At 38.5% G+C, this 144,179-nt stretch overlaps 9 protein-coding genes and 1 pseudogene across 14 annotated transcripts; 4 read left to right on the forward strand and 6 right to left on the reverse strand.

Moving 5' to 3' along the window:
- Positions 1–8,538: 8,538 nt before the first annotated feature.
- LOC147512816 (hexose carrier protein HEX6-like) lies at positions 8,539–16,487 on the reverse strand. Of its 5 annotated transcripts, none has more exons than XM_086595836.1 (4): positions 16,180–16,487; positions 9,884–10,206; positions 8,905–9,721; positions 8,539–8,757 (listed from the first exon to the last, which is right to left on the reverse strand). In XM_086595836.1, exons 1-4 carry the CDS (start codon positions 16,307–16,309, stop codon positions 8,648–8,650), a joined length of 1,380 nt encoding a protein of 459 aa, XP_086451962.1. In that variant the 5' UTR covers positions 16,310–16,487; the 3' UTR covers positions 8,539–8,647. The 5 variants fall into 5 exon arrangements, with proteins under 5 accessions (XP_086451962.1, XP_086451963.1, XP_086451960.1 ...); XM_086595837.1 differs by having other exon boundaries at positions 8,539–9,721; positions 9,884–9,972; positions 10,177–10,206; positions 16,180–16,482; XM_086595834.1 differs by having other exon boundaries at positions 8,539–9,721; positions 16,180–16,485.
- Positions 16,488–17,452: 965 nt separating this feature from the next.
- On the reverse strand, positions 17,453–21,823 carry LOC147512817 (hexose carrier protein HEX6-like). Of its 2 annotated transcripts, none has more exons than XM_086595839.1 (3): positions 21,482–21,823; positions 18,985–19,307; positions 17,453–18,790 (listed from the first exon to the last, which is right to left on the reverse strand). In XM_086595839.1, exons 1-3 carry the CDS (start codon positions 21,609–21,611, stop codon positions 17,720–17,722), a joined length of 1,524 nt encoding a protein of 507 aa, XP_086451965.1. In that variant the 5' UTR covers positions 21,612–21,823; the 3' UTR covers positions 17,453–17,719. The 2 variants fall into 2 exon arrangements, with proteins under 2 accessions (XP_086451965.1, XP_086451966.1); XM_086595840.1 differs by having other exon boundaries at positions 18,985–19,824; positions 21,482–21,621.
- Positions 21,824–24,239: 2,416 nt separating this feature from the next.
- Positions 24,240–31,296, reverse strand: LOC147512818 (autophagy-related protein 3-like). Its single transcript, XM_086595841.1, is given in 11 exon segments — positions 24,240–24,401; positions 24,668–24,770; positions 24,982–25,010; positions 25,013–25,111; positions 26,189–26,254; positions 28,149–28,200; positions 29,446–29,531; positions 30,353–30,519; positions 30,609–30,725; positions 30,809–30,879; positions 30,975–31,296. Coding segments are annotated over 10 exon segments (945 nt in total). The 5' UTR covers positions 31,136–31,296; the 3' UTR covers positions 24,240–24,401; positions 24,668–24,673.
- Positions 31,297–36,002: 4,706 nt separating this feature from the next.
- On the reverse strand, positions 36,003–36,791 carry LOC147512819 (uncharacterized). The gene has a single exon (XM_086598796.1). The coding sequence runs from the start codon at positions 36,789–36,791 to the stop codon at positions 36,003–36,005; it is 789 nt and encodes a 262-aa protein (XP_086454922.1).
- Positions 36,792–41,153: 4,362 nt separating this feature from the next.
- LOC147512820 (putative CCR4-associated factor 1 homolog 9 pseudogene) lies at positions 41,154–41,983 on the forward strand (annotated as a pseudogene).
- Positions 41,984–43,693: 1,710 nt separating this feature from the next.
- On the forward strand, positions 43,694–46,737 carry LOC147512821 (splicing factor-like protein 1). Its single transcript, XM_086595843.1, has 2 exons — positions 43,694–46,076; positions 46,396–46,737. Exon 1 carries the CDS (start codon positions 44,170–44,172, stop codon positions 46,051–46,053), a length of 1,884 nt encoding a protein of 627 aa, XP_086451969.1. The 5' UTR covers positions 43,694–44,169; the 3' UTR covers positions 46,054–46,076; positions 46,396–46,737.
- A 5,305-nt stretch (positions 46,738–52,042) lies between these two features.
- LOC147512822 (Polynucleotidyl transferase, ribonuclease H-like superfamily protein) lies at positions 52,043–53,919 on the forward strand. Its single transcript, XM_086599486.1, has 5 exons — positions 52,043–52,556; positions 52,954–53,000; positions 53,089–53,152; positions 53,261–53,434; positions 53,528–53,919. The coding sequence occupies exons 1-5, from the start codon at positions 52,101–52,103 to the stop codon at positions 53,621–53,623; spliced, it is 837 nt and encodes a 278-aa protein (XP_086455612.1). The 5' UTR covers positions 52,043–52,100; the 3' UTR covers positions 53,624–53,919.
- Positions 53,920–54,373: 454 nt separating this feature from the next.
- On the forward strand, positions 54,374–55,803 carry LOC147512823 (type III polyketide synthase A-like). Its single transcript, XM_086599485.1, has 2 exons — positions 54,374–54,702; positions 54,787–55,803. Exons 1-2 carry the CDS (start codon positions 54,489–54,491, stop codon positions 55,755–55,757), a joined length of 1,185 nt encoding a protein of 394 aa, XP_086455611.1. The 5' UTR covers positions 54,374–54,488; the 3' UTR covers positions 55,758–55,803.
- A 7,081-nt stretch (positions 55,804–62,884) lies between these two features.
- Positions 62,885–63,623, reverse strand: LOC147512824 (uncharacterized). The gene is made up of 3 exons (XM_086598797.1): positions 63,527–63,623; positions 63,258–63,330; positions 62,885–63,176 (listed from the first exon to the last, which is right to left on the reverse strand). The coding sequence occupies exons 1-3, from the start codon at positions 63,621–63,623 to the stop codon at positions 62,885–62,887; spliced, it is 462 nt and encodes a 153-aa protein (XP_086454923.1).
- A 5,470-nt stretch (positions 63,624–69,093) lies between these two features.
- Positions 69,094–69,501, reverse strand: LOC147512825 (uncharacterized). The gene has a single exon (XM_086598798.1). The coding sequence runs from the start codon at positions 69,499–69,501 to the stop codon at positions 69,094–69,096; it is 408 nt and encodes a 135-aa protein (XP_086454924.1).
- Positions 69,502–144,179: the final 74,678 nt, after the last annotated feature.

Here is a 144,179-nt window from a genome sequence, read left to right on the forward strand (position 1 = left end):
GCTCAACTTTGAAATTTTGTACGAGTCTCCATCAAGTACCATTCAACAGGACCACTCCCTCTTTGTACGCATTATATGTTGACAATACGACTATTCTCACTCCACTTCAGGTCTTCATCGAGCAGAAATAAGTTACGTCTCTCTAACAGGAAGTGTATGTAGCATATTTCTATATTATCAGAGTAGATGCAGAATGCAGTTCAACCATAGTACAAAATATCCCGATATATCCCGATATTTGTCGATATCTATCCAGATTTTAGAAAAAGATATATAAATATCCCGATATGTTCAGAGATATATACGACTGTAAATATCGGCGATATTTCAACGATATTTTTGATATTTGCGATATTTGGGAATATTTTGCGATATTTTGTATATATAACAATTTTATTTAATATTTATCATTATATTTCAAATAAATATAAATAATGTATCATGATATATTAAGAAATATCCACAATATCCACGATATTTGTCGATATTTTAAATATATCCACGATATTTGCATGTGAAATAATGTCAAATATCTCCAAAGAGAGAGATATATCCACGATACATATCCATAAATCAGAGATCGATAAATACCCATATCCTGATATTTTGTACTATGGTTCAACCTCTGCTATACATCTCAATTCATATCATCTTGGATCTTGAGAAGAGGAGACAGGGGGCAAGGGAAGAAGCAAATTTATGGGCCAAACGCTTTCAACTTTGCCGAACTATATCCTATATTAAAGTCATTGGTGCGTTGCGATCATATAAATAGATTGCTCACTCTGAATTGGGATCAACACTTGAGTAAGGCTATCCGAGTTTTATAAATTATATGATGTGGATAATATTTTGACCAAAAATGATAGAAGTACTAAGTAGTGATGAAAAAATGAATTATGTAGAAAAGTGGTGAGAAAAGTGATGGTGATCGAGAGAATGATGAGACTGTACATTTCGATTGCTTACGTACCGTATCAATGGGATCAAGTCTCAAGAACGTAATTTTTTATAAAAAATAATTTGGTATTTATATGCAAGAAATTGGTCTCAGCCCCCTCATTTCGGTTCGGTTACATGTAAACCCCTTGCTTACGGATGTATCCATAAAATCTCTCTATTATTCACGTCCAACCAATTAACCTCCCTGCTTTCCATAATGGAAGCAAATCTCGGTCTAATTTTTATCTCCACACTTATTTGTTTCATTTTTTGCCTTTCTCAAACGTATATTTTTTCTTCGTTGAGTTCATTCCAACGAATAAGCCAGCGAGAATACTAATTTGAACTTCATTTCTTTCCCCAGTGATTAAATGAACAAAATGGATTCCAAAAGAGAGCCAATGGTGTTGATTCTTATGTGAAAATATTTTTTACCACATATATCTTCATGATGATATTTATAAGCTAGTACGTGAGACATTTTAGGGACTTTGACTAGGACATTAATACCACTCGATAATTGATGAGAGATTCAGTAGATTGAGTGGAATTTGTATGATGAAATGTTTGTAGGAAATAAGTGAATGTTTACTTGATGTGAAGAGGTTAGTGAAGAAGGAGATTTTGGGAGAGAACGATTGTTTTAATCTATTCAGAAGTGATGAGTAAGGAGAAATACAAAATTGGAGAGTTAAAATTGTCCGATGTCTTGACAAAATAAATGTAAATCTATATTTACATAGTAACTTGACATATACAAATACAAATTAACATATGAAAATAGAAATTAACATAATTTTTTGTTTTTTGTTTTTTTTTAATTAACTAAACATGACATATGGACGACATAACATATACAAATTCATACATATACATATATGTAAACTTCTCTGTCATTTGGATCGGAGAATTTATGGAGGAAATCAGGTTTTAAATTTCTAGAAACCGCATGTTGAATAATAAGCTCTATTGGATTCGACCAACATAATAAATTAAACCATGCCAACTGATTTTCATATATGAAAATAGAAATTTGCACAATTCGTTTTTGTAACCAAACATGCCTGATGAAACACACAACATACGAAAATTCACACATACATATGTAAATTCATACTTGCACACAGTAAATAGCATAATTATGCCAAACCAAAATAGAGTGAACTAACAAGAAATTCTATACAAGGGCTAGCTTGTCTTTGTAAACTAACGAGTCTGTAAACTGACATAACCAATGTAAATTTGGATTTACATATACAAATTTGTATTTTCATAGAAATCTAAAATGGAACAAGCATGCAGCATGACGAAAGATGTAACATATGGAAATATGTTTTTACATAGTAGTTTTTTAAATTTAGAAAGTATTTACTGACTAACTCGCATATGAAAATTTGTTTTTTCATACAAATTTTGGATTTCTTCATTTTATCTTTTGTTGTTTTCATCTTCTTGGTTGGAGATTCAACCACTTTATTTTTTTTGTTTTGTCATTTTAGCTATGTAAATTTAGTTTTGTAGGAGAAGAAATTTTCAGATCTAGGGTCTACACGAGAGAAGGAGGCAAGAAGGAAGAGAAAAAAGAGAAGTATGATTCATTCAGAGATTCGCGGGTCTATTAATATGGGGGGTACTTTAGTCCGTTCGGGTTATGATTTTATTTTTAGAAAAAAGATGGGGTCTTTATGTTGCCGGTTTAAGGTTGAGGGAGATTAAACGCAAAACCTGTAGAGTAGAGATTTCTGGTAGCTCAAGTAATTGTAACTGAATATATACTAGCTTTTGAACACGTCCTACGAGCGGGTCCTACGAACGGGTACCGTTATATTAAATTATTCTAAAAAATATTTGAACTATGTAGATAGATCCATTTATGAGATATGAATATTACATTGGTCACTCATCCAAATTTCTTGCAACATATGAAAAATCACACTCAGAAAAATAATAATAATAATAACGACTTTTATAAAACCCTTTTAGTTCTTTTTGTTGTTTAATAATAGAAGTTTAATAAAAATTTTGTGAGAATGCCCAATAAAGTGAAATTCATATTGAATATACTTGAATAGCAAGTCGTTCCCAATCATATACTTGTTGAGACATTTCCATTACACATAAAACAACAATGTTTTAAGGTTAGTTCAATGCATTAGCATTTAATTTCTGATTTTCCGTTAAATATTTTTTGAGATCAGTTCAATGCATTTGTATCCAGTTTTTTATTTTCTGTTAATTCATCTTTGAGGTTAGTTCAATCCAATTACATCCAGTTTCTGATTTTCTGTTTTTCAATTTTTGTTAATTATTCTTTGGGGTTAGTTCCATAAATTTGCACTTAGTTTTGGATTGCGCGTTAATAACTCTATGAGGTTAGATCAATGCATTTGCATCCAGCTTCCTATTTCAAGTTAATTATCATTTGAGTTTAATTAGTTCAATGCATTTACATCCAGCTTCCTATTTCAAGTTAATTATCATTTGAGTTTAATTAGTTCAATGCATTTGCATCCAGTTTTCGATTTTTTGTTAGTTATTTTTTAGGTTAGTTTAATGCATTTGCATCTAGTTTTCGATTTCCAGTTAATTATTCTTTGACGTTAGTTTGATGCATTCGCATCCAATTTTCGATTACACCTGAATGATTCTTTGAGATTAGTTCCATGCATTGGCATCCTATTTCTAATTTGTCGTTAATTATTCCTTGAGGTTAGTTCTATTCATTTGCATCCAGTTTTTTATTTTCTGTTAAGTATTCTTTAAAGTTAGTTCCTTGCAGTTGTATCCAGTTTTCAATTTTTCGTTAATTATTCTTTGAGGTTAGTTTGATGCAGTTGCATCAACTTTCCGATTTTCTGTTATTTTTTCTTTGGGGTTAGTTCCTTATAGTTGCATCCAGTTTTCAATTTTCCATTAATTATTCTTTGAGGTTAGTTTGATCCAGTTGCATCCACTTTCCAATTTTCTGTTAATTTTTCTTTGGGGTTAGTTTGATGCAGTTTCATGTTGTTTTCGAGTACCCGTTAATTATTCTTTGAGGTTAGTTTGATGCATTTGTATCCACTTTCCGAGTTCCCGCTAATTATTCTTTGAGGTTTGTTGAATGCATTTGCATCCAGTTTTCGATTGTCTGTCAATTATTCTTTGAGGTTAATTAGTTCAATGCACTTGTATCCAGTTCCTGGTTTCTCGTTAATTATTCTTTGAGGTTAGTTCATTGCAATGTTACATCCAGTTTTTGATTTCCCATTAATTATTCTATGAGGTTAGTTCGTTAAAGTGTTGTATCCAATTTTTTATTTACCGTTAATTATTCTTTGAGGTTAGTTCATTACATTTACATCCAATTTTCATCCGACTAATTATTTTTTGAGATTAGCTCAATGCATTTGTATCAAGTTTCTGATTTCCAGTTAATTATTCTTTGAGATTAGTCGATGCATTTGCATCCGGTTTCCGATTTTCCATTAATTATTTTTTGAGGTTAGTTAGCTGGATTAGCATCCAGTTTCCGATGTCATGTTAATTATTCTTTGGTTCAGTGCAGTTACATCCAGCTTCTAATTTCCCATTAATTATTCTTTGAGATTAGTTAAATTCATTTGGATCCAGTTTCCAATTTCACGTCAATTATTCTTTGAGGATAGTTTGATGCATTTGCATCCAATTTTTTATATCCCGTTAACTATTTCTTTGAGGTTAGTTTATGCAGTTATATCTAGTTTTTGATTTTCCGTTAATTATTCTTTGAGATTAGTTCAATATATTTTTATCCAGTTTTTGATTTCTCGTTAACTTTTCTTTGGCGTTAGTTCAATACAGTTGCATCCAGTTTCCAATTTTTTACTAATTATTCTTTGAGGTTAGTTCGATGCATTTGTATCAAATTTTCGATTTCTTGTAAATTATTCTTTTAGGTTAGTTCAATGCAATATTGCATCCAATTTCCGATTTCCCGTTAACTATTTTTTGAGTTTCTTCAATGCATTTGCATCAAATTTCCGATTTCCCATTAATATTCTTTTGACGTTGGCTGGTTCAATGCATTTGCATTCAATTTTCCGATTTTGCATTAATAACTCTTTGAGATTAGTTCATTGCATTTACATCCAGTGTCCTATTTCTAGTTACCCTTTAATTATTCTTTGAGGTTAGTTCATTGCAGTGTTGCATTCAGTCTCCGATTTCCCAATAATTATTCTTTGAGGTTAGTTCGATGCACTCACATTCATTTTCCGGTTACCCATTAATTTTTTTTTTGAGGTTTGTTCAATGCAGTGTTGCATCAATTTTCCGATTTCTCTTTAATTATTATTTGAGGTTAGTTCAATATTGTTGCATCCAACTTGCAATTTCTTTTTATTATCCTATTTCCCGTTAATTATTCTTTGGGGTTGGTTCAATACATTTGTGTTCAGTTTCTGATTTCCTGATAATTATCAAAGTTGGTGTGTAATACCAAACATCATTTATCGTTATGTACAGTCCTCAAAGCAGATAATAAGAATGTTCATCGTTTGCTAATTCATGTTAGCACGTAAAGAGCATGAGCATTGATATGTTTATTGATTCAATGACCCTTTTTCCAAAAAACTTAGGTACTCCTATTCATGGTTTAATATTTGAAAACCATCAGAGACAAATGTGGAATGTGGTTCGTGATAGAAAGCAAATAAATACTTAATTTACTAATAGTACAATTACAAAAAAAATCACTCTTAAAAACATGAAAATTTCAAAACAAACCTGTGATAAAAATTTCAATTTTGTCCTACGAAAGAAATTAGAACCCCATCACAAATTAAAGTGAAGTAAAGCATAAGAAAGAGTCGAATTAACACTGAATCACAGTATCACTCTATATTATAAATGAATTCAGACTGCAACATTAACAAAAACAAAAAGTTGGATAAGTTGTCTTTAAATATATATCAGCTGCTCTGTAGAGTCCATCATCAATAACTTGGGCATAGTCAAGCAAGATTTCAATGATAGCAATGAATTTCCGTAGATCTAGATATGGATCAGGCGCAATTTACGCTAGATAAGAATCAATGAGTCGTCCAACCTTCAGGACTGAGCCATGACTTGGAGAACCAAGACCTTCAAATTCATACCCAAAATATGATGCTTTTTTAGATTCTTCGTCTTCGATTTGTTGCAAAAGAAACCAAGTGCTAAGAAATCCTTCCTTTTGTAATTGTAAGTGGGACAAAAGTACCAATGAAGTAGCTTAAGGCTAACAAAAATATAGTAAAGTAATGCATGTAAAAGAAAATCAACATTATATTATATTAATATCACACCTAAATCTAAGAACTTACAAAACAATCAAGTTAGAAAATCAATCAAATGTACCCAACTGGGTCGAAAAACGTAGTACCGATTGCTTTAACTTTAAGATACATTAAACATTAACTTGTGAACCAAAAAATCGGGGAAACTGACTCCCACAAAATTTAAGAAATATCAAATATGAATTATGTTGTGTGCCTGAACTTCAATTTTAAGAAAATAAATCCATATGAGCATATTACTCAACTATTATGGTACATAATCATGAAACCTTTTGGTTTCCCTCAAATATCTATATTATCATGTAGGTTTATATCATTTTACTTTAAGTATGCATTTGAAGAATGGTAGTCTGAACGGCACAAATGTTCCAACATAAACATATGTACACAATAAAATTAGTGTGACCAAAAAATTTAGAAGTACAGTTTCAAGTTTTGAATATATAATCCAACAACTTCACAAAACACAACCTAACTCAGTTATATCGTATTAGATTTGTGAGGTTTACTTATTATTATTATTATTATTAATAATAACTCACCTTCTATTGAAGAATCTCCTATTTGTGTTTTCATGTAAGAAATCTCCTATTTCTGGCAGCGCCACTGACACACCCTAAGAAATTTATCTACTCCAAAATACCATCGGCATGCAAACTACTAATACACAAACCTTAAACATGTACAAAGTAATTCATTCCCACTTGAGTACACTACTAACACCAAGAACCTCATTCAAAATTTAAACAACGACCATGAACTTATCAGATTATGCAAATATAACCAAATAACAACCATGAAAGTAAGTTTGGATGACTTCAACTTTTAAAGATATTATGGATAGAATCATTGATGTCTACCCATATACGAATTGGTTTAGAAATGCTCTTAGGAAATTAAGAGTGAAGAATAAAAAATAACAACCACATATTGAAACAAATAAAAACAATATAAAATATGGGAAAAAAAACACTTGGTTATCAGATCCATCAATACGTAACTACATTTACATATTTAGGATGCATTGAAATCTTATTATTATGTCAAAAGAAGTTTATCCGTTAGCATGGATGGGGCATGCTAATAACTACAGAAAAAGGAAATATAAGTCATAAACACATTATATAAAATACAACTAATAGATGAGGATTAGGTGAGTGAAAGTAGTTACTTGAAAATTTTTATTGATCAAGAATTGCTCATATGAAAGAGAAGTTCAAAGCTACGAAACTATACATTTAAGGTTTAAAGCTTTAGATCCACTTACTAACGTTCTTATGGAACATACTAAAATATGCGGATAGTATATAGAAAGTGACGACTAAAATAAATAACTTAACATTTTCCCTAGATGAGGAAGTAGACTGAGTTGATAAACAGTTAGGGTTGATATATATACCTAAAATGTATGGTTTGTCAACCTCAGAAGTCACAGTCAAACGTACTAATGTTAGACCTGCATTACCTTCTCCCTTGACACTCCAAATTTTATGATAAACACAAATCAAACGAAAGAAGACTTTTGAAATCAACACATACTGGGGAGGTAGAGAAAGAAGACTTTTGAAATTAGCACAATAGTTGTAAATTGAAGAACTCGAGAATATGGGATACTTAGAAGTTCAAGAATTGGAACTTTTAGTTCCTATTTAGTTTGTTTCTCGCAGCTTGTTTCTCTAGCTTTTTTATCAGCAATTTTTTCTCCTGATTTAAATAGAGTCTCTCCGGTAATCTTTATTATTCTTTGTTTGGATGTGTATAGATTAGAAACAGGAAGTATAATTAATTGGGACTCTTGAAGAAGAAAGTCTCTTATGTAATCCTTATTATTCTTTGTTTGGATGTGTATAGATTAGGAAACAGGAAACATAATTAATTAGAACTCTTGAAAAGAGATTTAGTATATAAAGGAAACATAATTAATTGGGACTCTTATTTACTATTTTTTTTTTCTATTTTTTCTTAATCCCCCTGCTTACGTAGACAACCCCAACGAGCCCGAAAAGGGATTGCTATTATATATATATAAAGATAAAGATGACTCTCAATTGATGATTATCTCTCTGCTAAGAAACAAATCTAGACATAAATTAATGTACGTAAGTGGCAAGTCATGTGGCTAAAATTCAGCCCTAGATACATGAGTTAATGGACATGTACTTTGATCATTGATATTGCAAATTGAACTTTAGCCCTATCGATTAAATGAATTGAATAAAGAAGAGACCCCCCTACCAATGGGCGTTTGCCACATAGGTGGGGGGTCGATATAGATACGTTAATGGTTACACTGATGAAGTAGGTTAATACAATGAATATCATCTTGAAGGTGCAACAATGTTGTCTGGACACACATTACAAAATGGCTCTTGTACTTACAAATCCAATCAAAACTAGTTTAATTAATTTCATGCATCATACAAGTCATTATTCTCCTTGTACTCTCCCACAATCCTCTTCCAAAACCAATGCTCTCTCCACACTTGATCAACCTTTTCCATGGGCAAGTTCTTAGTCTCTGGCAAAAGAAAGTACACAAATACTGTCATTATTGTTACCCACCCTCCAAAGAAGAAGAATATCCCAAACGTGAAATGGCACAGCATAGATAGAAAAGTTTGAGCAATAATGCAAGTGATAAGGAAATTCACGGAAACAGTAATACTTTGCCCTGCTGATCTAATCTCCAATGGGAAGATCTCACTTGGAACCAACCATGCCAAAGGACCCCATGACCACCCAAAGCTAGCCACATATATACATATAAACACCAATATCGAATAAGCAGAGCCATCACCGACAGCACTGTGATCGCCAACTTGGGCAGCCATTATTCCTCCAATTATTAGTTGTGAGATTAACATTTGAACTCCTCCAATTATAAACAAACTTCTCCTCCCAAATCTATCGACTACCAACATTGATATGAAGGTAGAGCTGATACCTACTACTGCAGTCAGCACGGATGACAAAAGGGAAGCACTCTCGCCAAATCCAATTATTCGGAACAGTATTGGTGCATAGAAGCCGATCACATTGATTCCTGTTACTTGCTGGAAGAATGGAATGGCAATAGCCATGACTAGTTGTGGCCTATACTTTCTTTTTAGAATATTTTTAAACGGGTCTTTGATGGTGTTTGATATGGCGTTTGCTTTTATGAGATCATCCAACTCTTCTTGGATATCTGTTGTACCTCTGACTCGTTGAAGCATTAATTTGACCTTTCGCTGGTCATCGTCGCGTTGTATCAAGCTGGTGGGAGTTTCTGGTAGGAAGAAGGCCCCTAGAGTTATGACTAAAGCTGGGACTGATGCCATTGAAAGGGATATTCTCCAACCCAGCTCTCCTTTAATCTTTTCGGTGCCATAGTTGATGAGGTTAGCTGTTAGAAATCCAATGACAACACATAATTGGAAGCCAATATTAAATGCTCCCCTGTATTTGGCCGGTGCCATTTCTGAGAGATATAGTGGGACCGACTGCAAAAACATTTTGGTCATTAGTAAAGCATTCTCCAAAGCTTCATATGAAAACATCCCTAGCTAATATGTATGTAACGGCACATAATCATGGTAACCACAGAGACATACTATGTGACCATGAAGGCACTGGCGCACTGCTATATGTTTTTATCACTTTACCTGGTTAGTAAATCCCACCCCTACTCCGAGAAGGAGACGACCAATTATAAGCATGTATACATTTAGAGCAGCTCCACCCAAAGCTGCACCTGTGAGAAAAGAAGCGCCTCCAATAAGAATTGATGGCTTGCGCCCAAATGCTTTTGTGATTGAGGAGGCAAAAAACGATGCAATAAGACCGGCAATGTAGAGAGACGACGTAAATAATGTCAGAAGTTGGCTATCGAATTTGCAGTAGTTGCTGATATTCTTGTCATTTTTCATCTTGGCGTCAACGTCTGGAAAAAACTTACTCAAAAATGTGTCCATGGATGTCACACCACCTTCACATATACAAACATATAAGTAATACAAGCTTAACACCACCACCCAAAAAAGTATGACATAAGAAACAGGGCTTCTAAAGCAAATACCATAATAATGTAATCTGTAAGTGTTGGGGTTTAACACCGATACCAATCGATTTCTACTACACAGATAACTTGTAATATGAACTCAATATGAACTCCAGATGAATTCTAAATATCAACTACAACCTAGCTAACATGTCCAACTCTCTAAACAACTATTAATAACAACAAATAATAATGTAAATAAGTAAAACGCATACCACAACACAAAGATATACCGTGGTTCAGCCAATGGTGTCTACTTCCACAAGAGCTAATCTTTTTTTAAAACGGGAAGAAAGATTACAATCACTCATTTCAGTCTCTCACCTTACTAGATCACTCCTATCTCTTTACAGGGTTTTCTCTCTGCAAATGTTTTTTCTCAATCTTGATTGCTCTCAAGATTGTGTTTCTCTCTTTTGTGTTGGTTTGGTTCGTGTGTTAGTCTCTCTTTAGGTTTTGCCAAAAACCCAAAACTTATACTCCAAACTCGCGATTCCAGAAAAATAGAATTCTTCTGAAATTAGACATGGGCACGGGCGCGCCTTGGGCAAGGCCAATGCCGAGTGCGCGCGCCCTCAATGTACTGGAAGTTGTTCATGACATGGGCATGGGCGTGGACGCACCTTGGGCAAGACCAAACTGAGCACGCGCGCTCAACTTTCTTCACGCAAACTGAACTTCTTTTTCTTCTCTCCTCATGTGAGGGATAACTCCAACAATCTCCTCCTCCCGAACAGTGAGGGGGGATACCTCCATGCAATTTCCAAATCAACTGGAGGAGTCTGCTACCATTTCGGCGGTAGCACAACAAACATCAAATTTACCTTTCGGTAAGACTTTGGTCATCATATCTGACCCGTTCTTGTCGGTATGGATCTTCTCGATACACAAATGATTGTCTTCGAGTACTTCTCTAATCTAGTGATAACGCACATGTATGTGTTTGGATCTATAATGAAAACTCGGATTCTTGCTCAAATGGATGGCACTCTATCTGTCACATAAAACTACAAATTGTTTCTGCTTTAGCCCTAGTTCATCGAAGAACCTCTTCATTCATATCATCTCTTTGCAACACTCAGTGGCTGCAATATACTCGGCTTCTGTAATGGAGAGGGCAACAAACTTTTGCAACTTAGATTGCCAAGAAACTGCTCCCCCTGCAAAAGTAACCAGATAACCGGAGGTGGACTTCATCGAATCAACATCACCTACCATGTCTACATCAGTGTAGCCTTCAAGTAAAAGCTTACTTCCACCAAAACACAAATACGCTTTGGAAGTGCCCTTGAAATCGATATCTCAATATCCACTCAACACCTTCCCAATGCTCCTTCCCCGAATTTGACAGAAAATGGCTTACTGGCCCGCGGCTAAAACAATATCCGGTCTTGTACACACCATTGCATACATCGCGCCCGGCTAGCGGATGCATAAGGAATATTTTCCATCGACTCGCTTTCATGCTCACTCTTTTGGGCACTTCTCTTTGGTTATGTAGAACCGCCACCAAGTCATTAACCAAACGGCTTCGCTTGATCCATGTTAAATCTCTTCAACACCTTATCAATGTAACTTTCTTGAAAGCCACAACTTCCCACTCTTTCGTCATGGTGATCGCGATCCCAAGTATCGCCTTGCTTGACCCAAATCCTTCATCTCAAAGGACTTACTCAAGTCTTTCTTCAGCTTTGATATCTTGTTGATGTTCGGGCCAACTATCAACATATCATCCACATACAACAAGAGCACTATGAAATCCCCATCTGGAAATTTCTGAACAAACACAAAATGATTAGAAGCAGACTTTTGTATCCATGCTTCGCCATAAAGGAATCAAACTTTATGTACCACTGCCTCGGTGCATGCTTCAACCCATACAAGCTCTTTATCAGTTTGCATACAAGGTGCTCCTTGCCTTTGACCTCAAACCCCTCTTGCTGGTCCATGTAGACATCTTCTTCAAGGTCTCCATGAAGAAAAATTGTCTTGACATCTAGTTGTTCAACCTCTAGGTTCATACTTGCGGTCATACCCAATACCACCCGGATAGAAGTCATCTTGACTACAGGAGAGAAAATCTCATCAAAGTCAATACCTTTCCTTTGACCAAATCCTTTCACAACAAGACGAGCTTTGTGCCTTGGGTGTGGATTGTTCTCCTCATACTTGACTTTGTAGATCCACTTATTCTTGAGAATTTTTCTTCCTTCCGGTTTCTCAACTAACTCATAAGTGTGATTCTTATGCAAAGAATCCATCTCATCATGCATGACCTTCAACCACTTCTCTTTGTCTGTACCTTCAAGAGCCTCTTGATTGTACATAGGTTATCCATCATCCGTTGGTAGAATATACGTATGTGGTGGATACCTGGTTGAAGCTTGTCTCTCTCTGTCTAACCTCCTTGCCCCATCTGCTGGTGCCTCAGGAGGATGCACTTCTGCTTGCTCTGGTGGTGGTTCATGCACTTCATCTGCATCTTCTATATCAATAGGTTATATCCCATCATGAGCAATAGGATTCTCATCATGAGTTTCAGGCCCATGGTTCTCTGATTCTCGATTCTACACGCGTTCTACAGTAGGAACTTCTGGTTATGCACCAACAAGATCATTAGTGAAAGCTTGTAGCTTCTCACCCTCCTCGAAATCTGCTATGGTTTGGTCTTCTAAGAACACAACATCTCGACTTCGGATTACCTTCTTGTTAATCGGATCATAGAGTTTATAGCCAAACTTCTCATCCCCATAACCGGAAAAATGCGCTTGGCGTTGTCATCAAGCTTGGATCTCTCATCCTTCGAAATATGCACACAAATGTCGTGCACCAAAATACCCTCAAGTATCCATAATCAACATCTCTGCGACCATACTCTCTGCGGATAATCACTACTCAAAGGGTTTGGACTACGACGGGTTGATTACATGTACGCGGTACGGCGCATTGCTTCTACCCAAGAGCTTCTAGGTAGCTTAGAGTGAGGCGGCATGTATCTCATCCTCTCTATAATGGTACGATTTATCATCACGCCTATACCATTTTGTCATGGAGTCTTGGGAACGGTCCGCTTCATGGCTTAATCCCATGACTCGCAATAATCATCAAACGACCATGTACTCACCCCCATTATCTGGGCGAATACACTTCAAAAGCTTCCCTGTCACTTTTTCCACCATGTTATGGAAATTCTTAAACACGCCAAGTATTTTATCCTTGGTCTTCAGACTGTATGCCCATACCTTTCTTGACGCATCATCAATGAAGGTCACAAAGTATAAAGCTCCCCCGTGGGACTTTACTTTTATAGAACCACATAAGTCTGTGTGCACCAGTTCAAGGACATTATCCTTTCTGTGAGATGAGAATCTTTAGAAAGACACCCTGTGTTGTTTTCCTACCGAACAGTAAGTACATCTATTTAAATGTGTACATTTGATGTCTGGCAAGGCCTTTTCCTTGGCAAGAACTTACATGCCTTTTTCGCCCATATGACATAGTCTCTTATGCCACAGTTCGGAAGAAGCTTCTTCTTCTGCCGCATTTACTTCTGCTTTACACAAACTAGTTTATGCTTTGTAAAGAGAGTAAGTTTTCTTCCATCTGGCTGCTACAATGAAACCTCTGCTCAGTTTCCATACCCAGTTACCAAATGAGTTTACAAAGCCATCATCATCTAACTTCCCAGCGGAAATTAGGCTTAGACGAATGTCAGGGACATGTCTTACATCCTTGAGTGTCAAAGTGTATCCAACATTGGTTTCTATATGAACATCCTCAATGCCTGCAATCTTCGAGACACCACTGTTACCCATCTTCACTTCACCATATTCATCACAGCTGTAGGTAGTGAAGAATCCCCTGTGCGGTGTGACGTGATAAGATGCTCCTGTATCTACCACCCATTATGTATCCTGGCATGAGGTACTAAGACAAAGCACTCACCACAATCTGACACAATTCCGACTAGACTATCATCGACTAGTGCGGAAGTATCTCTGCCTAAGTTTCCGTTCCTCTTTACCATGTCTTCATGTACACAATTATTTTTCTCATCCCTCTTCAATGTTCTACACTCATACCTGAAGTGACATTTGGTGGCACAGTAGTAACATTGCCTCTCTGCTTTAGGAGTTATAGTTTCACCCATAGATTTGCTTCTGTCATTACCTTTAGAATGAGATGGTTTTCTGCTTTTACCTCTCCCCCGTTTCTCTGTGACAAGGATCTCTGAGTGAGAGGAGCTGCTTCTTGCACTTTTTCTAGTCTCCTCATTCAACAATGACATGGTAGCCATTTCCATGGAGATAATTCCATCCTTGGCGGCTCCGTGAAGAGAAACTACTAATGTCTCTCAACTTTCGGGTAGAAAGTTTAATAGGAACAAAGCCTCAACTTCGTCTCCCATATTAATCTTCATCAAATGCAATTGATTGATGGTATTCTGTACTTTGTTAAGATGCTCAGACATTGAAGAACTTTCTTGGTACTTCGTGTTGGCAAACTTCTTAACGAGCAGCACTTTGTTTCCACCTGGTTTCTCTCATAGAGGTCTTCGAGTTTTCTCCACAAGCCAAAAGTTAGTCTCTTGGGATACATGGTGAAAGACTGTGTCGTCAATCCACTGTCGAATGTACCCAATTGCTTTTCTGTCAAGCTTGTTCCACTCAGCCGCAGCAACCGCTTCCGATTTTTCTCCTCCATTCTTAATGGGTTATGCCAAGTCTTTGCAGTAGAGCAAGTATTCCATCTTGGCTTTTCAAATGGTGTAGTTCTTCCTATTCGGACTTCGTCGAAAGCAGTGTTGGCGAATGGTCCATCTTTACAAGTTATTTAACCTCAAATCTTCTCTCAGGAATTTTGTCAAACACCTTCCGTAGACCAAGATTTTGATAACACCCTAGGTTAATCTAACCTGGCTCTGATACCACTTATTGGGGTTTAACACTAATACCAATCGATCCCCACTACACAGATAACTTATAATATGAACTCAATATCAACTCCAGATGAATTCTAAATATCAACTACAATCTAACTAACATGCCCAACTCTCTAAACAACTATTAACAACAGATAATAATGTAAAGAAGTAAAACGTAGACCACAACACAAAGATATACCGTGGTTCGGCTAATGATGCTTACTTCCACAAGAGCTAATTCTTTTTTAAGGACGGAAGAAAGATTACAATCACTCATTTCTGTCTCTCACCTTACTAGATCACTCCTCTCTCTTTACAGGGTTTTCTCTTTGCAAAGATTTTCTCTCAATCTTGATTGCTCTAAAGATTGGGTTTCTCTCTTTTGTGTTGGTTTGGTTCGTGTGTTAGTCTCTCTCTAGGTTTTGCCAAAAATCCAAAACTTATACTCCAAACTCGCAGTTCCAGAAAAATAGAATTCTTCCGAAATTAGACATGGGCACAGGCACGCCTTAGGCAAGGCCAATGTCGAGTGTGCATGCCCTCAATGTCTTTGGAAGTTGTTCACGGCATAGGTGCGGGGCGCCTTGGGCAAGACTAAGCTGGCGTCTTGTGGCGCTTCAGCTTTCTTCACATAAACTGAACTTCTTTTTCTTCTCTCCTCATGTGAAAGATAACTCCAACAGTAAGCAAGTATGATAAAATTAAAGTAATAAACTGTGGATGATATGTGGCGGATGAGACCTGCCTAACAACTGGAAGGAACTAATAGCAGAGATTAGTCTCCTGGGGTAACATACTGAGTTAGTGACACACTTTCATTTACACTATAATACTTCGCTGACGTTGATCGATCACACTCTTGTATTTTAAGTCGTTAAGAAAGGAATGGTTTTGCCTACAATACGATTTCTGTTGAGTATAACTTATTTGTTAAAGTGTCAATGATTCTGTCTCGACAAATGATTTTCTAGTGATACCTGAAATTCCGATATCATACCCAAAGAGGACTCCGCCAGTCGCAGCGACCATGCATGAGAGTATTACAAATGGAGTAATTCTTCCTTTATATTGCTTGCTTTCACTTGACACAGCAAAACCAACTGCCATTGCTCACTATAATTAGGCAAACCTGCAGGATGCGTTAGAACGTTGGAGAATGAGTTTAGAGAGGGAGCATCTTCTTCATAAGTTGTTAGATGAGAGAAATAATAAAGCAAATGGGTATTCTTCATTGACTAGTTAACTTCATGAGTAATAATACTTAGTTACCCATAAAAATGAGTAATAATACTATGTGGAGCTTAAAAGGACAACGTATGGTCTTTGGAAGCCTTGACTTCAGAAATCGAATTATTATTTGTGTAGGTTGTAACCTTGCGGAGTCTCTATCAAACATCATTTCGGGGGAGTTAGGACTAACCTTTAGTCCACATTATTTACAACCACACTTTCTAAATCCCATTGTTTTGAACTTTTGATCAGAAACACACCACGCCTCACTAGGTGAAGACACGGCAAATTTCTTACGAAGTAGACACGACGATTGGCTTTATTAACTAGAATTTCCGAAGTGGGACATTTCATGACTTCCAGTGCCATCCATTAGCTCCGAATTTCTCTGTTTCTCTTGAATCTTCAAGGATAAACCCACCCCTGAACTAACAGTACACAAGTTTGTAAGCAAACGCCCAATAATGGGAGTGGGGTTAGCTAGGCAGACAGCTACCGAAAATGAGTAAGAATTTGTTCCACACTTGTGGCAGTACGTGTGATTATCATAAAACCCAAATCAATAAATCCCAATAATTGATTCTACAATTTCCAAGGGCTGTGAGCATACAGAAATTATGATGGTGAACATTCACACTTTCGAGGAGTGAGAACTGAGAAACATATCGTCCTTCATCTGGGCTACATTTTGCATTGTTAATTAATATATTAAAGCTGTCCTTGTTTAAAGCAACTCGATTTTTACCTCGCAACACTAGGGCATGCAAACTCTGGGTGATGCAACCATATATCCCATAGTCCGCACCCAGTCTGTCTCAATAAGGCGTGCATCCATGGTAAGCTGGGCTTCCCCGAGGAGGCTTGAACTTCAGACCACCCTGAAAGTGTGGTGCCTTTGATGTTTGACGACTCTGCTACGAGCTGTTGTGCAAATTAAAGCTGTCCCGAGACTTTCTAGATTGCACCTGTTTAATCCTTCTTCTGAATCAGCGAAGTGTAAATTGATATCGGACAAAGATGGAGATTGTTCAAATTTAGTTTAAACTTAACCTATCAATACAGTACAGAGCGAAATAAGTTTACAAGTTCACGCGTTCACGCGTTCATCAATGCTACATGCACCCTTCTTGCTCTCCACTAAAATAAGTGCTTCACAATTGACTCTTTTTTGAGTTAAAACTATTACTTTCCCCGACAATGTTTGTGGCACGAACGGTTTACAATAGGCTCATGCAGACATTTACAATTATTTAGATGAAGTTATAAAAGTACAAATGATACTGGTCTTCATGCATCAGACAAGGTACTATTGGCCTTACCCTCTCCCACAATCGCCTTCCAAAACCAATGCTCTTTCCACACTAGCTCCATTTTTTCCATGGGTACATTCTTAGTCTCCGGCAAAAATAAGTGCACAAACATTGTCATTATTATGACCCACCCACCAAAAAAGAAGAATATCCCAGACTTGAAATGGCACAACATTGAAAGGAAAATCTGAGCTATGATGAAAGTGAAGAAGAAGTTGACAGCAATAGCAATACTTTGCCCTGCAGATCTAATCTCCAATGGGAAAATTTCACTTGGAACTAGAAACCCCAAAGGACCCCATGATACGCCAAAACCAACCACATAAACATATATAAAGACCAATATTGAATATGCATATCCATTGCCAACTTCATTTTGATCGCCAACTTGTGCTGCCATCAATATTCCAACTATCAATTGTGAGATCAACATCTGAAGTCCTCCAACCATAAATAAAATCTTCCTTCCAAACCTATCCACTATAAACATTGACATGAAATTTGAGCTAATACCAAGTACTCCATTTCCTGCGCTTGACAAGATGGATGCACTCTCTCCAATGCCAATAGTTCGGTACAGTATTGGCGCGTAAAATGCAATGACATTGATTCCTGTTACTTGTTGAAAAAATGGAATGGCAATTGCCATGACTAGTTGTGGCCTATGTTTTCTTCCAAGGATCTTTTTAAATGGGTCTTTTATGGTTTTTGAGATGGCATTAGCTTTGATAAGATCATCAAGTTCTTCCTGGACATCTGTTATGCCTCGAACCCGTTGAAGCATTAAGCTTGCCTCGTGGCCTTTGTCTTGTTGGATTAAACTATTGGGAGTTTCAGGCAGAAAGAAGGCTCCAATACTTAGTAGTAGAGCTGGGGCGCCAGCCATGGATAGCGATATTCGCCAACCTAAGTCCCCTTTGATCTTTTCTGTGCCAAAATTGATGAGATTGGCGCATATAAATCCAATGCCAATAGTTAATTGGAAGCCATTGGTGATTGCTCCCCTGTATCTGGATGGCGACATTTCGGATAGATAGAGTGGGATTGACTGCACAAGGAGATAAATATTGCGATGACTTGTGGAAAATGGCATGTTTGAGATAGAAGTCATATAACAACTATGATAAATAATTAACATTTCTGTGTATTTAGCTTGAAAGTATATATTGAGCTGTCTCTGAGTAAGAAATGTGTGCTGTGTGCACAACCAATGAAAAGTTTTGCGGCACTTAATCACCTTACCTGATTAGTGAATCCAACTCCAACTCCAAGAAGGATACGACCAATTATAAGCATGTAAATATTGAGAGAAGCTCCACCCAGAGCGGCACCAGTTAGAAAAGATGCGCATCCAACCATAATGGACGCCTTGCGCCCAAAGACTCTTGTGACCGATGAAGCAAATAAGCATGCAATAAGACCAGCAAGGTAAAGAGATGATGTGAATAAAGTAAGGAGATGGCTATCAAATTTGCAGTAGTTGCTGATCTTGATATTGTTTTTCATTCTAGTGTAAACCTCTGGGAAGAATTTTCTCAGAAATGGCTCCATGGATGTCACACCACCTTCGTTCACATATTATAAGTCACCGATGTAGTCAGATCTTACAAAATAAAAGACGTTTTTGAATGACAACTTTCAAAATATGCATACAATATATTTCTTCTTTCTTACTTGATTTAAATGGGGCAATTTGATTATTCTCCCCCGTTCAGAGATCTGATTACACATAAATGATTCAACTAAAGTAGGACTAATCATGCATGCAGTTTGCTAGCTTCTCATTTTTATTGAGATCATTGAAGTTGTACGGTTACAAGTTTACAAACAATTAATCAGTTGAACGGAAGAAGTAGCATCATATAGTACGTTGGCGGCTTGGCACAATGTTGAAGGAACCTTTGGACACCAGAAAAATGGACAGAAATGACGACCATAAGCTTATTTGCCCCTAAATTTGCACCCCAGAAAAAATTCAAGGAAAACAAATACTCCTAAATCCTAATGCAACTTTTCCTATAGAGTCTTCTAATTGCCCTTTCTTTTCTATCTCATCATTCTCATGGATCTCCTGCAGCGCTCCTGCAATATAGACACTGCTTACTAGAAAGGTTCTAGAGACTCAGAGGAAATGTGACTCAAACAATTCACAATCGTTAACATACTTAATTGTTTTGGAATTAGCTCTTATTTGTGGATATGATCTCCTCAGTCCTTACTGTATATCTCCATAAAAAAAGTCATAGTACTCTGAATCATAGTAACCAAATCAAATGCGATGTCGTCAAACCTGAAAAGTATGAGATCTTAATTCTTCATATTGTTGACAACCATTGTGGGATAGAGAAATTTGATATTCTCCTTAGTTTTTGTGGAGATGATCTATATAGTTAGGAGATCATTACCATCCAAGATCAACCAAATCGTCAATTTATAAGCGTCAATTTTTATGTAGTCACAACAATTGAGTTTGTATATTACCAAATGTAATCGCCACCACTCGTGCGTTTGTTTATTGTCTCCAATTTTTTGGAATCCCAGAACCCTTTCCATTACCTACTAACCAATTGAGTATCATGTGCCGTCCTGTGTTTTTATTACGCGACTCATTTGATCAACGCCAATGTATGTGACGATTTGTGTCATTGTGTGTACCAGGACGGTGGACTGTATTTAAGCAGGACCTATTTCGGTTCAGGCCCGTCCTAAATACGAGCTTCAGTCGGGGGTATAAGGACCAAGAAGTCTAGGTTCGTGTTCGTGTGTTCTCACTAGCGTGAATCAGCTGTTGCAGTGAGACATAGACGGCTACTGGGATAGGCCATGCGCATCCTACCCAGCTGCTGCCAATTTTTTCGTTACACATGCAATTTAAAAGGGTATTGCTATATACAGACCCCATATACAGGACAAAGTGGCTGTCTGTCCTTGTCTAGAGGCCCATAATGGTTCACTGTTAGCGAAATCCAGTCTCTTCAAACGTGATAGGTCAAAGTCTACACACAAGATGCTGTAAGATTACGCCAAATGCCCAATCAATCAATGACCCCACTCCTATCAAAGCATCAATTTGGTTTTCGTCAATTGTGTATTTTTCCTTTTTCTACATTTGTTTAGAGAAAACGAAAAGAATCCTTATCGAAAAGAAATAAGAACACGTTTGTTTAATTCTTGCATGGAGAACTTTATGTTGTAGCATGCTGCAACAAGAGAGCTGATATTAAAGGTTTAAGATACTTCCATCACCAGCATCAAAAGATCATTAGAAAAAAAAATAGTCAACTTAACATAACATAATGAAAATATATGTTTCCAACATAAATATTGATTGGTTTGACGTTTGCGAATTTGGTTTGTCGATCTTCTCTTCTCTTCATCTTTTATCATTTCGGACAATTCAACAACTAGTATTATGTAGTGATTATAACCCTTTTCAGAAATTAACAATAAAGTTAAACCAGATCTGTAGACTAGGAGGTTTTGATTACCAAGAGGAAAACTTTATAAACTCGATCTTTTCAGAAGTTAACAATTAAGTTAAACCAGACCTGTAGTCTGTTGACTAGGAGGTTTTGATTACCTAGAGGAAACTGACCATTGGATAATACACTAATTAATTAAGCAAATCGATATAGTCTAGCTAGCTATATAATTAAGCGGCAGTGGAAACATGTAAATGAGTTCTTTATGCAAACTGGTAATCTATAGTGCAATGTTGATACTTAGTAGTAAAAGCAACCTGAAATACCGATGTCGTAGCCGAAGATAACTCCTCCCATGGCAGCCATCATGCATGAGAGAATCACAAAAGGTGTCATCTTGTCATTGTATTGCCTACTTTCATTTGACACTGAAAATCCCACTGCCATGTCCTTCAGAAAGAGTTGCACTGAGAAGTGATGGAATGAAGATGGATTTAAAACACTTTGTTCTAACTGCAATATGGGCAAAGGAACTGAATGTATTAGCCTTGGTTTGACTGATTTAATTACCTCAATACTACTCTCAAAAATCTAAATGTCATCTTGTTTGGACCGTTTTGAGGCCTTGATATTTTGTGGCATGATCCTCTTTCTGTAAAAGGACATCAATTAAAAAATTCAAACAATTGATATGTACTACGTATACTTTTGGACTGATTTTATTTGTTCGTGACTTCGTGGTTGGCTCGCATTTGGAGGGTACAAATGAAACTGATCCATTCGGACAGATACATATGAGGCGGAAAAAAAATATTGCTGGACCTACGTACATCGCTTAACCGAAGGCTCTTACAAACTCTGTAGTCAGTACGTACTACAAGATTGCTTAATTTTGAGCTGCTATTATAGTTTTGATGTTTTGAGTGGAAATTGTGTAACCCAAGTTGGACAACTATAAACTCAATGATTATTAGGACTAACATTCTAACAACTTTAGCATATTGTATACCACAAGGTCAAGAATTATGAACTCACAGAAGAGGACATCCCGAACAACTTAGCATTTTTTTTTTTTTTTGAAATGGTTATGGGGTTGAGGCAGACTCCTACCTGTTGATTAAACTTCAAAGAGTTACATGCCTCCCCAAGAGTATGATCATTACAGGAAAAATCCTGACTACATAATAATAGGCTCGAAGCCTTACAATCATGAGAAACTCATGAAAATAACCCACTCGTCTTATTTGGGTATAATAAGGAGGAGACGAGGAGTATGTATGCAAAAATAGGATAATCGTATATTTGTTTAGAACGATGTTGGTGTAGGTGTGCAAAGTGCAAAGTGCAAACTGCTAGAATGATATTGGCAGCTGGGGAAAGTACAAACTATAGATCTTGCTCGCAACTGCATGCATTGCACGTATTCCTTAAAGTTAGCGGAATGTTTGCAAGTTGGAGTATGTTTTCACTATAAGCGTATACATTCGGCAAAATGTCACCAATCTTAATGGCGAATCATGACTATAGCATGTAAAGAAAGGTGTGACCATGTAATCCTGCAATCGCAAAACTTAGGATTGTAGCACAAATTATCCCATCTGCCATGACACCAGAGTTAGTGTACAGTCCAGTAAAGAACCAGGACAAAGGTCTCACTATGTGCTACCTATCAGAGTGGAATAGTCGCAAAGATAGTAATTGTATGTGTTCTACATTACTTCTGACATGTTGCATGGTCACTTGGTTTTATACCGCAAGTAGTCCGCAACTAAAGGTCAGAGAACCAGAAGCAATCTCTTATTAAACAAAAAAAAATCAGTGCGTTGGATGCAGTTTGAAGCTTGTACTGAATTATTGAAATTTAGCTGGGTAGTTGAGAAAAATGTTTTTGGGAGTTGGGAATTTGCAGGCTGTCGTGTTATATACTTATATTAGATCACTAAGCAACTTGTTCCCGGAATGGTTTGCTGAGAAACAAATTGTTCGTTTTGTTAATGCTGCAGCACTGGCCACTGGGGACTACTAGAGGAAAAGGGGGTAGCCGATAAGGAGGGTGCATCCAAGGCCAATCCAAACTGTGCAGAGTTTTCATACCACTGCTCCTTTCTAAGGCTGAGTCCAATTGTAGTGCACTCCTTACCTCTAAAACTGGTAAAACTGTGTTTTGATGAGAGTACATTTTTCCCTTTTGTTTTGCATCTTAAAAAAAGAGAGTACATTTTTGTGTCCAAGGCTGAGTCCAATTGTAGTGCACTCCTTATCTCCGCATCAAGTGGCATAATTTGAATGGAGCCAAATTCAGTGGCGAAGAATGTACTCTCTATCATAGTACAAAATATCAGGATATGGGTATTTATCGATATTTAATTTCTGGATATGTACCGTTGATATATCTCCCTTTTTGGGGATATTTGACATTGTTTCACATGCAAATATCGTAGATATATCCAAAATATCGATAAATATCATAGATATTGTGGATATTTTTTGATATATCATGATACATTATTTATATTTATTTGAAATATAATGGTAAATATTAAATAAAATTGTTATATACACAAAATATCATAAAATATCGCAAAATATCACCAATATTTGCAGTCGTATATATCTCTAAACACATCATGATATATATTTATATATCTTTTTCTGAAATCTGGATAGATATCCTCAAATATCGCAATATATCAGGATTTTTTGTACTATCTCTCTATTCCTCAAAATCACTCCGTATATATAAAGGGTAATATGCAGATAGAAAGTTATTTCAGCACGTTCTCACTCCACTTTTTGTTAGAATACAATCCCATTGGACTCAGCCTAACAGGGGAAAGTCCTAAATTTTAGTCCCTACAAGTGATGCTTCTTGTAAGATGTCCACAGTTTTCTTTGGTATTTGTGGTGGAAAACAAAGCCAACAAATAACAAGAACCACAACTGATAAGCAAAAACGTGTACAACGTTTGACAACCTTAAACATTCGTTAGTTAAAATAATTAGTGTTTGGTTTATTTTATAAACAGACTGGTGGTGCAAATATGGAAAAAGACCAGGCATCAACCACACAAGGAGTAAACAATAACTTCTGTTATATTTTCTTTATAAATATTCCTAATGTCGCTTTACATTAATGTACATGAGTGGAAAGGATCAGTGGGAAGAACCACACCACCTTCAATCTGTTCCAAGCCAGCCAAAATAGAGATTCTCTTCATCATTTTTTTATCAGCAAATCTGTATCAAAAAAGAGTGAGAACTTCAGACCACAGTAGCATACCAAGCACAGTAGACTTCTTGAAAAAGTTCTATATTGTCTGATATAAATTTGGCTCTACTTAATATCACTAGGCAATTAGGCATCATACATAAAGATGTAAAAGCATAAAGACAAAGTGCAGCGTGAAACACAAATTTATTTCTCATTTTCACGAGAAGCAAACTATTGCACATAGAGCATGATTCAAACATACAACAGATAAAGGAGTAGATAACAAAATTACCTCGAATCAATGGCTGGAACTACCAAGATCAAAGTCCATGGTGTAATCATATTCAATAGTTGGGATTACAGAAGCCATGAACTTCAAGAACAAGAAGAGGTACCTGTAGAATCAAAACTGAAATTTAGCACCACAATGGTAGAGATCTTGTTTAAAAACTAGAAGAAAACAAGCTATGTTTATTCTCGTTAAACATCTTTTATAAATGGATTATTCTCTATTTTCTTTCTGTGTGCGCTTTTAGGTTTTTTTTTTTTTTTTTGTGGGGGATAGGATACAGCATATAAGAAGGTGAGATGAGAAACAAGAATTACTTGTCAACTTCAGGTTCAACTCCACGCGTGCCATTAGAACATCAATAATCTTCTTCATCACTGCACCATGACGACAAGGATGTACAGATGCATGCTTCCCAGGCAAATGAGGATGGTCCTCAATGGTCACCTACAGGTAAATGTGAATAAAAATGAAAAATAAAATGGTGGGAAAAGAAGTACGCAAATATATCAGATTCGAGATTGTGGAAATAAAACCTACCATCTTTATCGGAAAACACTAAACCACTAATACACGATGACAAAATACATAAGAATTTGAAATGAATCAACTTCACAATATTGCAACAGAAGTCTAATGTAGGTGTAGCCGTGTAGGTTGAAGACTAAACTAATTATGATTAGGTAGTCCCAATTGGCCAATTCAAACAGAGATAATTTGTAAACATCACGTGGACCAACAGAACATATCAAGGACCGAGCATGCAGGGAGGTCCCAACATTAGGACTAAGAACCAACAGTTATCCTTGATAGTGAGCAAATGCTTTTCTTATTACCGTAAAATATTACATAAAAAGATATCGTTAACTTCAAAACTACCCCTAAAAATCCACTCCATTTCGTATGGTATTGATCCTCGGTGACACCAAAAAGGAAGGATTACAGGTTCAGGGACTTGGTACTTAACTAGAAGGGGATCATAAATAGTGTAAGTGTAACTGGTGGCGTGTGGTCCTTTTGGGTTGGAGTATTCCCCTAGGTTCCAGTGTAGTTCTTTGCTTTTATCTTGTTTATGCTACTGGTGATCCTCTCTGTCACTACAGCATACCATTAAAATGCTGGTATGCATATGTAAGTACAATTGCTTTCTTCTATCAACAAAATTCAACTATCAAAAACAAATGTACACCTGAAGTTTAGAATATGTAGGCAGTGCTGCACCAGGTTGTCAAAACAAAAAAATAACATACATATAATACTACCTTTTCCAACAGTGCAATAATGTTGGAAGCCCACAAAGGAGTCAAATACGTAACTTTTCTATCACTAACACTAAGATTTACCTAACGTTTCTCACAATGCATGCACAAGACTGCAATAACATAATTTAACTAAAAGTAAAAGAGAATGCACATAAAACTAACAATTCAGTACAACATTGCATCTATGATCTTATATCTGCCAAAATGATAACAAATAAAATTACAAGCACGAAAAATTGAAATTTGTGCTTCAATAGCTCACCGTTTTGCGTGCATGGTCTTGACTAACATCTTCAAGCACAAGTTCGGGCTGTAAAAGCATCCTTGACTGCAAATAGTTTTCAAAGGGACTAAATCAATTTGCATGTGCACAAATGTAGAAAAACTATCTCAAATCATCTCTGATCTCAGAAACTACGTAACATCGACACTCCATATATAAGGTGTTGTATCCGTGTGGAATACGATAGACAGACATATTGAAGGTTATATATCTCAAAAAAATAGGTATTTCACCATTTGGATAAAGATACTTGAACGCATGTCAAGGTTACTTAGCTCATGAACAAGAAAGCAAATGGTATTCCAGAAAAAAAATAAAAATAATAATTCAAAAAATAAAAATAAAAATAAAAAATAAATAAATAAATAAAAATAAATAAGAAGGAAAACTCTCTCATCAGTCACTCAACCCTAATATCTTAGTCCTCTAACAAGTTAAATGTTGTTAAAGCCTACAAGTCGGCAAAATTTGTGATACAAGAATACAAGGGACTTTCCTGTTGGAAACCGAAAGACACATTGCTCATAAGCAACATAGTAACTATACCTGAATGTTTTGAATAACTCAAGAAGCAGTCTTACCTACAGAAAAAATGTATTTAAATTGAAGTCGCAGGATGCTAGGGGTGTGCACAAAACCAATGGAACCAAGAAACCAAACCGAACAGAACCGGGTGGTTTTGGCCGGTTTTTCAAATACTACAGTTCGGTTCGGGTAGAAAAAACTCAAAACCTACAAGGTCAGTTCGGTCCTTGGTTTTCCAAAGTTTGAACCGAATATAACCGACCCGAACCGACTGTAGTTATAACCAGACTTCTATTTACAACCATTGATCAAGATCCAACGGTCAGATGTTGAGATTACAGAGAAACAAATCCTAAAAACTTAGTTTCTCCTCCTCCCATGGTTAACAGCCACCCTCCCCATCTCTCTACTTATATTTTTCACAGATCTAAAAGTGAATTTCAATTTCTCTTTGATTGAGCTTTCTTTTAGAACAAAAAAACACTTAAAAAAAAATATATTCTCTTCCACAAAAGCCATGAAAAACTATTTGTTCCATGAAAGCATCAAGACAAGCACATCAAGAGCTAAAAGTTCAAAGTCTATTCATAACACAAGAAAATTATTTTGATGACGGCGTGGTGGTTTCTCTGAATTCTAATCATTGAAGCTGCAAGATTTCTAACTTTGAGTGCATGGTCAAGCGTGGCCAAAGTAGTTCGTCACCAATCCCATCACAGCAAACATCATGGCCATGAAAATTTGCTTTAGATCAGTTTCTACATTCTTCTTGTTTGAAAATTATGGCAAGCCAAGATTCTTCTCGTTTTCTACATTCTTATTGTTTGATTTAGATTGACGGTTGACGTGGATCATTTCCATTATTCTGCAAACTTCATCTCTCCTCAGATTCACTTATCTCTTTTCTTTTCTTTTTTAACTTTGATTTTGTTAAAACCAACGAAACTGAACCCAAATATTGGATCGGTTGCGGATCGGTTCCTACAAAATATCGGGTCGGATTGGTTTCTAACATTTCTAAACCGAGTATGTCGGTTCGGTGGTTGGATTCCGGTCAAAACCGATTCAAACCGACCGACCCGTGCACACCCCTACAGGATACTGATGATATCCAAGATTTAAAGGGGATCAGATCCAAACAGTTTATATCTGTGTATTAAAACTTCTCTGTTCTCAGCCTCAAGGAGTGAGTTTCTGGGGTTATTCTGTAATCTGTACAGTTAACGCTACTTGCTAAGGGTTTCCTGATTGTCTATATTTTGGATTAAGTTCATTCATGCAGTAATTGTAAGGCCTGGGCATGGAAAAGTATGAGCTAGCCTCTATGTGAAACTTAAATTACAAGCTTGTTCAACCATTTTATAGAACAAAAAATGCGAAAACTCAATGAAAAACATGATTACAATGAACCAACCTCATCATAACCTGTAAGCCAAACACGTGGAGTCTGATAATATTTGTCATACCTAGAATAAGAAAGAACAAGTTAATCCATATGGTTATATTATCAAATTAATGTGTGAATCTCACTAATGGGTAAAGCTAATAAGATATATCAAGAAAGTTCCATGGGTACTTTCAAACTGCGAAATCTTAAGACAAAAAAGATGTAATATACTTATAAAATTTCAGTGTTTCACTTTTCTCAATTCAGTACAAACACGGGAATTCTAAAATAAGACAAATACAATTATAAGAAAATACTGACTTCTTTGAATTTATCCCGAGCATAAGAGATCTCGGACCTACCATATAAGGTATTAGTCCACAATTCCCTCATCTATGATATTTTGCTCTTTTCATCTTCCCCGATTTAGATATTTCACATTCACTCAATTCCGAGATCCCCAACAAAATTGTGTTTGTTTCAGCTGACATAATTCTGTCTAGTGTCTGTCTACTGATGAATTTTCTCAAACTATTGTTATATTGTTTCTCTGCTACTAGATTGTGAAGACCAACTCCTGCTATAATAGGACAAGCAATACTCTAAATTTGGTTTCATATCTCTTCATAGTTGTGGAGAAGGAAAAATATGTTACTCCAAAAGGAAGATTTCTCTGAAACTTCATTCCTCTGTCATAATTTAAGGGTCTTGGATGAAGAGAACTAAAGAGATCTCGAAGACCATTGGTATACGGCACATAGTTATGAAGTACAACTTTATCATGGAGGGAAAGTCATGGAAGCTGCAAAGTCAGTCAATCATATTAATTACTTTCAGGACTCTGCCTACAAAACAAAAAGTTTCTATTTTCTGTAACTCGTGTACAGGTATGCATACAAATGGCAAACATGTTTGTCCTTCTACGTGTCTCAGATGAGAAATTTATGATTAGGACTGTCTCATATCCTAAGAATTTAAATAGTTATAATGGATCAAGGCATCCTAACTCACAAGATACGATTTACATAACGTGAAGAAGAACAAAACAACTAGATCAAAATCACAATGTAAAAGAAAATAGTCCAGGAGAAAGCAGATAGAGAAAATAAATACATAAATCCTCCAGAAGAAGACCTTGAGATATGATGCGACCTTAAACGAAGAAAAAGTAATATACAGAGTTGTACTGCCTTAAAATGATTGAATGAAATCAATTTGTGGATGTTTTTCAGGATAAAATTTGTAAAATTCTCACAATTCATAAACTCGGAGAGTTTAATCTACTAGCAAAACAGGTTAGTTATCCTCCCAAAAGATAACTTACGTGATGCTAACATCATATGTTCGCGTGCGGAGAATGTTGTCGTCATCAGGTTCATGAGCCACAAGATAGGTAGATTGAAAAGTTGCCTGCACCAATTAGAAAGCATGTGCTCAGAATATAAATTTTAAATGTTCATATCAGACACAATCTTCAAAACTACCTCTTCAGCACACCCTATATACGTTCACCCACTTTTTCCTTTACGGGGGGAAAAGAATGAGTGCAATGCCAAAGGTCTTAATTAAGATATATAAGAATGCCCTCACTTTTCCTTGTTTTGTTTCTTTTAGTTAGGATCCCTTGGGCAATTGGTTATATATTGTTTGACATCTACAAGAATGGGACATCACGAGAACTGACCAGGAGTCTGGCACATCACACATCGATCTTACTAGGGGGCTTCTTGAAAAAGGATATCCTAAACTAGACCTGGCCTACACAAACATATTTCACTCTTTCAAACTAATTATTTTTATATATACAGCATTTCACATTGTCAGTATACATCAATCTAAATTCACAACTTAAAAGATACATCTCTAACTTATTTTCATTAATTGAGGTAAAGTATCAGCAAACAGTTCACTTAAAGTCGGTAACTGGAGACAGTAGCATCAATAAACTCAGAACTTAAAACTATTCAAACTCTACATAAGAAATTCTCCGCTTAAATGTTCCAACATAGAGTTCTAGTGGAGGTTGAAAGAATGGGACAACAAAGTGAAGCTCATAACAGACATGAGCAGAGAGGAGAGTACATATACTCAAAAATACGGTCATGTGGTAAGTGGAATAACAAAAAGGTTCTGACAATCAACCCAATAATTAAACAAATCTATAACAAAGATCACAACATATAGTAGGGCAACACACTTATCAACAAACATATATAACAGGTATGACTTACCTCATCTGTCTCAATAAGGTTGTCGGGTTCTTCATACCCTAGCATGTCAGGTATATCTTCTTCTTCTTCACCACCAAAGTATGATGGCATTGACTGAATGGTCTTGCTCTTACTAATTTCAAGAGTCTCCATGGACGGCAAATTCTCCTCCTCGTCACATTTAGTTTCTAAATAAAAGGAAAAATACCATTCAGAAGTTCATACAATAAAGACATTGCATTTCCACAATATTTCACATCAACTTAAAAAAAAAAACCTTTTGGCTTCCCATGTGTTGCCAGCCAACCATCATTCTCTTCATTATCGATAAGCACTTCCCCTCCTGCAGCTTCATATTCTTCCTCTATCGATGCAGCTCTTCGTAAACAAGGCACTGAAACACAAGTGCCACGTATAATTATCACATGAGACCAGAGTCACACAATCATTATATTACTAGTCTAATTGTAAACTCACCGTTTCTAGTAATCAGATACTGCTTCTCAGCTGGTAAGTAAGATTTCCTCTTGCTTGGCTCACCTGATTCCCTGTTGCAAGATAACATACCATTAGACAACGATGAAACGTGTGTAAATATCGATAAAAGTCGAAACTTTAGAGTGAAAAAATTGAGGAAATTTACCAGGACCACGTGGGGCATTTAGAAACGAGATTATCACCAGCGATGATAAATTCAGCGATGCTGAGAACACCTTTTTCTTTGAATGCTGATACTGTACGAGGACCTGTTATTCTCTCTACTGTTCCTTTAAAAGCTTCGTGAATCTTTTGCGTTAATACCATCTCTTCTTCGGAACAGGATCGATCGATTGATTGATTGGTAGTTGAATTTTGGGAGAGTTGCGGAGTGCAGAATACGGAAGAGAATTTAAGTAAAAAAAGAGATACGAGATTATGTACTTCTGCTAAAAGACGGGTTGGGAGGATTACGTGTTTCGTTAAGTTATGTGGGTACTTGGGCCTTTGCAATAAGAGATTAAGAGATACGAGATTGTGTAATTATAAGACTGGGGTCCTTTGGGTTATATGGGTACTTGGGGTGTTTGCAATAAGGCTTAAGAGTTTACACCGAAAAAAAAAAAAGGCTTAAGAGTTTTTATTCTTGTTTTTTTTTGGATAAATTACTGTTTTAATCCTTGTACTCTTAGTCAACTAACATTCTCCTCCTTGTACAAATTTAACGGCTTAAAACACATTGTACTCTTGGTCAACTAACATTCTCCCCCTTGTACAAATTTAATGGTTTAAAACACATTGTACTCTTGGTCAACTAACATTCTCCCCCTTGTACAAATTTAACAGTTTAAAACACATTGTACTCTTAGTCAACTATCGTTCTCACCCTTGTAGTGTTTGGTTTTTTTTTTTTAACGGTAAATATCCTAGTCATCGAGTTATGCCCACGTGTACAAGGGTGAGAATGTTAGTTGACCATGTGTACAAGGGTGAGAACGTTAGTTGACTAAGAGTACAATGTATTTTAAGCTGTTAAATTTGTACAAGGGAGAGAATGTTAGTTGACCAAGAGTACAATGTGTTTTAAGCCGTTAAATTTGTAGAAGGGGGAGAATGTTAGTTAACCAAGAGTACAAGGGTTAAAACAGTAGTTTATCCTCTTTTTGTTCGATGTAAAACTTCTAAACTTATATTAAACCACCTAAAGGTGAACAGGAGCACAAAGATTGTCAACCATACACTGCAGAAGATCAGAACTGCCCAGCTGATGGTTAGCCCATTTTGCTAGGGAGTCTGCATCCCCATTTGAAAACCTACTGATCCAGTTAAACTTACAAGAACTAAAATTCAGAACTAAAGAGTTTATGGAGGACTTCAACATTTCCAAAGGTCATGGACAGGCTGACCCTTGGAGCGCCTTCATCACTTCCAAATTATCACCCTCCAAAACATAATGATCATAACTGAGCTGCCTTGCCAATAAAACTGCCACTTCAGCAACTCCCATTTCTGCTTCCCCAATTTCCTGAGCCTTGAACCTCCGAACTGCTGCTCCAACAATGTCCCCTTCACTATTGCTAGCAATTGCTCCAGCTCCAACCCACCCTGAGTTCCTGTTAAAAGAAGCATCAAATCTAATCACAATGCTACCATTTGGGATTTCAGGAAACAGCTTATCTATTGTATTATTAAAGAAGTTAGAGGAAGATTGAGATGGTGAGGAATCTTCTCTGAAGTCCTCATAGCATTTGTCTGCCAGTCCTTTGCTCTGCCTGATGATGCGGTCCCTATTAGTATTCCTTTTTTCAAAATTCATCTCATTTCTAGACCTCCATATATGCTGGAGCAGGTACAAAACATGAGTCCCAGCCAAACATAGGGCACTATCCTTGCTATTGCACCATGACAGGAAGAGTTTAATTCTTTCCCTCAAGTTGCGGAGCTGCTGGTTTGGATTAATTCTCAGCCCCACTTGGGAGCTAAACCATACTGCTCGAGTCCAGTCACAGGTGAAGAATAGGTGTTCAACTGTTTCCAGTTCTCTATTGCAAAAAGGGCATGAGAAGTCCCCTTTCATGTTCTTTTCAGTTAGCCTATCTCCCAGAGGCAGCACATGCATGTAAACTTTCCATATAAACATCTGCATATATGAAGGCAAAGGGATGCCCACAGTTGCTTAATAGTTTTATAGTTCACACTAGAGCTTTGCCCTATCTCATTGTTCTTTTTGGTAAGAAATTCATAAGCAGACTTAACAGAAAGCTTCCCAAACCTTTCCATAGCCCATATCATTTTGTCAGCTGGGGCAGTAGCAGGTCTAACAACAATCTCCTGCATCAGTTGACTTAAGAAAGGGGGGAACCAATGGTTTAGCTTAGCTGGATCCCAGCCACTACCATATGTCAGGAAAAGGTCTGATACATGAAGATTATTCAAGGAGTCATCCACCACCCCCAATTCTTCCAAAGTCACATGTTTATTTAAACACTTAATCCAGGGATCCTTCATAATGGAAATGGTAGTTCCCTTTCCTATTCTCTACATCAGACTAGGGCTAGCAATAGGTTGGATCGGTCCGGATATAGGCAAATCCAAAACCGATCCGCTTTTCAACAATACAGACCCAGAACCGGACCCGACCCAAACGGATATTTGAGTTAGAGAACCAGAACCGAACCAAAAACTTTTTTTTGATTCCGGATCCGATCCGTTCCGAACCAATAAGCTCAATTTCAACCCGGTAAACCGAGTTTTTAATAATTGGATCCTAATTTTCATTATATAAATATTAAATAATTTTTTTTGCTAAACGCAAAAACAAGATATACAAATAAAAAAGGCATAATGAATTATTTGAAATCCAAATTTGTAAGAGAGGATTTTCCTTTAGATAGAAACCATCTTTTTATTATGTAAAAAAATATCGTAATATTACATATGTATTTTGCATATCTTATTTTGAAACTTTAAATATTGCAATGTTGTATAAGGTAATAGAAATATATGGTGGAGGAAAATTAGAAAGAATAAGACTAAATATTTTAATTGGATTAGGCCCATAACGGTTCAGTACATACTTAATCCATAACCAATCCAATAAGAGTCCGGTTCTGATTTTCAAGACCCAGAACCGGTCCAATATGTTAACTTCCTGTCCCAGACCCGCTTTTATTGGTTCGGACCGGATCGGGTATCGGTTCTTACCCGACCCATTGCCAGCCCTACATCAGACCCTAACTAATGGAATTGAAAACATTGTGAATACCTTTCCAGAAGTAGAAAGCTTGATCAGGTGGTTTAAAGACATCTTCTATCCAATGTTTTCCATATATACTAAATATAGTTCTAGTCCACAAAAATGGACATCAGAGGCTGCCTTCCAGGGGACCTTAGCTAATATGGCCATATTCATGTCTCTTGTTTTCCTGAGACCCAACCATCCTTCTTGTTTATTCTTGCAAATATGTTCCCACCCAATGGTGTGAACACTTTTTGATTGTTCCGTACCATTCCACCAGAAGTCCCTACATGCCTTGTCTATCTTATTGCATGTTGCCACTAGCAGCAAATAAGTCGACATGACATATAGGGGGGTGGCTTGAATCACAGCTTGGATGAGAGTGGTTCTCCTAGCCTGAAATAAAACCTTAGATTTCACCCTTTGAATTTTCTGTGGATTCTATCCACCAGATAGTCAAAGTCTTCTGACTTCTTCCTAGAGAGCATGATAGGTACTCCTAGATACTTATCTTTAGGATAAAAAAAATTCATTTTCCAGAACCTTTTGAGCTTTATTTTTTGTCTATAATTTATATTCCTACTAAAGAACACACTAGATTTCTCATAGTTTATTTTCTGCCCAGAGGCCCTACAGTAATCATCCAGAATCTTTTTAAGTTGGCCACTTTCAGCAAGGTTTGCTTTGATGAAAAGAATCAAGTCATCTGTGTATAGCAGATGAGTAAAAGCAAGAGAATTTCTCCTTATCTTGACCCCATGCATTACCTCCTGGAGCTCAGCTTTTGCAATCATTCTAGAGAGGGCCTCTGAGACCAAAATGAAAAGATATGGGGATAGGGGATCCCCTTGTCTCATCCCTCTCTCAGGGATAAACTTCTCCAAAAGAGAGCCATTGAGCATGACTTGGAAAGAAACTGTGAAGAGGCATTGGTGAATCATGTGTCTCCACTTAGTATTGAAACCAAGCTTTTCAAAAATATTATCTACAAAAGACCATTCCACCCTGTCATAGGCCTTAGCCATGTCCATCTTGAAAGCACACCAACCCTCATTTTTAGATTTCATGTTTTTCATATTATGGAACACCTCACAAGCAAACCCCACATTATCCCCAATGCTTCTCCCTTTGATAAAAGCCCCTTGAAAAGGGGATATGATCCTGTTCATGAGACCTTTCAGTCTATTTGCAAGAATTTTAGATACAACTTTGTACCCAAAGTTGCATAGACTGATAAATTGAAATTTGGAAGCATGATCAAGATTCACCACCTTGGGAATCAGGGCAATGTAGGTCTCATTGAATTGGGGATTGAGATACCCAGTGTTAAAAAAATCCTGCACAAAGGAGACCACAGCAGGCCTAACAATGTCCCAACATTTCTTATAAAAAACACCTTGAAAACCATCAGGACCAGGGGATTTAAGACTGCCCATCTTCTTAACAATCTTCCAAATAGCCTCCTGGTCAGGAATACTTGTGAGAATCTCATTCTCCCTCTCACTAACAATACTGTTGAACAAGTCCATAATCATCCCTTTCAGGATGATCAGAAGTGAAAATCTCAGTAAAGTAGTGGTTAAGAGAAGTTCCCATAGTAGTTCTACCTTCTTTCCAGTTTCCATCATCATCCTTGATCTTATATATTTTGTTTTTCCGCCTTCTATAAATAGTGGAAAGATGGTAGAATCTAGTGTTTTTTTCCCCCATCTTTAATCCAATCAGAGAAGGAGGAGAATTTTACCAACCCAACAAAATATCTTTTAGTTCTTTTGCTTTATTATAGTTCTCAATAGAGAAAGGTTTAGCCAAGACCCTATCCAAATTCTTATGTGTTGCCTTGATGTTGGTAAAGATGTTCCCAAAAACAAACTTGTTCCATAGAGTAAGGTCAGTTCTAGTTTTCTGCATCTTATGGATGAGATTGCTGTCTGGAAGATCATGAGTGATAGCATTTCAAGCATTCTCAATCACAGGTCTATAAGCATCATTAGCAAGCCACATATTAAAGAATTTGAAAGGTCTAGGATTACTTTCCTCCTTATTTTCCAGATTTATAATTAAAGAAATATGGTCAGAGGAGGCATTGGCAAAAGTTTGCACGAGAGCTTGAGGGAACAGAGCTATCCACTCAGGAAAAGCCACAGCTCTGTCTAATCTTTCAAGCACATGATCACCTGACCTGTGATTATTGCTCCAAGTGAACTTTTGGCCTTTAAAACCCAAATCCACCAAGCCTATATCATTGATCATGTTATTGAACTCTTGTATACTCTTAGTGATTTTGCTTTTCCCTCCAATCTTCTCATTTAACTGGGTAATGACATTAAAATCTCCAAACAAACACCATGGTCCAGGAATCAGAGGAGCTAATCCCCTCAACTCATTCCAGACTTTATTTCTATTGTGAGCAGCCGGTTCACCATACACAAAAAAAAATAACCAATCATCATTACTATAATAATTTGTAAGTTTACCTGTGACTTGATTTTTTGAAGCCCCAAGAATCTCCAGTTCCACACCTTCTTTCCAAAGCACTGCCAGACCTCCACTGAGACCTTGTGCTGGAACCGCAAAATGGCCATTAAGCTTGAGCTTTTTGCTGAGATAGCCGACCCTCTCCTTATTAGCTTTAGTTGTTGCCAAACAAACAATATCTACATTAAACCTACCAATCAGGTCCTTTAGTTGTTGAACTCCCGTGGTGGTGCCTATCTCCCGGCAATTCCAGGCGTGGATCATCATGGATACCAAAGCAGTTGTGATGGGACAGCTACCGCGAACCCTGGAGGAGCAGACAGACCCCCACTGTAGTAAACTCCACTGTTCTGACCCCTCATGTTATATTCTTTATCAAACCTCTGATTCCAATCTACCGAGCTTTGCCCTTTATTTTCCTGAGTCCTCTTTTCTTCTTGTTTCTCTTGAAAGACACTTCGATCAACACTTGAGTCATCCATAGCCAGCAGTGGTGGTTGATAAATTGGTTGTTCCCCATCTGCCTCATAACCCACCATTGCACTTTGGTTCTGGTTCTCTATATCATGTACCATCTCATCCTCATCATCCGAGAAGTATACCTCCATAGGAGCCTGATGCTCTCCAGTTAATTCTTCTGAGATCCCTGATTCATTTGATGTTTTTGACTCATTTGTACCTTCAGATTTTGTTGGAGTTGGATTTGTAGTTGAGTCAATATCTATGTGTTCCTCCAAAGTATTTGATGTTGTTGAATCACTGGATAGCTGCACTATGTGTGCATTCCTTGGAATCAGAAAATGTCCTCTTCCTTGACTCCTCATTTCAACCGCCATTTGTTTAGCTTTTTTTTATCTCTGTTCAACCACACGTTTACTTCGTCTAACCCATCCATCTCCCCCATTCATCACCATCTCGTCTTCCACTTCTTCACTAAGATTGATCTTCCTTTTCTTTTCTTTCTCTTGAGATTTTTCTCCTTGTTCTCTATAATCACTGCCCAGCCTAGTTTTGATCTCTGCTCTAGAACCCTTATCTTTTCTACCTCGGGAAGTCATGACTTTAAATCCTCTTCCACGTGTAGGCTTGTGATGTATTTGTTGCTCAGGCTTTTCTTGGAACTCTCTCTGTGAGGTATCAAGTCTTGTGTGGCTCGAGGGCTCATTGGAACCTGATTTTACTTCTGTGGTTGTTAGAGATTCAAGCTGGATAATAGTCTGATCACAGCTTCTGGTAGCCTCAGACCTACTAGTATGACACCTGTCTATCATCCCCTCACCTTGATTGGATTCCTTATAGATGTTTGAGATGTTTGTGGAACTTCCCAGATACACTTCCATCTCATTATCCCTTATTTCTCCAAATACCACTAGGCCCAACTTATCCCTGTGATCCACCATAGCCAGATCTAGGTCCCAGCTCCTTCTCAATTGGGCTTAGTTTTGTCTTTTGCCCATGTCCCTTTTCTAGCTCCAGCCCATACCCCTTCTCATCTAAGCCTTGGGCCTGAGATCTAGTCTCTTGTGCTTCAATTGGACTTGGGGGTACCCACTCAGAGACCATTTTAAACCTGACCGTTGGACTAGACGTTATGTCTGATTCTGTAGACCGAGTTCCAGGCCCTACCTCTGCTACCTTGTTTTTGTCCCTATTCTTTCCTTCCTCTTCTGATGTGGAGCCATCCCATCTATTTAGTCTTGCTCGTAGCTGGGCTTTTCGGCTTCCAGACGACCATTTCTCCCTTTCCGGAGCCGAAGTTTCCTCAAACCGAAGTTTTTAGGGAGTACCTCCTATGGTATAAGAGTGTGTACCAGTAAAAGCAACCCCATTGTAGAACTTGTTAGCTTTCATCTGATTGGTGAAATTTGGTTTAATGTCCTTTATGCTTCCTCCACATTTAATTAGATCATAGCGATATTGGTTTCGAATTCGACAAGCAAGATGGTCGTGGTCGATGACACCACAGAAGTAGCAGAATATCTCCAACTTTTCATACTTGAGTCTGACCACTAACTCTTCCCCAGTCTCTAACTTAATCTGTTGATCCTTTGTCAGTCTTTCCTTGACATCCATTTCTACTCGAACACGCGCAACTGGTTGGTTAAACTCAGGTGGACAAGATATGTCAGCTTCCATAACCATCCCCAGTTCCGCACCAATTTTCCAAACATTTGCTTTGTTTATCCTATCTTTTGGGAGATCCCATATCTGGACCCAGAAACTAACGAATTCAAATCTATACTTTTCCAGCCTTCTACCTCTCATCCACTCCTTCACTGAGAAGATATGCCCTCCCAACATCCAAGGTCCATTTGTAAGCACATGTTTACATTCCTGGATATTCTCAAAACTAATTTTTACATGATCACTGTCAAGCCTTTCAAATTCTATATTTTCTGTCGTTTGTCATAGCCTGTGAGCCTCCTTTCCAACTTCCTCCAGCTTTAGAGGATATCCTCCATGTAGCTTCCCAACCAGAGTAAGCTTATCATTTACCGTTGCTTCTATATTAAGACAATTGATCTCTATGATCGGATTTTTTGACCCAAAGAACAACTTTTTCATATTCTGTTGTAGTTCCTCTATCTGGCTCTTATTGTTACTAGCTTCCTGTTGAGCTATAGCTAGAATTGTTGGTTATTGCATAATTCCTATCCTAGTTAGACTAAGGGATCCAACACTAAGGTGAAAAAGAAGGTAACTGAAACCAGATACGGGATAGGATAAGGGGGAAGGTATTGGAGAGGTGAGGGGGGGGGAGAGGGAAGGAGAGAGGGGGCAAGGGTTTGAGATAGGGTAATAAAACTTAACAGTAGAGAAGAAACAAAAAGAGATGGGGTAGAGCTCTGCTATCACACGCAGGAGAGGCTGTGTTTCTTTCATATCAACATAAGAGTTTTTATTCAGTCAGGTCAGTTTTAGACTTTTAGTTAGGCCAGGGATGAGTGCTTCGATATTCAATTCGTATTCTATATAGCCCAATGATTTACCATCCCCCCACCCTCTATTATTATTTTAAAGATCGGTTTGAAACACTAACTAATAAACTAATAACAAATAACTCAACTATATTTCTCTACTAGTAGCATATCCTATTTAATATCGAAAAAAAAAAAAAAAAAACATATCCTATAATAATCGTGGCCTCTTAAATTTATCTGGGTCTTTTTCTTACGCATAATGCCCCTGAATTGAATATATGGTATCCATATTGTCCTTAAATGAAACTACTAGTTAGTATTTTAATTAGGAGTAATTGGTCATTTTATGTGTTGGTGAATAAAGACGTGGCCACATGTCAGTAAACTCGATTGCGTTTTTGAACTAGTTTCTAAAAAAGCGAAACCCAGACCGAATTGGAATTAGAAAGCTGCAAAAAGGATGACTACTTCTCACACCAATTTAAGTAGGACATCCCTGCTAGTGTCTCCGTTGTTCTCGTCACAAAAAAATAGTGGAAACTATAAATAAAAAAGAAGAAAACGATAGAATTGCCAAACCTTTAGTTAGACAGGTTTGGGGATGCAACTTGGCTAGTGAGATGGTCATCATTAGTAGCATAAATGGATATAGGGGGATGCGTGTAGGGGCGGTCGCACCCCTGAGATTAGAAAAGCTCTACTACCACATAACTAATTGCTTAGAAAAATCTTCAAACTATAAGGACTCGCACCCCCAATTTTTTTAGCAAGCTTCCACTACCGCACTCCAAAAAATTTCACAACTATAGTAAGAATATTATCAATAAAAAAAATAGTATGAAAAAAAAACTAATAAAAATCATTTCAATAAACCAACTTTTTTTTACTTCTCTTTTTGCCCTTATAAAAATATCATTTATCATTTATTTTGAGTCCAAAATCATTCAAAAGGGGAAAATGTGACTTTAAATGTTTGATGGGTTGATGAGACTAAAACAAATATCCAAACGCCCAAAGCCCAACCGGACAATTTGTATAATTATAATCACCTATAACAAACTCGTATGCTCTCATTTTTTTTTCACTCTCAATTATTAAACAAACGGTCATGACCTCAACCAAAAAAAAAAAAACAAACAAACAAACAAACAAAAAATTCAAAAAAGACTTGCGGCGCAGTTTGTTGCACGTTTGTTCTAATTATTTGTAAAACTTATTATCATTATCAATAAACTTTTCACTTAAAAAAACAAAAAAACGAAAAAAAAAAACATGTATTTTTTTTTTCAATGTTAATCTTTTATAAGTCTATATAATATTATGTAGACTTATAACATTATAGGAAATGAACAATTTGTCTAATTGTTGTAGACTTGTTGACTAGATTATGTAGATATATATAGACATAGTATTATCAATTAATGGCTTAAATGTTTAAGTAGTTAACTTCATCAGTCCATATTAAATTCTTAGTAGTCAACGCACTATAGTTTTGTGAATTAAAATAAATGTATAATTTTGTTGATCTTTATTGTTTAGATCATTTGACAAAAAAAAATAAAAAAAAAAAAATAAAAATAAAAATTGTATACGTTTTTTGTTTTTTTGGAGGTGGAGTGGGGTGTGCACATAATTTCGCACCCCCTGGCTTAGAATCCTGGATCCGTCCCTAATTAGTAGAGCTCTCCCATACTTCCCTGTTGTTAGTATGGATACGGAATTTCTAGGTTCTGTATATCCAACCCCAGTATTTGCAACCAACGAGCCATTAGACGTGTATCAAAGTTTAAAAAAGAACGTTGACGCAACCAATATAGTACAAATAGGTTTAACATTGGCAAGCCCTAACGGGGAGTTGCCTACGTTGGGACCCGAGAACCAAGAAGTGATTTGGGAGTTCAATTTTAAAGATTTCAACCTAGCTAGAGGTGATCTACACAATCCCAATTCTGTCAAACTGTTGAAAGAACAAGGAATAGACTTCAACAAGAATGCGAAAGATGGTATCGACTCGGCTCACTTTGCTGCGTTACTCCTCCGTACAGGACTGCTTTGCAACTTTTCTACCATGATATTGGTTGGTTTTCATGCTGGACATGACTTTGGCTATCTAATTAAGATATTGACTGGTGTTGAGTTACCAAGTCAACTTGGTGAATTTATGGGATTGGTTAGGTTTTTCTTTGGCAATAGGGTGTATGATGTGAAGTACATGATGAAGTACCATAATGGACTGTATGGTTGATTGGAGAGGGTTGCCAAAAGTTTGGAAATTGAGCGTACGGCTGGGAAGTGCCATCAAGCTGGGTTTGATAGCTTGTTGACCATGAAAGTTTTTTTTTAAGATGTTGAAGAAATTCATTCCTTTGGCAAGTGAACGTTCGCCAACTCTGTGTTGAACTGCTTTTTGGGTTGAAAATTTCTAATCTGCCTATTCCAACAGTTATCTATGATCAGGGGCTGGAAGCCTGGAATCAGTTGATCTGCCTAATGCAACAGTTTTCTCTAATGGTTTCCACTGTGGTCTTGGGTCTTTAGTTATTTCGTGCTGGTTTTAGTATTGCAGCTGAGATCGAACATGCAAATAATCTCATTCAACTTCATATGAATTCTTATTATATTTTCGTAGTTATGTATTTGACTTGCAATTTAATTTTCCTTTTTCTACGATCATTGCAAACATTTTTTTTTGGGTAGGCAAGCGGGTTTTTAATGAGGTCTTCTATCCCTTTCCATTAACAGAATTAAATGATAGCTTGTTACAATCTCACATACTCTATGCCTATAGCATCCTCATAGACAATCTTCCTAACATCTTATGAGAAAGAACTATGAATTATATCTACCTTCCTTACATTAGGTACATTTTTAGCTAAAGCATCAACCAATTTGTTTGCTTCCCGATACACATGCTTTATTGTAAATTTTTCTAGCTGTCATACCATTCCTTCAATGCTTCTAATTATCTTCCTTGCTTGCCATGGGTACTGCCCCTTAGCCTTCAAGAATGAGACAACATTTGTGGAGTATGTTCGCGCTTCAAGTCTTCTAATGCCCTGGCCTATGGTCATTTCCATCCCCTGTTCCAGTCCTTGTAGCTCTATCATAGCAATATCTCCATATTCCGACTTTCATTTCCTTGCTGCAATAACCTCACCCTTATATGTTCTAAGCACTGCAGCCCACCCTCCTATATCGCCTTGCAATGTCCCATCTGAGTTTAGGATTGAAGTCTCTGCATCAGTCTTCTCCCACCAACATTTCTGTGAGCTCGGTAGTATTTCTTCAATGTTTACTCTCCCGATACTATTAAAGAAGTGCATCTCTCCTCCTCGCTTTATTGTTATTCGTAATGACTGCAATTTGGATTCAATCAGGCTAAAATTAAAGTCTAAATCTTTATCTTATCGGTTTGGATTCAATCAGACTTCGGGCCATTGACGGCCCTAATAATTAGGCTTGAAATATCTATGTATTAGGAATATTCCACTCAAAAGACATTATGCATTTATTCAAGAAACCCAAATTTAATGAGCGGCCCACCACTCAACCCAACTCCTCACTCTCTCTCCTGATGCACACTAGTTTTACTCGTGTTATATCACTTCCAAATATTTCCAAGTGCGCCTAATCGCCTATGCCCATCAATTTTTCAACAATGCTCACTTCAAGTCTCATTTGAGCACAACGATTAGGGAACTACAAATTTATGTGAGAATAACCATGAATTACTAGGCGTCCACACACTCATTGGCCTAGTCAAAAAAATTAATCACTGGAGTTTTCCGATATATTTCCCCAAAGTGTTTTCAATAGATACTGTTAGCATCACCAGTGGCATTGCCGCTTAGGACTATTTGGCAACAAAAAAGAGGCACTTTTGTACCGATACTCTTGTTTTTAATTGGCTAGAATGCTCGTAGTTCCAAATCTGATACTGTTCCGATTCTGGCTTTGTTTTGTTTGGTTCCTATTGGGCAATGCAAAGTGAAATACGGGCTTCTAGTAGTTCCCTTCACTTTTATACTGGCATGACTCTAGCAATCTAGCATTCATATGGCAAAACAATTCGCAGACTGACACAAACTGATGTCCTGAATCCTGAGACCTGACTACTGAGTACTTCTAGTGCGTGTCAAGTACCACTCCAAAGAGGTGCCCTTAAAAGATTTACCACAAATTTGACGTTTCTAGATATTCTTTCTGACTGTTATTCACACTTAACCGCCAACGACCAACCAATCCTTTGCCCTTTTTATATCTCAAACACGTAAAAAATAAAAAAAAAAAAAACTCTCCTCTTCAAAGGCTTTAATTAGGGTTCACTCAATGGCTGACCAACAAATTTCTTCGTCGTTACAAACCTTAGTAGCCTCTTATAATCAAGATTCCCCTCCACCTCCGCCTACAGTTCCACTAGATCAAACCACAGCGGCAGCACCTCCTCCTACTAATGGAACCACTACTCAAATCCAAACAACATCAAAAATAATAATAATAATAATAATAATAATAATCCATTACTATCAATCGGAACACACAGTGGAACGGGGACCAACCCAGATAACAATAATTCAGGAGGAGAAGAAGAAACAACGAGTAGACGAAAACGTAGAAGTAGATGGGACCCACCCAATGGAGACGGATCAGGCTCAGGCTCAAGGAAGAGGAAATCGCGATGGGCGGATGACGAGCCGAAGCCTATAATACAATTACCGGATTTCATGAAAGAGTTTACAGGTGCATTAGATCCTGAAGTACAAGCACTTAATGCTAGATTATTAGAAATAAGTAGATTGCTAGCTTCTGGTTTTACTTTAGACGAACGTCCTGAAGGAGCGCGTTCTCCTTCGCCTGAACCTGTTTATGATAATATGGGGATTAGGATTAATACTAGGGAGTATCGTGCGCGTGAAAGACTTAATAGAGAGAGGGTAGAGATCATTTCTCAGTTAGTTAAAAAGAATCCGAGTTTTAAACCTCCTGCTGATTACCGTCCGCCTAAGCTTCAGAAGAAGCTTTATATACCTATGAAGGAGTATCCGGGGTATAATTTTATTGGACTTATTATTGGGCCGAGGGGGAATACGCAGAAGAGAATGGAGAAGGATACGGGAGCCAAGATTGTTATTCGGGGTAAGGGTTCGATTAAAGAAGGGAGGTTGCAGAATAAGCGGGATATGAAATATGATCCTGCTGAGAATGAGGATTTGCATGTTTTGGTTGAAGCAGATACACAGGAAGCACTTGATGCTGCAGCTGGGATGGTAGAGAAACTTTTGCACCCTGTTGATGAGGTTCTTAACGAGCATAAACGTCAACAACTTAGGGAGTTAGCTGCTTTGAATGGAACAATAAGGGATGATGAGTATTGTAGGATGTGTGGTGAGCAGGGACATCGGCAGTTTAATTGTCCTTCTCGTTCTACAACATTTAAGAGTGGAGTTCTTTGTCAAATCTGTGGGGATGGTGGGCATCCCAGTAATGACTGTCCCATGAAAGGAAGTACATTAAAGAAAATGGATGATGAATATCAGAACTTTTTAGCGGAGTTAGGAGGGACTGCCCCTGATTCTTTGACGAAGCAAAGTACTACATTGTCTCTTCCTAGTTCAACTAGTTCAGGAAGCACTCCCCCTTGGGCCAGTGGTAACAGTAATGGGGGTATTGGTAGCACAAATCAAGCAGGGCTGTCAGTAGCTAAACCTGGAAAGGAGTATGACGATACAAATTTATACATTGGGTACCTGCCACCTACTTTTGATGATGATGGATTGATTCAGTTGTTTTCTTCCTTTGGAGATATTGTGATGGCTAAGGTTATCAAGGATCGGGTTACTGGATTGAGCAAAGGATATGGCTTTGTGAAGTATGCTGATGTGTCTCAGGCAAACCAAGCTATAGCTAGTATGAATGGATATCGTCTTGATGGAAGAGCGATAGCTGTAAGAGTTGCCGGTAAGCCACCTCAGCCTGCTGTACCACCTGGGGCTCCTCCTCAATCAGTGCCTACTTACCCTGGTTCGAATCCTCCTGCTGGTGGATACCCATCACAGCAGTTTACATCAGGAGGTCCTCTTGTGAATATGCCGCCTGGTGGCTACATGGGCAACCCGGTTCCATGGGGTCCACCTGTACCTCCTCCTCCTCCTTATGCTAATTATGCCCCACCACCACCTCCTGGATCAAATGTATACACACCTGTGCAAGGTCAGCCCATGCCCACTTATAATGTACACTATACTCAGTCTATTCAAACAAACACCCCAGGTGCGCCATCTCAGAGTGTGTCCTCTGGTGAATTACAACAGAATCTTCCTCCTGGGGTGCAATCTCTTGATAGTACGTCTTCACAGGCTACGTCTAACAATGTTTATGGCAATCCATATTCTGCAATGCATCTTAACAGCCAACCTGCTTATCCCCCTTCTTCATTTGGTTACCCGCCTTATTACGGTGTGCCACCTCCTTTATGGCAACCGGACCATTCACAGAGCATGGCAACTGCGCCTTGGACATCAAATCAGCCGGCACCTCCACCTTCTTCATCTGTTGAGCAAACGAATGGTAGGGCTGACTCTGAGAAGTTTGTGGAAGAGCCAAAATGATGTGGCATGTTTCCAATTTAAAGGTAAGCAAATCGCCTTGCTCTTTTACTGTTTTGATTCTCTTTTTGCTGTTGTAAAATTGATTATCAAATAAAGTGACCATCTGGAAATATGTATATCTGGAGTTCTTCACATTAAGGGTGCTGAATTATAGTAATCTTTAACTCTGGTGGCTTCTACTTACCATTTTTGTGAATAGGGTAATATCAGCTAAAGGTTAAGATGTGGCAAGTCGAGTATTGGTGCCTGGATTGTGGCCTTGTCCAAATGATTTCACTTTCCAACATATATCATGTTAAACTCTAAAGTTTTATTTCTTGGTTTTTCTTTGATTTTTGGCAGGCATGAGGTTTCATGGAGCTATTCTGAACCTGATTCTTTAACTCTTTTGTCACTTCAGCTTGTTGCAAGTTTCGGACTCACAAATTTAACCTTTCTGAACTGTTATGACAATTGCAGAGAATGATGGGCCAAACGGGTTATAATAATCTGTGGACAGGGTTCTGCACAATACACTAGTGCTTCAACTTTTATTTCTGTGATTGTTTTTCATCCTTTGATGGATTGTTGTTTATCTTTTATTATATGCCTGGAGTGCTTATGTGTTTTTGTTTTCTTATGGATCTAATTATCTTGTCTCGTTCTTGTTCTTATATTAATCAATGCTACTTAATTATTAGATAATTATACATTATCATGATTTGTTTATCTGACTGTTCGTTTAACCATGCTCTATTTTGTTTTTTATTTGGTTAAGGAATTGATTGTCATTGGGCTTATCCCCTATTTAAAATGATTACTATTTTTTTCATGGGAGACTCTTTAGTTGACCTGGTCGTTTCTTGAAGCTGCTGGATGCATGCTCTGTCATCTATAGAGCAAAAGGTATACAGGTTTTGTATGTTTAAAGTGGAATTGCTTCCTGTGGTTCTGTCCTTTCTCCTGGTTATTTGCACAATTTGCTTGATGTGCCTTTTGAGTAATGTGGCAGGTCAACGGAGATAACCTGTTTTGGTAACTGTCGATTTTCAAGTGAGCTAGAAAGTGATAAGTATTGAAATTCTGGTATTGTTGAAGTTTTATACTAGGGAGTATCTCACTAGTATTTACTGAATGATCCATATACTGTCTAATGGGTGTCCTACTAGTGTTTATTGGCCTTGTTTGTTCAGTGGAGACTTGGTCCGAAGGTGGAGGGGAAGAGGGGCATCAGAGAGACCAGAGGACAGGGAGAGATGAAGGAATTCTAAAGAATTGAATTTGTGAGGCTGGCCCATGTATTTATAGTAGTGTGTAAATGTGTTGCCTTTTAAAATATTATATACACTTTTGAGTAGGTCACTTGCATAACTGGCCTGTGGTCTAGTGTGTCACGTTGCTGCGCAAATAACAGTGGTCTCTGTTATGCACTTATGTGCACCGATACATTGTTTGTTTGGTAGAGTAATTTTTAGATTTTAGGTTCGTAGAGTCTTTCATATATGTTCGTGTAGCAGCACTCCCTTTGTTCTTGTAGTCGTACTTTTTAAACCTACTGCACGTACTAGTAGGTTATATAGGTGCTGGTCCCTGTAGCTTTCTCCTGTGCAACCCAGAACTGAGTCACTAGCAGCAGTTTTGTGTAACCCTAACTCAATCCTTACTATTTGCTAGAGGCTAACTGTTCGATCTATTTCACCATTTCTGTCTCTTCTTGATGACAATTATTCAAGTGTTCATTAGTGGGAATCCTTCTTTAACCATTCATGCTCATTCTCGTGTCCTGTCATGGATGTGTTCCACGGTTCCACCACATGTTTGTCAGTATCTAACCTTTAGTTATTTGGAAACTCCACTTCTGGTTTTTATTTCGCAGGAAGTTGTGGTGAGATCTTCCTTTGCTTTCCGCCCGAGGAGCACCCTTTTTTTTTGTGTTTTTTTTTACCCCCTAAAGGTTTTCTGTTTGCGAGTTTGTATTAAAACCTTCACCTGTATTTTGAAGTGGAGGTGGGTAGATATATATATATAGATATTTATTTATTTATTCTTATTTATTTTGCTCCGGTTACTATAAAAGTTATGTTTTTTAGGCTGTTTTGTTCTGTGTCGTTCTCCATGTGCAGATGTTAGGTCCTCTATATTGCAAGTTGAGCTGTTTATTTCAGTTTGCCTAGTAAGGTGACATTTCAGAGAACTGTAAATTTAGATATGTTGGCAAGGAGGAAATACTCCAAGGAGCAAATTCAGAATTCATGAATGTAAGAAATATAGGTCTCAATGGAGAAAGAAAAGGTACTGCATGTATGACATAAACCCAGTGCAGTCAAGGCATTAAGGCGCAAGACCCTCTTTGTGCACAGATGCGAGCCCCTGATTAAAGTGAGGGGGCGTGCGGTAATAAAAAAAGAGATATAACAAATAAAAAAATAAAATAGATATTAAATATGACGTGAATTATCACTGATTTGTTTAGCCAAACAGTAAAATTAATTCTATGTGATTGTAAACATTAGTAAAATAAAACTTGTATCTCTCGATACAATCTAATTCAATTTCAATAAACTAAAAGAGTGACCCAATCGAATTGAGTCAAATGAGTTCTTCATGAAACAGAATACATGATTTGAATTTTGGAAAATGGTTAACTAGTATTAACCCCCCTCTCCGATGGGGAAATTAGGGTTTTTCTCTCCCCCCAAGTACACACAAAAAACAAATCAACTTGGATTGACCGTGTTTTTTTTTGTGTATTTGGAGAGAAGACCCTAATTGGCTAATCTAGTAGGGGGTAACACCAACTAACCCAAATTTCATTTAATCCATTTTTGTATCTGCTCTCAATCTATACAACTTAATAAAAACTAGTCAAAATTAAAACTTAGAGTGTACTTCAAGATGAAACTTATTAAATTTGTACAATTTTTTATATCATACAATAATTGGATAGAGTGTAAATGCGTTACATATAACAAAATTTATGTATATATAAAAAAAGTATAAATGTTGATAAGGCGCGCACTTTATGTGTCTCGCGCCTCAATAAAAGGCACACGCATTATGTTAGCTCCTGCGTCTTTATCAAGGTGAGGCACTAAATATGTGCATTGTTGTGCTTTATTTGCGCGTCTCTTTGCGCCTTTACTACAAAAACCCTATAGTTCATGCATCGAAACCTGATAATACTTTGTCAATAACCTTAGATCAAGGAAAATTAAGATTCAGTGTAGATTGTATTTCTCTATGAGTTTAATAAAAAATTACCATCTACTCTAACCCAATGCATTACTCTGGTGCCGGACAGCGACTTGTTAATTTCAGTATCACTAGGAAATGAGTTTTCTCCGTAGTTTTAAATATGAGACTTCTCACTCCGTCATCCAAACTGAAAATAGTGGGTCTATGAAACAGACTGAAATAAATCTCCAAATTCTTATTTTTGTACATTTGAACTCGATCTAGCTGTTCACAAACTCATGATCGTGTGTGCACTTAATTTTTGTCCAAGAAAACCTCATAGAGTAAATCTAGGGTGCGCAGGAGAGAGAAAGTGAGGGTGAATCTGGGCCACTCATACACAGAAGTTGAGGGTGTATTGCTCCACATGGTACTGGATCTATGTCCAATTAGATCTGCGCAGCCATACACCCTAACCCTACGCATACTAGAAGTCCTCGAGACCTCAACCTCATAATAGTTTAAAATAATTCATATCCAAAAATTCTACTCCCATCAAATGTAGTTAACAAGTTGAATGGTTTTGAACCTTCCATTTTGTCTTACTAGCCTCATGCCACGTGCCTTGGTTGAGATTCACCACTATTTTTCTTTTCGTTTTTTTTAAAAATTATAATAAAAGTGAATTGACTATTTTATCCCCATATGCAACATTTTTCCACCCCAGAGCCCACCACTAGGGCAGGGAATCGGGTTGGGTTTGACCTGAATCCTATCTGACCCGAACCTGAATAGTTTGGGTTTGGGTCGATTTTTATATCCTTTTACTTATTCAGGTCGGGGTCGGGTTCGGGCTTGTCGGATTCTGATTTAGATATTTTTTTTGGACTTTTTTTGAATTTTTAGTGTTATCCGATCGGGTTAGTCGGGTTCGGATATTAAATTTCGGATATAATCAGGTTCGGATTCGGGTTCGGATATTATGAAACTATTCGGATTCGGATATGGCCATATCCGACCCGATCCCTGCCCTACCCACCACGCCATCATAAAAATTGCGCAATTACAGTCATACCTCTAAAAAAAATATATAAATAAATAAATAAAAACTGTAAAATTACAAAAATACCACTAGGACGGAAGTAGAATTTACTGTTCACTCCACCCCATATTTTTCTATACAAAAAACGACTAAAAAAGATATCAAACTTTACACATTTTGACAATATGGAGACAAAACTGTTTGATTTTTGCAATGTAGGAACTTCCGTCAAATTTCTCTAACACCGTTTCTTGCATGTCTTTTACTTTTCAAAAAAAAAAAAAAAAAACAAATTAGAAATGGTGTTAGAGAACGGAAGTTCCTAGATTGCAAATCAAACAGTTTGGTCCCCAAATTGTCGAGAAAAAAAGTTTGGTCCCAAAACGTGTAAAGTTTGATACTTTTTTTAATCGTTTTTCGTTTCTATAATAGTAATAATGTTGGTGTAATAAATATTTTGGAACAATCTGATTTTTTTGTGGAGGCATTATATAATGAGGATATTATATCTACAAGAAGTTTGCTTAATCTAGAATCATCTGAACTTGTTTTGCATATCCTTTACTAGAAAAATATGCATTTGTTTTGTATGTCAAATTTATGTCCCGGTTCCTTCCCATTGTTCATTTGTATTCGCAAGTGGAATTATTTTGCTGGAATATAAACTTTGAGAGCTTGAGCTCGGTCGAACAAAATTGATGATGCATGAATATTGGTGTAAATTGAGTATTTCCAGTGATTGGTTATGTTGGATCATCTTTGTATAGTTTGGCGCATTTTCAGTGATCATCTCCGTAAAACTTTCCGCATTTTCCGTATCCCTTGATTTAGGAAAGATACACAGGAGACAGGACACAAGAATACAGGTCACTCAAATGATACATTTTTTGTGTTCCCTTTTCAACACATATATTTGGCGACTTCCGATGGTGAGAGTAATTTGGGTTCCTATTTGAGATCTTGATAAATACTAAATAAGATAAAATACGTAAAATGAGTTCATAAGAAACAAAAAAATATGTTTGATCAACAATTTGGTGTATGATAATATTGATAGATTTTGTTTAGTAAAAATTTAATTAGTTAATAGTTAGAATTTTAATAATTTAGAGTCATTACTATTTTTGGTGGCTCACTGGATTTTTCCATCCTTTTTAATTGGATTGAGAAATTAAATCCATATAATTTGTACCAATTAACGATTTAAAATGGCCTACTTATCATGCTTAATTAAAATTGAATGTCTTCTCCTTTTTATATTCCTGGTAGAATGGTAGATAAAGATTTTGCTAAAGAAGGAGCTTTTATGACCATCCTAGTCAATAAGCTTTATTTCGCATTTTTGCTATCTTTTTTTCAAGTACACCTGTCTGTTACTCAATAAGGAATATGTAGTTGCATGTTGTACGCTTGTACACTTTTTGTGATTTTTTTTTGCTGAAGTTCATTCCTTTTGCGAGACCAACAACGCTTGCTTCCTATGTTGTAAGTTGTACAAGACCAACAACCGGCCTTAACAAAAAGTGAATGGATGGAAAACCAAACTAGTTCAAGAAAGTCAGAATCTTTGAAAAGGTTTGGAGAGCCGATACATAAGAATAAAAACTTGTTCTCCTTGAATTGTCATTATTCCTCTCTAACATCACAGAACATAATGAAGAAAGCTAAGAACTCCTTCCTCCAAACCCATGACTTGAACTACAAGAAAATCAATCTCATACTAGAAGTATTCTTTATCTTCATGTATGTTTCTCTTCCTCCTCCTTCCATTTCATTACCATTTATAATCTGCTCGTGATAGAACAGATCCTTAACTCGAGGAATAAGTGCACTAGTTATACTCATAGTAGAAATGGAAATGGCGGGTCATGACTTACGTGACAAAAATGCAACTCAGATTGTTTTCTTCGACTTAGAAACAACAGTACCCAGTCGAACTAGACAAAAGTTTTGTGTATTGGAGTTTGGTGCAATCGTCGTGTGTCCTAGAAAGCTCGTTGAATTGGATAGTTATTGTACTCTTATTAGACCCAAGGACTTGTCGGTTGTATCATTAACATCTGGTCGTGTGGAAGGAATAACACGTCAAGCTGTTGCAACGGCACCCATGTTTGAAGAAGTTGCTGACCATATATTTAGCATCATGGATGGTAGAATCTGGGCAGGACATAACATTCAAAGATTTGATTGTGCACGCATTAGGGAGGCGTTTGCGGGGATTGGTCGCCCTGCTCCAGAACCAGTTGGGATGATTGATTCTTTGGGTGTTCTAACCCAAAAATTTGGTAGAAGAGCTGGAAATATGAAGGTACGCATGTCTAGCTAGCTTTATTTATTTGTCATGCACAGAGTTTCACAACAGTCCATCTCATTAGTGTAAGAAATCATTTAGCAATACTTAGTCCTAAGGTACTTCTTGTGATTATAAACAAAACAGCCTAACAATCATACTTATAGAAACACGCAGAGCAAACGGTTATTTAGTTCAGAAATTGACTTTCTAAATGAAAAAGTGCAACTTAATTATTCAACCAAAATGTGTCGAATCAATATGCTGTTAGGCACACTGAGCCACTTCGTTTCTTGTTATTTGGAACCTTTAACAAATAATCTTGTGCTTGGTTGATAAGGATCTATTCTAGTGGAGGTAAGAGAAAGAATATATATAAAAACAACTATTCACTGACTAATTTCGTCTTGCTTAGATGGCAACATTGGCTTCTTACTTCGGACTTGGGCAACAAAAGCACAGGTAAAATAATCTAGCGATTAGTTAAATTTAGTCTGCAAATTAACTCAGAACACTAAGCTAGCGCTTTGCGATATTAAATCCATTGCAGGAGTCTTGCGGATGTTCGTATGAACCTAGAAGTCCTCAAGAATTGCGCAACTGTGTTGTTCTTGGTAAGTACTTACATATATCCCTTTATTATGATACTTGTTTGCAAACAGTGCACAAAACAACTTAATCTTCGTCTCTGACCTATGTTGTGCTTTAATTTATACAATCAGGAATCAAGCCTCCCCGCATTGGCTAGTACAAATGCTCATTGCTCTCCTACAATTACTACAAGAAGTAGAAGCAATGGCAAAGCGTTGAGTGAAGGAGAAAGTAGTCGAAAATCTCCTCCTACTAGTCTTGCATATCACAGAGCCGGTCCATATCCAACGAGCGAGTTTGGGAAGGTTTTATCTTCTCTCTTCAGAACTATTTTTTATGGACATATTGATGAATCGATAAAGTAAATAACAAGAAAACGTAATTTGTGTATGAAACAGATGACTCAGAGAATGAAGGATGTCTTGTGTAAGGCAAAAGGGAGCCAGCTGCCTCTTAACAGCTTCCTTAAGCATTCACATTTGGTACTAAGATAGCCAGGCTTCGAGTCTTCTTGTAGATCTAGAAACACCATTCTATCTTATGGAAACACCAGTTATGAGCCCAGCCGGACAACAATTCTATCTACAAACAATTTGTGCACTATGGCATGTTCATTATCACTTAAACATGAACTTCGGAGGGCAATGGTTAACTGTAAAAATTCGATGTGACAATGTATAATTTGTTGATTCATTAATTAAATTATTTGGTCTTTTTTACTGTGGTATTCACAAATCTAAAGGCCATATAATTTAATTGTAATTAGTATTGGGCAGCTTTCGTGCTTAAATTTAGCTTAATTAGTTTTTTTAGAAGAATAGAAAACAGAACATGAAAGTATGAAGTTGATCAATCGATAAGTGAACGACCTCAGTACGTGGCGGGTATTCGGGTAAGATTTAACTCTCTCAAAAGTTGGTATGCACTCTTTTTGCTGCACTCAAAGCAAGGCATAAATAACAAGGTAAATCAAAGAAATGCTTTAAGCATGTTATTTTGGCCTGTAGAGCCGTACGTAGAGTTGAGACAAAAAAAATGGAAGATTTTGTTTTTAAGTTGTTTATTATTACATTGGAGTCGAATGTGATCTATCAAGCAAGAAAAAACTGGTGCTCAATAGGTGAATTTTTCTTTAATCAACAACAGAATCGATTGTTAAGACTTGTGAGGTTCACACTTTTAAGTTCCCCAACCAAAAAACTATATAATGGATCATTAAAGTAGACATTTCTCATATTGCATGAATGCCTTCTTCTGAAACCTACTTTTCTCCAACATCAGTTGACATGTTCAATAAAATGCCGTGGACATGTCCCATAAACTTTGCATCCAACATCAGTCTTACAAGCAATTGCAAAGATGTCGAGAATTGATCTGAACGGTACTAAGAACCATAATGCAAACAACACACATGGGTCGCCCAAGCGCACCTGCACACCAGGAAAGGCAACAATCCTTGCATTAGGCAAGGCTTTTCCTAGTCAGCTCATCCCTCAAGAACACCTAGTTGAAGGTTACTGCAGAGACACCAAATGTGAAGACCCAGCAATGAAGGAGAAATTGGAGCGTCTGTGTAAGTTACTTTGTAATTAAATTCAATCAAGTTAATATAAGCTTGTTCTGATATATAATTTCCTCCATGTCTTAAACTTTTTAGGTAAGAACACCACTGTGAAGACAAGGTACACTGTTATGTCCAAGGAGATCTTAGAGAAGTATCCTGAGCTAGTAACAGAAGGCTCACCGACGATCAGGCAAAGGCTTGAAATAGCAAACCAAGCAGTTGTAGAAATGGCTCTTGATGCTAGTCTTTCATGCATCAAGGAATGGGGCAGACCAGTAGGAGAGATCACACATCTTGTCTACGTATCGTCAAGTGAGATAAGATTACCTGGAGGAGATCTTTACTTATCTAGCCAACTCGGGTTAAGAAATACTGTCGGACGTGTAATGTTGTATTTTCTTGGTTGCTATGGTGGTGTCACTGGCCTCCGAGTTGCTAAGGATATAGCTGAAAACAATCCAGGAAGTCGTGTTCTGCTAACAACATCAGAGACTACCATACTTGGATTCCGTCCCCCTAGTATGGACCGTCCCTATGATCTTGTAGGAGCTGCACTTTTCGGCGATGGGGCAGCAGCAGTCATTATAGGCTCTGACCCAATAACTGGGATAGAGAATCCGTTCATGGAATTGAACTTTGCAGTGCAACAATTTTTGCCAGGGACGCAACACATAATCGATGGTCGCCTCTCAGAGGAGGGAATTAATTTCAAGTTAGGAAGAGATTTACCGCAAAAGATAGAAGACAACATTGAAGAATTTTGCAAGACACTTATGGAAAAGGAAAACTTAAAAAATTTCAATGATTTGTTTTGGGCTGTTCATCCAGGAGGCCCAGCAATACTCAACAAATTGGAAAGGAATTTGAAGCTGCAAGCTGAGAAGTTACAATGCAGTAGGAGAGCTTTGATGGACTTTGGGAATGTGAGTAGTAACACCATCTTTTATGTTTTGGATTACATTAGAGAGGAGTTGAAATTGAGTGGTGAAGAATGGGGACTTGCCTTAGCATTTGGGCCTGGTATCACATTTGAAGGCATTCTCGTACGTAGTCTTCAATCATAATAATTTGATATTGTAATACTTAACTAAGAACTATTCCAAGAAGTGTCTGCTCTTCATTTAACTATGAAAAATTTGTATTTTACAATTCCTTAAATTCGTAGTATCCTGCATTTATTATCTTTTTCTCTCATGCTGATGTATTTTGGACTGATTGTCTATGCTAATTTGTTATCGTTAAGATGGCAAAATCAGTTATTAAATACCGTCAGGTAGCATTTGCGACGGTTCCAAGACACATGATTATCTGCTTAGTGTAGTTGTTTCTCAAACCATCACAAGTGCAACTCTCACATTTCTGTATGAACCCAACCTAAAACAAGTTTCACCGTGTCATTGTTTTTTTTTTCACAGGATTCACACACCAGATTTCTCAATTTAAAACTAATCAATTTATGGCTTACACAAATCCCTCTTAAACCCTCGTCTGTGGTAAACTTGTAATACACTTAATCCAACAACAGTCACAGAAATGCTTTCTACATAAGTTCAGTCAATAAAATCCTACACAGGGATTATTAACTTTCCATTAGCACATGCAGAAGTTGAAAGGTTGATGACGTGTTTGATAAGCTGAAAGTTCACTCAGTTAATAAGCTGAAAGTTCCAATATCCAACTATCCAAGTATCTACTTTCTTCATGTTAAACTAAATCTAACATTATCCCATCCTCGCTTCACCTCGTCATTGTTGCCGACAAGAGAAGCAACAAAAACTAGCATCCTTTCATGTAGTATTTTCCACGGTATTTTCTGTTGGCATGAGCTGTAGAAATTGTAATAGTTGTAGGAAATCTAAAGTTTCCTTTTTGTATTAGACTCCACATATTGTGGGATCTAGATATCCTAATCAAGTGAGCCGAGAACGTTTTTGGGCCGGGTGGGGGGTACGTGGCCCAAAACGTTGTTTGGTAGGTTTCTGTCTTTCCTCAATCTCTCTTCTCTTCTTCTTCACCAAACACTCCTTCTCCTTCTTCTTCACCCACCCAAAGTCCTAACTTGCGCTCTCTCTCACTCAGCAGCTCCGCTCACTCCCACTGCTTTGTAGTATACTAGTATAGCTCTTTCCATGAGCTATATAGTAGTGTTCTTTTATGTACAGAGGAAGAAGGAAAAAATAGAATAAAAAAGCTCTATGAGTTAACATGGTATCGGAGCGGCGATCTCTCGAAAAAAAAATAAGCCTCCGCAGCCTCATATAAAACTGCTACTCTTGATCTCTCGACCATTTTTTTTCCGTAGCAGTCGACCAAGAACACCCAAACCCGATCGAAAACTATGGTAGAACCAACCGATGTGGTGGATTACCAACAACATGGCAGAAACTCTACCGAATCCATTCTAGAAGATCTCACGATCAGAATAACGCAAGTCTTGACCCAAAATCAGACCCAAACCCAATCATCAAACCACGATTCTTCTACTGCAAAGATCGGCATTATGTTGGACGACACCAACTATGCCCTATGGTCCCAAGTTGTCGAGATGTATATCTCTGGCGAAGACAAATTGGGATATATCAATGGAGATTTCCCACAACCTCAACAGACATACTCCAACTTCAATAGATGGAGGACAGAAAACGCGATTGTGAAGGGATGGTTGATCAACGCCATGGATCCATCCTTGATCAGTAACTTCATTCGATTTCCAACTGCAAAATAGGTATGGGATTCGATTGCTACGACTTATTTTGATGGGACTGATACCTCCCAAGTATATGATCTAAAGAAACGTGTGACAAGAATGAGACAAGCCGGAGGATCCATTGAAACTTATTATAATGGTCTTCAAGGCCTGTGGAGGGAAATCGATTTTCGTCGTCCTAATCCGATGGAGTGTGCTACTGACATACATAAGTATAATTCAATCCTACAAGAAGATAGAGTCTATACTTTTCTTGATGGATTGGATGATCGGTTGGATAATGTTCGGAGTGATGTGCTCCAGATAAGACCGTTCCCTACGGTAGAACAGGCCTACGGTCACGTTCGAAGGGAGGATATTAGGTAGGCAGTGATGATGCCAGGCACAGAAACTACAACTGGTCCTGTTATGGCATCTAAAGGTATCAAGAGTGGACACCAACTATCTTCTTCACTCCAGATGCTCAAAACCGAGTCTTCCTCTACAGGTGGTGGAAAGTCTAATCCATCAAAGGCTAAGGCACAATCCGAAGGAGGGGGCTATACTCATTGTGGTAACTTGAAACATACCCGTGAAACTTGTTTTAAGTTACATGGGTATCCAGAATGGTGGAACGAACTCAAGACACAGAAACAACATGTAGCTGGTACCAATGGTCACTCAGGTCGGGCTGCTTTGGTAAATACAGGACCTCAGTTATCTTTTATCTCACCAAGTGAATCGTCCAGTAATTCAGCTCACATGGATGGGTCTACAACTCTTAGTGATTCAGGTAACAGTGGTTATTCCTTATTTAGTTCTAATCAGTGTGATTACCATGGATGGATAATTGATTCAGGGGCAACATACCACATGACATTTGATTCCAAGGACTTTATTAGTACTACTCAACCGAGACGCACCAGTATTGCCAATGTTAATGGGGTTACATATCCAGTTACAGGAGCTGGAACTGTTGCTCTCTCACCTTTTCTTTCATTATCGAATACTTTACTTGTTCCATCTCTCTCAAATAAGTTGATGTCTGTGGGACAGGCTATTGAGGAATTAAATTGTTGTGCACTAATTTATCCAGGTTTTTGCTTTCTTCAGGATATTCTCACCAAGGAGATCATTGGTCATGGTACTAAAAGAGGGGGGGTTGTATTATATTGATGATTTCAGTACTGGCAGAGCTAATAATATGCAACAGTTGTCGGGCGTCAAGCAGAGACAGATTTGGTTGTGGCACCTTCGATTGGGGCATCTTTCATTTCGTTATTTGAAACAGTTATTACCTGGTTTATTTTTAGGTTTACATGACTCAGTTTTTAAATGTGACACTTGCATGTTAGCCAAAAGTCATTGTGTGTCTTATCCTTTGAGTTTGAATAAGAGTGATACACCTTTTGCTTTAGTTCATTCTGATGTTTGGGGACCTTCTCCCATCTCGACTTCTTCTGGAATTCATTGGTTTGTCATTTTTGTGGATGATTGTACACGCATGACCTGGCTTTACTTAATGAAACATAAACATGATGTGCTTAGTATTTTTCGGGTTTTTCATACCATGATTTAGACTCAATTTTCCACTAAAATTCACATCCTTCGCTCTGACAATGGTGGAGAATATGTCAAACATGAATTTCAAAGTTATTTTCAGCTTCATGGCATTCTTCATGAGACCACTTGTCCTCAGACTCCTCAACAGAATGTTATTGCATAACGAAAGAACAGGCATATTTTAGAAACTGCAAGATCTCTCCTTATTGGTGCTCATGTGCCTTGAACTTACTGGGATAATACAGTTGTCACAGCTGTATACTTGATGAACCGTATGCCCTCTAAAGTATTGGATTTCCGGACTCCACTTCAAGCTCTTTCCAAACATGGACCATTGCCTTCTATCCTGATGCTTACTCCTCGTATCTTTGGATGTGATGCCTTCGTTCAGCTCCATAAAAATCAACGTACTAAGCTTGATCCGTGTGTTGTTTGTTGTATTTTTCTAGGGTATGCTACACATCAAAAGGGATACCATTGTTACCAGACGCACTTATGTTATTATGGATTTTACTTTCTTGGAGACTGAGATGCTTTTTAGTGCCTCGGTCTCCACTTATCCTCTTCAGGGGGAGACACAAAGTGAAGAGCAGAATTGGACAGGCTTTGACAACTTAGAAGCTCCAAGTGAACAAACCGGCTTGGTAAGTGAAAGAGAAAAGCTAGATGCTCCTCTCCTTGAGTCGGCTGCTCCTGTTGAGTCATCTATTGTGGAGGAAATTGAATAGGTAGAAAGAGCTACAGCTGAAAATGAAGACCCCCCCTCTCACTCTTTTGTACCAGACAACCAATCTCCTGAGAATATTCCTGAGGTAAGCCCTGCTACTATTTCTCCTCCTCCAAATGTGTTGGATACTTCTGCTGGTTCTAAATTACCTTACAGGCATAATCGAGGAAAATCACCAGACAGGTATTCTCCAGAGTATAAGACAAAGAAATCAAAATATCCGATTACCAATCATGTATCATCTCTGAACTTATCAGAACCACTCAAGGCATTTGTGTACCAGTTATCATCTATTCATGTTCCCAGCATAGTACAAGAAGCTTTAATAGATCCTAAGTGGACTCAGGCAATAAAAGAAGAAATGGAAGCACTACCGAAAAATTTGACTTGGATTCTTGCGCCATTGCCAAAAGGAAAGAAAACAATGGGATGCAAATGGGTGTTTACTGTCAAACACAAAACAGACGGATCCGTTGAAAGGTACAAAGCAAGACTTGTGGCAAAGGATATTCACAGACATACGGTATAGATTATCAAGAGACTTTTTCTCCAGTGGCGAAAAACTAAATACTGTCAGGGTATTACTATCCCTTGCAGCAAATTTAGATTGGTCGTTGCATCAATTGGATGTAAAGAACGCCTTTCTTCATGGCGAGCTCAAGGAGGAGGTATATATGGACATTCCACCAGGATACAATGTATCATCACAAACTGGGGTTGTGTGTAAATTGCAGAAGGCGTTATACGGGTTAAAACAATCACCCCATGTATGGTTTGGGCGGTTTAGTTTGGCTATGAGAAAGTATATATAATTTCGAGCAGAGCAGCTCAGATCACACTCTATTCCTGAAACACCGGAAAGGAAAGGTAACAACCTTAATAATTTATGTAGATGACATGATAATCACAGGAGATGACATAGAGGAGATTGCTAATCTTAAGAAGTATTTGGCAACTGAGTTTGAAATGAAAGATCTTGGAGGATTGAAATATTTTTTGGGTATTGAAGTTGCTCAGTCAAAGCAAGATATATTTTTATCCCAAAGAAAATGTGTGTTAGACTTGCTTTCAGAAACTGGAATGCTCGATTGTAAGCCTGTTGACACTCCTATGGTTCAAAATCATAGTCTGGGAGAGTATCCTGATCAGATACCGACTAATAAAGAAAGATATCAAAGGTTAGTTGGGAAGTTAATTTACTTGTCACATACATGGCCAAATATTGCTTATGTAGTGAGCTTAGTAAATTTATGCACTGTCCTAGTGAAGATCACATGAATGCAGTAGTTCGAATTCTTCGCTACTTGAAATCTGCTCCTGGGAAGGGGCTTATGTTCTCAAAGAATAATCATCTGGATATTGGTGGTTATATAGATGCAGATTGGGCAGGAAGTGTTATGGACAGAAGATCCACATCAGGTTACTTTACCTTTGTGGGAGGCAACTTACTCACTTGGAGGAGTAAGAAGCAGAAGGTAGTAGCCCTATCTAGTGCCGAAGCTGAATTTAGAGGAATGACCAAAGGGCTATGTGAACTTCTTTGGTTAAAGAGGTTACTGACAGAGATTGGGTACACACCTGTTTATGCAATGAGTTTATTCTGTGATAACAAGGCGGCAATAGATATTGCTCATAATCCAGTTCAGCATCACCGCACAAAACATACAAAACATGTTGAGGTTGACAGACATTTCATTAAACAGAAACTCGAGGCCAAGATAGTTCAGTTTCTATTTGTTAAGTCTGAAGAACAACTGGCAGATATACTAACAAAGGCTGTTTCCAGTAGAATATTCTACAACTCACTTGTCAAGTTGGGCATTGGAGATATCTATGCACCAACTTGAGGGGGAGAGTTGGCGTGAGCTGTAGAAATTGTAATAGCTGTAGAAAATCTAAAGTTTCCTTTTTGTATTAGACTCCACATATTGTGGGATCTAGATATCCTAATATAGCTCCTTCCTTGAGCTATATAGTAGTGTTCTTCTGTGTACAGAGGAAGAAGGAAAAAATAGAATAAAAAAGCTCTACGAGTTAACATTTTCATCTAGTTCAACTCTTGATTTTATAGATATGTGTGGCAGTGAGTACTCAGACAACCTGTTTGGCTTTATTGATTTGTCTCCTTTTGATATCTATGGAATTAGCGGCCGCGATAAAACACAATGTACCTTTCCGATTACATATTAGGCTTTTCACCCAGGAAAATGGATCCTGTAGTGCAGTGTTTGTCTATAAACTACTGCGTCTTAAGGAGTCCTGATTTCCAATGTTTTAGCTCCCTCCTGGAACTCCATTTGGAGAATGTTCTTGTAAACCAAGGAAACATTGAAAAGTTGTTGTCCAACTGCTGAAATCTTGAAAAAAAACTTATTTATATAAACCAATGCTGGAGGCTACTGTTCTTAAAAATATCTGGCGGCCCGTCCCTGAAACTTAAATGCTTGAAGATAGTTAACTGTCATGTTTTCAGTAAGATATATATTGATGCCAGAAATCTCACCAGATTAGAGTACTGGGGGAAGGCAGTAATTCTCTCTTTTCTGAACGTTCCTCAGCTCACTAACATAATTATTCACACTATAATTATTCCCTTTGATGAATGCACTAGGGAATCTGCATCTCATCTTCCAAAGCTGGACTCCTTGTTACTATCAGTTGTCTCCATTCATGGAAAGCAGATTCTTAAACGCTTTCCATTGTTCACTAATCTGAAGAAGTTGGTGTTGGCATTCAATATTTGTACAAAATACTCTCTGGGGATTCATCCCAGGAATCCCCATACTTGGATAGGTTCTCCTGGACTCCTAGTTAGAGGGCAAAGCAGGGCTAATGCAGAGGCCTTTCGATTCCCCTCATCACCACCCTACACATTCATATAGCTACGGATGTGTTCGGATTTGTGGAAAAGCTACTCATAAACTCATTCATTCATCCTCTTGTTGGTGAGAAGTACAAAAAGTGCAGCCTATAAATGGAAGAAATGAAGTTAACCAAAATAAAATGAAATTAAGGATCTGTATCTCTTTTTGCTTTGAAAAATCAATATGGATTCATGATCTTCTCTTTCCACTAATCTTTTCTCTCCAGCCTCTCTTTGCTTTTGTTGTGCAGATGCAGTAACCGACTCTAGCAGCAGCGGAGAGGGTAGCTGCAGAGATGGCATACTTGGCTTTAAATATACGGAGGATTTGTTTTATCATGCACCATCCGCTTTATCTATCCCACTTCGATTTCTTGCTCTTCTTACTGTCCCTTGCCACTGAACCAGCCGGCCTTTGCATGTTACCGTCCAGAGCTGGAGCTACTACTGGAGGTTGTATCCCTCCAACAACAAAATCAACCCTCTGACTTCTTCTCCTTTCCCGCTCCTTCCTCCTCTCCACTTCACGCCTTACGTCAGCATCTATTTCGACATAGTAGTCACTTTTATCATAGCCATGAGGGTCAAAGACATCTTTACTGAAACAAAACAGCTCCCTATATGATCTATCTCTTGATACCTCACTGCGTGTACCAAAAAATTAATCCTTTCTGTTTCTCACTTCAGCATTGAAACTTCTTCCATGACACTTAAGTGCAAGAAACGTATTTATCTTTTCTTGAAGCTCCTCAGAGCACACAGTATTCGGCGGTGGTGGGAGGAAGTTCTCTATAAGATCTACATCATTTTGTATTTCTACACAAATTAATCATAGCAGTTTCCTCGGTTATAGTTGTTTCTGGAACTTGATGTAGTGGGGTTGGTGATAAAGTACTATCTTCTAAAGGTGTTACTACTATTGAGTCTTCCTTTGAAATTGAATTTTGAGTATGAAGACAAACAGAAGGTGTCAGAGTCTCAAGAACTTTATTACCTGAATCTTCGTCTGAATACACATCTTCCATCTCTTCTTCGTTGTACATTGATAATAATGCTATTCCTTCTGATTCTTTTTTGTTCGACGACACCATTGAAAGATTGGTCGATTCAAAACAATGTTTGAAATCTGCAAAATAGATTTATTTTAGTTCGACTTAAAACCCTTTTAGTATTTCCTACTTGAACAATATTACTTACTTATTTAGAAAACAAAACGCATATTTTTATAGAAACACAATTCCATAAGGAAACGCGTATGATCATGTTGAATTTACTTCACTTATTAAGAGATAAATGAAGTGAACCGTGGGACACATTGTAGGGAGTGCAATGGCTTTCATTACATCGTTTCAGATTCAAAGGACAAAGGAGCAGTCCATTTTCATATGTAATCCTACGGAAGGAGTGGCTGGCAATATTACACTGCCTAAATCTAATCAAATTCGTGGATCGTATAGATTTGGTTTTTATGAACCTCGTGATTATTACCTAGTTAATTTTGGTGACTGTAACATTAGTTCGCTATCTTCTGAATTTCTCAAACAGCAAATATTGAGTAATCAGAATGGCAGATGACTTTACACATACCCAACCATTAATTTGGGAAGATATTGGACTGCCAGATCGCGTTTTGCAGCTACAGGGTGTTGTGGATGTTGAATGATAGGAACTTTCTGTTAAACTTAAAACCTTGCTATCTATATTCCAGAAAAGAAGACTGATTCTTGAGGATTCCAAATTTCCAACTCGATATTTTGCAATAACAGCATCTTTGTTAGGAGTGTGGACCGGGCTTTGGACCCAAAGATTTAACAAACAAAGCTCTTTCTGTCACGTAGATTTTGATTAGCACAAACGTTAGAAAATAGAACACATGTCGTTGGTTTATTCCAGATCTCCAACAAAGAAGACTTTCTATTATCTTCGAGCCTAACGAGGAAAGCCCCATACGATTCTATCTATCAGGATACTTTAACATTATTGGTTTGTTTAAGTTTGTAAAAATTAAGGTATTTGAGTTTTATTTGCATGTTTGGAGGCTGTAGTTCAAAACATTATATAGATACTCTGAAGTTAGAAGGCACAGAGAGACATATATATTTGTTGGGTACTGAATAAAAATAACAAATTTTACGAGTCAATAGATTTGTACAAAGTCAACACATCGAAGGACTTATAAAAGGTTTTCATTTTTAATACGTAATTGAATGAGTACCACATGATTAGATACTGCTTTAGTATGATTGAATACATAATTTTTCTGTTTGTTTGGTTGTTTTTGGGGATCCATGTTTACAACAAGAAGGTTATGAATTTGGTTCCTTCAGCTTACCATTCTTATTAGACTAGATTTTTGGACCCTTTACGAACGGGACCGTTGTATGAACTAATATTACAACCACCAATCTCACTCGTCTCTCTCTCGATCTTTTTTTCCTCCTCTCTCTCTTTCTCTCTCTCCCTCTTTTATCTCTTTTTCTCTTCCATGATCTCTCCTCTTTCCACGTGTGGCGGTCCTGCTTGATTAAGGTTCCGCCCTCCATCACTCCATGTCTCGCGGCTGATTCTGAGCGGTTGAGATCTGCGGATCGATGCAGTGCGACTGGCTCCCCAGACTATACGCATCCGGTCCCATTGTGCCCACTAACATCCTATGTCATGTATACGCCCTATCGGATGCTCTCTCTCGGTCGCATTGATGGTCCGAACGAACTTCAATGTGGCGAGAACTACCCGATCTCGGCCATACCCCTTTCTTGGAATACTTCTCTTTTCGGCCCCATCTACTCTGTCCCCTTATCCTCTTTCCGGTATACGTGCTCCCGTGTTTCCTCATCTTAATTTGGAAATCGGCATCGCGCCTCGTTTCTTGTTTCTTCGAAAATCGAGACCAACCGCAGCGTCCCCATTTCCAATGGTTAATACCATCGTGCCCTGCCCGCCTTCAAATCCCGCTCAAATCTCTCTTCTCTTAAAACCCCAACACCCTCAAAAACCACCATAACCAGCAAACCCTTATTACCTCTTTCAAATTCCCTTTCTCAAACTCTTCCCTCATCGTTCCCTTCTTGTTTTCTTCAATAGCTCTCCGACTCGGGTGTTCTCATGCCTCCATAGCTTTGGTCCTCTCTCGTTCTGAGGTTTGTCTTCCTCTTTACACCTTTGTTTTTCTTTTCCTCTCATTATTTGGTATTCACTATTTTTGGACGATTTGCTTCCATCGGTTTCTTCTTTTCTAAGATTAGCTTCTATCTTTTTGTAAACTTCCTCCTTAGATTGTTTCCATTATGTCTTCATCATGTGAATGTGAGGCTATCTGCTCCACCCGATCCTCCGCCACCAAATCCCGAATCGGGACCCTACCCCTAGATCAAGTCGACCCTCCGCGGACCGATCGAGTCCGCGGACCGATCCGATTCTACCGATCCACCATTTGTTCCATCTACTTACGGAAGGAAACCTTCTCTCGCCACCTCGCCTTCTTACTACCGCAGACCCAATCTAGGCGGCCGTTAAAGCCGCTTATGGCATACCTAGTGGCGTAATTCGAACAAATTAATGCGGTGTCACACATTTTCCTCACTTGGTACCACCGCGGTCCGGTTATCTCAAATTATTCTTGTGGGGCCATGATTGCGGCGGTTTCGCGTTCCCCTTGACTCTCCTTGATGTCGGAAGTGCGTAACCATTTCAACATTCCTCCTGCCAAGGCATAGGTAACTTTTGGCGTGTTATGTATGCCGCCAATCACTACAATTTGACTCACTCCCCAAAATCCAACTCCGCGATATCCTTTCCCACTTCTATATAAAAAAGCACTAAAGCGGGGAGTGTGGGATATCAATCATTCTTTTCGTCCGCAAAAAAAGTCTTTCCTTCTTCACATCACCACCTCGACAAGGTGTGGCACCGATTACCGCAGATTATGTGTCCGGTAGTTTTTATCCGCGGACCTCCCTCCGAAGTTTCTTTGAGGCATCTCCATTTCCTAACAAGCGGTAAGTAAGCGGTTTTGAGTCGCGGTATGTAGATTTCACTTGTCGTTAACTTGTCCTTATTCTTGGTGATGTAAGCGATCCTGTATCTGGCGGTGTTTACTCGAAATTTTCCAATCCTCCGCGAACTAGGGAGTGCCGCGGTGTGAAGTCCTTGGTATCGATCCGGAAAAAGCCACTCCACTCTTACTTGACCCTTCTCTAAAAGACATTGGCAAATACCAAGGCCCCTATCGCCTCTTTGCCGCCCCAAAGAAAGAAAGCCCAAACCATCCCCATCTCAAAAAGAAAGCGTCCCGCCTACAAGTCATTCAACTATACAACCAAAATCTCTCATTCACGAGCCGTTATGGCGTCTTTGCTGCCGTAAAAATAAGACCATCGCCCGAGGGCGCCTAACCGCTCGTACTCTCGTGTGGATTTGGGAGGACGAAATTGTTCCTACTTCGCTCCCTCTTCGCCCCTCAAATGGGCGTGAACAAGTATAAACTTTGGGGGCGACTCGATGAAGGCGGCTCGGTCGAGGTGTCCCACAAGAGCCCTCCCACCAAAAGGGCTAAAGTTTCTTCCACCGCTCCTCCACCTACACCGGGCGCAATGAACCACCACGGCCTGCTATATCTTTCGCCGCCCTGGGCGGGGAGTCTTCTTAATTTGGTCCTTTAACGCGCCCGCCCTGTTGAAGTGTGGCATCCCAAGTTCAAGGCTAGGGACAGCGATGTTACTACTACGCGAGACTTCGGCTTTGGACAATCCAATTGTCGCCGCCTCCTATTCTTCAGCTCTCATCTTCCTCGGGATCAAGTTTACGGAGATGCCGTACCGTTGCTTCCATAGGTCGTCCATTTTTTGGATGGGAGAAGGTGCAGCGTTTTGACTCTATCGACCAACTTTCTTTTGTGTTCTTACTTATTTCGCTATATTTTTGGTGTTACCCTTTAACCCGGTATGTGTTCGCGATTAAGCCTGAGATATCGGCTATGTTAGCCCAGCGGCCTTACCAAAGACATTGATGGAGAATTTGGAGGCGGCTAAGGCTGGAGATTAATGGTCGATGGCTGGAAGCGAAGTATGCCATTTGGAGAAGGAAAGGGATGACTTACGGATCAAGGCAGTCAAGATCCATAAGGAGCTTCAGGCGGCTGAGGACAAGCACCGCGACTACGTAGCGGGTGTCAATTCTAAGATGGACAGCCTCAAAGAGAAGGAGAAGCTCGCCATCCAATCCGCTGTAGACAAGGCTGTCCAAGAGGCCGCAGATCGATTCAGAAACCTCGCTACCAAGAAAATTGCCCGGGAATTAAAACAACAACTTGATCAACTTAGCGCTGCAGGCCGTCTTCTCCCAGCGCCCATTCCTGTTGCCGATCCCTCCTTGGTATTACCAACCCTCATCCCGGCGGCCAGGCGCCTACCGACGCAAGCGCGACGACACCTATGACTAGCGCCGACCCCTCGCCAATGGAAATGAATGAAAACCCCAGCATGGCTGTTGGTGAAAATGAACATACTTCTGTTGAAGAGCCGGCGACTAATCCTCAACAATGATTTATGTCGGATTTCTTTCTTTGTTGATGCCTTTGGATTTGTTTATTTTGAACTCTTTCTTTATGCGTGTAAGAAACAATGTCCTTTGTGTTTGTGATGAACAATGTCTTTTGTGCTAGATCGAGATATCATTATTGTGGAGTATTTATCAATTGATTTTCCTTGTATTCCTTTTTATTTGCATTTGTATACGATAGCGTAACATTCGCAAGGGTTGCCCCCAGTTTGATTCGGACACGAAGTCCGCGAAGGGCTCTCCCCCCGCTCTCCTCAATTGTATAGCTGTGAAGCTAATTAGGGTTGCCCCCAGTTTGATTCGGACATGAAGTCCACGAAGGGCTCTTCCCCCCCGCTTTCTTCATATAGCTGTGAAGCTAGTTAGGGTTGCCCCCAGTTTGATTAGGACACGAAGTCCACGAAGGGCTCTTCCCCCCCGCTCTCTTCATATAGCTGTGAAGCTAGTTAGGGTTGCCCCGCCTTGATTCGGACCACGAAGTCGAAGGGCTCTTCCCCGCTCTCTTCATATAGCTGCGAAGCTAGTTAGGGTTGCCCCAAGCTTGATTCGGACCACGAAGTCCATGGCGGCTCTTCCCCGCTCTCTTCAAATAGGTTTGTGAAGCTAATTTGGGTTGCCTTGATTTGATTAGGACCACGAAGTCCACGAAGGGCTCTTCCCCCGCTCTCTTCCTATAGCTGTGAAGCTAGTTAGGGTTGCCCCAGTTTGATTCGGACCGCCCGGTTTGATCGAGCGGGCTCTTCCCCCTTTCTTTTCATATAGATGTGAAGCTAGTTAGGGTTGCCCCCAGTCTGATTCGGACACGAAGTCCGCGAAGGGCTCTTCCCCCCCGCTTTCTTCAATTGTATAGCTGTGCTGCTTGTCTGGACAGTTATATTCACCTTTTGTTTCATTCTACTATCTATTTCTAACTCATTTAGAAGAATGCTTGTTTATATCATAGTCAAAAAGTAAACAATACAAATAAAGTACTATCACATGCGAAAAGATTAAAGAAAGGTCCTAGACATGGAACTCTTTCAGCATTCTGATATTCCACGGTCTCTCTATCTTTTCTCCTGCTACAGTCTGCAATCCATAAGTTCCCGATGTACCCTTTTTACTGATGACATATGGACCTTCCCAGTTTGGCCCCAACTTTCCGTCTTTCTCTATTTTGGTGGCTGGAGTAACACGTCGCAGCACATAGTCACCTACATTGAAATTCCGTGGCTTCACTCGTTTATCATATTGTCTCTGCAGAGTCCGATGGTATTCCTCCAACCGAATCCGGGCTATGTCTCTTTTTTCTTCAACAACATTCAAATTCGCGGCCAATATTCTCTCATTCAGGCCACTTTCCACCGCCTTTGTTCTTGTTGTGGATTCTATCATCTCTATTGGTATGACTGCCTCTACTCCATACGCCATTGCGAACGGTGATTCATTAGTAGATGTTCGGGGTGTAGTTCGGTATGCCTACGGCCGCATGAGGTAAGTGTTGACCCCCATGCTCCTTCCGCTTCCTCCTCCTCCAGTTTTTCTTAAGGTTATCCATGATGACTTTGTTTGAGGCCTCGGCACGCCCATTCCCTTCCGGATTGTGGGGCTGAGAACCCGCTTCACTTTGAGCGGCTTGAAGGAATTTCGAACTTTCTTCCCGTAAATTGCGTCCCATTATCGCTATATGATCAGATCGCGGCAATCCAAACCGCAAATGATATTCTCCCATAGGAATTTGATCACATTTTCTTCCTTGACTGTTGCAATGCCGCGCCCTCAACCCACTTGGTAAAGTAATCTGTTGCCGCTAACATGAACCTTCTTTTACCGCTTGCCATTGGAAGCGGCCCAACTATATCCATTGCCCACATTGCGAACGGCCAAGGGCTGAGTACACTGTGTAACATTTCAGCCGGTGCATGAATCAGCGGTGCAAACCTCTGGCATTTTGCGCATTTCTTGGCATACTCTGTGGCATCTCTCTTCATGTGTGGCCAAAAGTATCCCTGGGAGAGCAATCGGTGTGTGGTTGTTCGCCCCGCGGAATGACTTCCACAATCTCCTTCATGCACTTCTGCCAGCAGTTCCTGAACATGCCGCGGCCCTATGCATTTTAGCATAGGTCCACCGAAACTTCTCTTATATAGGCTCCCGTCTAATAGAGTGTATCTTTGGCTCATCTGTTCCATTCTACGCCTTTCCTGTGTGTTTTCAATTTCCATCCCCAGCAGGAAAGTTTTGATGGGCGCTATCCAGTCAGTATCAATCTCGGTGGTGAGACAAACATAGTCCCCTTCAGCGGTGCTTGGCTTGTCCAACACCCTTATTTCAATTGATCGCCCTCGATCACGGTAATACCGCCGCAACATAAGCTAATGCATCGGCATGTCGATTTTCTCAGCGATTCAAATGAGTAAATTTGATCTTCTTGAATTTGCTTTCGCTTTCCTTTGTAAGACCTCGGGTATCTTGCCATCCTCGGGCGTGAGCCACAAAACCCGTTCTCGGCACACCACGGGTTAGAATCGAGTAAAGCAGATAATTCTCTCACGCCCGAGGTCCGTGCCAAATCTAATCCCGCTATCACGACTTCATTTTCGATTCATTGTTTGAAGCTGCGAACCCTAGTTTCATTGACAATTCCAGCCTAGTATTCTCCGGGGTCACCGGGACTACGCCTATTCCGTTCCACTGTATCCGAAGCGAGCCATCTGCGAAAAACTCTCCATCCATTCCGTTCATCCCATGGGTCAAGGGTCGTTGTTAATCTCTCGCCGTGATCCATTACCATCTCTTCACCCGAGGTTGGGTCCTCGGGTGGAAACTGCCAATACCTCCGCCATTGCTTGTGAGTTCGACTTGGTAATGAATTTCATAGCAACTCGGCATTACGCCCATTTTAGCATTCTTCGACTTCTGCGCCCTCAAGGCTTGCTTAAGAGGCAAATTTGTTACGACAACCAGGTGTGCCTCAAAATAAGGCTTTAACTTTAAGGCGAAAATACCAAAGCCAAAGCGCATTATTTTCGGTCGGTATATCGGGTCTCTGCTTCTAACATGGTCTTGCTTTGAAAATACGCGGCTTTTTCTACTCATCAACCACGCGAACCAAGACCGAACTCACCGCGTACTCGAAACTCCCAAGTCTGGATATAGTTTTTCCCCCGTTCCGGTCAGCGATAATAAAGGTGCTTTCCCTAGATAACTCTTCAACTCTTGGAAGGCTTCTTCACATTCTGCGGTCAATTGAAGTCTTGTGATTTCCTTAATAATCGATATAGAGGTCGACATTTATCAGGGACTTGAAATGAATCGATTAAGTGCGCGACTCTCCCCCGCTAAGCTTTGCACCTCTTTCACATTCGGGGACGGCATTTCTATCGGTGATCTCGATCACGTGGGGATTTGCCTCTATACCGCGGTGTGTAACTATATAACCCAAGAACTTTCGGAAGTTACCCCAAAAAGTACACTTTCGGGGTTGAGTTTCGATTTTTATGTGTAGTAGTATATGAAAAGTTTCTGCGGACCTTCCAAGTGTTCCTCTTCCGACATACTCTTTTCCACCATATCATCAATATATATCTCCATCCCTTCCTAATCTTCCCTTGAAACATTCTTTCTCCTAATCTCGGAAAAAAGCCCTGCATTTTTAAACCAAAGGGCATCACGGTGTAACGGTATGCCCCCCTACCACGAAAGTGGTCTTTTCTGATCCGGGCCGTGCATCGCGACTGATTATATCCCATGGGGCGTCCATGAAAGAACACTTTGAACCCGATTGCATTCGTCGTCCCGCATTTCGTCCACTTTCGCGGCATCGGGTAACAATCCTTTGGGCACTCCTTGTTCACATCCGTGGAAGTCAACACACATCCGACCTTACCATTCTTTTTCGTGACGCGACTACGTTAGACAACCATTACGTGTATTGACCTCCCTTATTATTCCCCCCTTTCAATCGTGCCACTTAGCGAATAGCCTCAAGATATTTGGGGCGTAAACTTCTCATCTTCGTCTAACGGCTTGGCATTTTCATTCATATGTAAATGGTGGCATGCAAACTCGGGTCTAAAACCTCGATATCCTCAATGCCCCACGAACACACACTTGAATTTTACGTCAAGGCGCACTAGTTTCTTTTTCCATTCTTGGGCAAATCAGTCCCTATGGATGTAAATTTCTCTTCAACCGACTCCTAAGTTCACTACTTCAATCGCGATCCAATGTCTTTGGTCCCAACGGCGATTCACACCCTTTTGTCATCGCCGCTTCTCGTGGCGCTATGAAAATCCGGTTCTGTCGACCCCTTCATTGTACCTCGAGCGAAACTCTTCACCGTGATCGTTGGATGTTACGCCACTTGATTGATCTCCCGATTTCATATGTTCCCCATTGGTAGGGGAAGCGGATCACTTGGTAATATGGCGATGGAATGGCTTTCATTTCGTGAATCCATTTTCTTCCTAAAATTGCATTATCTTTGCGCAGCGGTGTCCACCACCATGAATCTAGTGAATACCGTCGACGGGCCTGCAGTCACTGGCAGCGTAACTTCTCCTATGGGCTCTGTCATACTGCCGTTGAACCCATACAAGTTGGTTTGGGAAACTTTCAACTGGCTGCTGTCGATGTTCATCTCCTCCATGGCCCCTTTAAATAATAAATCAACCGAATCGCTAGCAGATCTATTAACACCGCCGAACTAGATAATTCCCCATTGCTATGGTGATTACCAAGGCGTCCTCATGCGGTGTAATTATCGGCTCCAAATCTTTTGGGGTGAACATAATGATCCCTTCGGTCATCGCGGCTCCACTAACTAACCGCGGTACACTCACCACCTCATTAACCTGTCGGAGGCTTGCTGTCTTCCTCACCTTGTCCCTGTGGGCATTCCTCCCCAGAGTCTCTCCACTAAAGATGACATTGATCGTACCCATAATTCTGGCCGAAGCTGGCACTCTATCGGCTTGACGCACCTCCGCGACAAACTCTCTGAGCATTCCTTTTTCAATCATCCTCTCTACTAACCATTTCAAAGCGTAACATTCGTTCGTGGCATGGTTTCGGATTTGATGATACTCGCAAAATGGTTTCCCTTCTATCTCTCTTGGGATACTTCGCGGCCCCTCAAAATTTTGGTGCTCCTTAATGAGAGCCAAGATCTCCTCTAATGGTCGGTTAAGAGGAGTCTGCTCCATTTCGCGGTATGGCCTTCTCTCTCGCACCTCTCTTTTGCCCCGATCAAGTGTTCTCTCTGGCCCTCGTTTCTCCCCTCTGTATGATCCTCTTTCTATGTCCTCTACTCTACCTTTACCCCTTCGATCATCTTTCTCAACCTCCTGCACTGCCTTTCCCGACCTCTTCTGTTCCTTAGCAGTTCTCTGCATTATATCCTCATATCGTATATACTTCTCTACCTTCGGGTATAGGGCATGCAATGTAGTAATTTCAATCTTAGACACAGACTCATGAACTCTGGTCCCTGATCTCAAACCATGCTGGAAGGCTATGACCGCCGTGTGTTCATCCAGGTTTTCCACTCTCAGCGTCTCCTCCTTGAATCTGCATAAAAACTCCCTCAATGACTCCGCGGCTCTTTGCTTTATGTTAAAGAGGGCCGCGATATCAACCACTCTTCTCTTCTGGTGAATGAAGTGATCAACGAAGGCGCGTTCCAGCTCTTCGAACCCTTTTATGCTTCGCGAAGCCAACCGATAATACCAGTCCGAGGCTCCCCCCTTAAGGCTGGCCGGGAACATCATACAACGTAGTCCATCATACTTATTCTCTTGCCATAACGGCATCTGTTGCCGAAAATGATGCAAATGATCAGTGGGGTCTCCTTTCCCATCATACCGTTCAAACCTAGGTTGAGAAAACCTCTTAGGAACTTCGGAATTCCATATTGAATCCGCCAGCGGATTTTTGTTGAGGCTAGCCACCTCTTTCGTCTTTGCGCTCTGGATCCCTTTTCGCTACCGATTCACTTCCCGATCTTTCTCGATCATAGCCTGAACCACCCCTAAAGTAATGCCCACTGTTGGTTCGACGTCCGGTAGTGGGCACTCTACATTCTCCCCTTCCGCTTCACTGCCCCTGGGTTCCCCCTGCTCCGTTCCACCCCGTGTAATCTCCCTCTCCTTTCTCAACTCGTCATTCTCCTCTCTTAACCTAACTATCTCCTCCTGTAAGAGTCTGGTGGCGTCTGCCGCCACATCTGATACTTCTTCTTCTCCTACCACTCCCATCCCAGCACTCTCTACTTCCTCAATGGTTTCTCTGATTTGTCCTTTCTTAGGTCTTCCTACTCCTCTCTTTATTATCGTAGCCATTTTCTTCTTTCCCCACAGACGGCGCCAAAATGTATGAACTAATATTACAACCACCAATCTCACTCGTCTCTCTCTCGATCTTTTTTTCCTCCTCTCTCTCTTTCTCTCTCTCCCTCTCTTTTATCTCTTTTCTCTTCCATGATCTCTCCTCTTTCCGCGTGCGGTGGCGGTTACCCTGCCGAGTTAAGGTTCCGCCCTCCATCACTCCATGTCTCGCGAGCTAGCGATTCTGAAGCGGTTGAGATACGCGGATCTGATCAGTGCGACTGGCTCCCCAACTATACGCGATCCGGTCCCATTGTGCCCACTAACATCCTATGTCATGTATACGTCCTATACAACCGTTTTTTTATATATATATATATATATATATATATTTTCATTTTATTATTATGTATCAAAAATTTTACTTCCAAACTATATTAAACCTTATATAGTAAATTAATTTATCAAAGTTCTCAATGCCAATAATTTGTTATGGCTATTAAACAAAGTTATAAACATAGACCATATTGTGTTTTCGAATTTTAGCAAGAAGCGATTTGTAGGACTTTACCAAAATAAATAAAGAGAAGATTTTGTGGAATTACTGAATGGGTGCCGTTTATGTAATTTAAGTAAATAATTTAAAATTAAGAACTAAATAATCAGTAAATAATTTTTTGTGAAAAATATGAAATAAACATGTTCCGTTATGAATTAAAATGTAAATTAGGGAAAAAAAAACTGGTTGTAAAATATATTCAAATAAAATCATTTCAACGGTTAAATTTTGAGTTCAATTACCTTTCCAATTTGAGTGTTTGCATGAGAGAAATATAGAGATAGAGATCCATGAAAAATCCTGTGTAAAAAAGACTCGTAGAAACAAACAAAGCACATTTATAATTTGCTTGTGGACGCATCGAGTGAGGTTTTTTGGTTTTGGATGCATTTAGTTCTTACTCTTTTATAAGCCTCATATCGCTTGTGTTTTATTTTAATTGGTGTAATCTTGGTTGAGAATGGAGTTCCAATATTTGTGGGACTTATAACCACGTTAAAATAGATAATTGAAGAATTTTCAAAGCGAAAACACATAAAATAGTTCTAATATGATAATCTCTATTACTGAATTAGAATAAAATAAAGAAAAGTCTATTATTTTACATATTTATTTCTCATAATGCATAAATGACTTTGTCTATTACAGTGAGTAGTTTTTTGTGATTTGGTTTAGTTTACTCGAGTATATAACCCAACGTTTCACTTTGTTGGATTTCAACATATTCTTCGTTCTTATATGTATGCATATGTGTAATACTTAAATTATTCCAACTGCAAAAGGATGTCATGATTAGTACTGATGCTATTGTATGCATATGTGTAGTACTTAAGTTATTCCAACTGTAAAAGGATGCCATCCATGAGCAGTACTAATGCTATTGTCATAGCTTATTTCAATGGGCGCGATCTATTACAATGGGCAACACAATCTTATATTGGTATTATGGGGCAAAACTATTACCTTGAAAACATAGTCTAGAGTTGTATAGGCAAAGCCATTACCTTGAAAACACAACCTAGAGTTGTGTTCTATTACATTGGAATATTGGATATGAGCCAACTGTTGTTGATTGACTAGTACAAATATTTCACCAGCATCCATATCCAACTATACTGCTTAGCAGAAGCATAATACCCTTGTTTAAATATTTATTATTAATTTGTAGTTAGTTTACACCTAACTCGCTAGTCTTTCTTATTTCTTTTCGGGACCATAATTGGTGGTAATGCACTTATATAAATTGATAAAATGAATTGGAAATTATATTTAAAGTGTTCAACAACACCACATTACATCACAACTGCTACAATGCATGAATAAATGGCCAAACTGAAAATCCGGCTTGGTAGCTAAAAGTAGTAGCACTCCTAAATCTTGTGCACATAATTATATTGTTAAATAAGTTGCTTTAAGCTTCTATGTAACCTGCATCACCACAAACCAAAACAATATAAGAGGATATATACTGCAAGTGCAAATAATAACAAATTATAGAAAATCACATGTAGGATATAGACTATTTGACATGTGAGAGCAGTTGCAGTAACTCACAGAATATATGACTAAAATAAATTAAAACTGGTCGGATAAACCAAAGGGTAATCAAATTAGTACACGACTCTTTCCCTATGCACAAAAAAAGAAAAAGAAAAATGGTTGAGACTCAAATGGCTGTGTGGTTCTCCATTGAGGGTTTTGGACACTAAGGAATATCTCACCACCAACAGTAGTATAGTCATACCATACGCGGTGCCTGTGTTGAAAACTAAGAGAAGCATGTTTTTGTTAGTGAGTCCAATTAATGAACATGTCAACACTGATACAAAGAAGAGGTTGTCGTTGTTGATTGATGATATGTAAGATGGTTTGCTTGAATGATGGTTCCAAGGATCTTAAGGATTTAAGGATGTAACACATCAGCGATGGGAGTCGCGAGAGTATCATTTTAATTATAGATTAAGTGGAAGGTCATGATTAATTCTGCAAAAGAAAGCTCTATGGGATATATGTAAGAGTTGGGATCAAAGGAGAGATTACCAATGTTTTGCATGTGTACTGGGGTGTGGTGTTGAGGACTATGTATGACTTGTAGCTCATTATTTCTTCTAGTTGAAGAGCTAATGCTACCAAAGGTCTGTTATGGCCTTGAGTTTGGGAAAGAAATAGTGAAGCTCATTGTTGCAATTCACCACACAGTGCATAAACATATATGTGAATTGGAAGATAGACTATATGCAAAAAGAAATTAAGGTATTGTGTATTTAAAAAAAAAATCGTCTGTGAACCTTTCTGAACTTCACAAACAAAGCAAGACGAACAGAGAAGTCCAAGAAAAGAAACTTTTCACGTCCATGCACTTTCATTTTGCTAGTATAGATACACATGCTACACACTGTTCTGACAAACTACGGTGGCTGCCTATGAATCAATCCTCTGGTTTATGTACTTGCATAAATGGACTCTAGTCGTTTGTTTCCAGTTCTATCCGCTTTATGTATATGCCTAAAGGGACTGAATCAAGAAAGAAAACAATATCTACATTAATGCTTGCTTTATACTCTCAATCACATGCTACACACTGTTCTGACAAACTACGGTGCCTGCCTATGAATCAATCCTCTGGTTTATGTACTTGCGTAAATGGACTCTAGTCGTTTGTTTCCAGTTCTATCCGCTTTATGTATATGCCTAAAGGGACTGAATCAAGAAAGAAAACAATATCTACATTAATGCTTGCTTTAAACTCTCAATCACCTTTTGCTTTGTAGCAAATGATCTTAACATCAACCCTCACAAACAAAAAATATTTACGTAAGAATAATTAACAAATTCTACACTTAGAAATAATATAGAATCACATTAACACAACTGACTATTAACACAACTGACTATGAGCACAACTCACCTTTTCAATGAGAAAGCGATAGCATGGCTTCACAGCTTCCAGATCAATTCACCTTGCTCTTTCTATAAAAGCCATACTTGCTGTTAAAAAACATAGAGTATTAGTAACAGTTAATCCAACAGCGCATTGTAATAATTAGAGACCACTATATAAAAATATTAAAAATCGTGAATTTTTTTTCGAATTATTTAACAAACTCATATTACCTTCAAACGTGACTTTCATTACCCTGACAATAATCAAAACATGAGTATTTCATTACCCTGACAATAAACTTAACATTTATTATCCTATAAAGAGCTTGATAAATATTTATTGGTTTGAAAGAGAAACTAAGAACTTTACTTGTTTGAATTCAAATATTTGCAAACGTATAAGTGTACAAAAAGGTTAATACGGAAAAGTGATGCCCAATTTAACTTTACTGGTTAAAGCACGTTTTACCATAAACAACCTTTCCAATTAATGGTCAAAGTCGAGTTTTGATTGCTGGACTTGATTTTTTGCAAGTTCGTCATTGGACCTGTGTTAAGAACAAAAAAGTTATTTCATTGAGGCATTTTAACAAACAATATTAAAGATTAGAGAATCCTAATTACTATAAGAGAGCTATATAAACACTTAATCATGAATTTAAGAGATTGATAAACTCAACGTAAAAAAAATATGTTACATGGAGATTTAGGGATTCGATCAATGTAAAATTAAAATCTATCATAGCACAAAGAAAGTTTTTCAAATTAGACGTTACAGAAATAGTAGCATATAGGCGTGCAGTACAATATTTAGTAAGAAATTAGAACTGATAAGGAAAAAAAAAAATGAGAACCTAGTTAAATGATTGTTCAATTGAGCAACCCACATACTTAAGTTTTGTTGGTAATCAGTTCCTCTCCATCCCATGGAAAAATATTTTCACTGAAATTGAATTTGGTATTGCTAATTAAAAAGATCAAGAAAAATAAACCTAAGAATGCAAAAGTATTTAGAATGCTAAGTAGTCTTCTCCCACTAACAACAAACCTTTCTTTGGGAGAAGAAGTTGAAAGACAACTTGTATTCATATTGTAATGACCCGGAATTTTACCTACGGGTAAACCGGTCATTTTACGTGTTAGTTCAGTGCCACTCTAGGTAATTACGTACTATACTAGTTAATGCCCGTGCTTTCGGCACGGATTTCATGAAGTTATAATATATTGTAGTCCCCTAACAGTCATTGATCTCAAAGTACAATAATTAGGCAATAATTAGACAAAGGAAGAAATTTTTTTCTTGGCTTTTACACTTACTTACCTATGGATAGACTTCAACTTTGCAACAACATCCAAGAGCTACACCTCTTCCTCTGAACACGATAGTAATTAACTATTATAAGTAATTAAAAAAATTGAATCAGCAAATACTTGAACATCACTGAGAACTGTGTACTCTTCACAAAGTACTATGTTTTATAGCAGTATGTGAAAGACCATTATCTTCTTTAGTTTCGCGACTTTTTGCATCTTAATCAGTAACTCTTGGTGATTTTCCAAGTAATTCTTTGATTCTATGTACTTGTAAGTTATGTTCATTTATGTCTAAACGGTAAAATCCAGCTAAATATTGTATAGTGATGAATTTGTGCAGAAGGCCCCCAACACTCTGATGAATATCATCGGTGGTTGCTAGTTCTTCGGTGCTTGGAGAAGTGTAGATACTCTCCATTGTTCCAACAGTTGGTCTGTGTGATGGTAAAATACAGTAGCATGTAACAATTCAATTGCTCGACAACTTTTTTCACAGACTATAGATACATTCAAATTTTACAAAAAAAAAAAAAAAATCACAGAGTAGAGATTGCGCTGAGCACAAATTACATTGGATCTCACTCACTAACTCACATTTTTACTATTAAGATTGTGCTAACAGTATCTGTATAGATTACACTTTTTCTCACATTGTCAATCGTACTTTTACTCTATAAATCAATTTCAAAGAGGAAGTAGATTTTCAGGTAGCAACGGCAATACCAGCCCCAGCCCTAACACCAACACTACTTCCAATGCCGATTCCAATACCGCCATCGTTTTAGGCAATGTGAGAGGTGTAACAGTCCAGTGAATATATTTGATAATAGTATGTCAAAGTACTGAAGTCAGAACCAACGACCACCAAAATCAAAACAGACGACTCCTAAACATACGCAATAAATGCATCATTTTAGACTGTTAGATGAAAACAATATATGCACTGAGTAGCAATCAAAGGTGTAACATATATCAATTTATTAACTGTGCCTATATTGGTAGCAGCATAACTATCAAGGATCAGGAACAAATGCAACAAAATATAAGTTACTTGGTCAAGCGGTTTGATCTACAAATCGTGTAAAGTTTCACAGCAGTGCAAGAATTTTTTTCCAAGCAATACACTATGCCCCAAAGAACAACCTATAATATGCCTCATTTCCATGAATAATTAAAATGAAAAAAATGGGAAAAAAAAATATTTGTCATGCAAAACAACGCGTCTGAACCTTAACAAGAAGCAAGAATAACAAAAACCCAACAATATGCAAAAAAAAATCTTATTAAAGACCATATATGATTCTTACTATGCAAAAATGGAATAAACATCCCTTTTAATCTACACAACTTTCATCTAATCGTTGTGTGTGTAATGTGCTTAACTAAGATAGTCTTGACTAAAAGAGCAATGAAATGCTTATAAATAATCATGCCAAGTATACAGGTGTCTTGGCATCAATAATGTTAATTTGATGAACATAAAATCAGTGCACATTTGCAATTTGGTCAAGAGTGGCTTTGTCATACCACTATAAGTGTACGTTTTTCCTAGGCATTACAACATTTTTTTGTAAAATCGGAAAATATTTATTTTAAATCCGGGCCATTTGTCCTTGAGGGTTATTTTCACGCAAAAATTGGTTTTCAGGGTTATTTTCACCCGAAATTTGTCCTTGTGAGTGATTATAAAAAAACTTTGACCTCTAGAGTTGTTTTGAATCGAAATTGGGCCTTGGGACCAATTTCTTGCCATATTTATTGCAGACCACTTGTCTTGAATGACAAATTTGAATTCTTTAGAGTTCCATGCAATAATCGCTAGCTGCATTAAATAAAAAATCAAGAAGTGACAATGAAATTCAGCATCATTGATTGATGAATTAAACTCAGCATAAATAGTTTGAAAGAAAGGATGTTAGACAATGAATTCGCATGTGATGTAGCCGTATATAGATCCAAGAATATAAGTCCTAAATCTATATATTTGGGATTATCACCATCTGGTCTGTCTGTACATAAATTTAGGAAGATTTTAAAAAAATCCCAAGGAATAATGCGTATATATATATATATATATTCATTTTTTTGTCCGTAGCCTGAAGTGAGACTAAACAATCCATGGTGAAAAGTGCAAGACCGGGAATACAATAAAGTATTCAAGTGTAATTAGTGCTAGCATAACTATAGTCCAAAGTTGCATTGTCAATATGCCATAACCTAGACTTTTTATTGTTTTTTATTGGTAAACCTGTTTTTAAAGGAGATCAGTAACTCATTGGTGCGGCGGGGGTTTAGGAAGCATACAATACTGAGTTTAGGACGTACATATATCTACCACATTGAATTGAAAAATAATCCTCACACAAATAAAGACGCACAACACTCATCAGTGTTACTAATATTTTAATTTCGTAAGAAACAATTATCTACTAATTGATATTGTTAATCTTCATCTGACTTGCAACTATTCTAAATTCTAGTATTGGCCAGTCACATTTTCTTTTTCTATTATGTTGTTTTCTTTATATTTATGTTTGTTCTGTTTCTCCTTAGCAAATAAAAGAAAAATCGAAAGACTAAATGAAAAAGAATCTCAGAAATGCAAAATTATGTCACTTACTTTCTTCCAACTAAAGATGGATTGCGCTCTATTCTACAATTCAACAACATGTTTAATACGGCCAGCAGAGGTTATGTCACACTCCAAATTTTCAGAAAATTAAAAATAGGGAATTATCCACATCCTATTCCATCTTCTGAAAATCCAAGATGAAACAAAACCCTAATAACCCATTATCAACCACGATATTAAAATATGATATCAAATTAAAATCAAACGAACAACTCTTAATGTACAAATTCAAGAATTTACTAAACCACTCTATTACATCTGTTTCAAATCAAGACTTTATACTTCATAAAACTTATACCAGTAAGACTCCAAGAGCGAATCCCAATCAAGCATCTTCATCCGCTGCATTCCACCATCTATGTTCCCAAGAACACACCCACGTTGCAAAACAAAGCAAACATGGGTCAGCAAATTGAATTTGCTGGTATGAGTAAGACTAAAAATATAAAATAGTTTTATACTTTAATTATTCAAACAACACTTTATATATACCCATAACTTAACCATTCTCAGCTTGGAAGACAAGTAGTTCCGTCATTTCAACCGGCATAGTTTCTTCTCAAGCAAGTCATCCATTATATTAACTCATTATAATAACTTAGTAATTGAATTAAATCTTACCGATATCCACTGCTGTATAAGGGTAGGACATCCTCCCTGCACAAAATATCATTAAGTCCTACCCTCCTGTAAAACAAAGTTAGGTTTTCCAAACCTAAACATTTAATTCGTACATCTACTTCTCTCACCAAAACCATGAGAATATACAATATGACATAATATATCACCCCACCATATCAATTATATCACATTAACAGTATTTACATTCCTTCATAAGAAATCATATGTATCATATCATAATACACAACCAATCATATCCAGTAACTCGCTAATACATAAAGCCAATATTTTTCTTTAAAACCACTCGTCTATTTATGAGAACGAGAAGAATCACAACCAGGGAGTACATTCATCCCTCGTAAGTATCAACTCACACAAACCACATAAACATTTCTCATAAGAAATTATATACATCATAATATATAAATATTCATATGCAATAACTTCATGACACGTAAAATCAATATTTTACTTTGTTTATTAATTATCTCGTTGACTCCTTTATTAAAAGACACAGCCCAACCTTTAGTTCCTACTCTACGATTTGCACTACACACATTTGCCAAATCACACATATCCGTGTGTCTCACTCACACCGAGTACCACTATAAGACATATGTCCCAAGCGGGGATATCGCCTCTAGGAAACATATTTTTCATCTTGTAAACTCGTAACTTGTGAGTCACAACCATCTTTGGGCTTTCCATACACATAATCACAAAGCCTCCATTGGGCATAACAAAATATCAGGTCATTCATGGCACATTCAATGAATACCTTAGGTCATTCCCGCCACATTCAAGGAATACCCATCATAATACTAACAGGTCATTCATGACACATTCAATGAATACCTTAGGTCATTCCCGCCACATTCAAGGAATACCTATCATAACACTAACATGTCATTCATGGCACATTCAATGAATACCTTAGGTCATTTCCGCCACATTCAAGGAATACCCACCTACATTCCTGTACATTCAAGGAATACAGCATACCCGCAAGGCGAATGCCTTAGTTCCTCTCTATGGTGGCTTTTCACATGACATCATTAGTCATAAATATTTCTTTTCATCACAGAGGCGTTAAGAGATCTAAAGATGTGGGCGACACATTAAATTTTCACCGGACATTTTATACCGGATTTTAACACTCAAGAGTTCTCATTTATTATAATATTTTCATTATATTATAAAATAAACATCGTTTCAAGCAATAGAATTATTAATAAAGATTCTAAACACAATAACCAATCAACTCACCTCATTATCCATTATATAAATCATAAATTAATATCAAAATTAAGGTTCAATCAGGAATAACGCATTAGTTAAATGTCTCGTGAATACATTTTAAACAATCACAATCACGTACACAATTAAGTACTAACATTGTACACATGTAGTTATCACAAAAACTAATATATAATATATAATATAGTGTAGTGTAGTGTAGTGGCTGCACTTTTACTCAAAGCTGCCTACGTATCCAAATCTTTCAAGATTGGAATCAAGCCTTCGTAGTTCTTATCAGCCACATAGTCAATGCTATAGTTTTTCCTACATTCATTCAAATGACATGTAACTTAATTATTTATAAACTAAGGTATGTAGATATACTTTTTCATGTAGAACTCGAAGTCCCAACCTCAGCTCACTTAGAAGAAAACTTAGGTCGAAAACGGTAAAAATCCTAATATTTAGCAAACTAGATTTCTGACGGACTATCTTCCGAATTACACAACTCTTTCCACAGATATCCAAATACATTGAGGCTTTTTGTGTTGAAAATCTAACACACAGAACTTATTTTTTTTATGTTTTACAAAAATACTCAATCTCATTCTAAGTATACTAAAACTAGGTTAGAACACGATTACGTAAACGATTTCTGATGCCTTTTTTTTCTACTGATCAAACTTCCAGACATCATATCTACCTCCACAGACCTCGGAATATGATGAGGCCAATTGAGTTAGAAAGAAGACTTATAAAACTCACCTTTTAATGTTTTACAAAAACTCTAACTCTCTCCCTAGCTTTATGCAGTTTGTGATAAAACCCTATGCAGAAAACTATTTTTTGACGAATAGAATTTCTGACGCATATAATTGTTGAGGTCATATCTTTTCTGTCACTCATCCAAATTAAGTGAGGCTCACTGTGTCGGATAAACGACTCTCTAAGGTTTCATTAGGTTTTGGTTTCGCACAAATAAATATAGTGTCCTATACACTTCCTACAATGCAACATATCCAGAATATGTGCACAAACAATTATCATATATTGAAGTCAGTTTTCATAATCTTAAACACAAGTATGAACTTGGGTCAAAGTATGAGGTTGTACCTCTGTAAGTCTAGATTCTAATGGTTTTATTTTGGAATCAACACAAAAGAGTAAATATTTTATTACTGCAGACTGCTCAGTTTCAGTCCCAGTTTCTGCTTCAAACTTCAACTTAAATTTCAGTATGCAAAACGACTAGATATGAAATTTTACAAAATATGAAAGTTGTAGATATGCGTGTCTACAGTAGACAGGCGTTGGATTTATATCAAAAAGATCAAAAACGAATTTTCTATGATTAAATTACTAAGAATAGTTTTGAAATTCTGAAAATCAAAACCCTATAACATGAATCCATTGACTTCACATCATTCAAAACAGTTGCAAGCCTATATAAAACTACCAATCAATCAATAAACACATGGTTTACTCACTACCATATACAAGTACTACTGAACACAACAACACCTATATATCAAAGCTAAACTTTTGGTGCCAGTAGCTCAATATACCGAAAGTCTCTGATTAAACAAATAATTTTGATCTCAAAGTTATATATCATTATAAAGAATTAAATACACAACTAATATAAACCATAGTAATAAATCAATTATATGAAAATAAGGTTTAGACTACTCACCTGAAATTGAATTTGCAAAAGAATACCCATATATGCTTCTTTTTCTCCAATCCCTTTTCTTCTTCTTTCCCTTCTTTTTATTTCTTTCAATCAAAAATATTATTTTTAATGAAGGCTAGGGTTTTGTTTTTGAATAATGAGATTTTTACAGAGGAAATTCGCAGATATTGTTTATTCAATGTTTTAAGTCTGTTTAAGTTAACCTATGAGCTTCAAATGGGTCTAAAAACACCCAAGTTCCATACATATATCAATGGGTACATTTTAACAATATTTTCAAGCCCAAAAATGATTCTAAAATACCCACACAAGTTCTAACAAACAATTCAAGTAAAAACAATTTTGAAAAATCAACAACAACCAAACAAATTCTAGAACAAGCTAGACTTCATAATATAATAATTATTTTCAATTCAAATAATGTAATCTATGTTGTTTAAAAATTGGGGTTGTTATAGGTTAAAGATCGAAGCACTTTAAATTGAAAAGGGAAAAATAGGTAAGTCAATAACTTGAAATGGGTGAGATCTAGTCCACTGAATCGAAAGAAACTTACTCTGTATGTATTCTTCATGGCTTGAATTGTCATAGCTCTTCAAAAATGCCTGCAAAAGATGGAACCGCTCCATGAAATGTTGATCATCTTCCTTTTGAGAATCAAGATGAATAACTGCAAGAGAATTGGCTTGATGATTTAGCGCTCTTACTGGAAAAGCATCAACAGGCCGGCTTCCTAAGAGAAATAGGAAATGAAGGTCCTCCAGATGGGTAGGGGTTTAGAGAAGCCCCGGGAATGTGTGCGAATGCTGAGAAACCCTTTGGCCCCTTCACTGGGATTTGTTGGCTGGGTGTTTATTGTTTCCCATGGCTAAATTGTCTCGATTGTGACCAACCCACCAACCCACCATTATTATCCAAGTTTCCAAAAGTGTTGATCTTCTCTCCTTCTTGTTCAGATTTTCTGCGCATGTAAACAAAATTCCCAGACTAGCGACATGGAGGGCCCATAGAAAAACTCAGGTGTAGATCTTTTCGTGCCAGAGACCTTAAAGGAATCTAGAGTACCACCATTGTGTTAGCATTCTGCATATCTCTTAGTGTTGTCTTCCTTGCTTCAGCTGGTTGGTGCTTCCCACGATTGACCAAGCGAGTTCTAGGATTAATCAAGCCGCGCATTGTAGTTAGAATCAATCATTTTTGCAATTATCAAGTACTCGATCACTTTCTTGCAGTACTCGATCATTTTTGGTTTCTAACTCGTGTGAACTTGGGGCTTATGTGCATACCTGTTCTCGGAACAAAGTTGAACTTCATAGTATCTAGCGTAGCCAATGGTTCTAAAATAGGTCTTATGCAGTTCCAAACAGTCTCAATACTATATCCAGAATCAACCAAAATTGCCCCAGCCAAAGATTCAATGATATCTTCGAGCACCTGTTGAGCCATGAAAAAACTGTTGGGGATTATACCAATACCAATCGATTCCCCCACTACACAGATAACTCGTATATGGAAACAATTCAACTCTGGACAAAATCTAAATATCAACTACAGCCTATACTAACATGCCCAACTAAAAAACAACTATCAACAACAAATAATAATGCAAAGCGGTAAAAAGGCAAACCACAACACAAAGATTTACCGTGGTTCGGCTAATGATGCCTACTTCCACAAGAGCCAGTTCTTTATAAAGTGGGAAGGAAGATTACAATCTCTCCTTTCAGTCTCTCACCTTACTAGATCACTCTTATCTCTTTACAGGGTTGCATCTCTGTAAATGTTATCTCTCAATCTTGATAGCTTTCAAGATTGGGTTTTTCTCTTTGTTTTTGTCTGGTTCTTAGTCTTAGGTTTTCCAAAACCTTGATTTTGTTTTTATATCAAAAAACCAAATTTCGCGGTTACTTTAGCGAGGCCCACGAAAATCAGACACGAGCGCAGGTGCGCCTACTCGGAGCGCAGGTACGCCCAAAACACTGTAATGCTTCCACGGCAAGAGCGCAGGTGCGCCTCCTCTGAGCGCAGGTCGCGCCCAAAACACTGGAATGATTTCACAAAGACGAGCGCAGTCGCTCCTCCTCTCGGCCAGAGCGCTCGACATATTCACGTAGAATCAGCTCCGTTTCTCTCCTCATGTGAGGGATAACTCCAACAATCTCCCCCTCCTGAACAGTGAGGGGGGATACCTCCATGCAATTTGCAAATCAACAATTTCCATTCCGGCGGTAGCACAACAAATATCAAACTTACCTTTCAGTAAGACTTTGGTCATCATATCTGACTCGTTCTTGTCGGTATGGATCTTCTCGATACACAAATGCTTGTCTTCGAGTACTTCTCTAATCAATGATAACGCACGCGTGTATGTGCTTGGATCTAGAATGAAAACTTCGGATTCTTGCTCAAGTGGATGGCCCGACCGTCACATGTAACTACAAACTGTTTTACGCTTTTAGCCCTAGTTCGTCGAAGAACCTCTTCATCCATATCATCTCTTTGCAACACTCAGTGGCTGCAATATACTCGGCTTCTGTAGTGGAGAGGGCAACACACTTTTGCAACTTAGATTGCCAAGAAACTGCTCCCCCTGCAAAAGTAACCAGATAACCGGAGGTAGACTTCATCGAGTCAACATCACCTGCCATGTCTGCATCAATGTAGCCTTCAAGTAAGGGCTTACTTCCACTAAAGCACAAACACGATTTGGAAGTGCCCTTGAGATATCTTAACATCCACTTAACACTTTTCCAATGTTCTTTACCCGGATTTGACAGAAATCTGCTTACAACACCAACGGCGAAAGCAATATCCGGTCTAGTACACACCATGGCATACATCAAACTGTCCACTGCGGATGCATGAGGAATCTTTTCCATCTGACTCTGCTCATGCTCACCCTTAGGACACATCTCTTTGGTCATGCAGAACTGGCCACCAAGCGGACAACTGACTGGCTTCGCTTGATCCATGTTGAATCTCTTCAACACCTTCTCAATGTAGCTTTCTTGACAAAGCCACAACTTCCCACTCTTTCTGTTACGAGTGATCCGCATCCCAAGTATCTGCTTTGCTTGACCCAAATCCTTCATCTCAAAGGACTTACTCAAGTCTTTCTTCAGCTTAGATATCTTGTTGATGTTTGGGCCAACTATCAACATATCATCCACATACAGCAATAACACTATGAAATCCCCATATGGAAATCTCTGAACAAACGCACAATGATCGGAAGCAGACTTCTTGTATCCTTGCTTCTCCATAAAGGAGTCAAACTTTATGTACCACTGTCTCGGTGCTTGCTTCAACCCATACAAGCTCTTTATCAGCTTGCATACTAGGTGCTCCTTGCCTTTGACCTCAAACCCCTCTGGCTGGTCCATGTAGACATCTTCTTCAAGGTCTCCATGAAGAAAAGCTGTCTTAACATCTAGCTATTCAACCTCTAGGTTCATACTTGCGGCCATACCCAATACCACCCGGATAGAAGTCATCTTCACTACAGGAGAGAAAATCTCATCAAAGTCAATCCCTTTCCTTTGACCGAATCCCTTCACAACAAGGCGAGCTTTGTGCCTTGGGTGAGGATTGTTCTCCTCATGCTTGACTTTGTATATCCACTTATTCTTGAGAACTTTTCTCCCTGTGGGTTTCTCAACTAACTCATAAGTGTGATTCTTATGCAAAGAATCCATCTCGTCATGCATGGCCTTCAACCACTTTTCTTTGTATGTACCTTCAAGTGCCTCTTGATAGTACATAGGTTCTCCACCATCCGATAGTAGCACGTACGTATGTGGTGGATACCTGGTTGAAGCTAGTCTCCCTCTATCAGACCTCCTTTCCCTATCTGCTGGTGCCTCAGGAGGATGCACTTCTGCTTGCTCTAGTGGTGGTTCATGCATCTTATATGCATTTTCTATACCAATAGGTTCTATCCCATCATGAGCAATAGGATTCTCATCATGAGCTTCAAACTCATGGTTTTCTGCATTCTCAATGCCTTATGCACGTTCCACAGTAGGAACTTCTGGTTCTGAATCAACAAGATCATTGGTGAAAGCTTGTAGCTTCTCACCCTCCTCAAAGTTTGCTATGGTTTGGTCTTCTAAGAACACAACATCTCGACTTCGGATTACCTTCTTGTTAATCGGATCATAGAGTTTGTAACCAAACTTTTCATCTCCATAACCCAGAAAAATGCACTGCTTGGCTTTGTCATCAAGCTTGGATCTCTCATCCTTCGGAATATGCACAAATGCCCTGCACCCAAATACCTTCAAGTATCCATAATCAACATCTCTGCCTGACCATACTCTCTCTGGATAATCACTATTCAGAGGCTTTGCCGGCGACAGGTTAATCACATGCACGGCTGTACGTATTGCTTCTACCCAGTAGCTTCTAGGTAGCTTAGAGTGAGATAGCATGCATCTCATCCTCTCTACAATGGTACGGTTTATTCTCTCTACTATTCCATTCTGTTGCGGTGTCTTGGGAACGGTCTGCTCATGACGAATCCCATGACTCTGGCAATACTCTTCAAATGGCCCAATGTACTCACCCCCATTATCTGAGCAAATATACTTCAACAACTTCCCAGTCTCTCTTTCCACCATGCTGTGGAATTTCTCAAACATGCCAAGTACTTCATCCTTGGTCTTCAGACTATAGGCCCATATCTTTCTTGAAGCATCATCAATGAATGTCAAGAAGTACGAAGCTCCCTGGTGGGACTTTACTCTCATAGGACCACATAAGTCTGTGTGCACTAGTTCAAGGACATTGTCCTTTCTGTGAGACGGGAATCTTTGGAAAGACACCCGTGTTGCTTTACCAACCAAATGATGAGTACATGTATTTAAATGTGTACCTTTAATGTCTGGCACGACCTTTTGCTTAGCGAGAACTTCCATCCCTTTTATGCCCATGTGACACAGTCTCTTGTGCCACAGTTCAGATGAAGCTTCTTTCTATCGCGATTAAATTACGCTTTACACAAACTAGCTCGTGTTTTGTAAATAGAGCAAGTTTTTTCTTTCCTCTGGCTGCAACAATGGAACCTCGCTTTCGGTTCCACCCCCGTTACCAAACGAGTTTACAAAGCCATCATCATCTAATTTCCCGGCCCGAAATTAGGCTTAGCCGTATGTCGTGGGGACATGTCTTACATCCTTGAGTGTCAAGGTGTGGCCGACATTGGTTTCTACATGAACATCTCCAATGCCTATAATCTTCGAGATGCCATCATTTACCCATCCTTACTTCACCATATTCACCACACGGTAGGTAGTGAAGAATCCCCTGTCGCGCGGTGTGACGTGATAGGATGCTCTGTATCTATCACCCACTCGTATCGACATGAGGTACTAAGACAGCACACACTACAATCTGACACAATTCCCACTAGGTCGTCGACTAGTGCGGTAGTATCTCTGCCTGTGTTTCCGTTCCTCTGCACCATGTCTTCATGTACACAGTTATTCTTCTCATCCCTCTTCAGTGTCCTGCACTCATATCTGAAGTGGCCCTTGGTGGCACAATAGTAACATTGCCTCTCTGCCTTAGGAGTTCTAGCTTCACCCTTAGATTTACTTTTGTCATCACCTCTAGAACGAGATGGTTTTCTGTTTCTACCTCTCCCCCGTTTCTCTGTGAAAAGGATCTCTGAGTGAGAGGAGCTTCTTCTTGCACTCCTTCTAGTCTCCTCATTCAACAAAGACATGGTAGCCATCTCCATGGTAACAATTCCATCCTTGGCTACTCCATGTAGAGAAACTGCTAATGTCTCCCAACTTTCGGGTAGAGAGCCTAATAGAAACAAAGCCTCAACTTCGTCTCCCAAATTGATCTTCATCAAATGCATCTGATTGATGATATTTCTCAGACTTCATTAAGATGCTCAGACATTGAAGAACCTTCTTGGTACTTCGTGTCTGCAAACTTCTTAACGACTAGCACTTTGTTTCCACCCGACTTCCTCTCATAAAGGTCTTCGAGTTTCTTCCACAGACTGAAGGCTGTAGTCTCTTGGGACACATGGTGAAAGACACTATCGTCAATCCACTGTCGAATGTATCCAATCGCTTTTCTGTCAAGCTTTTTCCACTCAGCCTCATCAGTCTTTTCTGGTTTTACTCCCTCATTCTCAATGGGAAGTGCCAAGTCCTTGCAGTATAGCAAGTCTTCCATCTTGGCTTTCCAGATGGTGTAGTTCTTCCTATTCAGACTCATCATGCGAGTGTTCACAGAATGGTCAATCTCTACAAGTTATTTAACCTCAAATCTTCTCTCAGTAATTTCGTTAAATACCTTCTGACCAAGATTCGGATAACACCCTAGGCTATTCTAACCAAGGCTTTGATACCACTTGTTGGGGATTATACCAATACCAATCGATTCCCCCACTACACAGATAACTCGTATATGGAAACAATTCAACTCCGGACAAAATCTAAATATCAACTACAGCCTATACTAACATGCCCAACTCGCTAAACAACTATCAACAACAAATAATAATGCAAAGCAGTAAAGGCAAACCACAACACAAAGATTTACCGTGGTTCGGCCAATGATGCCTACTTCCACAAGAGCCAGTTCTTTATAAAGTGGGAAGGAAGATTACAATCTCTCATTTCAGTCTCTCACCTTACTAGATCACTCTTATCTCTTTACAGGGTTGTATCTCTGTAAAGATTATCTCTCAATCTTGATAGCTTTCAAGATTGGGTTTTTCTCTTTGTTTTTGTCTGGTTCTTAGTCTTAGGTTTTCCAAAACCTTGATTTTGTTTTTATATCAAAAAACCAAATTTCGTGGTTACTGTAGCGAGGCCCACGAAAATCAGACACGAGTGCAGGTGCGCCCAAAACACTGTAATGCTTCCACGGCAAGAGCGCAGGTCGCGCCCAAAACACTGGAATGATTTCACGGCATGGCGAGTGCATTCCGCCTCCGAAAGAGAAAAGCGCTCGACATATTCACGCAGAATCAGCTCCGTTTCTCTCCTCATGTGAGGGATAACTCCAACAAAAACTCCAAGTTAATAAAACTCAGAGTTTGCATGTTATATGCATCAGATAAAATTTTGAAAAATCATCCGCAGCATCTGACAATTTTTATGCAGAATAGAATAACATGCAAGATAGAGCATGTAATATACCAATAGCAGCACTTTACATCGTCAGACGCCCGTTCCATTTTAGTCAAGTAGATAGATAGCATGTCTTGAATAATATATTAGAAAGCATTTTTGCAATGTTAATGAAGAAAGTTCCTAATATATTATCAGGTTCAATGGCGAGTTATTATTAAGAAAAATAACTGAGTACAGATGGCATACCTTTGGTACAGTAGTCTCAGATTCCCAGTCATTGGTAGACTGCAATGATAATTTTCCAAAACTCTCAACGAAATTTTTGATTTGCTCGTGAAGTAAAGGGGATGCATGGAGAATATGTTTGTGCAGTGATAAGCACCCAAAACTGTAATATTAAACCCTGAGAGACATAACATTTTGGTCGATTATGTGTTTAATAATCATATAATAATTATATTTTCATACTTTTGCAGGATTCCGCAATTAAAATAAATATAGTGATAAAACATGCATCGAAGTACAGGAATACGGGAATAATTGAAGTTTCCCACTCGACCCCCGTGAAACCCAACAAAGCCTGACTAAAGCCGAAGTTTCCAAAAGAACAGAACCAGTGCGGAATGGGTCCACATATAAAGAAGCAGCAAACTTCCGAAGCTCAAATCGGATAAATCTAGATGCCAACGTTGGCTAGTGAAGCTGCCAAGTACAGGAATACGGGAATATTTGGAATTCCCACTCAATCCCCGTGAAGCCCAACAAAGCCTGAATAGAGCCGAAGTTTCCAAAAGAACAAAACCAGTGCAGAACGGGCCCACATATAAAGAAGCAGAAAACTTTCGAAGCTCAAATCGGATAAATCTAGGTGCCGACGTTGGCTAGTGAAGCTGCCATAGCGAATTCGGCGGCGAACTTTAACTCGCTAAGGACAAAAGTCGTAAAAACGCCAAATCGGCGCCGCCACTGGACACACTAAGTGGACACACTCTGCGGGCCCAGAAGGCAGGATGAGTCAGCATAGGCAGGTGGCAAGAGATGGTCACAAAATTGTGCCACCTTGCAATGAGAAAGACACGTACCAATTCAATGTTTGAATTGAATTGGGCTAAAAGACAAAACTAAAACATATAAAGACAAAACCTTATAAGCTAAAGGACAAAAATTTAATACAGGTGAAACAAAACTTTGATTATCAAAGTTTTGAACGTTTCAAATAGGTAACAAACAAACCTGATTAATTGTTAGGAATTCACGTGAAGGGACATCCGCCTATATATATGAGGGGTTCGCCTTCATTATAAGGTCTTCAGCATATTAATGCTTTAGCTACGCTTAGTTTTTTTCTTCTTCAGTACTTACATTTTGCCATTTCCATTTCAGTAGCGTAAATCCTGTAAGTTATTTTACTCTTAATAACAGTCATTTCTTTTCTAGTTTAATTCTTGTCTTGCATTTATTTACTTAATGTATACAGCAAGTTTTATTATTCCTTCTATGACCATGAGCTAATCCCCCTCGTGGGGTTCTGGTTACGCTTCGTGTGAAAATCGGATTGACTCGTTAATATTCTAGAATCACTACTTAGGAATTAGGCATAGAATTGACATCCGGTCCCAAAATGACTGAGACTGTACAAAGTTGGATCGGCGATGCTCCAGATGAATTCGCTAGCGACCAAAATGTTCGTAGCGACTCCACAGTGTCGAAAACTCTCCAATTCGCCCGGTGATGTGAAATTGTGTCAGGAGCTGAAATAATATACCAGAGATGAGGTATTATTGAAACTCCTTATGCTAGTGAAATGCGACCTAGAGATGTGGGCATGCATTAGGGATCAATACTCGACGTCGTCTCCGAAAATGAGACGAACTAGAGATGTAGTGATTTGGTAATAAAAACTGTTGAAAAATGATTCTTGCATGAGCATGATTAACTCTCTCCCTGTTTCTCCATCTTGTTTACCTACATATAATCGCCGTAATAATTTACATTATTGCATTATCGTTATTTTAATTAAACCAACTAAAAAGAAACCTAAAAAACCTACTTACTAAAATTTGTAATTCCAGTTGTGAACCTATCCGAGCCCTAAGGTTTGGACGATCCCTTACTCGACCTATCCTACCAAACCCACGTGAGTAAGGTAACTTGACTAAAACGTACGACTATACAGACGTTGGACTTTGGACTGTGGACCTCGGACTTAAGAAAACAAGTAACTGAAAACCAATAAATATTTGTGTAAAAGAAGGTTTTATCAAATGGCGCCGTTGCACTCCGAAGGACTCTGGACTTAACGTAATAACTGGAATACATCCATAAAAACCCCTTCCCCTACCTCCTCATCTTTTTAATTTTCATTCTATTACAATACTAACTCTTTACTGTAACTCTTTACCCTAATTTTTTTTCTACTAACAAATATCTGTGAACCAAGTTGTTTATTTTCATTAGCATAGTCTAAGTACTCCATAGGAATTTGAAGTACTGAACAGACAAAAGAGTCTCGGACGAGACTGAATTAGTAGCACGCGAGACTAACCTGGAGTATCAACACTCCGGTTTTCGTACTGAGCCACTTTTTTTTTTTCAGTACTCTTTTGGGCTCTCTGGTCCTGTTTTTCTAGTAAGCGTAAGATCGGGAGTTAGTCGATCGCTATACGAGGAATCGCGGGACGCCAGGTTTCAAACTCTTAAACTCCTCAAACTTTGTCAAGGATATTATTTGCTATAACCTGTTTTACCTCGTATATTTGTATGTTGGCATGAGGACTCCTTGCATGTAAAGGTGGTTCGTCATTATATATTCACGTTAACACAATAAATATGATTCGAATATATTTTGATATATGCGTAGTGCCAAACCACCTGCTTAGAATATTTTTGTATGTGTATGTTACATCAATTCACGTACGCGGTATTCAATTGCATGAGTTCGTTCTCGACATTCCCCTAGCTCACGTATAACTTACACATAGTTGCAAGTATAGGTAATATAGATTTGCATGGGTAGACTTTCTGCGTAAACTAGTATATGTTAGTTAGTTTCTATTTTGGCATCTATCGTTTTTTATTTCGTAATCACGTCTCCATAATACACTAATTACGTAAATTAAAAAAAAAAAATAATAATAATAATAAAAAAAAATCATAGTAATTAAAAAATTCATCTAAATCATCTTAATAACACCCCGCATAATACACCATCATAAATCATCATCCTATTCCATCAGTGCCTAGGAAACTTGAAAAAAATTGAGGTTGCCTAATTAAGGAAGCGTCCGGCACGCGAACAACCTCCCTCAATTCTCTCGGTGACGGCTGCTGGAATATTCACACGTTATCCTAGCTTCCCTGCGCCGAAAGTTAGCAATTTCCGAGGAAGGCGTGTTTCAACTCCCTCCTTCCTAACTTCTAAAAACTCCAGTCATTATTCGTTCCTTATGAACACTAAATTAAAATTTATATTTGTATGAGACTACGGTCTGGTAAACATAAGGAATTAGAACTTACATATCATTGTCGAAAATACAAGAAACAACTGTTTATGTTATCTCTTAGGCATAGTTCCTCCTCCGTAAATCAACCTCATCAAACATCTCCGTTTCCATTATCTCCTTTAATTATGGCTGAAGAAAATCTCACAGTCGAGAAACCCCTTTCGAATTTTCTATCGCCTTTACGGGGAAGGACACGCTTCTCGCATTAAACTCGATGCGATTGTAGGTGATTTTCGTGTTCCGCCAAACATTTTCGGTTTGTTACCTGTTTACCATGGTTTAGACCATGAAAAACCATATAATCATCTTCGTCGGATGCAACAAGTAGTCACCACTTTCCGCCATCCGACCGTTATCAATGAACAAGTCTTGCTTAGGTTGTTTCCCTTCACCTTAGCCGATAAAGCTTCGGTTTAGCTCGCGGACAAGCGCAGAATCCATTGACACATGGGCCAAAACTGGTTCAAGCATTTATGATAAAGTTCTATACTTAAGAAAACTACATAAATGCTTCAAAAGATTCAATCTTTTCGCCAAAGACCCCCTGTGAATCCTTTTTGGGCGTGGAGCGATTTATCGATCTACTTCTCGAATGTCCCCATCATCAACTCGACACGCGCCGATTAGTCCGTTTCATTCTTTAATGGTCTCTCGACCATCAAAAGAAACATTAGATATCATGAACGGCGGTTGTTTCATGGACAAAAAGCGCCATGAAGCATATACTTTTCTTGAGAAACAGGCCTCACGATGGCACCCATTGGGGAAACACCGATTCTTCTAGATCTTCTAAAGACACTCCTACCAAAGTTACGTCTATGTTCGAGGTCAAACCCGATCCGAATTAAAACTCTAATCGAGTCCCTAAACAAAAGGTCGATGCTCTTTCGGTACAAGTAAATGAACAAAAACCCAAACGGATCATGGCTGCCAACGCTTCCCCATGCCCTCTTTGCTTAAGTCCCCGAAAGCACACCGATTCTTATTGTCCTTTGGTATACGAAAGTGTCCTCCCCAACCTTCCGAAGGGGCTTGTGCTTTCAACATCCCTAATGCACCTTGGCGACAACATCCGAATTTAGCTTGGGCACCCCCGTCCAACAACAAGCTCCTTCGGTGGCAACAACGCGTTCTGCACGACCCCCATGAAACTACAATTCCTATCGCCAAGGAAATCCTCCACAATTTCAGCAAGGGCAAAGTAATTTTCCCAACAACGCAAATATGGGGTACCAAAACAACCGCGAACCTTGTTCCCGCTTAACCAAGGATATGGCTACCAAAATCAACCCGTGAATAATAACCGTGAACTAGTTCCCGCCGCTCCCTTGGTACAATCCACGGTACCGATAAAACGGCTGAAACTTTCCCCGACATACATGAATCAACAGAATCAAATCCTAGTTTCTATCCAACAGTCTCTTCAGCTGTTAGCTCAGGATAAAAGTCAAAAGGGCGTGTTCCCTGGCCAAGCAGTTCCGAACCCTAAGCCTACAAACACTGCCTTTGAACTCAACAATGCACCAGGATCTAATAATCCAAGCCAGGGTGAGGTAAATGCCATTACCACTTTTCGTTCCGGCCGAACCATCGACAATAATATACGTATGCCAGACGAGGAATCGACGGAAGTCACTACTGACGTCCTTCCAACTCCTACCTCGCAACCTATAACGGACGAAGTTGTACCTTCAAAATCTACACCTATGTCCCCCTAGGGAAAGACGCTTTAATCGATCCTTACGCGATTCCGTCCAAAAGCTCCGTTCCCTACCCGTTTGGTAAAGAACAAACATGATGAACATTTTGATGAGATCCGTGAAACCTTCAAAAATTTGACCATAAACTTACCTTTCCTAGATGCGCTAAAGCATTTGCCCAAGCATGCCAAGTTTTTGAAAGACATGTGCACCACCAAACGACGCATCGAATGTACCTCAACAAGCGTTCCTCATCGAAAGTTTTCCTCGATTACCACTACCAATGGTGTGGTAAAGTATAAGGACCTGTGTCGACTAACCTGCCATGCCATGCACGTAGGGCGACAAGTATACCGCCATCGCGACTTTTAGACCTAGGTGCCGGTGTTAACCTACTTCCCTACTACTTATTTAAGCGGTTAGGTCTTCATGAATTGAAACCTACCAATATGACTCTGCAACTCGCGGATCGCTCCATCAAGTACCCAAAAGGCATAGTAGAGAACGCGTTATAGTAAAGGTCCAAGATTTTACTACCCGGTTGATTTTGTCATTCTAGATATCGGAAGTAGCCTGTGACTCCATCCCTATCATCTTGGGACGTCCTTTCCTTGCAACTGCCAACGCTCTCATAAATTGTCGGGACGGTTCAATGACATTGTCTTTCGGGAACCTTTCTATCGAACTCAACGTGTTCAAATTAATGAAACAGTTTCCCGATCCTATAATGGAGGGTGAGATTAGCTTGGTTGATAGTCTGGAACATGATTATTTCACAAACTCTTTTCCCCCAGACGAGATACACCAATTCCTTTCTTTTGATAATCCGGAGTTTGACGATGACTCGTACATAAGGGATGTCCATGCATTATTAGAGTCAGTACCACTATTTGACCCTAATGCTTCGGTGCAAACTAATTCAGAAGAATCGGATTCGCTCTTTTCCATTGAAGAGATGATCCCTCACGAATCCTTGATCCCCAATCCTCCAACTCCGGATTTAAAACCTTTACCCCATGATTTGAAGTACGTGCATCTCGATCCCGATGGTAGTCACCCTATAATAATTTCTGCTCACTTGACTACAGACGAAGAGGCACGTTTGATTCATGTCATTCGTGAACACCGCTCCGCTATCGGATGGTCCTTAGATGATATCAAGGGAATAGACCCTAGCATATGCACGCATCGTATACATCTTGATGACGGCACGAAAACGTCTCGAGAACCACAACGCCGCCTTAATCCCGTAATGAAGGAAGTAGTGCGAGAGGAAGTTCTACGTTTACTTGATGCGGGTATCATATACCCTATCTCAGATAGTGACTGGGTTAGTCCTGTCCACATTGTTCCCAAAAAGTCCGGCATTCAAGTTGTGCAAAATGAAAATGGTGAGTGCATCTCCACTCGCATTCCTTTGAAATGGAGAATTTGCATTGACTATCACAAACTTAATGCCAGAACCCGTAAAGATCACTTTCCTCTCCCATTCATTGACCAGATGCTAGAACGTTTAGCCGGTCATGCTTACTACTGTTTTCTTGATGGCTATTCCGGATACTTCCAAATTGTCATCGATCCCGCCGTTCAAGAAAAGACAACTTTCACGTGTCCCTTTGGAACCTTTGCATACGCATCTAATGCCTTTTGGTCTTTGTAATGCCCCCTGCACTTTCCAACGCCGCATGCTTCACATTTTTAGTGATATGGTGGAACGTTATATGGAAGTCTTCATGGACGACTTTTCCATTTACGGAAATTCCTTTAACTTATTTGTTTATCCAACCTTTCCAAAGTTTTAACGCGTTGCGAAGAGAAAAATCTGGTACTCAATTGGGAGAAGTGTCATTTCATGGTTACCAAAGGACTTGTTCTAGGTCATATTGTTTCAAAAGACGGGATAGAGGTTGATAAGGCTAAAATTGTTAAAATTTCATCGCTACCTTTCCCACGTACAGTTCGTGATATCCGAGCCTTTTTAGGCCACGCTGGGTTTTACAGGAGATTCATTCAGGATTTTTCTAAAGTTGCTCGACCTTTAACCAATCTCCTGCTTAAGGATGCAGTATTCGACTTCAATTTCAATTGCAAACAAGCTTTTGATACTCTAAAAAATGCTCTAACTACCGCTCCTATCATTCAACCCCCTGATTGGTCTCAACTATTCGAATTGATGTGTGACGCTAGCGACTTTGCTATTGGTGCCGTGCTAGGCCAACGACGTGACGACAAACCCGTTGTCATTTACTACGCTAGTAAAACTCTTAACGACGCTCAACGTAATTATACCACAACGGAGAAAGAGTTCCTAGCTGTTGTCTATGCTTTGGATAAGTTTCACCCCTACCTAGTTGGAACATCGACCATCGTATATACTGACCATGCCGCAATTTGGTACTTACTCGCAAAAAAGGACGCAAAACAACGATTGTTCCGCTGGATCCTTCTCTTACAAGAATTCACCCTGGAAATCAAAGACAAGAAAGGAAACCGAAAATGTCGTGAGCCGACCATTTATCAAGGCTGGTTGGTGACATCGATAGTGATTTTGAAGCTATCGGTGATTCCTTCCTGCATCTAATACTTGTACTCTATTTTCTCATCTCCATGGTATGCGGATATCGTTAACTACCTAGTTCTTGAGGAAGTCCCCTCCTTTTGGTCACGCCCCGATCATAAAAGTTCTTATCCATCAGAAAATATTATTTGGGATGAACCCTACCTCTTTTAAGTATTTTTCCGACCAACTCATTCGCTGCATTCTAGATCGGGAACACACCGACGTATTATCCTTTTGCCATGAACAATCTTGTGGAGGTCATTTCAGTGGAAAGAAAACTGCGGCCAAGGTGTTACAATGTGGTTTTTACTGGCCTACCCTTTTTCGCGATGCACACGAACATTGCATAGCTTGCATTCGTTGTCAGCACCTAGGTCGAATTACCAAACGAAATATGATGCCCCTAAATCCTATCTTGATTGTGGAAATTTTTGATGTTTGGGGCATCGATTTTATGGGACCCTTCCCTATTTCTCAAGGTTTTCTATACATTTTAGTCGCTGTAGACTATGTGTCCAAATGGATTGAGGCACTCGCATGTCGCTCAAATGACCATAAGACTGTCGTGAGATTTGTAAAAGAAAACATTTTCTCGCTTTGGTGTTCCCAAAGCTATCATCGCTGATGGGGTACACATTTTGTAACAAAATTTTTGGGTTTTAATGAAGAAATATGGAGTTACTCACAAGGTTGTTACTCCATACCACCCACAAACGAAAGTGGCCAAGTGGAAGTCTCCAACAGAGAGATAAAGTCTATTCTAGAGAAAACTGTCAACCCATCAAGAAAGGACTGGTCTCTCCGCTTATCGGATGCCTTGTGGGCATACCGAACAGCATTTAAGACACCTATAGGGATGTCTCCTTACCGCATTGTTTTTGGAAAACCTTGTCATCGCCGGTTGAACTTGAGCATCGTGCCTTTTGGGCCATCAAAAGCCTCAATTACAATATCATCGAGGCAAAGCGAGAAGCAAAAACTGCAATTAAATGAAATGGAGGAGATTCGAGTGATGCTTATGATCTCTCGAAATCCTACAAAGCTAACATGAAAAGAGTGCACGACAAGCACATTTTATGTAAGGATTTCAAAATTGGCCAAAATTTTTACTTTGCATAACTCCAGATTACACATCTTTCCCCGGTAAATTGAAAACACGATGGTCCGGTCCTTTCATTGTGTCAGGTCACTGTGAAACATTATGGGGCAATCTCTTTGCTTAATCCAAAAGATAACGGTGAATTTCAAGTCAATGGACAACGCTAAAAAACATTACCACTTAATTACGCCACCGGATGTTGAACATACTCTTCTTCGAATCCAAAGATACACCGACTAGATGTTTCGTTTGGCGACTCAATCTTGTTTCTATAGAGGGTACCATTTTGGTAGCCGGGCCATCTTCTATCTTATGATCTCCAAAGTTCTTTGAAGTGGTTGTGGTTGCAAGCTGGAACCTTAGTCCACTAAAAACTCTTTTTCGTGAACCGAGTATAAATGTCTTCTGCAACACGAGCAAACGTACCTTTCGGTAAATGATGGGTACCTAAAATTTCACCTCCTTCCTTCTCTTCCCTTTTCTACTCTCTACCTCGCGAACTTCAGCTAATCATTTGGTGTAAGTCTCACCCATCACGAATAGGGAATGGTCGTAGTTCTTTTGCTCGTAAACGACGTGCGCGAAGGATGGGCTGGTGTATGCATTGCCAAACACCCTTCTGTCTAGGCCCTGACTTCCTATCCGATACTAGCCAGTTTAAGGTATACTTTTGTCTGACACCAGCTGCGCAGGATAATCTTCGTCGCAGTGCCGTTTCTCCCACAGGTTGGGACTCGTCTTGAGGATCTGACGTTAAAAGACTCACCTTGTAAATACGTTTATATTGTTGCCTTTTCCCTTTGCATTAAGTTTTACACATTGGATTCGTGTCAAACCTCAGATGTTGCATACTTAGAACACAAACGGGCAATAGATTCCACCAGACCAACCCTAGAATTAGTTACTTTGAGTCCCTTGGGGCGGTTTGAGGATAGCCGTATGTAATAAGGGCAATTTTATTAGACCGTAGCGCGCACGGTCCAGATGGTACAGTCCTGCCCCTAACCCCATAATACATAGAGGTGAAGCCACAGTACCGTCGGCTGGATTGGGTTCGCTCCAGAGCCGACATGACAGTTGTCTATGATTTAAGATGGTGACTCCCCTAGACATCCAGTGTTTTTCACGTATATCTCCCTTGTATGTAAATAAAACCTTTACATTCTCCTTTTCTAGTAAAAAAAAAAATAAAATTGTGTCTTTCAAGAATGACTCATACAATTGGATAGCATTTTTTGTACCGATCATTTCGGTATCTCATTCGTCCAATTCGGAGTCCAAACGAGTCGTGGGTAGCCATTTAGATTTTAGGTTTAAATCGGGCTTTAGGCTTGATTTGGGCTTCGAGAAAATTTTTGGCCCAACCAAAATATCGATTTCCCGGTCCATTTAAACCCAAAAAACCCGATAACACGCGTCACAAATACACGATTCATCTTCCTAAAAAACCGGATCTTGCCCCCTCTCGCATTAGTCGCGCACGAGATAGGCCCACACTAAAACCAGGTCTCGCGCGAGACTCGCACACCTCCGACCAAGTTTTCCTTCCGTCAGAACATCCCAATTCTTCCCCTCATCAGTAATCAATAGCCATCCTCTCTATTAGATCAGCAATGGCCGGAAACAGACGGATTTGCGTGGAAATTTTTTTTGGAAATTTGTTTGAAAACGGGATGTTTGCTCCATTCTTTGATCACGAAATTCACTCTAGAGGATGGGAGAGTTTGTTATATGCCAATGGAGGGCTTTATTCCAAGGATTTGGTGATGAAATTCAACGACAATGGAAGCTTTAATGGCGACCATTTTTGGGTCACCGTCGAGGGTGTGCGCCACGAAGTCACACCGGTGTTGCTCTCCGGGATCACGGGCATTCCACTGGTCGACCACGTACTGACTCAGCAACAGTCTGTGTACCCACGGACTTATGACCTAATGCTAGGCACGCTAATCGAGGGAGAGTACAACATTGACGGGAAATGCGTATCATATTGCGTCGCGAACGGAACCAGCTAGCAAGTGACTCAATGGTCGGGACTGAACGTCATTGGCACCTCGAATCCTTCCGACATCAACAAGACCTTCCTCCACCTTCTCACGGATCCTCCAGGCGAAAAGGGTAACTCGTGATCGTTACCTTTCTTTTTTTGATATTATCACACATGCCACTCTTAGATCAGCCCCCTTGCCGTTCTAGTTACGCAAGTCATGATTAATCTGGGATTTTACATGCGCCACCCCACTACTCCCTATACCACAATATGAGAATATCTTTGGTCTTTAAGAAATGCATACAAGACCCTTGGGAACCCACAACACCTAGGGCTGCCGAAAGCACGCTTAGCGTAGGATCCTCTCACCCACCATACTTTGATGAGACCGCCATGAGTAAGATCACCCAACCCATAGAGGCCCCGTGCGGCAAAGTGAAAATGCTGGTCCGAGAGACATGTACACTCGCCATGTATCGATGAGACGTACCTTGGGCGAGTTAAGGACAGATATGACCACTCGCCACGAGTCAATGACAGACAGCATGGGCGAATTCCAGTAAGAAATGAGAGCCTCCATGACTGCATTTCAAGACAACATGCTTACTCGCCAGAACCAGTTCCAGCGAATGATCATGGTGAGCCAGCATCAGTTTCAGGCTCAGGTGATGGATACTCTTGGTGACATCCAGGAGCAGTTAGCCTCCACGGGAGCTCGTACTGCACGACGTCGCAGGACTCATGGTTCTTCTTCTGCAGCCCCCGAGGATTCTGCTACAACACCTGAGGATCATCAGTAGCTATAGTTATTTTTTCTGGTCTTGTATAATATTTTTATCAGATATTTTATTTACGTATTTGCATTTTCTAGCTTAATAGTAGATGGTTCCAAAATATATTTATCTTGATATATTAGCTATAGCTAATATTATAGTATATAGGTAGGAACATATATTGGTAATAATAAATTATATACATATATATAAATATATTTCACATGTCATACTTAAACAACAAATTTTAACGTAACTAATACGTTCAGAAACCGATAATGAAAACGCATCAAAAAACGGTCATGAACCACATCTAAAAAACGGTCAGAAAACGGTCATGACCACATCTAGAAAACGGTCAGAAAACGACAATTTTTTTTCTATAAATAAGTTCAACTCTTCCTCCATATTCACTCATTTCATATTCTTCCCTCTACACTTCTTATTCTAAAAACCGTTTTTGGATCACTCCAAGCTCAAGATTCATGGATGCACTAGAAAAGTTTGAGCAGCAGCAGATTGAATATGCTACTCAAGTCTTCATGCTCGGTTGTTTTATTATAGTCATGTTGTTAATGTGGCATATAGTTCTATCTAACATTTAGGTTTGTATTTAAGTCATCGTATCATTGTGTTGTGTTTCCATACCATTGTACGTTCTTACATCTTATTGTAATCGTATACCTACATTTTCCTTGTCCTTCTACTTACGTTTTTCTAAAAAATAAAAATAAAAAAAAAGGGGACACTACATCCACTTTTGCACATATCTTAGAAGATACACGTGGTCTAATTACCCTGTGACACCTCGAAACGTATCTTTTACATTTTCGGATGGGTGCCTATTTATACCAAGGATAGACACCTCAAAAATTTAACTTCCCTTTTTCCAAAATAATTTTTCACCACTCCATCTTTAATGGCCCTCACTTTCGAAGTTTCGCGGCTCGAGCAAAATTTTATGGAAAATTTCCAAAATGGTCTTTTTTCATCCTTTTTTGACATCGAAATATTACGCCGAGGATGGTACCCTCTTTTACACCATAAGGAAACATTTTATTCCAGAATTTGGTCTTGTTATTTTATAAAAGCGGTTATTTCCAAAACGGGCAATTCTTTGTCGTGCTTAACGGATCTGCGAGCATGAATTGACTATGGAAATCATCTCGAGGTACTTCAAATTCCTATTACAAACCAAGGAGTACACCTTCAGGATTCACCTTTCGATAATATCCGCATCGATGTTTGCCACTATCCTTCACGGGCTAATACAACCGAAAACCGTATTGTTTATCAGCGATCTTTGCAAAAGAACCAATTATCCGTGATCCAATGGGTAGCTCATAATGTCATCGGCACGTCCAAGACTTCCGAAATAACCAAACCCCTCCTCCATTTACTCTGGGTGTTGCAGACTAACTGCAATGATTTTTGCATTATTAAATTTCTCTGGAATGCGATCGCACGTGCCAGGAAAAAGGCAGCCCCTTTACCAACCATTGTGACACTTATCATGATACATTGGGGTTTTTCTAGTACTTCTCCTCACACACCTCTTCGAACAGCTAACATTCTTACCATTCACTCAGTATGTAGGAACGGATTCTGGAACCCCGACGTTGCAAAGAACCATGTCGGTGCAGGAACCAACGAAGATTGTTCCACCGACAACATCTTTCATGAAAATGCATTATGCAACATATTTAATCCCATGGAAGGCCTTCGCTTAATTCAACAAGGACTGATGACATTATTCAAACGTCCGAACATTATTATCACCAGCCTTCTTGAATTTCAGGACCTGCGGACAATAAACGAAGAGGAACAAGCACAATTCTTGCAGCGATACCACAACCAATTCTTGGCAAATCACACTCTCATAATGGAGAACCCACGAGATTTACTGCATTTGAGAAAGCAAAATGTTGCAACAGGCTGTTGCACGGATTGACGGCATAGAAAATCTTATAAACAGATCCCTCCCACAAAAGGATCCTCGCCGTTACTTGGGCCAATGAAACCATTTAAATTTTGCAATTTTATTATTTATCATTTTCTTTTTAGTTTTTAATTTTCGTATGGTAATTTGTTTTTACTTAATTATTCTCATCATACTCTAATATTTGTTTATCCTTGTCTAAACAGGTCACATTTTTTTTCACACAATGGAAGCTCCAAAGATGATTCCAGAACAATCTTTCCATTCATTGCTGAATTCTCCGGCATATGGACATCTTTTCAGAGACTACATCACTCAAGTTGGTTGGAACTCTCTCATTCTACACCCGGAGCAGACATACTCCCCAGGTTTGACAACTTATTTTTATGATAACATGGAAGATCTACCAGCTGTCCAGGGTTTCCCTTTGAATGGGTTTACACTACGTATTGGTAACACCCGACACGCTTTTTATGAGCCAACAGTGGCTATGGCTCTAGACCTTCCTCCTCTTCAGCCAGATCTCCCCATTCAATACATGATAGAGAACGACCTTAATGACTGTTCTAGGGAAGATTTTGCTGCCCGGTATGGCGATGGCCTTGCCCACGTCAAAGAACGTGCCGAAGCTAGCCGATGGTCGGAATTCACTATTCCACTAGCCAGTATGACCATGAATGTTGGAACTGCCATGTTATTAATTCTTCTAAACATCATGGGGGATTGGCATTTTTTCACGGCATCAAAGTCAGCATGTAAGACATTCCATGCATTGGCCCAGCAACATACCACCTTCGACATTACAGAACTAGTAATTGAGAATCTTAAGAAGGCCCGGTCTTTTCGGCAACACTATATCACCCTGCCAGTTACAACATGCAGGATAGTGAGGACGTACTTCCCTGAGTTTGCGGCCACCTTTCAGGATTGGGTAAAGGTCGACTCTATGTGTCCAACAAACAAGATTATTCGTTCTTTGCAATTTAGAACATGGACACGCCCTGCAAGGTATCTTAAAAAAGTTCGTTCTTTCCCTAATGATGATAAAATGATAGCTCATCTGGACAATGCAAAGAAGAGGAAGTGGAGTGAAGTCTGGAAAGCTATGATAGATTGGCGGGATGCGAAGGAATGACATTTCTACAGGGACGAGGCAAGGAGGGACTATCCCCCAGTTCAAGGTTGGGGCAATGTGAGTTGATGCATGTACATATTTGTTTTACGTTTTGATGTGAAATAAATAAATAACCTAACGGTGTGCTACTCTAACAGTGTGCTTCTCCTTTTATGATGTATAATATATAGTGTGTTACAATAAATTTCTGTGGAAGATGTCAGCTTTATTTTTGCTCAAAGCCTCTTAGGTATACTCTTTCTTCCTCTTAACACTTTGAGGACACAGTGTCCGACTGTTTGGGGGTGGTGAGAACCTTTTGCAAAAATTAGGCATGCATAGTTGTATATAGTTTACTTAATGTCTAAATAAACGTATTTAGTGACAAATTCTCGTTTCCCTTTCTATGATGAAAAATATTTAGAAATCTCCCCCTAGCATCAGAATCAGGACTTGTTCTTAGAAACTTAATTTAATACGTATGCAATAGTTTTTACATCTTTTCATGAGCATTCATGCACTGACTATCATTAAATCTACACAACACTAAGTTTCTAGGACCCACGGTTAGACAACTTAGTTTCTATATCCTGTAAGAATCTAACCAAAAGCCTCAAAATGTATGATATATGAGTAATGACACAGAGGAGTAGTTCTTCCGAATAGAGAAGTTCACACGTCTACTTACTTGATCACTACCCAAATCCTAGGCGAGAATTTAGGCCTTCTTTGGATCGATATAGCCAAAAATTCACACCTGTAAAAACAATTTACCGCTAGTTAAGCTTTAATGAACTTTTCATTAATACTTTCTACTTCACCAAAAAAAAATCATTACCCATCTAGTAACCACAAATAAATAAGCCTACCTAGATGATGAGTATGAGAAATAGGATGAAGTGCAGAAAAATGAAGAGAAAAACCTTGTCGCAAATCAAAATCAGTTACCTATTTCAGAAGAAAAGAAAAAGAACAAAATAGAAACATGTTTCCAAAAATCAAAAGAAATGTCAAGGTTAGAATTCCCCCCCAAAAAAAAAAAATCAAATCAAAAGGGAATACAAAAGCTTGAAAAATCCAAGTATGGAAACCCATGTTAGAAGCAGGAAAGAAAATATGGATTCTCTAGTATAAATATCTCGAAGACCTTATTCTCTCATACTTATCATTTTTGAACTTTCTATTCCATTTTCTTCTACACTACCACCTAAGCCCCATAACACCTAATAAAGACCTCTAGCTCAATTAGGAATATGATGGTGTGATAATAAGTAGTAGTTGTGACTTCTTGACCTCGGCTCCTCTAACTGGAGATAACAAAGCTTGAGTGGAAAAATAAGAGAGAAATGGTGTTTCGACACATACCTGTGAGAACCTACTTAAGGACGCTATCCAAAGGATTCAGAAACGTCCCTGCTCGTACATTTCATTATTAGATCCCTGCATGCATGCTCATACGTAGATGTTTCAATTATTGTATGTATATTAACTTGAATTTTGAAAGAATAAAATCCTTGTTTCCCCTGCTAGTGAGATGTCTAGATACACGAGATTAATTAAGGAAACAAGCCTTTGTTCTTGAAGTCGCCAGAGTATAACCGAAGTTTGTGAGTATCTTCTCGGAAAACTCTCACGAGGCTATAACTTCGTCCACTAGGGAATTACTAGTGGTTCAAGGCCTTGTTGCATACACGGTCAATGCAACCGCGACTCGCGAAATGAGATTTAGCTTAGACAACACATTTTGACCACTTATCGTTTTAATGTCTCTTCTTTGCTTGAGGACAAGCAAGCAAGTCTGTTTTTGGGGGTGGTGTGATAAGCACCCAAAACCGTAATATTAAACCCCGAGACATAGCATTTTGGTCGATTATGTGTTTAATAATAATATAATAATTATATTTTCGTATTTTTTGCGTGATTCCGCAATAAAATAAAATATAGTGATAAAACATGCATCGAAGTCTGAGGAATACGGGAATAATTGAAGTTTCCACTCGACCCCGTGAAGCCCAACAAAGCCCGACTAAAGCGAAGTTTCCAAAAGAACGAGAACCCGGTCTTGAACGGTCCACATATAAAAAGCAAACAAACTTCAAGCTCAAATCGGATAAATCTAGATGCCAATGTTGGCTAGTGAAGCCGCCAATCTGAGAATACTGAGGAATATTTGGAATTCCCACTCAATCCCCGTGAAGCCCAACAAAGCCCGACTAGAGCCGAAGTTTCCAAAAGAACAAAACCGGTCGCGAGCGGCCCACATATAAAGAAGCGTAGGAAACTTCCGGCTCAAATCGGATAAATCTAGGTGCCGACGCGTTGGCTAGTGAAGTTCGCCATAGCGACTGGCGACGAACTCTGTATGAAGGACAAAAAGTCGTAAAACGCCAATCGGTAGCCGCCTTTTGGACACACTAAGTGGACACACTCGCGGGCCCGAAGGCGAGGGATGAGTCAAGATAGGCAGGTGGCAAGAGATGGTCACAAAATTGTGCCACCTTGCAATGAGAAAGACACGCATACCAATTCAATGTTTGAATTGAATTGGGCTAAAAGACAAAACTAAAACATATAAAGACAAAACCTTATAAGCTAAAGGACAAAATTTAATCTTAGGTGAAACAAAAACTTTGATTCTCAAAGTTTTGAACGTTCAAATAGGTAACAAACAAACCCGATTAATTGTTAGAATTCACGTGAAGGGACATCCCCCTATATATATGAGGGGTTCGCCTTCATTATAAGGTCTTCAGCATATTAATGCTTTAGCTACGCTTAGTTTTTTTCTTCTTCAGTACTTACATTTTGCCATTTCCATTTCAAGTAAAAGTAAACTCGTAAGTTATTTTACCCTTAATAACGATCATTTCTTTTCTAGTTTAATTCTTGTCCTGCATTTATTTACTTAATGTATACAAAGAAGTTTTATTATTCCTTCTATGACCATGAGCTAATCCCCCTCGGGGAGTGGTTACCCGCCGTGTGAAAATCGGATTGATTTCGTTAATATTCTAGAATCACTACTTAGGAATTAGGCATAGAATTGACATCCGGTCCCAAAATGACCGAGATCGCATACAAAGTTGGATGGCGATGCTCGGGATGGTCAGTAGCGACAAAATGTCTCGCGTCGCGACTCCACAGTGTCGATAGCTCTCCAATTCATCCGGTGATGTGAAATTGTGCCAGGAGCTGAAATAATATACCCGAGATGAGGTATTATTGAAACTCCTTATACTAGTGAAATGCGACCTAGAGATGTGGGCATGCACTAGGGATCAATATTTCGACGCCGCCTCAAAAACGAGGACGAACTAGAGATGTAGTGATTTGGTAATAAAACTGTTGAAAAATGATTCTTGCATGAGCATGATTAACTCTCTCCCTGTTTCTCCATCTTGTTTACCTACATATAATCGCCGTAATAATTTACATTATTGCATTATCGTTATTTTAATTAAACCAACTAAAAAGAAACCTAAAAATCCTACTCACTAAAATTTGTAATTCCAGTTGTGAACCTATTCGAGCCCTAAGGTTTGGACGATCCCTTACTCGACCTATCCTACCAAACCCACGTGAGTAAGGTAACTTGACTAAAACGTACGACTATACGGACGTTGGACTTTGGACTTTGGACTTGGGTCTTTGGACTTCGGACTTTCGACTGTGGACCTCGGACTTAAGAAAACAAGTAACTGAAAACCAATAAACGTTTGTGTAAAAGAAGGTTTTATCATGCAGCTCTGCCTTGACAGCAACAAATGCGTAGCAATCATTGTTTACGGCAGAAGATCTAAGGTCAGTTAATTGTCCAGGCGACATTCCAGGATATAAATTGTACATATAGGAGGTTATAAGAAAATCCAAAACAGAGTCCCCCAGACATTCCAAGCGCTGATGAGCAAAGGAAGGGAACCTTATCAGATACAATAAACCTTCAGGCAGCCATTGCTATAATTCTATGCATACTCGCATATATAAAATCTCTCAATTATTTATAAGATACGAATTGTATTCCCATTTATATATATATATATATATATAGATTAGATGGTACTAGTTGTGGCCTTTTTGCACTAGGTCAGTTCAACATAATATAGAGTATTTCTTTATTAAAAAATGTAAATTTACAGAAAAAAAAATAGTTTGAGTCACATACATCTTAGCAGGAATCAAGAGAATTAGTAGCAACACAAATTTAAACAAATTTTTTGTGTCATGAGTAGTTAACATCTTCAACTCTAGCATACACACTGGAACTGTTGATGTTTTTCATCTGAAGGCTCGTTGGGGTTCAGATGAATCATGAATGAGAAATCTTCTCGAAATGCTTGTAAACTTTCAAGTTCAGGAGTCAGTTTTGTGGAAGAATTCAAAAAGGATTGATTCAAGGAGTGAATAAGTGTAAGAGTAAGTATGTTTTAAGCTACGGGAAAGACGCTCTTCAGTCTTAGACCATTTCTGTAGCGCTGTACCTTATCTGTACTGTGTGAGGGCCTGCCGTGACCTGGACGCCTTTCCAACATTTTTTGAGGTATGACATGTGGCAGATCAATGTATAAGCAGCCAGTTCAAATGCGATGCTGGTCTCAATGAACATGGTGGAGTACTTTTTGGGTAGGCGCTTCCACCTGAAATGATCTTTCACCAAACACGAATTTTGTACAGCCTCCCCATTTGTTGGTTGCACAAAGTTCCTATGCAGATAGGCATAGATGGAGACAAGGAGGGGCGGAGGGGCAGTCCCCGCCTAAGGTTTTAAAGAACCATTATGTTCTATGTATTATCAATATGAAAATTTTTGAATACATAGAGGTTCGCCTCCTCAAAATAAGTTCAAATATTTTACTACCACCCCCTCAAACTTTTTGACTATGCTTTTTAAACGTGAAGTCACAGCATAGTCTTCTTATAATAGGTGTAGGAGCATCATATCAAACCCAAGTGTTTTATCATTAATCTACTCTTAGAGAATATAAAGGGACGGTAACGAGAATAGAAGTCAAATAACACACAATTAAGTTGAGGCAGAAAATCCTTACAAAGTCACGGCTTACTTGCTCTCTCCAAATATAAAAAAGTAAAGTTTTATTATACTATTTATTTATACTCTTTCTTTAATAAGGTCCCATTCTGTCTTCCATATTCACTTTAATTAATTATCTTTCTGAATTTTGAAAAAAAGGGGGAGAAATCGCTCATTTTTATCATTCCATAACTTCTTAAACCAATTTATTTCAATTCACAAGAAGAATTTGCCAACTCTGATGGAAAGAAGTCAAGAAATGATGTTAGAAGAATATGTAAGCATTTTAAAACCCTAATATTAAACTATTTTTTTTCAATTAAAACAATCTATATAAGTGACGAAAGAGTTTTTTGGAGACGAAAGAGCTTAGAGTGCACGTAATATATTGAACATACCTCTTAAAACAATCTATATAAGTGATTGTGTGGATCTTAAAGTGGCCAAACCTTTGCTTTCTCCTAGTCTACTTTGATTGTTCCTTCTCGAGATCCATGGGGTATATGGGGTATGTTCATAATTTGAATGTTTTACTTCATCTATTAATACATTTTGTTATCCCTAAACACACTTTATGCTATTTCATTTTCTGAAATAGTATAAGCACTCCCCCCTAGATCAGAATTCTGGCTCAGTCTGGCCAACCCTATATTTTGATTATGCATATAAACTCGCCCTCCTAGGTCAAATTCCTGGCTCCGTCCCTGGAGATAGGTAATGTTGCTGCTCTCTTGCAAATGAAACTAAAAAACCAAAAAACAATAGAAAAACAAATAAGAGAAAAGTAATGTAAAAAAATACATGGTAAACCTGAATCCACACAACCATAATCACTAACTTGCAACCAGTGATGGAAACCACTTGCTTTTCCCTTGCGTACTTCACCAGCGAATATATGTTGAAATGCGCATCCATTTTGGCCATTGCTGCCAAACCACAGTTTCATCAACTCTCTTTTAAAGTCATTCACACTCTGTACAACCTTATGTAGACTTTGTTAGAAAAAATGAATTTGCACAAATCCATTAAAATATGAATGAGTAGTTTGTCTCCCAAGTTACCCCACTTGAAATGAAATGGGTTTTTTCTTGAAATAGTACGTAATGTGAGAAAAACCTTTTCAAAATGATGCACTTGTTCGAAATAGTGCATTACGCCGAAAAGGTGCGACCTTTCGAAATGTGCACTGGTTCGAAATAGTGCATCATGCCGAAAAGGTGTGACCTTTCGAAATAGGCACTGGTTCGAAACAATGCTTTATGCCGAAATGGTGTGTCTTTTCGAAACATGTGACTTTTCAAAGAGTTGCTTACTTTTTCCCAAGAGTCACTGTGTTGTTTCGAAGAGGCACCACTTACCTATAAATAATGGATGAATTTGGAAAGAAAAAGACACTAGATCACACAGAGTTCTGATCTTTCTCTTCTCCCTATGTTCTTAGTCAAATACTATGTTGTGTTCGCTGAGTCTATAGAATTGAAGTGCTAGCTTTCTATAGAAGGAAATCCGTTCTATCTTGGGAGACAGTTTCCCATCAACCTTCAAGCATCGTGAGGGGGAAAATCTGTCTTAAGGACATAGTGTATCTACACTAGGCTCGAATTTAATTAAGAAGTACAAGACAAAAGGTTTGTATAGTTTGTTAATTGGTAAAGAGTAAGTACAATTAAGTTGTATATTCCTAACAACTTAAGACATATTTCTTTTTCTTCTTCTTCTTTACCGAACAAAATTTGTTTATGTTTTCTTTTCTTTTTTGGTTTAAGGAAATAACAAAGTGTAGTTATATTTTAGAATATGGCAACACCACTAGTTACTCCTCATTCTATTCCTCTTCTTTGTTTCCCATTCTCGATTTCCTCATGGGAGAAGCCCGAAAAGTTAAATGGAACCGATTTCTGTTACCGCAAATGTAAGATGCTCTTCTATCTGACTACCCTGAACTTGGCAAGGTTTCTATGGGATAAGGCTCCTGATGTAAGCCCTGATGAAACCGACAAGGAGAAGGTTTTGGCCAAGGATGCTTGGTTTCATGCTGATTTCTTGTGTAGAAATTATGTCCTTAGTGGGTTGGCTGACTCATTATACAATGTGTATAGTGTGTTCAAGACTGCTAAGGAACTTTGGGATTCGTTTGACAAGAAATACAAGAGTGAAGATGCTGGCATGAAGAAATTCATAGTTGCCATTTGATAAATGTAAAAAGATAAAGTTTACCTACGAAATGAACGATGAAACTCAAAACGTAAGTAAACTAAAACTTATTTTTACTAATTGCTATCAAGTTTTCTACTCTCAATTCTATCGAAATAGAGTGGAGTAACAAATTGTTCCACTCCTAGTTCTTTAGCATGGAATGAATTTCGTAGTTAACTAATCGGTCTTATGTCTAGTGAGAGATTTACGAGGGGAATTCTATACTACGGAGTGGATTCAATTGACAAGTTACTTAATAGCGGAATGCTACGGAATATTGAAATGTGAATCTAGATAAAGAATTAGAGGGGAAGTGAATCCACCTCGAATCCAACTTAATCACCTAGCATAGACTGTTGTAATCCAATTCTTACGTTCTTACGGTAAGAATTGCTCGTTCTAATCCCTAATTAGCATGGCATTTCTGCTAATTATAACTAGCATGTGAGGTCGTCCACCCATTCTCATGGCTAAACACGACCTTCTAGAATGGAATAGACTCTACAACGACTCTACACTATACAACTAAGTTTTCATCAAGGCTTCATCAACCCCTCTAATGGAGGTTTTAGCCTTGATTCATCAAACCATTATTTCTCATTGAATTATAACTAAACATCATACCAAAATTTAACTTGGCTAATTTAACTAACAACACTTCAATCTAATTTAACAACTCAGAAATGATACTCAACAAGAATTAAAATTAGATCTATAAATTGAAATGACAAAATCGAAATTGACAAACTAGCTATTTTATTTATCAAACTAATGAAGAACAATGATTCTAAAGATTAATCTAAAACAAGAATTGAAATGAACTAAACTTAATTTTATTTAATGAAAACTAGATCTAGAATTATCTATAGTTTTAGGTCTAACTAGCTACCATTAACAAAGAGCTAAGGTTTTTTTTTTATATGTTTCAGATCCAAAAATCGTGCATGGGCTTGGAGCCATGTTTTGGGCCAGAGAATCAGGCCCAAAACCCAATTCTTTAAGTCCAAAAAGGCCTCTTCAGCTGCAGTTGGCTTCAATAGCCTTTTTGTCCACTTTTGCTCCTCTGATTGGGCCAAGGGTTGGACCACTGGAAAGCTCTTTCCGAGCCGGTCGTTTTGACATAAGGTAGACCCAATTCCGAGGTCTGAGTCCAAAGAAACGGCCTTCGGAAGTTCTGCTGACTTTGTGTGTTGTTTCTGCCCGCGTTGACTTTGACTTTTCAGCTTTGACCGGGATTTAGAAAGACTTTGTCTTCTTGAATCTTGGCCTTTAATCACAGAACTCCTTAGCAACCAACCATTGCTCCTTTATCTCATCAAAGTGGCACATTTCTACACAAAATTGACTTTGAAGCCTGAAACGCATAAAAACACGTAATCAGTATTAACTCTTAATTATTACTCACATAATTGGTCTTAAAGTATGACTGTTACAGGGTTAAAACTACAGTTTTGGGCTCTTATCAGCAGATTTCTTGATTTCAAAATGACGGATAGTAAGACCGTCATAAGCCAAGTCCAAGAACTTCAAGTAATCCTCCATGATGTCATTGCTGAAGGAATGACCCTAGGAGAATCTTTCCAAGTGGCTGCTATGATTGAGAAATTACCACAATCTTGGAAGGATTTTAAGAACTATCTTAAGCATAAATGCAAAGATATGAATCTTGAAGAATTGATTGTCAGTCTAAGGATAGAGGAAGATAACCGCCTATCTGAGAAGAAGGGCAAGGATCCCAGGGTGGCAAAGGCCAATGTTGTGGAAGGATCAAGTGCTAAGGGAAAGAGGAAGCACCAAGACAAAGCTCAAGGTGAAGAGAGTAGTACACCTACTAAGTTCAAGGGCAAGTGCTACAATTGTGGGAAGGCTGGACATAAGGCAAGTTAATGTCGCAAGCCAAAGAAGTATAAGAAACAAAAGACTGAAGCCAATATGACAATGGACACGCTTTCTGACAATGTTAATGACATGAACCTATCTGTTGTGGTTTCTGAATGTCTCATGATTGGAAATGAAAGGGAATGGTGGGTGGATACTGGTGCTACTCGCCACATATGCTCCAACAAGTCGATTTTCACCACTTATCATGCTGTGGAAAAGGAAGAACAACTCTTTATGGGAAACTCTTCTACGCCCAAGGTTGAAGGCAAAGGAAGGGTGGTGATAGGTTGACTTCTGGGAAGGAACTAACTCTGAATGAGGTGCTCTATGTGTGCCCGACATTCGCAAGAACTTGGTTTTACGGTCGGTCTTTGAGCAAGAATGGCTTTAAGTTAGTCTTTGTTTCTGATAAATTTGTACTAACTAAGAATGATGTATTCGTGGGAAAGGGCTATCTTCAGGATGGGCTCTTTAGGATGTCTTGTTTTACTATTGCACCAAAGAGCGCCAATAAAGTTGAATCTTCTGTTTACTTGATTGAGTCTTCACATGTATGGCATGGTAGATTAGGACATGTTAATTATGATATTTTGCATAGATTAATTAATTTGGACTATATACCAAAATTAAAAATAGACCCACACCATAAATGTGAAACTTGTGTAGAATCCAAGTTGACCAGATCATCCTTTCATTCCATTGAAAGAAGTACTAAACCTCTAGACTTAATACACACAGATATATGTGATTTTAAGTACGTGCAAACTAGAGGTGGTAAAAAGTATTTCATTACTTTTATTGACGATAGCACTAGATATAGTTATGTTTACTTGTTGAGAAGTAAAGATGAGGCAATTGAAGTGTTCAAACACTATAAAAATGAAGTTGAAAATCAACTAAGCAAAAAGATTAAGGCTATAAGGAGTGATAGAGGAGGTGAATATGAATCACCTTTTGAAGGTTTCTGTTCTGAACATGGAATCATTCATCAAACTACGGCTCCTTATTCACCTCAATCAAAGCGGTATTGCGAATAAAAAACCGAACTCTAAAAGAGATGATGAACGCTATGTTGTTAAGTTCGGGTTTACCCCAAAATTTATGGGGAAGCTTTGCTTTTACGCCAATTACATTCTCAACAAGATTCCTAACAGGAAGACGCTTAAAACACCATACGAATTGTGGAAAGGTCATCAGACTTCCTACGAATTCTTAAAAGTGTGGGGGTGTTTTGCTAAAGTGGAAGTCCCTAAACCTAAGAAGGTGAAGATAGGACCCAAGACTATTGATTGTGTATTCATTGGATATGCAAACAATAGTAGTGCATATCGTTTTCTGGTTCATAAATCAGAGATTCAATATATACATGTTAATACAATTATAGAGTTAAGGAATGCTTCATTCTTTGAAAAGACGTTTCCGTATAACATGTGTATAGAGTAAAGTTCAACAAAGAGAACTTTAGATGCTACAACTAGTAACCACCCTACACAAAGCGAAATTGAGGAGGAACCTAGACGTAGCAAAAGGTCAAGGACGTCAACGTCTTTTGGACCTGATTTTCTAACATACTTGTTGGAAAATAATCCTCAAACATTCAAGGAGGCAATGTCATCTCCAGAAGGTACTTATTGGAAAGAAGCAATAAATAGCGAGATTGAATCCATAATGTAAAATCATACATGGGAATTGGTGGATTTACCACCAGGTTCTAAGACTTTGGGATATAAGTGGATGTTCACAAAGAAATTTAAGACTGATGGATCAATCGACAAGTATAAAGCTAGACTTGTGGTCAAAGGCTTTAGACAAAAGGAAGGATTGGATTATTTTGACACTTACTCTCCAGTTACAAGGATAACTTCCATAAGGATGCTAATAGCAATAGCATCAATACATGGATTTGAAATACATCAAATGGATGTAAAGACGACATTCTTGAATGGTGAGTTAGATGAAGAAATATACATGGAACAACCCGAAGGGTTTATTGCTCCTGGACAAGAAAGAAAAGTTTGCAAGCTTGTTAAATCTTTATATGGATTAAAGCAAGCACCTAAACAATGGCATGAGAAATTTGACAATGCAATGTTGTCAAACGGTTTCAAAATAAACGAGTGTGACAAGTGTGTCTATGTCAAAAGCACTCAAAAGGGATGTGTCATTGTTTGTCTCTATGTAGACGATATGCTAATTTTGGGTAGTAATATGGATGTCATAAAATCTACCAAACAAATGTTGTCTAGTAAGTTTGACATAAAAGATTTAGGTGTTGCTAATTTTATCCTAGGAATTAAGATCTCTAGGATGGAGGATGGACTTGTTCTATCACAATCTCATTACATTGAGACAATTCTTGACAAGTTCAAGAAATATAACATCACACCAAAAAGGTCACCAGTTGACGTAAATCTTCATTTAGCCAAAAATACTGGAGATAGCATATCTCAACTAGAATACTCTCGTATACTTGGTAGTTTAATGTATGTCATGAACTGTACAAGGCCTGACATAACATACTCTGTGAGCAAGCTAAGTCGATATACGAGTAATCCTGGCAGAGATCATTGGACTGCCATATTGAGAGCTTTGGGATACTTAAAGTATACTCAGAATTTTGGTTTGCACTATACAAGATATCCAGCCGTTCCAGAAGGGTACTGCGATGCTAATTGGATATCTGACACTAAAAACTCAAAGTCCACAAGTGGATATGTCTTTACACTTGGAGGTGCAGCTGTTTCTTGGAAATCCTCAAAACAAACGTGCATAGCGAGGTCCAATATGGAATCAGAATTCATAGCATTGGACAAGGCTGGAGAAGAAGCAGAGTGGCTTCGAAATTTCTTAGAGAATATTCCAAACTGGGCTCAACCTGTGCCAGCAGTGTGTATACACTGTGACAGCCAATCTGCTATTGGTAGAGTGATAAGAGCCCAAAACTGTAGTTTTAACCCTGTAACAGTCATACTTTTAGACCAATTATGTGAGTAATAATTAAGAGTTAATACTGATTACGTGTTTTTATTCATTTCAGGCTTCAAAGTCCATTACGTGCAGAAATGTGCCACTTTAGCGAGATAAAGGAGCAAAGGTCGGTTGCTAAGGAGTTCTGTGATTAAAGGCCAATTTTCAAGAAGACAAAGCCTCTGTAAAGCCCGGTCAAAAGATGAAAAGTCAAAATCCACGCGGGCAGAAACAGTGCACAAAGTCAATAGAACTTCTGAAGGCCTTATCTTTGGACTTAGACCTCGGAATTGGGCCTACCTTATGTCAAAATGACCGGCTCGGAAAGAGCTTTCCAATGGTACAAGTCTTGACCTAATCAGAGGAGCAAAAGTGGACGAAAAGTCTGTTGAAGCCAACTACAGCTGAAGAGGCCTTTTCAGACTGAAAGAATTGGGTTTTGGGCCTGATTCTCTGGCCCAAACATGGATCCAAGCCCATGAACGATTTTTGGATCTAAACATATGAAAACCAAAGCTTAGCTCTTTGTTAATGGTAGCTAGTTAGACCTAAAACTATAGATAATTCTAGATCTAGTTTTTATTAATTAAATTAAGTTTAGTTTATATTCAATCCTTGTTTAGATTAAGTCTTTGAATCATTGTTCTTGATTGATTAGATAAATAAAATAGTTACTTTGTCAATTTCGATTTTTGTCATTTCAATTTATAGATCTAGTTTTAATTCTTGTTGATTATCATTTCGTAGTTTAAATAGATTGAAACATTGTTAGTTAATTTAGTTAAGTTAGAATTTTAATATGATGTGTAGTTAAATTCAATGGGAAATGATGGTTGGATGACTCAAGGCTAAAACCTCCATTAGAGGGGTTGATGAAGCTTTGATGAAAACTTAGTTGTATAGTGTAGAAGCATTGTAGAATCTATTCCACTCTAGAAGGTCATGATTCACCATGAGAATGGGTGGACGACCTCACATGCTAGTTAGTATTTGGTAGAAATGCCATGAACACTAGGGACTAGAACTCGAAATTCTTGCCGTAAGAACGTAAGAATCGAGATACAAGAATCTATGCTAGGTTATTAAGTTGGATTTGAGGTGGAATCAATTCCCTTCTAATTCTTTATCTAGATTCACATTCAGTATTCAGTATCATTTCGTTATTCGTAACTTGTTAATTTTCATTCACCTCGTAGTATAGAATTCTCCTCGTAAACCTCTCATTAGACTTAAGACCGATTAGTTAACCATGAAATCATTCCATCCTAGAGAACTAAGAGTGGAACGAATTTGTTACTCCGCTCTATTTCGATAGAATTGAGAGTAGAAAACTTGATAAGCAATCTAGCATCGTAAATAGTTTTAGTTTTACTTGCGTTTGTAAGTGTCATCGCTTTATTTCGTAGGTAAAACTATTATTTTTACCTTTATCAAATGGCGCCGCTGCCATCTTAGTTTCACTTTAGCATTGTTTTCATAGTATAATTAGTCATTTTTAAGTCCCATTAAACCCACCCACCCTTGTTTGATTCATACTGTGGTTGTCCGTTTCAGCGTTGAAAAGTTTTGCAACAAAGTTACACGAGCGCATCGACCGCGGAGCAGAGCCCACAAGCCATAAGCTCGGAACCTTGAGCGACCCGCCCCATGTTGAGCGACCGACCTTAAACACTGTAACTTCAAGTTACACGAGCGCGACACAGCTTCTAGCGAAAGCGCCCAGCGCCTCTAAGCAAAATTTTTTCGGATTTCTACAGTTTGTTTTGAACTTCGAAGTTTTAAGTTTTTCGGTGTTCTAACTTGTTATTTACATCGAACACGCAGCGTAAACAAGACGCTTATTCATACGCGAAGCAAGGACGCTTTATCAGGTATTCCTTTCTTCCATACCTCGCATCTCGGTTAGAGGTTTATACTAAAATATCAAGATTGTTTGGGTGTTGTTGTCGTGTTTAGATTTAGACTTGCATGAGATTAAGGTCCGGTCGGAGAAAAAAACACCGAAGCGTAATTAACCGGCCAACGTCAACAAACAAATCTATCGAGTATACCAATCACTACACCTCTAGCTACTATCCCACCAACCACACCGACATAATGGGTGAAGAAAGAGACTCTCTCTCTCGACTTCTACAAAGCCTTGGCGATAGCCCCTAAATCTTGCATCGTTCTAGCGGACCCGATTGGGGATTTTGAATTCCCCAAACATATTTAATTTGTTACCCGTTTTCCATGGTTTAGACCATGAAAAACTTTACCAACACATGCGTAGGATTGAACAAGTCCTTACAACATTCCATCATCCTACGGTTGGTGCGGAACAAATTAAACTGAGGGTATTTCCCTTCACCTTAGCTGATAAGGCAGCGTCTTGGTTAACTGCCCAAACGCCTAACTCTGTGGACTTGTAGGCTAAACTTGTTCAGTTGTTTATGGAACATTTTTACCCACCCCTAAAGACGGATGAGATGCTTTCCAAGATTCATTTTTTCCGACAGAATCCTCATGAATCATTTTCTGAGGCTTGTAATCGTTTCACCGATCTGCTTATAGAGTGTCCACACCATAACCTAGCAAAAGACACGTTAGTTCGTGCCTTTTTCAAAGGACTTCTACATCACCATAAAGAAGTCCTTGACATAATGAATGGGGGTAGTTTCCTAAGTAAAGGAGCCTCGGAGGCTTACAAATTTTTAGAAGATCAAACTAAACACAATAATAATTGGGGGGGGGGGGGGGTAGTGATGATATCCCCCGCTCTTCTAGTTCTTCTTCAATAGTTAAGGCCGCCAGTATGTTTGAGATGAAATCCGATCCAGAACTTAAAAATTTAATCGAATCTCTAACTAAAAAGGTTGAGGCTATTTCTATTCAACAAAAGCCTATCCCCGTCATGAATGTAAACTCCAACCCATGTAATTTCTGTTTGAGTCCTGAGCACCCTGACTCCTATTGTCCTCTTTCCTATGAACAACAACAATTAGAGCAAGATAATGTTTGCTCCATTAATAGCTATCCTATTCCTAATGCCCCATGGAGACAACATCCCAACTTTAGTTGGCGAAACAATCAACAAGTTACACCTCCAGGGTTTAATAACCAAAATGTTAGGCAAAGCAAACAACTATAATCAAGCTCCACCTAGGCAAGGACGGGGACAAGGTTAGGAAATTATAATAATTATAACAACCAAGCGCAACCACGACAAGGTGTAGCACAAGGTCAGAGTAATTATAATAGTTATAATACCAATAGAGGTATCGTTCCGATTAACAATAGTAACTATCACAACCCACCCATAAATAATCAACGTGAGATAGTTCCAGTCGCACCACCTGTGACTACTACACCTACACAACCGAATCGTATCGACGCCTTTATACAGGTTACCCAACAACTTTTCCAATCAATGACTCAATCAAACCAACAGATCTTACAATCCATAAATCAGGGCATATAACAGTTAGCCCAAGAGAAAGCCCAACCAAAAGGCGTGAGCGATACCAAACCCTAAAATAGTAAACACAGCCTTTGAAGTAAACGGTAATACTAGTATGGAAACTACAATCGTAGGTGACCTAAATGCCATCGCCACTCTCCGTTCTGGAAGAGTGGTTGATAACAAAGTAACTATGCCTATAGTTACCCCATCAGTACTCCCTACACCGGATATCGAACTAGATGCCGAAATAGAAACTGAAGAGCCTACCACTGTAGAGGTACCAGTTAAACCACAACCTAAGAAACCAAAAGCCAAGGTTACACATCAAGTCGAGCCATACGCGAAATATAGAGCGAAACCACCGTTCCCTCAAAAATTAGCCATGCTAACCAGGGATACAAACTTTGAGGAGATTAGGAACGTTTTCAAGAATCTAACGATAAACCTTCCTTTTCTCGAAGCTATTAAAAAGCTACCTAACCACGCTTAAGTTTCTTAAAGAGTTGTGCACTACTAGGCGTAAGACCAACATACCTAAAGGCGCCTTTCTAACCGAGCAGTTCCCAACTTTATCCGAAAATAATGGAATTGTTAAGTACAAGGACCCCGGTCGATCCCATCTTGTAAAATGCACCTTAGGAGATTCCCACACGGCGTTATTAGACACGGGGAAGTGTTAACTTACTCCCATATTATTTGTATAAACAAATAGGTCTACAGGAAATGCAACCTACAAAAATAACGCGTTGCAATTAGCGGACAGTCAATTAAGTATCCTAAGGGTGTAGTGGAAAACGTGCTTGTTAAGGTTCAGGATTTCTACTATCCTGCTGATTTTGTTATCCTCGATACAAAAGTCGCTAACGACTCTGTACCGATCATCTTAGGGCGCCCCTTCTTGGCCACTGCCAACGCGCTTATAAATTGCCGCGATGGTAAGATGTCCTTATCTTTTGGCCATCTTACTGTTGAGGTAAATGTTTTTAAAATGATGAAACAGTTACCAGATTCCTCTATAGATGGGGAGGTTAGCATGATCGAGAGCTTAGCTCAAGATATTTTTAACAACACGTTTCTCGAAAACAATATGTACACATTCCTTTCTTTTGGAACTTTAGATTTTGTAAATGACTCCTACTTAGAGGAAGTCAACACCATCCTTGAGTCCACACCAATTGTAGACCCTTCGGTTGCTCCATATACTGAGTATGAAGACTTGCTACCTAAGCAAGTATTCATTATGCAAAATGAGGACCCAGATGAAACATCTATTGATTTTCCTTCCACCCCAGTGCTTAAACCTCTTCCCCCGGAGTTAAAATATATTCAACTTGATCTGGATGGTAGTCATCCGGTAATTATATCTTCTCTGTTATCTAACGATGAAGATACACGTTTAATCCGGGTGATTAGGGAACATCGGTCTGCGATTGGTTGGTCCCTAGTTGACATTAAGGGAATTGACCCTAATGTTTGCACTCATCGTATCCATTTGGAAGATAACGCGAAGACTTCTCGCGAACCTCAGCGTCGCTTGAACCCTGCCATGAAAGAGGTGGTTAGGGAAGAAGTCTTACGATTACTCGATGTGGGTATCATATACCCAATCTCTGATAGTGAATGGGTAAGCCCCATTCATGTAGTTCCTAAGAAATTGGGAGTTACCATGGTACGTAACGGAAAGGGTGACTATGTTGTCACACAAGGTCCTATGAAATGGAGGATCTGTATTGATTATAGACGTTTAAATGCTATGACACGAAAGGATCACTTTCCTTTACCTTTTATAGATCAAATGCTCGAATGCCTAGCTGGTCATGCATTTTATTGTTTTCTGGATGGCTACTCAGGCTATTTTCAGATTATTATTGATATTGATGACCAAGAAAAGACTACCTTCACATGTCCCTTTGGAACGTATGCCTATAAACGAATGCCTTTTGGCCTTTGTAATGCTCTCCCCGTACCTTCCGGTGTATGCTTCATATATTTAGTGACATGGTAGAGCACTTTATGGAAGTTTTCATGGATGATTTTTCTATCTATGGAGACTCCTTCACAGACTGCTTGTCTAACTTGTCTAAGGTTTTGACACGGTGTGAAGAAAAGAGCCTCGTTTTAAACTGGGAAAAGTGTCATTTCATGGTGAAAAAAGGCATAGTACTAGGTCACATTGTATCTAGTGATGGCATCGAAGTAGATAATGCCAAACTAGATAAGATAACGACTCTACCTAAACCACGGACTGTCCGTGATATTAGAGCCTTTCTAGGCCATGCAGGTTTTTATAGGTGGTTTATTAAAGACTTTTCGAAAATAGCTAGGCCTTTAACTAATTTGCTTTTGAAAGATGCAATCTTTGATTTTAATTTTAACTTTAAGCAGACTTTTGAAACTTTAAAAGCCGCCCTAACCTCTGCACCAATTATACAGCCTCCCGATTGGTCTAAACCTTTCGAACTCATGTGTGATGCTAGTGACTATGCACGGTTGTGTGATCTTGGGACAAAAACTAGATAATAAGTCCACTGTTATTTATTATGCTAGTAAAACCTTAAACGATGCTCAACAAAATTATTCAACTCCCGAAAAAGAATTCTTAGCCGTCATTTATGCTTTAGATAAGTTTAGGCCCTTATTTGGTTGGTTCTAAAACTTTAGTTTACGGACCATGCATTTTTAAGTACCTTCTTGCAAAGAAGGATGCTAAGCGAGATTAATCCGATGGATCCTTCTCCTACAAGAGTTCACATTAGAAATAAAGGACAAAAAAGAGGGTCAGCGTAGTTCCGACCACTTATCTAGACTTACAAACGACAAGAATAGTGATTCCGAGTCCATACCGGACTCTTTTCCGATGAGCATCAGATGCTATTTTTTCAAGCACCATGGTATCTTCGACATTGTAAATTATTTAGCGGCTGATGTTATGCCTTATAATTGGTCAAGAAATGAACGTAAGAAGTTCTTGGCCGAGTTAAGTTATACTACTTTGGGATGAGCCCTACCTTTTTAATTATTGTGCGGATCAGATTATTCATCGTTGTATTCCCGGTGGGAATATAATGAAGTTCTATCGTTACGCCATGACAAAAGTGTGGTGGCCATTTCAAAGAGGGGATGAAAACAGCCGCTAAAGTTCTTCAATGTGGATTTTATTGGCCTACCCTTTTAAGGATGCCCAAGTGCATTGCAAGATGTGTATTAGATTTGCCAACAACTTGGGCTTAATCCACGGCGTAATATGATGCCATTAAATCCAATCTTGATAGTAGAAATTTTTGACGTTTGGGGTATTGATTTCATGGGTCCCTTCCCTGTTTCCCACGGTTTCATTTATATTCTAGTTGCCATGGACTACGTGTTTAAATGGATAGAGGCCCTAGCTTGTCGTAGCAATGACCATAAGACCGTTGTATTTTTTATTAAAGAATATATTTTCTGTCGGTTTGGCATTCCTAAAGCCATCATTAGTGATGGTGGAACACATTTTTGTAACAGAGTTGTTGCATCCCTAGTGAAAAAGTATGGAGTTACATATAAAGTAGCAACTCCTTATCATCCACAAACTAGCGGACAAGTAGAAGTTTCTAATAGGGAAATCAAAAAGATTTTAGAAACAACTGTAAACCCTGATAGGAAAGACTGGTCGAAGCGTCTATCGGATGCCTTATGGCGATATAAACTGCTTTCAAAACTCCTATAGGTATGTCTCCCTTTAGACTTGTATTTGGGAAACCATGTCATTTGCGGATTGAATTAGAGCACCGTGCTCGTGGGCTATAAAAAGCCTTAACTTCAATATTGATGAGGCAGGGTGTCAAACGCAAGTTGCAATTGAATGAGCTTGAAGAAATCCGTAGCGATTCATATGATCTCGCTGAAGGATTATAAAGCTAACATGAAAGCGTGTTCATGATTAGCAAATCTTGCGCAAAAGAGTTTTGGTTGGTCAAAAGGTCTTGCTTTTTTACAACTCCCCGTCTACATATTTTCCCTGTGGAAACTAAAACCCGTTGGTCCGGTCCTTTTCTCGTTTCTTGAAGTCACCCCTTACGGGCAATCACCTTGGTAAATCCCACGGAAAACGGTACCTTTCAAGTTAATGGTCAACGGTTAAAACATTTTCAATTTAACTTCGTCCCACGATGTAGAGGAAGTCCTTTTACAGGACCCTGTCTATGAGGATTGACCTTTATCATTTGGTGTACTTCCTTTCACTTCCATATAGTGGTAAGTGCACCATTCAGGTAACCGGGCCCTCCCTATGGAGTGTGTGGCTGTAAGTATCGGATCCTAAGTCCACAGTTAACATAATTCACGTTTTCCACTTTTGCATGTTTTCTCGGGTTTTGAGTCATGTTCCTCTATGGAGTGAAGTATGTATTTATTGTTTTTCATTTTTCTTATAATAAACTAATAAAAAAAAATAAAAAAAATTCTAAATTGTAGAAATAGAAATCCAACAAGTCTTGGGAATCTGACTTTAAACGACCCACGTTAGAACAAATTTTGTGTTTAAAAATTTGTTTGGGGGTGGGTAGTCGGTCTTTCCATCCAGATTGCTCGAACTTTCCATTTGTGTTGCTTAGGCCCAGTAGTGTAGTTCATTTGGGTTGACGTTATCTCAAACTTAGATTTCATTCGTTCGCATAACTTACGTCAAACACGCACTTTTAGGCATTTTTCCACCTTCATATACGTCACCCATGGTTGGAATTGAGTGTTTTATGGATCATTGGATTGGAAATTCTCTCCTGATCATTTCCATAACTCATTCGCCAAAATCGGGCCAGTAACAAAGCGGCAATTTGAATTCAAAATTGCACGAAAAATCGGAAAATTTCGGAATTCAAATTGGGCTTGGGCCCAAACCACACGCACGTCTGTGCGTCTCCTTCCTTCCCAAAAACGTACAGTTGTTTCCTTTTCCAATCCCGCCGGTTACCAAGGTTTAAAACAAACCTTAAACACCAAAATAAAAAAAAAGAGAGAAAAGAAAAACCTAACTACACCCACACCAAGTAATTCAATCCAACTGAAATCTTCTCCAAACCATTACCACCACCTACCCCAACAAATTTTACAACTCTGAAAACAGCATCACCAATTCAAGTCCCAACCTGCCACCGTACCCACCACCGCCACCACCGTTGTTTCTAGTTGTTTTGCATCAAACTCGCCTCCCCCACAGTCTACAAAACCATTGGTTGTTTCAAAAACTTCAATGACGCTACGACGAAGAATTTTGCTTGAGAACGCGTGTTTGCTTCAAACTGACTTTGCACCATTTTACGACGCGGAGATGATGAGGAGGGATTGGAACGGACTGTGGTACTCGACTGAGGAATTCTATCACTATGATTTGGTAGAACAGTTTTATAAGAAGCGAGAATTGGAATGGGATAGGATTTTTATTAAGGTAGCAGGAACGAGGAGAGAAGTAACGAGGGTTGTTTGTTCGAAATTTGTTAGGAATTACGCTTTGAAAGCAACCTAGAATGACCATTCGGGAATCCGATTATCTTTGGAGTTCCCGCTTTGATGAAAGATACCGTCGTGGAGGGTGAATACAATCCGACATCTCATTACGTCCGCCCGGTCGACCACGAGAACCAATCAATCGGTCAGAGCTCGGTGGATTGGTAGGGCGATCCCGGAAAAAGACAAAGTCCCGATATCGATCGCAATGTGCGCACATTCTCACGGATTTTGCAAGCGAATAAGTATAATTTATGCATCCTCGATTTAATGTTTAATGTGATTAGAGGAGTGGGAAAGAGCTTGGCGCTTTTCCCCGTATTGATCACTAAGATCATGCTCTCCTTTAGAGAACATTTGCAAAATCTGCTCCTATTAAGATCAAAGTGCATTCTAATGCAAGTATCTATACGGATTGCATCCAAGAGACTTGGCCGTTGTCTGAAGAAAAGGTGGTTGAGTCGGAGGATGAAAGGGAGGATATGACATGTCTGGATGACAACGCCTTAGATAGTTGTAGTTCTAATTTAGAACGCATGCAAGTGTTGCAAACTGGCTTGCGTTGCGTTTATGGTATTTGTGAAGATATCCGAGATAGACAGATTGTAGTACGAAATAAGCAAACGAACCTCCAGACGAGACTTGAAATGCTCGAAAGGGGTCAAGACGACATCTTATCTAACTTGGAGACTATCCACCAAAGATCACCAAGCCCGATTATCGCGATGACTTTCGGATTGAGATGGAAGCGGCGCTTGTTCGAATAGAGATGCTACTGACGCATGCCACCCGTGGAGGATTTCGTTTCAGCCGAAGTCTAAGAGGGCATGGCGTCGTCGTCGCCGAAGGACAGATGGCTCAAGCCATTCTCCATCCCAGGACTAATCTCCATCTCAGGGTCCATCTTCATCACATAACTAGGTGTTCACCATCAGTTTGTGTTCGCTGTTATTTCATGTTTTTTTTATTTATTACTAGTTGGATTTTAATTTAGTTGTTAAATTTAAATATTAATGTGTTTGTTTTATGTTGTTTGGTTTTAAATTTTAGTTTTAATATAATTGGTTATTTTCGATTTCTGCTTATTTTTATCATTAATCCCACCTTCCCGACTTGTTTGGGGGTGGTAATATTTATACCGAGCATAATTCGTTATATGATCATCTGCTGTAAAGTTGTCTTGGAGGAAAGGTTGAGAATTTGGCCGATATCGGCATATCTATGATTATGTGTGGTGGTAGCATGAAATCTAGGAGAGTTTAGAAGTTACTATTCTAAATCCAGTATAAAAGATACCGGAATTTTTAGAAAATCAAGAAGATGGTTTGTTTCTGTTTTCGGGTTTGGAATTTTTCTATTTCCGGAAATTGCCTTTAAACAATTTGGCAACTTGCCGATTCGTTTTGGAAGCTCAGAACCTATTTAAACTCCCTTCATTCTACACTAACAAACCACACTACACCCCACCATCATCCCTCACCTTTCACTCCAAGCTTTTTTCCTTCTTTTTCCTCTTAAAACTTCGCCCAAAGATTTACGAAGCGCTTTTTGCGCCTCGGTAAGCGCGCATACCGTACACTTCCGAAAGTTACTTTCGGGCCGACCCGCCCTCCTTGACTCGACTTCAAACACTGTAATTCCAAAATCCCACGAGCTCGATGGCGCCTTCAAAGCGAAGTGCACTTTCGCTACCGCCTTCTTACGTGACGCGGAAAATTCCAATTTTCAGAGGGTCATTCCAGGATTTTTGGAACTGTTCAAAGAGTAGTTGAGATAACATCTCCTATAGTCATACCTGAACAGTCTTTCGAAGATGTGTTGGGCACCGAGACCTATGGACATTGGTTTCGACACAGGATCCTGCAATTAGGGTGGCGCCATCTACTGGTAAGTGATGACGATTCATATTCACCACAACTTACTGCTTATTTCTACGACCACGTTAAATTCTATTGTAATCAGAATGGAGAACAAGAATTCTCCGTCGTAGTAGATGACACGACACATAAATTCAATAAAAATGTGGTCGCTTTAGTTTCATGATTACCAATACCTGATCCTGTTCACACATGGGCATATATGACCGATAATGCATACCTTTATGATTATACATATTTCCATGAGTATTATGGGGGAGGGGTATTTCGAGTAATGGACCAGGGGCGATATAACATTGCCCTTGGTAGCCTTTCCCTAAACGTAGGCACTACCATGTTATTCATCCTGATGAATATTTTGGGGGAATGGCAGTTCATTTACGCAAAGCGATGCTGGCTGGTGACATTTTCCTCGCTTTAGTTGAGGGGACGTCGCCCGATATGACATTCCCCGAAGTTTTAGTCGCTAGTTTTAAGAGAGCCCAAAGCATGAGGCATAAGTATCTTCTTATGCCTGTTTTGGTAAGCCGCATCATGTGTAGTTGTTTACGTGATACGCACAATTCACAGATTGGAAAAGGGTTGAAGTCATGAGACCCACCAATTGGGTGGTTCGCTCATTCGCTAATTATGACTTGGCCCGGGATGGCGGTGCGACCTCATTTGGTAAGCCCATTACATCCCATCAAACATAATAATACTTAACATGCTAGCATTAGTAGATGATAAATGGCGGCAAGCTTGGCAAGTTATAATGGACTGGCAGGATGCGAAGGAACCTTATCTCTTTAATGAGGAGGAGAATGCTTAAGCGGGAGATAAGGTAAGTTTTTTAGTTTTGTTATTGTCTGCTTATGTCCCAAGCAATTTAATTCTGTTAACCCCATAATGGGTGGAACTCGTATAAAGTTGCGTCAGTATTTTTATTTTCCCTATATTAGTATGTTCTAACCTTGTTTTGCAGATGTTCGAGAATTTCACGCGTTTCCATGGTATTTTTTCTACCCTCTTTATTTAAATGCTTTGAGGACAAAGCATGCTTCTTGTTTGGGGGCATAGAAACACGTGTAATTAAGGCATCTGCTAGGATATAGATATGTATAACATGCATTTGTTTTCAAGTTAAAAATTTTAAAAAATATAAATAAATAAGTTTATGCTATACACTTAGGAATATTGGTATTGTTTTCTTTCTCTATGCTCTTAACAATCTAGAAGTCTCACGTAGCTTTTGCATCAGAATAATTGTTAGAAACTTAGGTTAATATGTAGGTAATAATCTTTGCATCTATCTATAAATATATTACATGAGTATCTATGATTGTTAGCAGTAAGTTTCTGAAATCTAGGCTAGAGTACTTATTCTACAAATCCTGTGAGAATATAGCTAAAAGCCTTATATGAGCGAAACATTTGAGAAATGACACAAGGGAGAAGTAAAATCCGGATAGAGAAATCACACGTCCACTTGCTTGATCACTATGCCATATCCTAAGCGAGAATTTAGGCCCTCTTTGGATCGATATAGCAAGAAATTCAAACCTATGAATTATTTTTCGTTAGTCACCCCTCTGAGCCTTTCTTTAGCCTTTCATAACCCACAAATCCTTTATCCTATTACAAAAACAAAACAAAATAAAAAATAAAAAAATTCAACTTACCCAATCTAGAATAAGTCTGAGAATAGAATGAGTGAAGAAAGAAGAAGAGAAAAACCTGTGTAAACAAAAATTAGTTAGTTGCTTCAGAAAAAGAAAAGAAGGTTCCATCCAAGGAAAAAAAAATAGAAATAAATAAAAACTCCAAAAATAGAATAAAAGGGAGTCAAAAGCCAAAGAAAAGAAAAAGAAAATATGGCTAAGGATGGAAACACAGTATAAAAGCAAAAGAAAATAACAAGGTTTTCTCTAAGTTACATAATATGAAGACTCTATTATCTTAGACTTGTCCTTTTGAATATCCATTTCCTTCCTTCTTAAACCATCTCCTAATCCCCGCAACACCTAATAAAGACCTCTAGCTCAATTAGGAATAGGCTAGTATGATAGTAAGTGGCATATGTGTTTGATCGACTCCGGCTTCCTTGTGTGTCATTGAGATTGTAAGGTAAAGTGTGGCCACTGTACACTGGAGTAGCGAAACTTGAGCGGAAAAATCAGAGTAGTTTTTGTCTTGACATTTATGTGAGGACCTACTTGGGGACGCTTATTCGAAGTTTTCAGAAGCTTGAACCTGCTAGGCATTTCATAGTATTACTCATAGTATATATATTTGTATCATAGATGATTGATTATTATGCATATATTAGCTTAGGTTTTTTACTTGGTTATTCTTATTCATTTGCTAGTGAGATGTATAGATAATTGAGACATGAATGAGAAAACAATAGTTTTATTTCTTAGTCGTTGTAGTATAGATGAAGTTTGTGAGTACCTTCACTGGAAAACTCTTACGAGGCTATAACTCGTCCACTAGGGAATTCCTAGTGGTTTAAGGCCTTGTTGCATATGGTCAATGCAATCGCACTCAGCGAAACGAGAGTAGATAGAACTCTAATTTTGGTCACTTATTCTAATTTCTCATCTTTGTTTGAGGACAAGCAAAATGCTGTTTGGGGGTGGTTTGATAAGAGCCCAAAACTGTAGTTTTAACCCTGTAACATTCATACTTTTAGACCAATTATGTGAGTAATAATTAAGAGTTAATACTGATTACGTGTTTTTATGCATTTCAAGCTTCAAAGTCCATTACGTGTAGAAATGTGCCACTTTAGCGAGATAAAGGAGAAAAGGTCGGTTGCTAAGGAGTTCTGTGATTAAAGGCCAATTTTCAAGAAGACAAAGCCTCTATAAAGCCCGGTCAAAAGATGAAAAGTCAAAATCCACGTGGGCAGAAACAGTGCACAAAGTCAATAGAACTTCCGAAGGTCGTATCTTTGGACTCAGACCTCGAAATTGGGCCTACCTTATGTCAAAACGACCGGCTCGGAAAGCGCTTTCCAATGGTCTAAGTCTTGACCCAATCAGAGAAGCAGAAGTGGACGAAAAGTCTGTTGAAGCCAACTGTAGCTGAAGAGGCCTTTCCGGACTGGAAGAATTGGGTTTTGGGCCTGATTCTCTGGCCCAAAACATGGATCCAAGCCCATGCACGATTTTTGGATCTGAACATATAAAAACCAAAGCTTAGCTCTTTGTTAATGGTAGCTAGTTAGACCTAAAACTATAGATAATTCTAGATCTAGTTTTTATTAATTAAATTAAGTTTAGTTTATATTCAATCCTTGTTTAGATTAAGTCTTTGAATCATTGTTCTTGATTGATTAGATAAATAAAATAGTTACTTTGTCAATTTCGATTTTTGTCATTTCAATTTATAGATCTAGTTTTAATTCTTGTTGATTATCATTTCGTAGTTTAAATAGATTGAAACATTGTTAGTTAATTTAGTTAAGTTAGAATTTTAATATGATGTGTAGTTATAATTCAATGGGAAATGATGGTTGGATGACTCAAGGCTAAAACCTCCATTAGAGGGGTTGATGAAGCTTTGATGAAAACTTAGTTGTATAGTGTAGAAGCGTTGTAGAATCTATTCCACTCTAGAAGGTCATGATTCACCATGAGAATGGGTGGACGACCTCACATGCTAGTTAGTATTTGGTAGAAATGCCATGAACACTAGGGACTAGAACTCGAAATTCTTGCCGTAAGAACGTAAGAATCGAGATACAAGAATCTATGCTAGGTTATTAAGTTGGATTCGAGGTGGAATCAATTCCCCTCTAATTCTTTATCTAGATTCACATTCAGTATTCAGTATCATTTCGTTATTCGTAACTTGTTAATTTTCATTCACCTCATAGTATAGAATTCTCCTCGTAAACCTCTCATTAGACTTAAGACCGATTAGTTAACCATGAAATCATTCCATGCTAGAGAACTAAGAGTGGAACGAATTTGTTACTCCGCTCTATTTCGATAGAATTGAGAGTAGAAAACTTGATAAGCAATCTAGCATCGTAAATATTTTTAGTTTTACTTGCGTTTGTAAGTGTCATCGCTTTATTTCGTAGGTAAAACTATTATTTTTGCCTTTATCATAGAGCACAGAGTAGCATGTATAACGGGAAGTCTCGACACATACGTCATAGACATAATACCGTTAGACAATTGCTCTTAAATGGAGTTATCTCAATAGACTATGTAAGGTCAAAAGATAACATTGCAGATCCCCTTACAAAAGGTTTAACAAGAGAGCAAGTAGAAAGATTATCAAGGGGAATGGGCTTAAAGCCTTTGAGATAATCAACCAAGAGTCATCATAATGGAAAAACCAACCTAGTTGATTAGAGATCCCAAGATCTAGGTTCAATGGGCCAACTGAATTATGTTTGTGACTCAGTTAGCACTGGAGAGTAATATTATACTCTAACCCATTCCTATATAAGACAATACATATCTGCCGTAAGAACCAGGATAAGTCAAGCTTTTAATAATTTACTATATCTTGGAAAGTTATGTTATCCAAGTGGAGTATTCCAGGATACTCTTTATAGAAATCACCTATGTTAGTGTGAAGTGGGGCCGCTTCTATGAGAATTTTAAAGGCAAATGTCTCAAAAGCACTATCTGAAACCAAGAAGTGTTCAAGGCCAAAATGAACACAAACGTGAGAACCAACAGTATTCGAGAAGGTATTGCGTGAAGATGATTGTCTAGGTTTATACAAACGGCTAACAGTTCAAGGACATTAATTGAAGTCTACTGATCGATCGTCCAATTAAATCCGATCGTCTTTCACTAAGGCAAGTTCAAGGCCTCCCATGCTACTTGACCTGATGCGGTATCTTTTCATTTGTAAAAGAACAGAAATCCGAAGTTTATGATAGAAGAAGCCAAATTTTCATTCATGTGGGGGATTGTTAGAAAAAAATGAATTTGCACAAATCCATTAAAATATGAATGAGTAGTTTGTCTCCCAAGTTACCCCACTTGAGATGAAATGGGTTTTTTCTTGAAACAGTACGTAATGTGAGAAAAACCTTTTCAAAATGATGTACTTGTTCGAAATAGTGCATTATGCCGAAAAGGTGCGACCTTTCGAAATGTGCACTGGTTTGAAACAGTGCATCATGCCGAAAAGGTGTGACCTTTCGAAATAGGCACTGGTTCGAAATAGTGCTTTATGCCGAAATGGTGTGTCTTTTCGAAACATGTGACTTTTCAAAGAGTTGCTTACTTTTTCCCAAGAGTCACTGTATTGTTTCGAAGAGGCACCACTCACCTATAAATAGTGGATGAATTTGGAGAGAAAAAGACACCAGATCACACAGAGTTCTGATCTTTCTCTTCTCCCTCTGTTCTTAGTCAAATACTATGTTGTGTTCGCTATATCTATAGAATTGAAGTGCTAGCTTTCTATAGAAGGAAATCCGTTCTATCTTAGGAGACAGTTTCCCATCAACCTTCAAGCACCGTGAAGGGGAAAATCTGTCTTAAGGACATAGTGTATCTACACTAGGCTCGGATTTAATTAAGAAGTACAAGACACTTACAAGACAAAAGGTTTGTATAGTTTGGTAATTGGTAAAAATTAAGTACAATTAAGTTGTATATTCCTAACATCTGCCAACTATGAATTTCTTCATGCCAGCATCTTCACTCTTGTATTTCTTGTGCAACGAATCCCAAAGTTCCTTAGCAGTCTTGAACACACTATACACATTGTATAATGAGTCAGCCAACCCCCTAAGGACATAATTTCTACACAAGAAATCAGCATGAAACCAAGCATCCTTGGCCAAAACCTTCTCTTTGTCAGTTTCATCAGGGCTTACATCAGAAACCTTATCCCATATAAACCTTGCCAAGTTGATCAGGGTAGTCAGATAGAAGAGCATCTTCTATTACCAGCGCTTGAAATCAATTCCATTGAACTTTTCAGGCTTCTCCCCATGAGCAAAAGAATGGGAAACAAGCCGGTAGAAACGAATTGGCGAGGAGTGGCGGGTGGTGTTGCCATATTCTGAAATACAAGTACACTTTTAAGAATTCGTAGGAAGTCTGATGACCTTTCCACAATTCGTATGGTGTTTTAAGCGTCTTCTTGTTAGGAATCTTGTTGAGAATGTAATTGGCAGAAAGCAAAGCTTCCCCCCACAAATTCTGGGGCAAACCAGAACTTAACAACATAGCGTTCATCATCTCTTTTAGAGTTCGGTTTTTGCGTTCTGCAATACCGTTTGATTGAGGTGAATAAGGAGCCGTAGTTTGATGAATGATTCCATGTTCAGAACAGAAACCTTCAAAAGGTGATTCATATTCACCTCCTCTATCACTCCTTATAGCCTTAATCTTTTTGCTTAGTTGATTTTCAACTTCATTTTTATAATGCTTGAACACTTCAATTGCCTCATCTTTACTTCTCAACAAGTAAACATAACTATATCTAGTGCTATCGTCAATAAAAGTAATGAAATACTTTTTACCACCTCTAGTTTGTACGTACTTAAGATCACATATATCTGTATGTATTAAGTCTAGAGGTTTGGTACTTCTTTCAATGGAATGAAAGGATGATCTGGTCAACTTGGATTCTACACAAGTTTCACATTTATGGTGTGGGTCTATTTTTATCTTTGGTATATAGTCCAAATTAATTAATCTACGCAAGGTATCATAATTAATATGTCCTAATCTACCATGCCATACATGTGAAGACTCAATCAAGTAAACAGAAGATTTAACTTTATTGGTACTCTTTGGCGCAATAGTAAAACAAGATATCCTAAAGAGTCCATCCTGAAGATAGCCCTTTCCCACGAATACATCATTCTTAGTTAGTACAAATTTATCAGAAACAAAGACTAACTTAAAGCCATTCTTGCTCAGCAGCGACCCAGAAACCAAATTCTTGCGAATGTCAGGCACATAGAACACCTCATTCAGAGTTAGTTCCTTCCCATAAGTCAACCTTATCACCACCTTTCTTTTGCCTTCAACCTTGGACGTAGAAGAGTTCCCCATAAAGAGTTGTTCTTCCTTTTCCACAGCATGATAAGTGGTGAACATCGACTTATTGGAGCATATGTGGCGAGTAGCACCAGTATCCACCCACCATTCCCTTTCATTTCCAATCATGAGACATTCAGAAACCACAGCAGATAGGTTCATGTCATTAACATTATCAGAACCTTTCTACTCTTCAAGTAATGATGCACTTGAGATTCCGAGAACCGAAAAATCATTTGAGATCACAATATCGTTGATGAAAAGATTTTACGTTGTATGAAATTCATTCCTAACAATAAGTTTTAAATTCATTTTCCCATGTATGTTACATATTATGATATTCAAGTTCAAGTACATGTTAGTTCATTAACAATAAGTATAGCCAAAAGTCTACAAACTTAAGACAGATTTTTTATTATTTTTTTTCTTGCCTTATATTAATTTGGTTGAATTAATTTTGGCTATACTTATTGTTAATGAACTAACATTTTTTTTAAAAGTGTTTTGTTCACGTTTCGTTGAGAAGCGGTGGTCAAAATATTGATATGTCGCATACACGTTTTTTGTAACTGGGGCAGGTATGTATTATTGTATTTCTAGTTAATTGCATGCCCATAGATTTACCAGTGTTTCTATTATGGCTTGGGCCCTATTGAGGCAAACTGTTTGTAAAATAGTTTGTACAGTACAGTTTATTTGGTGTGAACCGTTGCAACCATTTAAAGATTGGACAATATATGCTCACTCATTAACAGTTACTTTTAGAAGTGGCGGTTGGGATTGCATGCTTACATGACACCAATGGATGACATGTGTAGTGAGTTTTAACTCATTTGAAAAAAAAAAAAAAAAACTTAAAGCAGAATGTTTTTTTTCTTCTACGTGACTATCTAGGTTCTACAGTAAAAGACATAAGTGAGTTCGTCTCTTATTAAAAGTCTCGAGGTTTTTCTTCCAATTTTTTTTTTCTTCCACCTACTCAAAAGGACATTTCCTGCACTGTCGTATATATAGTTCTTGGAATGAGTGGCGGGTTTTCATGGTTTTGGTTGCTTAGGTACTTCATATCGTCTGTGTTGTTTTAATACCTTACGCATATTAAACAATCAGTTGGTCTATATAAATAGGGACGTCCAAGCCTTTTAAGAACAGCCAACAACGACGGTTCATTAAATTTAATAGTAATGACAACACCACCAGGTTCTCCAATTAATGCTATTCCTATTTCATTTGCTTTACCTACTAGTTCATTGAATGGTATGAACATTTTGGTCCCCGATGATGACCTTATGTTCGTAGAAGTGGAACTCAACAACTACGGGTGTCTACTAGCAATGGTGGATACTGGTTCAACTCATACGTTAATCTCTGAGTATGTATCCGAGGCTATTAGATTGAAACTCGTAGAATGTACAGGCTCTATGAGAGGCTTGAACCAAGAAGCCGAACCGGTGAAAGGACTCACTTTGGAAGTTGACATTAAGATGCACAACTAGCGAGGAAAGGTGGACCTGATAGTAGCTCGCTTAGACCATTTTCAAGTCATTCTTGGAATGGACTTCTTGAAAGCAAACAAGGTGGTGGTAATGCCACACTTGGAGGGAATTATGATCCAAGACTCCGAGAATCCTTGCTTCATTCCAGATGTTAGGAATGGCTGGTGCTAAAAGGGTTCTAAAAATATTGTATTATTTGTAAGATGTATGCGTTTTACTATTGCGCCAAAGAGTGCCAATAAAGAAGATTGTTTAAGATATTGTTCTATAAGGATACTTATAAGTAAAATTGAGGTCTTAGAAGTGTTTCGACACTATATGAATGATATGTGACATTCTTTAACAAGACGCCTCACTTACTAAACATATATCTAAAAGGTTTTCCAATTTATTGACTTTGTCATGAGAAATTGGGAAAATGTGGGGGATTATGAATCTCCTTGAATTAATTAATTTAAAATAGGAAATTTGTTGAAACATTACTCAAAAGACATCAAATGTGGTGTTTTACTCTAGGAGAGATGCATAAATTTCTTGAAAATCCTCAAAGCAAACGTGCATAGCAAGGTCCACTATGGAATCAGAATTCATAGCGTTTGACAAGGCTGGAGAAGAAGCTGAGTGGCTTCGAAATTTCTTGGAGGATATTCCAAACTGGGCTAAACCTGTGCCAGCAGTGTGTATACACTGTGACAGCCAATCTGCTATTGGTAGAGCACATAGTACTATGTATAACGGGAAGTCTCGACACATACGTCGTAGACATAATACCGTTAGACAATTGCTCTCAAATGGAGTTATCTCAATCGACTATGTAAGGTCAAATGAATAACATTGCGGATCCGCTTACAAAAGGTTTAACAAGAGAGCAAGTAGAAAGATTATCAAGGGGAATGGGCTTAAAGCCTTTGAGATAATCAACCAAGAGTCATCATAATGGAAAAACCAACCTAGTTGACTAGAGATCCCAAGATCTAGGTTCAATGGGCCAACTGAATTATGTTTGTGACTCAGTTAGCACTGGAGAGTAATATTATACTCTAACCCATTCCTATATAAGACAGTGCATATCTGCTGCGAGAACCAGGATAAGTCAAGCTTTTAATGATTTACTATATCTTGGAAAGTTATGTTATCCAAGTGGAGTATTGCAGGATACTTTTTATAGAAATCACTTATGTTAGTGTGAAATGGGGCCGCTTCTATGAGAATTTTAAAGGCAAATATCTCAAAAGCACTATCTGAAACCAAGAAGTGTTCAAGGCCAAAATGAACACAAACGTGAGAACCAACAGTATTCGAGAAGGTACTGCGTGAAGATGATTGTCTAGGTTTATACAAACGGCTGACAGTTCAAGGACATTAATTGAAGTCTACTGATCGTCCAATTAAATTTGATCGTCTTTCACTAAGGCAAGTTCAAGGCCTCCCATGCTACTTGACCTGATGCGGTATCTTTTCATTTGTAAAAGAACAGAAATCCGATGTTTATGATAGAAGAAGCGAAATTTTCATTCATGTGGGGGAAAGGTTGATGGGAAACTATATCCCAAGATAGAACGGATTTCCTTCTATAGAAAGCTAGCACTTCAATTCTATAGAATCAGCGAACACAACATAGTATTTGACTAAGAAAAGAGGGAGAAGAGAAAGATCAGAACTCTGTGTGATCTGGTGTTTTTTTCTATCTAAATTCATCCACTATTTATAGGTGAGTGGTGCCTCTTCGAAACAACACTGTGACTCTTGGGAAAAAGTAAACAACTCTTTGAAAAGTCACATGCTTCGAAAAGACACACCATTTCGGCATAAATCACTGTTTCGAACCAGTGCCTATTTCTAAAGGTCACACCTTTTCGGCATGATGTACTGTTTCGAACCAGTGCACATTTCAAAAGGTCGCACCTTTTCGGCATAATGCACTGTTTCGAACAAGTGCATCATTTTGAAAAGGTTTTTCTCACATTACGTACTGTTTCAAGAAAAAACCCATTTCATCCCAAGTGGGGTAACTTGGGAGACAAACTACTCATTCATATTTTAATGGATTTGTGCAAATTCATTTTTTTCTAATAATCCCCCACATGAATGAAAATTTGGCTTCTTCTATCATAAACATCGGATTTTTGTTCTTTTACAAATGAAAATATACCGCATCAGGTCAAGTAGCATGGGAGGCCTTAAACTTGCCTTAGTGAAAGACGATCGGATTTAATTGGACGATCAGTAGACTTCAATTAATGTCCTTGAACTGTCAGCCGTTTGTATAAACCTAGACAATCATCTTCACGCAATACCTTCTCTCGAATTGTTGGTTCTCACGTTTGTGTTCATTTTGGCCTTGAACACTTCTTGGTTTCAGATAGTGCTTTTGAGACATTTGCCTTTAAAATTCTCATAGAAGCGGCCCCACTTCGCACTAACATAGGTGATTTCTATAAAGAGTATCCTGCAATACTCCACTTGGATAACATAACTTTCCAAGATATAGTAAATCATTAAAAGCTTGACTTATCCTGGTTCTCACGGCAGATATGCACTATCTTATATAGGAATGGGTTAGAGTATAATATTACTCTCCAGTGCTAACTGAGTCACAAACATAATTCAGTTGGCCCATTGAACCTAGATCTTGGGATCTCCAGTCAACTAGGTTGGTTTTTCCATTATGATGTTGGTTGATTATCTCAAAGGTTTTAAGCCCATTCCCCTTGATAATCTTTCAACTTGCTCTCTTGTTAAACCTTTTGTAAGCGGATCCACAATGTTATCTTTTGTACTTACATAGTCGATTGAGATAACTCCATTTGAGAGCAATTGTCTAACGGTATTATGTCTACGACGTGTGTGTCGAGACTTCCCGTTATACATGCTCTGTGCTCTACCAATAGCAGATTGGTCATCACGAAGTATACACATTCTTCGCAGGTTGAGCCCAGCGTTTGGAATATCCTCTAAGAAATTTGAAGCCACTCGGCTTCTTCTCCAACCTTGTCCAATGCTATGAATTCGATTCCATAGTGGATCTCGCTATGCACGCGTTTGTTTTGAGGATTTCCAAGAAACAGTTGCACCTCTCCAAGTGTAAAGACATATCCACTTGTGGACTTTGAGTCTTTAGTGTCGGATATCCAATTAGCATCGCGATACCTTACTCGAGCGGTTGGATATCTTGTATAGTGCAAACCAAAATTTCGAGTATACTTTAAGTATCCCAAAACTCTCAATATGGCGGTCCAATGATCTCGCCAAGATTACTCGTATATCGACTTAGCTTGCTCACAGAGTATGCTATGTCAGGCCTTGTACAGTTCATGACATACATTAAACTACCAAGTATACGAGAGTATTCTAGTTGAGATATGCTATCTCCAGTATTTTTGGCTAAATGAATATTTACGTCAACTGGTGACCTTTTTGGTGTGATGTTATATTTCTTGAACTTGTCAAGAATCGTCTCAATGTAATGAGATTGTGATAGAACAAGTCCATCCTCCATCCTAGAGATCTTAATTCCTAGGATAACATCAGCGACACCTAAATCTTTCATGTCAAACTTACTAGACAACATTTGTTTGGTAGATTTTATGACATCCATATTACTACCCAAAATTAGCATATAGTCTACATAGAGACAAATAATGACACATCCCTTTTGAGTGCTTTTGACATAGACACACTTGTCACACTCGTTTATTTTGAAACCGTTTGACAACATTGCATTGTCAAATTTCTCATGCCATTGCTTAGGTGCTTGCTTTAATCCATATAAAGATTTAACAAGCTTGCAAACTTTCCTTTCTTTTTCAGGAGCAATAAACCCTTCGGGTTGTTCCATGTATATTTCTTCATCTAACTCACCATTCAAGAATGTCGTCTTTACATCCATTTGATGTATTTCAAATCCATGTATTGATGCTATTGCTATTAGCATCCTTATGGAAGTTATTCTTGTGACTGGAGAGTAAGTGTCAAAATAATCCAATCCTTCCTTTTGTCTAAAGCCTTTGACCACAAGTCTAGCTTTATACTTGTCGATTGATCTATCAGTCTTAAATTTCTTTGTGAATATCCACTTATATCCCAAAGTCTTGGAACCTGGTGGTAAATCCACCAATTCCCACGTATGATTTTGCATTATGGATTCAATCTTGCTATTTATTGCTTCTTTCCAATAAGTAGCTTCTGGAGATGACATTGCCTCCTTGAACGTTTGAGGATTATTTTCTAACAAGTATGTTAGAAAATCAGGTCCAAAAGACGTTGACATCCTTGACCTTTTACTACGTTTAGGTTCCTCCTCAATTTCGCTTTGTGTAGGATGGTTAATTACTAGTTGTAGCATCTAAAGTTCTCTTTGTTGAACTTGACTCTATACACATGTTATACGGAAACATCTTTTCAAAGAATGAAGCATTCCTTGACTCTATAATTGTATTAACATGTACATCTTGAATCTCCGATTTATGAACCAGAAAATGATATGCACTACTATTGTTTGCATATCCAATGAATACACAATCAATAGTCTTGGATCCTATCTTCGCCTTCTTAGGTTTAGGGACTTCCACTTTAGCAAGACACCCCCACACTTTTAAGAATTCGTAGGAAGTCTGATGACCTTTCCACAATTCGTATGAGCGTCTTCTTGTTAAGAATCTTGTTGAGAATGTAATTGGCAGAAAGCAAAGCTTCCCCCCCATAAATTCTGGGGCAAACCAGAACTTAACAATATAGCGTTCATCATCTCTTTTAGAGTTCGTTTTTTGCGTTCTGCAATACCGGTTGATTGAAGTGAATAAGGAGCCGTAGTTTGATGAATGATTCCATGTTCAGAACAGAAACCTTCAAAAGGTGATTCATATTCACCTCCTCTATCACTCCTTATAGCCTTAATCTTTTTGCTTAGTTGATTTTCAACTTCATTTTTATAATGCTTGAACACTTCAATTGCCTCATCTTTACTTCTCAACAAGTAAACATAACTATATATGTGATCTTAAGTACGTACAAACTAGAGGTGGTAAAAAGTATTTCATTAATTTTATTGACGATAGCACTACTATCGTTTGTGCTTTATGTTACTTTAATGAATATATCTCAAAATCATTAAACATATTCTCACATGTACTACTTCAGGTTGAATATGTTTATCGTTGACTAATACAAATTCTCACAGATTTCGAACAAGCCTAGACCTTTTGCTACGTCTAGGTTCCTCCTCAATTTCGCTTTGTGTAGAATTGTTAGGAATATACAACTTAATTGTACTTACTCTTTACCAATTACCAAACTATACAAACCTTTTGTCTTGTAAGTGTCTTATACTTCTAAATTAAATCCGAGCCTAGTGTAGATACACTATGTCCTTAAGACAGATTTTCCCCCTCACGGTGCTTGAAGGTTGATGGGAAACTGTCTCCCAAGATAATACGAATTTCCTTCTATAGAAAGCTAGCACTTCAATACTATAGAATCAGCGAACACAACATAGTATTTGACTAAGAACAGAGGGAGAAGAGAAAGATCAGAACTCTGTGTGATCTGGTGTATTTTTCTCTCCAAATTCATCCACTATTTATAGGTGAGTGGTGCCTCTTCGAAATAACACAGTGACTCTTGGGAAAAAGTAAGCAACTCTTTGAAAAGTCACATGTTTCGAAAAGACACACCATTTCGGCATAAAAC

The sequence above is a fragment of the Coptis chinensis genome, chromosome 3, assembly GCF_015680905.1.
Source record: "Coptis chinensis isolate HL-2020 chromosome 3, ASM1568090v1, whole genome shotgun sequence".
NCBI classification, from domain to species: domain Eukaryota; kingdom Viridiplantae; phylum Streptophyta; class Magnoliopsida; order Ranunculales; family Ranunculaceae; genus Coptis; species Coptis chinensis.

Coding starts and splice junctions, on each gene's coding strand:
- LOC147512822 (XM_086599486.1), top strand. CDS start 52,101: ATGGAAATGGCGGGTCATGACTTACGTGACAAAAATGCAACTCAGATT. Junction 53,001..53,088: donor CTTGGGCAACAAAAGCACAG/GTAAAATAATCT, acceptor AATCCATTGCAG/GAGTCTTGCGGATGTTCGTA. Junction 53,435..53,527: donor CAACGAGCGAGTTTGGGAAG/GTTTTATCTTCT, acceptor TGTATGAAACAG/ATGACTCAGAGAATGAAGGA.
- LOC147512823 (XM_086599485.1), top strand. CDS start 54,489: ATGTCGAGAATTGATCTGAACGGTACTAAGAACCATAATGCAAACAAC. Junction 54,703..54,786: donor GGAGAAATTGGAGCGTCTGT/GTAAGTTACTTT, acceptor TAAACTTTTTAG/GTAAGAACACCACTGTGAAG.
- LOC147512824 (XM_086598797.1), bottom strand. CDS start 63,623: ATGGTGTCGTCGAACAAAAAAGAATCAGAAGGAATAGCATTATTATCA. Junction 63,331..63,526: donor GTATTCAGACGAAGATTCAG/GTAATAAAGTTC, acceptor AAAATGATGTAG/ATCTTATAGAGAACTTCCTC. Junction 63,177..63,257: donor CTTCAAGAAAAGATAAATAC/GTTTCTTGCACT, acceptor TGGTACACGCAG/TGAGGTATCAAGAGATAGAT.
- LOC147512816 (XM_086595834.1), bottom strand. CDS start 16,309: ATGGCAGTTGGTTTTGCTGTGTCAAGTGAAAGCAAGCAATATAAAGGA. Junction 10,207..16,179: donor GTATGATATCGGAATTTCAG/GTATCACTAGAA, acceptor GTATATGTGAAG/GTGGTGTGACATCCATGGAC. Junction 9,722..9,883: donor GGGTGGGATTTACTAACCAG/GTAAAGTGATAA, acceptor ATGTTTTTGCAG/TCGGTCCCACTATATCTCTC.
- LOC147512819 (XM_086598796.1), bottom strand. CDS start 36,791: ATGATGATCCACGCCTGGAATTGCCGGGAGATAGGCACCACCACGGGA.
- LOC147512817 (XM_086595839.1), bottom strand. CDS start 21,611: ATGGCAGTGGGATTTTCAGTGTCAAATGAAAGTAGGCAATACAATGAC. Junction 19,308..21,481: donor CTACGACATCGGTATTTCAG/GTTGCTTTTACT, acceptor ATGTGAACGAAG/GTGGTGTGACATCCATGGAG. Junction 18,791..18,984: donor GAGTTGGATTCACTAATCAG/GTAAGGTGATTA, acceptor CTCCTTGTGCAG/TCAATCCCACTCTATCTATC.
- LOC147512825 (XM_086598798.1), bottom strand. CDS start 69,501: ATGGCGTATGGAGTAGAGGCAGTCATACCAATAGAGATGATAGAATCC.
- LOC147512821 (XM_086595843.1), top strand. CDS start 44,170: ATGAAAGAGTTTACAGGTGCATTAGATCCTGAAGTACAAGCACTTAAT.